The sequence below is a fragment of the Tympanuchus pallidicinctus genome, unplaced genomic scaffold, assembly GCF_026119805.1.
Source record: "Tympanuchus pallidicinctus isolate F22 unplaced genomic scaffold, pur_lepc_1.0 scaffold8, whole genome shotgun sequence".
Classification (NCBI taxonomy): domain Eukaryota; kingdom Metazoa; phylum Chordata; class Aves; order Galliformes; family Phasianidae; genus Tympanuchus; species Tympanuchus pallidicinctus.
The window spans coordinates 49767715-49911893 of NW_026294802.1; the positions used below are offsets into that span (position 1 = coordinate 49767715).

General features: G+C 44.4%; 1 protein-coding gene and 1 long non-coding RNA gene across 3 annotated transcripts; one reads left to right on the forward strand and one right to left on the reverse strand.

The window, feature by feature from the left end:
* Positions 1 to 12296: 12296 nt before the first annotated feature.
* Positions 12297 to 18155, forward strand: LOC128073566 (uncharacterized). The gene is made up of 4 exons (XR_008202760.1): positions 12297 to 13759; positions 14374 to 14481; positions 14576 to 14697; positions 14806 to 18155. It is a non-coding gene; the product is annotated as an uncharacterized LOC128073566 (long non-coding RNA).
* A 5542-nt stretch (positions 18156 to 23697) lies between these two features.
* BRINP1 (BMP/retinoic acid inducible neural specific 1) lies at positions 23698 to 104291 on the reverse strand. Of its 2 annotated transcripts, none has more exons than XM_052668627.1 (8): positions 103872 to 104291; positions 77712 to 77979; positions 48104 to 48294; positions 42942 to 43111; positions 41654 to 41759; positions 35615 to 35851; positions 30784 to 31006; positions 23698 to 26210 (listed from the first exon to the last, which is right to left on the reverse strand). In XM_052668627.1, the coding sequence occupies exons 2-8, from the start codon at positions 77927 to 77929 to the stop codon at positions 25070 to 25072; spliced, it is 2286 nt and encodes a 761-aa protein (XP_052524587.1). In that variant the 5' UTR covers positions 77930 to 77979; positions 103872 to 104291; the 3' UTR covers positions 23698 to 25069. The 2 variants fall into 2 exon arrangements, with proteins under 2 accessions (XP_052524587.1, XP_052524589.1); XM_052668629.1 differs by lacking the exon at positions 103872 to 104291 and adding an exon at positions 95497 to 95592.
* Between the last annotated feature and the right edge of the window lie 39888 nt (positions 104292 to 144179).

Sequence of the window (144179 nt, forward strand, 5' to 3'; positions counted from 1 at the left end):
CCAGTGGAGAGTGGTAACAAGATTGGAAAGGTAAAGCAGCCACTCAAGGTCAGCAGAAGCCTTTGACTGCCAGCACCAGGATGGCTCAGCAAAGGTCACCACAAATGGACAGAGATGTCTTTTTTGCAAAAGGCTGTTTAGCATGTGAAACAGGTGGGCCTGAGTCGTCAGGAGAGATCCAAGGATGCACCTGGCACCCAGTGAGACAAGGGATGCTGATGTCTGCATTTGGTCAGAAGGAGACAAAGCTCAGCAAAGACAGTGCAGCTGTGACTGTCCTGTTGGCTTTGCTTCATTTACAGCGCCTGTTGATTATACCAGATTTGCTTTGGGAACAGCCCTGCTTCTGTCCTGATTCTGCATATGCTGGTTTGGCTGTGTTTTCCTCCAGGCCTCAGTCCCAGGATTGAGAGGAACCTATTAACTGACTTCTTGCCTCAGAAGGGACCTAAGTCAGGTCCTAGGAGCTGTTTGCTGGTCCTGATCTTTCCATTATTTTCATCTTCATGTATCCAGTGGCCAGTTCTCATTCTCCTTCTTGTTGTGTAACACCTCTACTTTAAATTGAGCTGTGAAACAACTTCACTTTGTCTCAATTCATATAGGAAAAGAGGAAAAAGTCATTTCAGATATAGCTGCTAGAAACCTACATCCTCCATACTGCATATAGTTCAGGATTTGCCTTTCAAAGGTTTGGAATTACTAGTGCCAGAGGGAAAACAATTCAGAAGTTTAAGACACAGACCTTTGGTTACTCCCTCTAACTCAAGAGAGGTTCTATTTGTTAGACAGCAGTGTGCTAGTTACAGGCTCACTCAGAAAATGTCTACACAGCTGTTTTCAGACTCCTGGGATTTTAAAACATTTAAATAAAGTTTGCTGAAGGCTTTGAGTACAGCCTGGATTTTGCTGTATGAGAGCAAATGCTGCATTTCCCCACCTGAGAACAGAATGCAGTCTGGAGGTGCTGTGCTTGAGCAAAACTGGCAAACACTGTAACAGTACATCTTCACCTGGAAGTTAGCAGAAGTCCTGTCAGCCTGCAATCCAAGCAAAATGAGTGGAAATCTGATTGAAGAAACCCAGGGTAAATGGGTGTGGTTACATCTTGTTCTGGATGAGGGTGAATACTGATGGGGGAGAAATCCACGGGAGCATTCTTTAGTGAGACAAAGCCACATGAGTGGTTTCTGATGTTAAAGGATGTGTCTTTAGACATGCTGCTGGTGTTGGGGATGAAACCCCTCTCCTGCTCGCAATGCTGAGCACTAGGTACAGATGGGCAGCAAGCCTGGCACCCTGCCCCTATTCCCCCACCAGTTCATACCTGGCTCTGCTGCTGCCTTTCCCCCTCAGAATTGGGACTGTAGGCTCACAGAGGGCCTGGAAGGAGCCTGAGGTGTAAGAGAGGGATGTCCTGTGGCCTGCAGCAACTCCCATAGCTCTGACATGATGTGTGACCGGTTGGTAGATGTAGGTTGGCTGTCCATTCTCTCACCTGGCTATATTAATCCCTCAGGAGTTCAAAATCTCATATAGAATCACAAATTTGGTAGCTCAGTCTGGTCTCATCAAAGCTTTCAATGTTATTATCTCTGCTACTCAGAGGCAGATTCCAAACACCCTCAGGAATTCACCTTTAATAAACAGTGGTGGGGTGAGGGGGTGGGGAGCCCCTATTATTATGTTTTCCCCTTGTTCCATGCAGTTCTCATTTAAATGCCAGAACCACAGGGGGCTGCTGGTGGTGATGGGGATCTTACTACAGTTCATTTCTCCTCCAAATTAAAATCAGCGCATTGAGTTCACCTTGCTGCGCTCACTTCAGTCCTTTTGCTGGAGCAGAGGATGGGCAGAGGTCCTCAGCAGTGACAAGTATGGGAGGTGGGCACTGGAGGCTCACTGCTTGAGGAGATGAAGGATGAAATGTGCTAGTCCTAAGGCAGCTGGCAATGGTACAGCCAACACAGCTCAGATGGAACACTGGTCAAACGCCTTCTGTAGTGGCAGCAGGCTGATGCAAACTGGGTGTGCTCCTCTGCTGGGCTCCCACCATACTGTATGAGCGGCAGCAACGGTGTCCAAGTGTCTGCCCAGCCACATGGATGACAGCAGCAGCTGAAGGCAGTTTCCTTGTTGCAGCAGGATCCAGCCTCTCCAGGCAATGAGAGGAGATCGTGGGAGGAAGCCAGGCAGCAAAGCCCTGATCTGAGTCATCTGAGTGACTTGCAAAATTCATTTGACTAAGATTTGACTAAGCAGCTGAAGGGGCTTGGATGGCTGTTTTGTGGCTGTGGTTTCTTTCTTTCTTTTTTTTTCTTCTCTTTTTTTCTTTTTCCTCCCAGCTCTGTAAAGAACATTCGCCATGTTTCACTAGCCCAGCCTTTCAAACTGCACGTACACCAACGCACACTCACAGATTGATGTTTTCCCCATCTTCACCCTTTCTCCTTCCACTCTCAATACATGAGTACATTTATCTTGCCTGTGTCCTTGAGCACACTAATGATCTGTGCTTATTCCCAAGTTCTTGTCACTGGCAGTGGCTGAGGAGCACAGCCCCAGTCTCTTCAGTGGAACAAGTCAGTACTGGGGCTCTTGTGTTCAGAAATCTGAATTACAAATGCTTCCCTTTGAAATCTCCTTTCACCTGTGAGTAGAGCCATGGGCTCCAGGGTTTGTTTTATATTTTACTATCTTATTCACATCCTATCTTTTTTGTCTTCAAAAGGTGCTTCTCACAATGCAGGGGGAGGATCTGTATCTTAGTGTAAGATGGAAGAAAGTGAATGTGGAACAATAGTTGACAAAATAAGCCTATAAGGGAAAATCTTCCTGCAGTTCTGTGTTTTATTGCAAGTTATTATGTACACCCCCTGCTCTGACACTATTTTATAATCTGATACACTGCCACTCAGTAGAAAACTGATGGACACCTCAGGTAGGTTCTCCACAAGGTGTAAGCAGTTGGTGACCCTGATGACTTGTATAGCTGCCCTTGTCCCCTGCCTGTATCTATACACTGCAGCACCTATTTACTTGGCCATGAGCAGGAGATCCCAGCTGAGAGGGAATTCAAGTCTGTGAAGCTATTTCTTGTCATCTCTACACAACCTCTTACATCAATTTAATTTCATGTTTTTATTGATCCATTTTGCGCTTCTGAAGTCAATTTTCAAAGCCAGTTAGGGGCAGGTGTGCTTCTGTGTTTTTGCTAAATGTCCATGCCCCATGGTGCTCCCAGAGAACACAACTGAGCAGCAGCATCTTAGGTGCAGGGCTTCAGCTCCCAGCATCAGCTGCTGCACATCTCATCCCCAGAACCAAGAGAGGCAGGGAGGAACAGGAAGGACTGGGACAGATCCAAGATAAAGGAAGAAAATAAGAGAGTAGCAAGAAAATGTGATCTGTCTTGATGAATCAGGATGAAAGAAAAAAAAAATATGTAAGGTTGAAGAACAGGAGAGTAAGGATGGAGATAACATAAAGAGGGAGTGACAGAGATGGAAGTGCAAACATTTGTGGAAAGAAGAGAGAGCTGAGAAGGGAGCTGAAAACCACCTGAAGCATGGCAAACAGCAAATCCTTCCTGCTTTGCTTGGAATTGCTGGCTCCCCCTACCTCCTCCAAGCTCCCTGCTATCAGAAGCCTCCTTGGATTTCCAGTTTAACTCCTCCAGGGAGTATGTGCCTGGATGGCAGGACCATAAGCTTGCTAAATGAAACTCTTAATCACTGTCATTTTAGTCCTAAGAAAAAAGCAGGCAAAACAGTGGTATGCTTTTTGCAGACAAATGGAAGTCCAGAAGTGAACTCTTCCTTCACCTGATCACATCCCTCCTGAGAAATCTTGCTTGTCGAGATGTTAAGACTTTTACATATTCAGCAAAGTGAAAATATTAGGAAAATGTTAGTCAAAAATATTTTAATCTGTACGCAGAGTGAAAAAAATTGGACGTTCCAGGATTTGAAACCTCCTTGGCTAAATATGTGACCCATGGTGTGCCCAAAATGACCCATGCCCAGGACACAGTTTGACAGGCAGAGCTGTCACCCACTGTCAGTAAGGACTAGGACAAAGAGGGCTTCTGCCTGTCACCAGAGCTGGGTGTAGGTTAAGACCAGACTCCAGTTTCCATTTCAGTACTGATGCAGCCATACTCACGCTGGCATCAGTCAGGTGCCCCTCTTATGGTCATCCAATTTACATGGTCAAAATAATGTTTGATGTATAAAGAAAATTGTGTGTGTCATCAGCAGACCTCACCCAATGTGAAGTATCATAGTTAGATGAACTTTAATGGTTATCACCTGATTTATTCTGCATGTGATAATGCCATAACACACTCAGGGTCCAGAGGGCAGAAGTAACCCATCTTGCTGCTCACTGTGAAGTTCTCAGCATTTAATGATCTTCAAGCATGGCCCAGTGATCCTATGCTCTCCCAAGTGAACTATCTGCAGTTTTATTGTTATTCATCTCAGGTTTTGGACACACCATTTATAAAGATGTTTTCTTCTTGCTGCTAATTGTCCTGGGGTATTGCACTATGCAGGAAAAAAACCTTTCCTGGGAGAAAATGATCTTTGAAGAAACATCCAAAGTGAAATGGCGGAAAGCTCAGCAGCCACAGTGACGTTACTGGCATGCCGTGCCTAAAGAGAAGGTGAAAGAAAGCTGATGCCCACCTTTCATCCATGCAGGGGGCCTCCGAAGGTTTTCCCAGATTTGTGAAATAAAAGAAATGCAAAGAAGTGCCTTCATCCTGTGCTTCCCCCCCAAGCTGGTTTAAAATTGTGCATTCAGAAAGCAAGCTGAAATGTGTTCTGTTTAATAAATTCTCTTTGAAAGCTGGAAAGAGTTCGCAGCCAGCAGAGGAGGGAAGCTCCAGAACAGCCTTCCAGCAGGAGGAGTGGGTGGCAAGCAGCAGCCTGACTGGTTTTATGATGAAGCTAGATCAGTTTATGAGTGGGATTGTGTGGTGCCATTGCCTGAGATAGCAAGGGACTGGATGTAACGACCAAAATCTCTTCCCGTCATGTGTTCTTCAACTGCAGTGAAGTCACAGAATGGAATAGGCATAGTTCCTATTTTTCTGTTTAAGATACTTCAGCTCACATCAGCTGAGAATCTGCCTGAAGCCGGGGCCAGCAACCTTTAATCCTTGCAATGTGTGATAGCCCTGCCCACACCTGGCTCCCTGGTAATACCAACGATGTCTTTATTCTGCAATGCCTTTTTCTATTGCAGAGATGTCAGCAACGGCCCATGTGGTGGTCACGTCCAAATATCTATTTTTCCCTTTGTCTGGGCAATAAAAGATGCCTTGAAAGAGCAACGATGGTGGTGAGAGTGTCAGGTGGGGTCATGAGGCACAGGCTTTCCACAAAAGGGAGTCGAATAACAATGAGCAAATACCTCAAAATGCTTTCCAAAAATAACAGCCTAATTAATACAGCTGTTGTTTGCTCTGCTTTTGCACCTCCTTTTCCCACGCTCGGGAATGACTGCTGGGGAATACGACAGGGAACTCAACTTTGTTTCTAAGCTTCAGCCCTAACAACTGGCTTTGATAGTGAAATGTATATGAGATCGGGGGGATGGACACACGGCATGTGAACTCTGGGCTGTGTCAGAACCACTGCAATATGAGCACAAGATACAGAGTACTGACAATGCACTGCCTATTATGTATACATATCTGACAGAGGGACAGTGTGCCCCCAGTCAAAGTGCTAGATGGGCTGCAAACAGAACAAAAAAGACAACCTGCAGAAGCTTACAATTCAAGTAAGTTAAGACACAGAAAAATAATTCTAGGGGAAAAAGAAAAAAAAAATTGGCAAATAAATCCAAAGGATTAATGATCTCAGTTGTAGGAGGATAATTCACAGAAAGGCAAAATGAGTCTAATAAATTAGAAAGAAGCAAAATTAGCCTAATAAACCTTTGGCTAGAAGTTAATCACTGCATTGCACAGGTACAATGTAACTTCCCTCTGGGTGATCCTGAGCATGGAGAGCGGCTCAGTGTGAGTGCACACGTGCAGACGTGTCAGAGTTGGGGGGAAAGTGGGAATTAAGGGTCTGTTTCACTCCTTCACTTTTGCAACCCATTGCTCATCAGCTAACAGATGTCTCACTGTGTGCCCAGACCATTCCTGCTAGAAGACAGATATTGGGTTTGTACATCTCGCTATCAAGCCTGGTATGATTTCTGGCTTAGCAGGGCTTATGTCTCAGTTTCTGTGGTCAGACAAAGTGGCATTTGTTCTGCTGCTGTTCCTCTAGAGGTCTTTGGAGATCCCCTATGCATGCACTGCTGGTGTACATGGGCAGTGCTGGACCCAACCCTATGCACCTGAGGATATCAGAAGTAGGATCTCATTTATATCACCCCATAAATTAGATCTGTCCAAGCTGAACAGGAAAGCGAGCCCAGGTGCACATTTTATAGCTCAATTGTTGCGATGCACAGCAGCTCAAGGGTACAAAAGGTCATGGTTTCTTTTATTGCTGTACATCCCTAAGGAGCTCCTTTACGTCTGACATGGGAATGGCACCAAAGTGTCCCTCCATCTGTCCCTGTGAAGGTACAGGTTAGGGTAGGGAACAAGCAGGTCAGCAGCAGGGCTCTGCAGCAGCAAAGCAGAGCACTGGAGAAGGGAATGATGTCCCCAGAAGGCATTCTGCTCTTGCCAGCACTCATGGTAGCATGTTGTCTGTGCATCCCTGCTGCACAGAGGGAAGACTTGAAGCGCTGTCTAAACCTCCTCTTTTCCTAAACCTCAGCAGCTGCCCAAGGACACGAGTTCACTTAATTGCTGTATCAGTACATTCAGAGATACTCGCTATCTCACTATCAGCCCTAGTGAAACATGCATTATCCATTTGTCCTTGAGAGCAGCCATCCTCTTGCAAAGTGATTAAAGAAGTCTCGTGCTGGATGAACCATGCACTTTTTTTTCTTCTCCGAAAGACATCATCCTCCTCCACCTTCATCCCAGTCACGACAGAGCTTCCTCTTTGCAGTTTGTTGTGTTTGCACTCGCTTGTTTTCCTTCAGACAGTCTTTGAGACGTCGCATCCAGTGACCTCTGGCAAAGGAGTGGGAACAGCACACACTTTTATCCTGGCACTGGGGAGCAGCAGTGACAGATTGGTTAACTATTCTGCCTGTTACCAGGGGCTGAGAGTAGGGACAAGAGGTTTTATTACCCCAAAGTTACTTATGCATCTGAAAAGCGCTTTGTAATCTCTTCTCTCTGGTGTTATTTAAAATATATATTTGGGTTTATTACTGTCTGGGAATGCAGAAAGTTTTGCCCAAATGGATGGAATGTTCTGGTGGGAAATAAACTTGCTATCATGACATGCTGGGATTTATATATTTTTTAACAGCTAAATATACATGTTCCGTTGTGTATGGATGTACTCAGCTATGCCAGAAACGGGAACAGCAGACACATGCACAACCACACTTCCCAGCACGAAAATATCAAGCCATCCACCAGTGAAAAGAGATTGGGAGGTGTGGTGTTCACAGCCACCAGCACTTCTCACAGCCTTTGGGAGTGTTTTGGAAAGAAAGTACTTTATCCACTTGGATAAAGTCTTGGAGTGGAAGTAGCCCAGTAGGTGGAGGACTCTGGGTGATACTGGAAAGCACAAAGAGCAAATAGTGACAACTTTGGCTTCTGGACTGATTGTTTTGTTAACACCCCTCCTGTCCCACCACGGCACATCCACTTTTGTGGGGATGCCTGGCAGGATGGCATAGGAACAATACCAGGAGTGTTTAATGTGCGCAGAACCCAACACTGACTTCCTTGGCAAAGCTTTTGAGGTCTCCTGAGGAAAAGTACTCTTAGCAGCCAGGTGTTGCTTCTCACTGATTGAAAAAAATCTAAGGAATAGTTATAACACTTGAGGATTTTTCTGCAAGTCTGCATACCTATTCCTAAAGGAACACCTCTATACTCAACCATCCATCTTCCATTCTCACTGTGCTAGCTGCTCTTGTTGTGAGGACGATCCATGCAAAATTATGTCCCTCTTAGTTTGGTGCACTGTCAGACAACGTTTTCCCTGTTTCCATGTTGCTGCCACATCCCGACCTCAAAGAAGCGATCTCAGTGTGTCCTCTTCATAAAACTACAGTTGTGTTCCCTCCTCTGCTTTCTTTTATTTTTTTTTTTTTATGGCTGATGTTATCTTCTATTATTTTAATTACATGCTTTAAGGATGCCTGCTGCACAGATCATTGATGGAGTTTGATGTTTGTTAATATCACGTTGCGTTATGGAAATCTGGTGCATTAAGACCTTGGTGTCTTTCCAAATTATTCTGAAGATATAAAAAACTTAATAAGCAACCCACTTTAACTAATGCAGACTAATAGGTTGAGAAGAGAGGAGGTGAGCCTGAGAGCTTGATTGTTTGTGGGACTGTAAGTAAAATGATTCAAAGAGCCCTTGATTGAAATTTGTTCATTAAGGTCACAATTTGGCATCAGAATTAGGGGTAGGACTGGTGGGGATAGTAGAAACTAGTTTGTGGTCAAATCAAGTCAACCTTCATGCTTGCATTTAATTTTTCCCCAACCAGCAATTTGTCATTAAAAGCCAACACTTAGCTAAATCAGGTGCAGATGGTTGTTTTTATCAAATGAATGATGTTTTATCACTTTAAAAGCTTTTGTTTTTAGTCAAGTGAAGGAAGTGGGCAGCACTCCCTTGTTTTTGAAAGAAGAAGAGCATATGCTTTTTAATTTGAAATGTAGCACTAATAGCATTATCCACAGGGGATAGGCTGTGCTATTGTGGGTTGTGGATAATGCATTTATGCTCAAATATCCTTTATTCCCTTCTGAGTGAAAGAATTTAACAGCATATTGTATTACCGTGCCATAGAGAGTATAGTTTACTCTTAGAATGAATTTTTTGACAGTCTCAACTCTGTTTTTGTTTCTGTTTTGTTAATTATGAGGGAATTTCTTGATGAATTTGCAATGTTCTTTTAACACCGTGCAAAAAAATGCCTTCAACCTACCATGAACGATGAAAAAATACTGTAGAGGGGAGATCTGGAGATAATGCAGTCAAGAGCCAGAGACAGTTTCAAAAATAGCTTTTCTGACACATCCCTTTTTTGCATTTCTCGGTCTCTGCTCTCTTCTCAACACAAGTTGGTGCTCATGCTCACAATGGTGCCAAGCTGAGGATGCTGCGAAACGCAGAGAAGAAAGCTTGAGATGAGGAAACTCGGTCCATTAGTGACTTTCTGTAGCAAACTCATTTTCCCCGGGGCTGTAAGACAAATGGTTTAATAACCCAGAATGCTGTGCTCTTTGCTTCTGCAAAGTCGACTCTCTGCATTCAGCTGTGTACCCACAGGTATCTCCAACAACCTTCTGGGAAAATGCTGAACAAACGGAGATCGCGACTTGGAAGCCCGGGGCTGGCCTTGCATTGTTTGCTTTTTATTGTAAGGCTTATCTCACTGTGTCATATGGCTAAAAACTGGAGCCTTGCCTTCAAGATAGCAATGGGAAGGCAAGAAAGCTTGTGAGCATTTGTCTTCAGGTCAGTTTTATAAATGAATATACTGATGCAGACCTCAACAGAACGCAAGGGAGAAACTCTGAGCATGAAAAAGCAAGTACAAGTCCTGACTTCTTTTCTGTCACGTGGCTTTCAGGAAATGGAAAATGTGAACACTGCTCTCACGCGTTGTCATCAGAGAACTGGCTGTGCTCCAGGAATATTGTCAAGTGCTGGACTGGTGCTTCCAGGCTGACACAGCAGGGATGGGCACAGCCAGCCCAGCTGCAGGCACATCTGGGAAATGCTGCTGAGTGCTGTTCTCAGTTCCCATCTGCTCACAAGATCTTGGGATGTAGTGTCAGAGACACCAAGCCAAACTTGCTGGAGATGCTGGAATAGAGTTAGCTTACTCAGGATGGGAAGAAGGCATCACCACCCATGTGCATGGTGTCCAGGTGGAATGGTGGAGAAGAGGAGGGAATGGGTTTTTGAAGACACTCTTGGCTGTGAGGGCTCTGAGTGCTCTATGCCCTACAGCACTGTAACAGAAATGTTAAGTCAGAGCCTGAAGCAGTGACTGAGCACCTGGTGGGAAGGCAGGGCCAACCAGGGGAGCTCAGCTGCATGTAGTTCACCTGAGTGACTGGAGGGGCTGGAGCCAGGATCCATCCCTTCCCAGACCTCATTTAAGGGTTGGCAGTGGAGGCAAGGTTTTCTTGCTGGAGATCCTTGCCTACCTGTGGCCTTCCAAAGGTAAGAAATTTTCTTCCTTTGTTTTTGTGTTCATGGCTGCTGTGTTTGTACTTGTTCTCATTTGCTGCAGCTTAGGAGTTTGCCACTCTGCTCTTATTGCTGTACTTTCCATTATGTTATAACATTACAAGCAGGAAACAGAAAGTAGGGCTGCTGTCTCTTAGGAGAGTTCAGCTGAAATCAAGCCTGAATGTGGGCTGACCTGCTGCTGGGTAGCAAGACCTTCACCTGCCTCAAGCATCCTACAAATGGAACAACAGTGGTGTGGTATCCATCCTAGTGCTGTTCTAGAAAGCATGCTAATATCTGTGTCTTCTTCAGGAAAGATTACTTGTACCTAGTTTTAGCCATTTAAAAGTTGAGGTGTTTAAGCTGGTGAGCCAGGTTTCATCTACAGGCTGTGGAGAGAAAGGGTGAGTCACCTCTACCAATGTGTCTAAAGTGGGTGGCATGATTCATCCTTCGAAAGCAACAGCCTCTCTTTCTATGGCTTAAATGAGTAGCTTCAGCTAAAAACCTAACTTTCTGGCAGAAAAAAAATCCAGTTTCATTATTACCCAAATTTGCCCTGAGCTACTTTCAAAATTCAGAGCTACATATGTGAGAAAGTTTACTTCTTGGCCCTTTCAAAGGACTGTTTTGTTCTTCCTCCTGGGATCGGCAGATCTTTGTCCTTCAAAATGGTGCTGAGATGGTTTTCTCAAGTTTCATAGAGTCAGAGAAACTAAAGCCTATTGGGAGGATAAGTAGAAGTCACTTAGCCCATCCCCAAACCCCAGGCAGAAAGCTGCAGCTAAGTTGTGTTATCCTTAGTGCTTCGTCCTTCAACAATATCTTCCAGAAGTCAGTGAGAAAATTCCAGTTGTCTTCAATGGGCTTTTATCCGAGCCTGCAGAGAGAGCAATAGAGAAAATTCAGTTGCAGAGACAAATCAACAGAGGGGAAAGGTAATAGCACAAGAGAACTAAGGGATGTAAACATGAGAGGGGGAGAGGGAAACCAGGAGAGCTGCTTTAAAGGCCCAGCAATGGAGGAACATAGAGGCAAGGCTCACTGGAGAGGAGATGTGGGCAGGGCGAGAGGGACAAGCTTGTACCCTTGAAAGAAGCCTCTCTCCAGTGCTGCAGTGTCACATCCATTTGAAAATGCCTAACTGCTCTTCAGTTTAATCATAGCTGCACTTTTGGGTATAAGATGAATAATTAAGCCTGGGAGTAGAATACAGCAAGTGTTAATAGAGCTAAAGGTACTGCAAAGCCCTTATAAAAAGCTGTGCTTGCAGTGCCGAGTGGCTGCTGTTCTCTGCGTCCCCAATCACAAAGTGAGGAGCATGAAAGTGCTAAATTAAATGAAGTGCATCTGTATCTATTCTGCTTGATGTTTTTCTCTTCTGTGTTTTGTACTACTGCATGCTAAATAATACCCTGTCTCCCACAAAGGTTGAATGGTCTAATTCTACATCTTCCTCCCAAATCAAACAAGGTCAGACAACCTGCACATTGTAGAATTATAGAATTGTTTGATTTGGAAGGGACTCTTAAAGGCTGTCTTGTCCAACTCATGCAGTGAGCAGGGACACCCAGAGCTCCACCAGGCTGTCCAGAGCTGGATCCTTCATGCCTGCCCACAGGTACATTCTCTTACATTTTCATTTTAGACATTAACTTACATATGAGGGCTTAAAGAGATAAATGAGTATGAAGTGGTGGTGCTAGGGACTCATTTTTTTCAGTGCCTTCAAGGTTGCTTCCTATTGCTGTCCCAATTCAATCCATAAGAGGTGGTAATTAAACAGTGTCTGAAAAGACCCTGTCCCAGCTACATTGGCAGCACTTGGCTCTTGCAGAGGACAGTGTGCAAGGGTTCACTCCTGTGAGGAGGGATGAGATGGAGTTCCATGTTAAATAGCAAACACAAAGATCCTCTTGTAGGTCCTCATTTTCCATACGCACCCAGTTAAACTAATGTGAACTAATCAAATTAGGATGGGAAGGAAGAGAAGTGGTTATTTTTAAGTACTTGAGAGATGTTTGGGAATGGGAGGTCACTCAGGTGAAGAGGGAGGTCAATAAATAGAAAGAAGGAAATTATTTTTACCCATAGCAGGTAAGGTATTTTTAGAGCAATCACCTGAAAGATCCCTGAACTACGCAGAATGATGAGCACTGCTCACACAGCAGCAGTAATGGGAGCTACAACTGGCACGGATCCATGGTCCCCAGCTTATTTCAAGTGAGATTTCAGTGTAATGATTTTTTTTTTTTCCCCTTTTCGCCCCCCTCCTGTGCTTACTGCCATGGCTGGGGTTACCTCAATGATCTGACTCTCGTATGGGCATTTGTGGAATTTTTCCATTCTTGCTATGTGGATATTTCCTCTCTTCTTTGGCCTGTGTTTCATCCATTTATCTTGACTGCTCTGCTCTCACTTGTGTGAAATGGAAGAGACAAAAAGCTGAACCTCCACAGGCAGGTGGGAAAAGGGCTCCTTCCTGCAGGACTTGTGTGTGTTGGTGGTGGGAGGGTGAGACGTCACTGGGTTTTATTTTCACTTTTGGCCTTTTTGCACACTACCCCACGTGGTTTCACCAATTTTCAACATCACACTTTGTCAGCAAGAAGACAGGACCAGCGCCTTCATTTCTTGTAGTCAAATTTAGGGGAAGGCAAATGTCTTTAGATGAGGATAAACTTAGAACTTGCATTCCACAAACATTCCTCAGGGATGTCATAGACAGGACCACCAGCCTGAGTGTGCAAAGAACAGTATTTGATCTCCAGCCTTCTTAGAAGGGGCCAAATCCTCCAAGTGAGGAAGGTGTCTCAGTGTATCCCTCAACCTGAATTGGTATTTTTTTCCTCTCAGACGCCGGGCTTTTGAGTAATTCAGTACATTGATGTATTTCTGCTGTATGGGGGAAGCAGCTGCTTGAGAGGCATTTTCCTATCTTGCATTATCTGCAACCTTGAGCTGGATGTCTTGCTGCATCCTCCCTGGCCACTCCATTGAAGACGGTGCTGCTTTGCCTTTGTGGTTTTCCCAAGTGAGGGCAGTGAAAGGGCATTTTTTCTTTCAAGGATCAGAGCAAAACAAGGAAGATGCCAAATGATAAATATTTGACTTTCGAAGATGAAAAAAGGAAGAGCAGCATCAAGGGAATCAATCTCTTGGGATGTCCTGTGGTCTGAATGTACATTTTGTATCGCTGAGGTAGGAGCTGGGGATGCAGAGTGTAAAAATGTGAGTTTTACAAGGAAAAAGAATCATCCAGGAGACCTCTGGGAAATCACAGGATGTGTGTACACCTTATGGTTTGTACAAAATTAAATGTTTTTTTCCTCTCAGAGATATTGATCCTTGCTCTTTTATTATCATGATTATGTTTTTTTTCCACTTGCTTCGTTTTCCATATCCCTGTCTTTCAGATCCCTTGTTTGAGTTGGTCCTATTTATCTGAACCAGGTTGGTAATCCTCATTTCTTTTCTCTTTTGCTCTCAATAATTATAGGTCTCCTAGGAAAGCTGGCCTTCAGTAGAAATTTTGTTGAGGTTTTGAAAAGATTTTATTAGAAAAGATTTGGATCCTGCACAATTATCAGTTCTGAAAGGTGCTTTGCCCACCTCCTCCAGTGGAAGTGCTATTGATCATCTCACAAAAGGATGGCATGCACTTACAGAGAGAAAAGTTGAGGTCTGGTTGTCTTTTCAACATCAATGATAAAATTGCATCTAATGTTCACCTCATTCACCTTAGCTCCACTGGTCTGCACTAATTAAGGTGGAGCAAGCCGTGCCAGTTAATAAAGAACACTGTAATTCAGCTTGTGCTAGTCCATGATTGCAACAAGAGGAAAAACCCATTAAATGATTGCAAAGATGGGCTTTGATTAATAGAGATAGATGGGGCTTTTGTTCCCTGATTGTATGGCATAGACTGCAAAACCCTGCCACTATCAATGGCTTAGATGTAACACTCGAAATATCATCTCTCCCTTTAAAGCTGGGCTCTATCTTGTAAAATCCCTCTGTAAAATATTGCAGACGATTGTCATAATTCTTTTTTTTTCCTCCAAAAGCACTGTTCTGCTTGGCCAGATGAGCTGCTGTTCTGCTCCAAGGCCTTGCACCCAGGGAAGTCGCATCCCATGAGAGAGATGACTTTTTGGAGCATCACCTCATTTCCTGTAAGCTAAACACCAGAGGAGTTTACAGAATATTTTGCTCATAGGTCTATTGTAGATGTCCATAGGTGTATTAACTTTGGTTCCTTCTATCCAGGATAGCTCTTAATCGCTATCAGAACAGACTTTACATATGTCACAACCACAAACCCTGCTACATGTTCCCGTCTCCTCTGCGCTGTGCCACTTATGGACCACAATCCTGGGAAATCATAGGAAGTATATACACCTTATGGTTTGTATAAAACTAAACAATTTTTTTTCTCTTGCATACATTGATCCTTGATCTTTCACTTTTTTTTTTTTGTTTGCTATCTCTGACACCAGGTGCTGTGTGATGCCTTCGGCCTCAGCTATGGGGAATGTGATGCACACCAGTGCTGACAGACTGGCTGGAAGACTGAGGTGTGGGACAAACACTTGGTGCAAACCCATGAGCTTCACACAGCCCAGCCTGATCTGAATCAGCACGTGTGGTGAGACACTGGAACAGGTTGCCCTGTGAGGTTGTGGATGCTCCCTACCTGGGAGCGCTCAGGGCTAGGCTGGATGGGGCTGTGAGCAACCTGGTCTATGAAAGGTGTCCCTGCCTATAACAGGGGGGTTGAAACTAGATGAGTGTAAATGTCCCTTCCAACCCAAACCATTCTATGATTATAGCTGTGTAGACAGGAGACAGAGCAATCATGGATCAATCCTTCCTCCCAGCAGCTCCCAGGCTCTCTCAGGAGCACTAAGAGTGGTCTGCGTGTACTCAGCAAGGCCAACTTTTCACACCCCATTAGCCCAGATGTGATGAACCTCACTTTCCACAGCCAATTCTGCTGATGGAGCTGACCAAGATTTTTTTATTCCCAGCTGAACAGTCTTCTCTTAAAGAAAAGCAAATTCAGCAAAATATATATTTTTGTTGACATTTTTTTTAATGGGAAATTATTGAAACACTTCCATTTTAGCATTTGGCCAATTCTGTCTCATCTGGCATGAAGTAATCAAAATCCAGCAGAGAAGCCCTCACTGGAATTACCTCTTTCAATCATTTAATGCAGTTCTCCTTCAAGAAGGCTGTTCTGAGATTCCCAAGCTGAAATAGAATGGGATGGGATGTTGCCTCTTACCCTACACTTTGACAGTGCTTTTCATTTAGCTTTGGGGCTTTCCTCCACAGCACACAAATATTGCTCCAGAAAGCTGCATTTCTAAGGAGGAAGGTTGTCTTGTACCAACTGAATCATAGACAGGATGGTTTGACTCAAGGCATGTAGGAATTAACAGTTGCCACAGCAGAGCTCCTCATGCAGCCAAGGCAATGCAGAGAGGAGTTGACGAAGGGAGACCTGTCTGGTTTTATAGTGACAGATTTCTTTGCATAATGCATTTTGGGTGAAGTTTCAGGTTTATTTTGTACTTATCTGATGTCAGAAGAGTACATATTAAGTCTTCAAGGAAAAAAAAAAAGGTTTTCTTATAATCAGCTTATTGCAGCCTTCCATGTATAATAACACAGTTATATGGCAGTAAACCTGGAATCCTACTGGAGTTTGTTGTAAAGTGACAGATTCAGGTCAAAGCTGTTAATGAGCAGCCAGGCTGATGTGTTATGCATAATGAAGAAGAAAATGACATTATTGTTTTACAGGTGAGCTTGGAAAGTTAGGATATGCCAGGTCCATTAGAGCAACTGTGTATCTTGAAGTTTAATACCTTGCCTCTGGCCAGTACTTGATAGTTCAGAAAAACTTGGGCTATTTTATTGCTGATAACTAAAGGCACGCTGTAGATACGTGGTTTTTGGCTACTTAGCTTCCTCCTCCCTGGCAACAAGCCCTAGATGTCCCAGTTGACTCTTCTGTAGGTGCAGACTTGGAAGGGTGCTGATATGGGGTGGGTGTGACCACTCAGACCCATATTTTCTTCCTTGCTCTGCCACAATGAGACCCAGTGCAGCTGTTTCAATGTCTGTTCTGTCTTTCTTATCTGAAATGAATGCTTTTTGGGGAATGTGTTTCTCATGCCCCTCTTGTCTAGTTGGCTATTTGTTCCCTAATGTTTCTTTGTACTTATTTTCATTAACTGGAGCCTATAATGAATGCACAAGTAATACTGGCCTGAAAAGAACAAACAAACAACAGAACATTGCTCATCCCTTGAGGAATATCAAAGTAGTAAAAAAGCACTTTGGAAATGGGAAGAGATGCAAAAAGACAAAAGCAATCATTTCTGCTTCAGCATTTCCTAGGAAGAAAGGGCAGCAAGCAAATACCCTAACAAACGGATGACAGGCAGGTCCTCCTCCGTGAGAGTGACCCTTGAAAAATGATTGGGAACTTCAGCTGTTGTCACATGCGTTCTCTTCTTAATTGGTGCTCTCCTGAGATGCTTCTTAAAATGAGGTCTCCTTTCTGCTATGTCTCTAAAATGCCATCCGCTCTGGTGTCTTGGTGCATGACTGAGGTCTCCTAGTGCCACATCTGAGATATTAATTCTCATTAAGAAGTAATGCAATTTGTGTCTATTTGGATACTTGCTGTGCTTTTCACTGGCTGTTCTGGGTGTGGTGTAAGAGTTCATATCTGTCTAATGCCCACTGCTTGGGATGACTGAACCCAACACAGGCACTGAAATTAATTCAGTAATTCAGGCTAGCAAGTTGCTTTGGGATCTCAGCACTCCCAGGCCTTTATGTCACTGAGAAGTGGGACTCCCATAGAACTCAACACCCACTACCAGTTATTGACAACTAGGGATCTGAGCCAGAAAAATATGTTGTCATGACCTTAACTCACGGTTTTGAATGGTCCTTTTGGCTTTCATACATACACGTGCTCAGTATTGCAACCCTCAGTGCTCAGCACTATGCAGGACTGAGCCCCTCACTAATCCTTCTGAACCCAAGTCTATTGACTTTCAAAGCAAACCGCAAGGGCTTCTTATCTACATTTCCTGAGCAAGCTGCTTGCTTAGGCTGAGCCTTTTGCATTAGTCTTCACCAGAGTTGATTTTGAGCAGTGAACATGATTAGATTTTCATATCAAGAGAGACTGAAAGTATGGAGATGGTTGCCAAATATCCAGGAGTAAGTCAGGAGCGAACTCCCTTCTTTCTGTAGTTTGTGAAAGCACATCAAGATCAGAATTAGTGCCTAATCCCAACCCAGACAATATCCAGGTTTTGTTTTCTCACTCTGGAATGAAACTTAACAGAACCCTGAGCCTGAGTGTCTTAGGAAGCATGAAAACCAGATCTCAGTTGTTAGCTGCATGACATTTGTATAATCTGATCCTGTCATCACATTGCAGAACAAGATTCAGCCCTAAATTACACCACAACCCAACTCAGACAAGCTGCATGTTGTCAAGAAGCCTGTCCCAGAAAACAGGCTGAAATAAGGATTGTTTTGCCTTTAGAATATTTCTGTTGCTGGCTTCTCTTTGCACCAAAATCAGGCAAAGGCAGTGCTTTCAGGCTTGACCTGAGTGTTTGGGGTGTTTTAAGATTAACGCTAAATCCATGCCATGGTAGCACATTGTTGTGTATCTTTGTTGAGGTCACTACTAGTGCCTGTGAGAGTGGGGGCAGCAAAGCTGTCAGGGAAAATAAAAGCACCTCCTGTCCTGATGTCTCTCCTGTTGATATAATGATCTGATGGCTGAGACTAAAAAAATGATGAAATATTCCTATACACATGAATATACACATGCTTTTTTGTGTTTCTGGCTTCATGATATCAGGTCTCTTGACTTCCTTGAATTTAGCAGCAGCTCTTTGCTCTGCTCCTGACAGCATCTTTGAGCTCTCATGACTTCAGGTCCCCTTGGCACACCCTGTCCTAAGAGACTGAGCACTCTGCAAAGCCATCAAAGCTGAACTCCTTTTTCCCGTTTAGACAAGTCTATGTTCTAGATGAGATGAATGACAGGTATTCAAAAGCAGGTGTGGCTCAGATAACTGAAAAGTAACGTTTACTTTCAGCTCCTATTTCCATCAGAAATACTGAATTTAAAATTCTCTCTTTTTTAAGGCTACTTTTAGAATTTCAGCCAAAATAATTCAGTTGGCCATTTTCTACTGCAGGCTGTGGTGCCGGCAACTCCCAACACAGCTCACAGCAAGGTATCACTGGCAACATAAGGCGTCTTGGTGATTTTCCTTTTTCATTTTCTTTCTTTGTGCTAGATTTGTTTGTGTTTTTCCATGGCATGAAAATACTATTTTGAGCTGTACTTACATGGTGTGTTTTACATACGGAGATAATGAACTGGTGTTGTTCATTATTGAGCCAAAACTGTTAAGAGGGAAGGGTCAGTGACAGGATTGGTTTGGGGAGTACGACAGTCCTCCTTGCGCAGTGAGGTCAGTAATCCAATTTCTTTTGCCCTACTGTTTCTCCTCAGGGTCATCTAACCAGATCCTTCTCCTCCGCAGGCTCTGCTGCAGTGATAATTTTTTTCTAGCAATAATACCTTTCGGAGTTCTCTAGGGGAGGGACCCATGGCCTGTTTTTTCTAGGTCTCTCCACGAGGTCAGATTTCTTTCCTGCCTGTGTTGTGAGGAAAGCAAGCACTGGAGGGCAATGGGAATCACCCAGTAGTTGCACTGCTCTGCCGCACACCACTAACAGTGAGGGCACAGAGTGGTGTGGCTGGATCCATGAGCCTCGTGGAGATGCATCTAATGGCACGGAGTTGTTCCTGGTGGTCAGGATTGCTATTGGCAGTTTTGAACGTGAGGTTTGTTTTGTGCATCCTGAGAGCGCAGATTGCACTGAGTTGTTTTTTTCTTGTTACAAAAAAGGAAAGTCATCTTGGCTTGAAGAGTGGACTTGTATCAAGCACTCATCTCATGCCAGGAAAAGTCGCAAGTTGGAAATTCAAGATGGGGAGCTGAAATTTCTAACAAGTTTTCTTATAGAGCTTTCAGTCCTCGCTGTTTTTCAGGTTCATTTGATTTATAGAAAATTAATAATTCTGCTGACAATTCTGATGACACTCAGAGAAGTTAGTTTATGCTTAGAAAAAAAGAAAGATTACTGGAAGAAAGTGCAGAGAAGATGGGAGGGACTTAGTTGATGTGTGGTTTTGAGAAAGGATCTTGACCAAGGACCATGATTTGCCTGGGTCCAGCAGCTCCATTTCAAACCATTCAGGCTGGAAGGAACGTGGAAATGTCTTGTTTGTGACCTCCTTATGCCCTGTCTTATCTCCCTCCTGCCTCTCCCCAGACATCTAACTGCTATCACCTCCTGTGTCTCTGCTTTCAGACAAGAACCTGCAGCACCTGAGCCTTGTGATGCTTTCCCTTCAGCAAGGTTCATCAAGGAAAATGCTTTAGCTGGAGACAGGAGAGCACAGTCTGGGCTGCCGCTCAGCACTGAGAGCTGAGCAGTCGGACTGGGGATCTTGCAGTGTGCTCTGGTGCAGGAGATGCCATCTGCCAAACAGCCTCCCGAGTGGTGTTTTAGCAAGTGGGCTAAAATGAACATCCTGTGCACGGCAGCTGAAGTCCGTCACAGCTGTCACGGGAACTTGCATGCACAGCCCGGGCTGGAGGTGGATCTGGCTCTGCGGGGAGGCTGGGCATGTGGCCAAGAAACCTCCCTTCTTTGCCTATGTTTCCTTTAGGGGAAGGGAAATGCTGGCTTAGCACAGCCAGAAATTGCTCAGAGGAACAGGATAGTACTGAAAAGCATTGGCATTCTTGGGTGCAGCTCACCCAGGCAGACACTGACACCTCTAACTGAGCTTGTCAGAGCCTCGTGGCCAGCCCTGCCTTTTTTGAGGTCACAGTCATGAGTACCGTTGTCCCCAAAAGCAGCACATGTTCTTGTCTGCAACAGCAAACAGGCTTTCTGAGAAGAGAAAAATAAGAGCGGGAACACCATCCCTCCTTTGTTTATCCCTATCATCACCTCCACCTTAGTCCTTGTGCACCTATCTCAGATGCTTGCAGGACATGCCTGCTCCAGGACATGGCTGTTGGAGCTACAGAGGGGAGCCTGGGGGTGAGTAGGGCCATGCCCTTAGCTTCTGAGGAGGGCAAAGCTGCTGTGGTCCAGACTCTTCCTGATGATTTCATGTGAGAGCTAATTAATGGCCTCCCCACGTCTCCATAGCAACTCCATGCTGTGCTCTTCGCCCTGATCCAAATGGGCATTCTGTACACTTCTGAAGCCGTAGCATCAGCATATTAATAAGATTTGCTGACGTCCTTTGCTTTCTGCCATATTGGCTGAGAACTCTAAATTTGAATAACTTTTAAAAAGCACTTTTCTTAATCAGCTCCTTGTCCATTCTCTCATGTGACTTGAAGCAACTGATCCCATAAGTCTTCTGGATCTCGGGGCTAAAAGTAGGTGGAGTCTGCTCTACCTGCTGGTCTTTGCCATTCTCAGCCTTTAGGATATCCGCTGTCTGGCTTTTCTTTCTGTCTTTCTCTATGTTTTTTGGGGTTTTTTTTTTTGTTTTTTTTTTGTTTTTTTTTGTTTTTTTTGTTTTTTTTTGTTTTTTTGGAAGCTCCAGCTTCCACAGAGTCCCTAACTGCAGCAGGTGACAAGCATCTGCCACGAGTCAGTAGGACCACCCCAGTACTATCTGGGATGGACCATCTCAGAGATTGCTCCTTATCTTCTGCTTATATGGGAGAAGGGAGTTAAGCTCCATTCTCATCACCAGTCAGATGATGATTACCCACATCTAAAAGTCTGAGGATCCCTTTCTAACACTGTACCAACATTTACCAGCCATGCTGCTTAGTGATCCTAATGTAACAGGTGAAAATACTCTCTCAGTGCAATCCTCCTCTATTAATTACCCTCCAATCTTACATTGCCTTGTAAAATCTTTTTCTGGCCGGGTGGAGGACTTGGACATGACTACCTCAAAAGACCATTAATATCACTGCAGCCCTGGTGTGCCCTCTCTGGTGTCTCTTATCCCAGCCAGAAGTATAGGAGATGACTGCATTGCTTGCAGATCAAATACCCAAAAACAAATTTGTGTAATCTGGTTCTGCACCTGGTAGTCACAGGTCCTTCTTACCAGGTAAGGTTTGATGGGACTGAGCAGTGCAAGCAGACTGTGTGCTCTGAGGTGCTACGAACATTTCACATTTGAAAGGTAGGGCGTGAAAATTTTCTCACTATGTAACCTGGACCCAGACATCTGTTTCTGTCATCAAAAGCAGAGGACAGTGTGGTCCAAGGCACAGTTGATCACATTATTTGGTTTTGCTTTTCCTTTTTATCTCTGACACACATTTTGAGCTCAAAACATTGTCTCATTGCACAATAGCTACATTTTCCTCTACCCTGAAGGACAAGAGAATTGATCCATGACATCTCATCTTCATTCCACCTCCAAATGTCATCCAGCCATGCTGCAACAGCTTTAGTGCACGGAAGCTCTACATCAGTGTTGTGATGTGCCATTATGCTTTGATGGCATGTCACCAGATCAGGAACTCATGAGGAACTTCCTATGCTAACGGTCTATCTGTGCTAAATTTCCTTCATATTCCTAGTCTGATTTTCAACACTCCAGCTTCATTATCCCAGCCACGGTGGAAATGCTTGTCTATGTCAGGTGACCCATCTCCAACCCCTCTGCTGCCTACCGTGGCTTTGGTCATGTCTGGACAGCAGTGACTTAAAGTTCTGTTGGTTCCCAATGTCTTGTTTAAAGTTCCTGGTGTTGCCCTCCTTGTCAAAGCACAGTATGATCGGGGTTGATCGTGCCCAGGCATCATTAGAAATACATGAGAGCAATCAATTTGATCTCTAACAGTCCCACAAACACCAGGCAAGATTTAGCTCATGTGTTGTTAGCTACCCACGAGATCTGAGATTTGATTGCAGCTTCTCTGGCTGCTAGTCACTAGAGCTGGATACTTATCTCATAGGAAAGCAATTTATCAAATTAATTTCACTTTATATAAGCACGTTCACTATTCCCAGCCACGAACAGATCCCATCATTGAATGCAGACTGCATCTCAGGCTATAGGTTGCTCATAAGCAGTAGTCAGTATTTTTAGAGTAATAACTATAGTTCTTTTTCAGTGTCAGCTCCTCAGGTCATACATGTAAATTAAAGAGTATATTTGTATTCCCTGCTTGGATGGATGAAACTGCCAGGAACATTATTTTCACTCATAATTACTAATTTGACATTCATTTCCCATGAATACTCTTCACTATTTGCTTAAAACTAGCTTCCATGCATACCATTGCCAATGAATTTTCCCTCATTGGAAAACTGACATGGAAATGTCACAGCTATAAAGAAACGTTTGAGTGGTGGGGTTCTATAAACATGAAACTCTGCTATGCAAACAAGGACCATTCAAAAAAAAAAAAAAATCAAAAAACCATTGAACAAATTAAGAAAAAGGCAACCTTGCAACCTCTTGCAGGGGCTGATCAGTAAAGACAGAAAGAGATCTCAATATCTGTTGGGGAAAACACAAAGCCACAGGTTACTACCAGCTGAAATGGATGCATGTCCCTAGAAATGTGTTTGTTGAATCCACTCAGATCTTCCTCAGGCTCATGCAGATCCCCCATTTGGTGGACACACAAGGGCTGATGTGTTCCTTTATGACTAGGATTCTGTTTTTTGTTTTCTCACTAACTAGACAGATAGTTTCTTGTATGCCCTCAATCATTAGTTCCGCAGGAGAGTTCAGTGAATGTTTATTTTCCTTAAGGTATCCAACTCCTTCTCAGCTTTGATTTGCATCAACCAAAATCTCTCAAATTGAACAAAACCTGAAGCCAGACTTAATTGCCTAAGTCCCTGGAGTCGTATGAGTAACACCACAATGCATTTAGCTCTTTCCAGAAGAACTGATGTTATTCTAAGAATCCACAAATAAGATCAAAACCTGTACAATTTGGAACGTGGCTGAACCACCATGTTAAGTCGTGAGCCAGATCTGAATCTTGGGTGTTAGGCCAAGGCCTCCTGCTCAGCCCTGCTTTTCCACAGGATGCTCCTCCAGCTCTACAAGTCTGAAGGATGAGAGTTTTGTTTATTCCTTCTGAAAGGGCAGAACTGTCACTAGCAGTTTTGACAAAGAATTTTAACTAAAAATAGTGAAATTAAGAGAAATAACCCTCTACTCTCCTCCCACTGTGTTCAGGTTTTATCACCAGCTCAGCTGATCCTACATCCATTCACTCTACCCTGTATTTAAAAAAAATATATCCAAACACACATGCACACACACTGCAAAACTTTACACAGCTTTTGGTTATTTCAGGTTTTTTGTCTGTCTGATAACTCAACCCTTTTAAATCTGTCTTTATCTTTGTAAACTGAGAGCTGATTTTCGTGAGTTCTGGAGATACTGTAATAAAATTTTTCTCATCTGTTTTCTGTTTGGTTTCGTATGTTTGTTTGTTTGTTTGGTGGACAAAGAATGTGAATGAAGGATATTCTTCATAGCTACAGAATCATAAGAAAATATAAGGGATTTTTCCTTCCCCAAAGAACTAAAATCACCCATGTACCCCTCAGCATCTCCAGATTTCCTTGGAAATACGTTTTCTTTACCTATGCTTTGGGTTTTTCTGCGGTGATGGTGGTTTCCCAGTTTTATCAGACATACCAGAACATAGGCTAAAAACCAAACTCAGATTTGCCATTTACTCCAGGTTTTCCAGTGTGAAATATAGTTTTGCCTTTCTCAATTTTATGGTATTCAGACACCTTAAAGAGCAGTGACTCAGGAAGTTTTACAGAGGTTGAGCTCTGGCCTCACTGAAGGCAACAGCAGCCTGCTGGCAGGCATGGAGTGAAACGAAAGGAGACCTGACCCATCCTTCTCTTCAGCAAGAGCTGACACTACCTCTGGTGAGAAGTCTTCCAAAGTGAAAATGCCAAAGTGATGCCACCTCAGATCTGATCCACCCTTCCACCTGCTGTGTCTTCTCCCCGATGAGGCCCTTGCTTTACTCTCAAAGGACTGCCATCACCTTCTGTCCTTCAGCAAAGCTCAGCATGGGCTGGGTGAATAACTCAACATAAAGCTGGCATAAATCTCAACAGGAGAAATATCTTTTATCTTTAACCATTTACTCCCACTAGGAATAATGGCAGTTCTTTTACATTTACATATAACTCTTTTTTGTTTGTTTGCTTTGAATTTTTTTTGTCTTTGTCTTGGCACCTGCATAGCAGAAATCTTTACAGTTCATTACAGAAATTTGCCCCTCTCTCTGCTCCTCCCTTTATTTATTTACCCTGCTGCCCCTGAGGACTAGCAAGCAACACCTCCAAGGTCAAGAGAGAGTAAGGTGTTACTCTTTTATGACGGATTATAGAAATAACAAACATGCCTGACAGTTTTATACAGCTGCTAGAACGGGTTTAGTTTTCAACAAATGAAGAATTTCCTCTTTTTTTTTTCTCTTTTGTATATTAATTACATTTTACAAATTTTGTTTTTCCCCCTTCTTTGCGTTTTTCCCCCTTTTCTTTCTTTCTTTTTTTACTTGTTTTTTTTTTTCCCCCTTTTTTTTTTTTTTTTTTTCCTCTTTTATTTTTTTACAGCAAAAGGATCAGTCACCAACGTGTCCCACTGAAAAGTCCGGGTTAGCAGAGTTTGGCTGTCATCTGGTCCGACTGTTTGAGGATCTCGGTGTTGTACAGGTCTAGAGCGTGGTTCACACGGATGATTTCACTGTTGGTGAGCTTCAGGCGGTGCTTGAGCATACAAGAGAACAGATCCAGCTGGGGCTTCCCCGGGGCCACAGGAGGTGCCAGTCTATTGATTCGGTCCCGAATATCCAGCAGCAAGAGCATGACGGAGGAGGAAGAATAGAACTGCCCACCTTGCGTGTACGACTGGTTGACCTGCTGCACGGCGCTGCGCAGAAGGTCAGCGTTGAAGCGCAGGCTGTAGCCGTACACCTGCACGTCCGAGATCTTGATGTAGAACTGGCGCTTGCTGGGGTCAGAAAGGTCCACGGGCCCTTGGCCCGTCTCGTTTCGCAGCAGGGAGGGCAGCCGTGTCCGGCTGCGTAGGTAGATGTGGACAGTCTCGAAAAAGGTTTTCCACCGGTTGCCCAGTAGCAGGGTCCAGTTGTAGCACTGGCTGTTTTGGAGGCGGATTTTCTCCCAGCGTGGGTAGCCGTACTCCCCAAAGGGCATGTTCCAGCCCTCGGAGTGACTCCCGCTGAACGGATTGACATAGACAAAGAACATAGGGTCCAGGCTGCTGTTGCGCATCTGGCAGATGCGCATGGAGATCCCAATCACCATGTGGATGAAGTCCATCCTGTTCTTGTTGCTCTTCAAGGTGAGGGACATGCGTTTGCGCCACCTGGGGTCAAAGAAGGTGTCCAGGCGGATCTCGTTGCTGATGAAGGTGGTATGCACGTACAAGCGAGAGTCCATTTTCTGCAGCAGGTACTTCAGCTCTAGGTCCTGGAAGTCCAAGTCCGTCTCGAAGCTGATGAATTGCTCACTCCGCTCTGAGTCTACGTTCTGAGGCTCGCAACGGCCCCGATAAAGCTTATAGCCCTTGTTGCACGAGCCACAGAGAGAGATATTGGCAAGGCTGCACATGGCACAGCTGTTGTTGCCCCCAATGATGCAAGGGATGGGACGCTGACACAAGCTGGTGCCACCGTGGCAAACACAGCTCCGCTGGCTTTCCAAAAAAGTGCCCCAAAACCCATTCTCATTGCAGTAGAGTAGGGACTGGACCCGGGTAAGCCATTCCTGTATTGTCCTGCAGGTAGGAAGAAGAGAGAATTAGCATCATAGAGCCTCACAGAATCCTTAGTGTTGGCATCTTTCTATGGTCATAGTGCTTTTAGGGATATAACTGGAGCAGAGCTTTCAGGGCATTGATATCCTACTACAACATTTGGGAACTATTCCAGGTTACTTCTAGGCTAAATCTTACATCTGGTGTTTATTCCTCCCACAGAGAACAAAAGCCCTCTAAGAAATAGCCATAAGTTAGCACTGATCATCTAAGGGCTCTGTCTTCACGCTGCTCTAAGAGCTGAGACTGGCTCAGCCTTCTGACAATGCTCCCATCAGCGTAGTGCTGAGAAAGTTCAACCATGGGAACAGAGCTGATAAAGCAGTGCCAGAGGCTGAAGTGTTATCAGGTACTGCAGCATAAATCCTAGACTGGCAGGAGGCAGCCGCCCATCTCCATATCACAGGCAATTCCCTCCACTCCCCAAAAACAGATTCTGTAATGGGATGACACAAAGCCAATAGTAACCTCTGCTCGTGGTGCAGAGTGCAAAACCCAGCAGAAGAGTATGCAAGTCAGGGTGCACAGAGACCAAGCTGCTTGAATGGATTCTCCTTTAAAAAATCTGCTGCTAATTCATGTCCTCTTACAGCCTCTCATCCAGCCACGCTTACCCATTCCCAGGTCCCACCACTCCCATCACTGCTCCATGAGCACCCTCATCTCTGCATCCCACAGCCCTGCATTGGCTCCTAATGAATGACACCATAACCCACGTTTGCTTTTCATATGACCGCCCTGCAAAGCTGCCTCGCTGCCCCTTCTCCCCCCTCTCTGGGAAATCTCAGCACAGCAACTCCTTTCTCTGCAGCCTCCAGCAGAACGCCTCGTTCAGCCTCGTCCAGCTCCCTCCTCCCCCCCGCCTTCCCCTCAGCTAATGAATACTTCATTGTCTCTTCTGGGCAAAAAGTTCTTGGTAGCACTGCAGTGAGAGGACTGGCTAATGACAAATTAGGATTCAGTCCCTGTAGAACAGGAGGAGTGATTATGGACAGAGGCTCTCAGAGCTGGATTAGTGAAATTCATGGCACCTGCATCGCCTGACCTCCGAATAATCATTAAGCTGTAGGCTGTATCAAAGAAGGCATTAAATGATACAGCAGCAAAGAACAGCAAGATGATTAGGGGGAGGGAGTGAGAGGAGGGATGAGAGTGTAAAACAGAGGACAGCACTGGAAGGAAAGAAATAATCGAGGAGCAGAACTAGAAAGGGAAAAGGAGAGGAAAATGTGCAGGTAACAGGAAAAATAGGTAAGAAATGCAGAAGGCTTAGGGATGCTGAAACGAGCAATAACTGAAAGACAGAGAAACGGCAGGAAAGAAAAGAAGCACAAAGAAAACAGAAAAACACAGTGAAGGAGAAAAAAATGAAGTGAATCATCACAAAAACTCAGAAACCTTGAGTGCAGGAAGGGGCAATTTTCACATTCCTCCTGTGGTACAGGGCTGTCAGGGTTGCCTACCTATGCTCAGCGCTAGCAGGAGCTCTCCTGCCAGTGGAAAAGCCTGGTCCCTAGAAAAAGGGCCCATGACATTGCCTGGCTTCTAGGATGGTTCTGCTTGGAGCACTGCAAATTTGAAGCTTTATGGTACAGATTTCATATGTTGATAATGACAGAGTTCTTGAGATGTGAGCTGTGCAGAAGGGATGCTACAAAAATTGGAGTAAGATGACCACATCCTATCCAGCTGGTGTGTTCTGTCCTAGGGAAGAATAAAAAGGAAAAAAAGAGAGAAAAAAAAGAGCTCTCCTTCCTTCCTTATCTTTTACCAACTGTTGGTAGAGCAAAACAACAAAGGAGTTTTGGCTGATATTTTGCAATTGAAACTAGTAATTTTCCTGTTCCTCAGATCAACTTAGTGGAGGAAAGATGGAAGGAGATCTGCAGGAATTGTTCTGTGTGCACATCTTAGCGCTCAGCAAAGACACAAGTAGGACACAAGCGAAGAAAAGAACTACCCACCATCTGCTGATGGCAGCAATAAAGGATGTAATTAAATGAAAATGCAGAATCCAGGGCAGAGCTGGGCACTGACTACAAGCATGACAATGGGAAGCATGATAGAGAGAGAGAGAGGAAAAGCGGTAAAATTACCCCATTTTATCCTCCAGCTTGGTCAGGGTAAGCATATACACAGAATCAGTCAGAGCCCTTGGGCTGACAGGAGGCAACTCCTTGAAATACTGCCCTTGATGGCTCAGCTCATGTGAATGTAACCAAGACAAGACAGAAGGCAGCTGAAAAGAGCCACTGTTTTGAGAGCTGAGAGTCAGCAGCAGAGTTGCCATTGACTTTTATTTTTATTATTTTCCCTTTCATTAAGCCGTCATCAATTTCTCTTTCTCTCCCTTAATAAGATTGCAAGAGTTATTTTGCTTAATGTTTGCTACCTCTGCTAATTTAAATATGAAGTACTAGAGTATTTGAAATTAATGAAAAAGAAAACAGTCTACAAAGGTAACTGGAAGCAATTTTACATTCAACTTTAATATCTGATGCTCCAAACTTAAATGAAAATAATGACATCCAGGCACAACTGCAAGCACTAAGCTGCAATGGTTCCTTGCAGTTGCGCACAGGAGTCATGCAGCCTGGCAATGCTGGGGACTAGGAGCCAGGTGGTCGTGTTTCACCATTTAAAACCTATTGCACAAGAACAACAAAACCAAACCACCATCCAGCAGAACAGATTCTTCTTTCTTTTTCCTTCTTCTTTTTTTATTTTTTTTTTTATTTTCTCAATTGCAAAAACAAAGGTAAGAATTTAAGAAGTTCTCCTTTACAAGCTCAGCTTTCACTGTTCCCAGCAGCACTAGCTGCTGTGCAGATACCTTTGAGCTTTCTGTACACAGCAGTGAAACAGACATCGCTGTTTTCATTCTCAGCAGTTGGGAGGAGTATTTTAACTAATGACAATATGGCTGCAGCCCAGAACATGTATCAACCCCCTCCTTTGGTGTTATTTATGTTTTACATCCAGAATTTTAAAATAAAATACGACTGTAGGTGCCCATTCAATATTGAAGCTTTAACAACTGGGGAGTGGTTTCTTTTTTAAACCAACAAACTTGGCATCAAAGAGGTGCTTTAAGTAAAATGTAAGCAAATATAGATATTTATATTTCTTTTTTTAGCTGTTACAAAAGGTTGTGGAAAAGTTATCCTAATTGCAAAAATCCCTAATCTTCCTTTCTGTTGGAAACACCACCTCTACCTTTCCCTGAGGGCAATGGACAGCAGTCCTATTTCTTTTTTTATGTTGCTTTTGAATATATAATGTGTATAAAAGGAGAGAGGCTTGCTCTTAATAGAACCTTTCCATCCTTTCAAAGCCACGGGCATGCTCGATAAGCGTCTGTTGTTCTGTACGGTAACAATTAGGAAATCAGAGTATTTCCAAGCTGTGTGAAAAGAGCAATGACATGCATACCTCTTCTACCACAGAGCTGTCTACCGAGCCCCTCCCCTGCCTAGCTACAAATGCAGAATGACAAATAAGAAAAGAAATGATAATATGCCTGGTGGTGTTGACTTAAACAAATCAAGCACATCAGTCAGTTAAAAAAACCCAGCTGCCATCATCCATTTTGTCCTCCTTTCCCCAGATTCTATAATACAAGTTGGAGGCTCCCTTTCTGCCTGGCTGACTTTTTAAAATAGAAGAGAAATGCTAAAGACATATTTAGCTGAATGCTTGGAGCAGCGTGGATCTCTGCTCTCTGCTGTTGTGGCACAACTCAAAATAAAGCCTGGACTTGCTTGTGACTCCTCCACCCATCGGTGGGTTTGTAGCAATGGGGCCAATGGACAGGAATGGGCCAACTCCAGGAAGTTCTCCAAAGTCTTCTTTTCATAAACACTTAATAGATATTTCTCCTCATCCTGGGTAACACCATCTAGTCTTTGTCCAGTGACATGAAAATTTTGGATAATTAAAGAGACCTGAAACCCTGGAATTGTTTCCTGAGCTGCACCACAGTGGAATGAAAACTTAGTATGCATAGCAGCCAGTGGGCAGGATGATAATAGGACACAAAAATCAGATCATTTTCTCTTGAGTTTGAATATATATGCAATAATGGAGCTAAAACCCAGTTCTACAAATGTTAACCTGGCCTGACTACTTCCAGAGATGCGTGGAAGAAAAGGGCACTTGGATTCTTTTTTTTTCCCCAAGATTTTCAGTGTTACTTCATTCCAGAAAATGTGGAAATAAACAGCAAGCAATATTTAATAAAAATCTACAGATGCAATTCTGCAGAAGTGTTGAGAAGCAAACATGCTTAGCCATAGGGCAGTGCTGAGAAGAGCCAGCGGGAGGTGACTATTGGACATCAATAGTTATTGTTGGCGTAATGGAAAATCTGCCCTCTGCATGTGTAACAACATCACAGGGCTTTTGGTCAGCACCCGTTCCAAAGTTTTCCACCAAACCTTTGTACCAGCACACCCGCCATCAATTCACTTTGCCTGCAGGTCCCCGAGCCCAGCCCTACCCCATCGCTCCCATCTCCACGAAGGCTGAAGGTTACCTTTCTCTAGGCAGCTGGTGGTTGGGGTTGTGCCGACATCGGACACTGAGGCCGAAGAGTTTGCGGGCAGTGCGCTGGATCTTCTGGCGCTGGGCTTCCAAGGAGCTCTGCAGCAGTTTGTAGCGGTTCTGCAGGTCCCAGTCGTTCCCCCAGTGCTGGTGGATGCTTGCAATGGTCAGGAAGTGGTTGCTAGGTAGCCTTTTCATGAAGGATTTGAACTCATCTGGAACGCACAGGGAAGTTGAGAAATAGAACTAGAGGACTATCATGAAGTTGCAAGGAGTTTCATGTGCAGGATGGAGAAGCAGCAATGATGTATGGGGTGCCAAGTGCTCTGCTAAGGGGAGCTGATGGCTGTTAACACACTGGGATGCTACTGTGCCCCAGGAAACCCACCACTTCCATTGCTGCTATGGTATGGGAAGTGAAATCCACAAAATAATACAGTTAATGTGCACAAGGTGGAGAAAGACAAGACCATGTTCCCTGCAGCATGGGGGTATAGTCTGGGGACTGTGAGAAAAAGCAGGGAGCTGTAATCACCCTCAGCTAGAGTGCTCATTTCAGTTGTTTTTCAGATGCTCCTAAAATGCCATTTGTTGCTGGAAGTCAAATCACTTTGGCTGTATCATTAGGAAAAAAGGGGGAAGAAAGCTTCAGAAAATCCCCAATGGAATGGTTTGAATTGTTCTAAAATGTCCCGCTCTCTCTCTCTTTTTTTTTTTTTTTAAAGACACTTCTTTTTCTTCATTTCAAGTCAAATGAGTCACTCTATGCAACAATGTGAACAAAACAAAATATTTTGCAGGGCTAAAGTCAGAAAAAATGCATCAGTTTTAGCCAAAGGAAAAAATCTAACCAATCTAAAAATATGCTCTTAAATGTTATTTTGTGATCGTTTTATTTCTGTTTGATTTTGCTTGATAATAATAATAATAAAAAAACTTTATGTTAGATCTGGGTGTTGTTTTGTTTTTTTTTCTCCTATCACAGAACAGAAATTCTGATCCTTTTTGTTTTTATGACCATTCCTGTTTATGATCCTTTTTTTCCAAACCAAGTAGGATAGTTTGCTTAGACTCTGATTGCCAGGCTGGGACATCCTCATGTGGATGAGACAGATGGTTCCAACATCCTCAGTAGAAAATAGCCCATTTTTTGATACTAGAAAACTGTTTGGCACACTGGGACCTTGAGAAACTTGAGGAGTGGGCCAACACAAACCTCATAAAGTGCAATAAAGAAAAGCAGAAAGCTCTGTGCCAGGGCAGTACAGCCCCAACATCAGCACAAGCTTGAAAACAGCCAACAGCAGCTGGAATGGTCCCAGCTTTGTGGTGAGCACCGTGCTGAAGATGGGTCAACAACATGTTCCCTCTGCCCTTGTAGCAAACTGTATAAGGGGCTAAATCCAGTAGATAAGGGGAAGTAAATATTCCCTACTTCTTGGAACTGCTGAGGCTGCACGTCCAGTTTTAGGGACACCCAATTAAAAATGGGTGTTGAGAAACTGGGGAGGACACAGCTGAGAGCTACAGAGGTGGTCAGGGGCCTCAGCACAGGTCCTGCCAGGTCAGGTGCAGGGATCTGCACTTCTTTAATCTGGTGAAGCAGAAGCCAAGGGGCAATCTAATGACACTTCTCAGAAGACAGTTACAAACAAGAAGGAGAGAAAGTCTTCTTATTAAAGGTAGATGACATAACAAGGACACAATCTGCAGCTTGAGAAGTTCAAGCGACTTGTTGGAAAACTTCACTTAGAGGTAATGCAGTGCTGGAATGGGCTGCCCAGAAATGACGAAGAATCTCCTATTTTAGACCAGTGGACAAAACCACAGCTGACCTGATTACTGCTGGTGATGGTCAGTGCTTCTAGCCACAAGTTGGATCAAACCCCCACCCCAACCCACAACGCATTCAGTGAAAAGACACAGCCCTCCTTTCCAGTACTGTTATCAATGCTATCTTTCTTCCTTTCCTCATTATTTAAAAAAAATTATCTTCATCTCACTTTCAGAAGGAAAAGAGAAGACAAAAAAAAAAAGCAAAAAAAGAAAGCTTGAAAAGGCAGATATCTAACAAGAAGAAATAATCCATAGTGTTACATAGAATTATCAAAGCAGATAATTTAGAGCCTATTGTACAAAGCTCGTATATGTGAATTCATAAAACTATATATATTTGCATAACAGTTTTCCTATTATTTAACAATCTGCAATTCATTCTTAACTGCTTAACAAAGAATATCTCTGCATTAGTTGGTGGGATCACTACATAGATGGTAAATGGATGATCATGTCTTACTTGTCACACAGTGAAACTGAGCACCTAATAAAAATAATTATCACCATTGTGCTATCATGATCCACGGGATATCTGCTTGTCTTCTTCCCCAAAAGATAACTGGGAGATGCTTTTTTAATCATCCCTCAGCTTTTCACTCCATCAGTAATGCTGCTTTCAGTGCCCTTCTCCTCCCCAAAAATGATTCTCTCCCGTGCAGTGGTCCTCTGAAACTATCATCATGTATAATTGCTTCTGTTGACCATGCTGATTACTTCTCATACCTTTCAGCAGTAAAAGCCTTGCATTTGCTTCCCGCCCCTTATAAATCAATTTCCTCAAAAGCCTGTTTGTGCAGAAGACCAAGCTTTTTTCCCTCCGATGATGAATGTGCTACATTTTTCATAGAGACGGGTAAGGGAGAAATTTCGGTGCAGTGTGCACATTTTGATACTGCAGTGCAACGTTGGGGGAAAAACAAATGAGCACAGAAATCTGGCAAACTAACAGCTGAACGGTGTTGTTTTGTAAAAAGGGGGAAAAAACAAAGAAAAAGAAAAGACTATCCAGAAAGTAATTCTTCATTATTTATTTATATTCTAGCCATCTCCAGAGGTCCCCCAGCCAAGCTTGTGCTAAGCCTTGTACTTTTCTGTATAAGAATAGTTCATTCTTAACCCAGAAGATCCCAATTCACCGATCAGGTCGTTTTCCTTTTCTCGCTGCTGTATTTCTTGTGGCAGAGGATATTGCTGACGGTAGGGCTGGGACTACATCTCCCAGAATGCCCCACCTTTCTGCTGAGTCACCGCACCGCTGGCCATGACTCATCACTGCAGGCAGTGCAGGTCTGCAGTCCCACCTCTGGAGGAGCTGCTCTCCCATATCACACCATCCATTTATTTCCCCCTGCATGATTTTTGCTTTTATTTTCTATTTTTTGGTTGTTTTTTTTTTTTTTGAATTGACGTAGGAATCCAACTCAGATCAGAAACAGAATATAGATCTTTTAGGTTATCAGCATCTTCCTGCACAAATGTTATTTGCTTTCATGTGCCTTTCACCCCGCTTTATTGAGAAAGCCTTCAGATGTCATTAGAGATTTTTCTTCTGCTGTTCATTATAAAGAAAATCCTCCAGTTATTGGGTATTTTTATTAAAACAAAGAAGCCAAACACTAATACTGTAGTCTTTTGTGACAGCAACTTTCATCTCAAAGAATGAGTTCATGCATGATGCAACAAAATGATGAACGAGATGCAGCAGCTTTAAACATGGAGATAATCACTCCATCTAGTCCTGAAAAGCCTCCAGTACTGGGTGGAATATGGCCACAGTGCAGCAGAGAATTGCACTGCAATGTGTCACTTTAACATGGCAAATGAAAAACACCCTTTCCTGTTGAAATCTCAAGGCATGGGAGACTGAATATAATTATCTACTGCAGTCTTTGCTTAGATCAATTGCAACAAGTGCCCAGTGCAATAGTAAAACAGTCACTGGGGGACTGTAATTCTTTGCTCTCCATAGGGCAAACCGTCAGTGTGTCTGGGTTAGAACCCCTGCAAAAGGATTTGATGAGTGGTGGCCAATGTATGGCTCTTGAGCAGCTTGTGTGGAATTCCCATACCAGAGGTAGCAACAAGTAACATGGGTTTTGTACAGTACTGAGCAAGCAGAGCTCAGTCTCTGCTTTACCCTGCTGTTCCCACTCCATCCATAAATCTGCTGAAATAACCTGAAAACCACTGAGCCCTTCAGCTAGTAGGCTGCTTCTGGAACTGCCCCAGACTGTGGATCCCCATAGTATGTGCCCTGCAGCAGTCATCTATCAGCCTTGGGCCACTGGCTGCTGCTCTGACTGCTCTCCCAAGCACAAGGCTATTTTGTCTCATGTTGCATGAGAAATGTAGCAGCCTTCATTATGGGTTTTGCCAGCATCACAGAATCAAAGAACACCTTGGGTTGGAAGGGATCTTAAAGATCGTCCAGTTCCAACCTCCTCAGCATCAATGCACTGACACTGACAGTACTGGGAGAAAGCAGAGGAGGAAGAGAAATGTTCACACCAACAGACATCAGTGCTGTAGGAAAGAGAAGTCATTTTCCCTTCTCTCTGTCTCAAATGAGGTGTCATCTGGCCTGTGCTCTCCCCGTGAATTGCCTTTCACCAAAGCAGAATAAATCATTCATGCAAATCTGAAAAGCAATTTCTGCATCATTCATATTGTGGAAGTTTCTCTGTAGGGCTATTAAAGAGAGGTTCTGAGCTGGTTTGGATTGAAAAATCAGATTTTTAATTTAAAAACAAAAAAAATCTTCCATGGAAAATATCTCTTACACATATTATTATGTGCAGTGTATGTGGTCTTACATGTACACACATAGAGAAAAAACAAGAATCCCTCACTATCAAGATCATACTTTGGGGCTCGAGATCATCTATTTTTTATCCAAACCGTAACACTATACTGGAGAAGAAAATGATTCTCAACTAGTATAATTTGTTTGAAAGAAATCAATTGGAAAAAGTGTTTTGCTTGGTTACCTGAATTCTCCAGATCTTTATAGGCTTCTGTCCAGGTCTTGGCCATGTTGGCTAGAGTGTACTCCATGATCTGGATGTCGGTGATGGGGCAGTTGCACTGTGGGAACTCCTCTGCGCATTGGCAGCCACACTGGCTGTTCCTACAGATGTACTCGCCCTCCCCATTGCACATGATGTAGCTCAAGGCAGACTGGACAAACTTCTCTTGTAGGTACTGGGGGAAGATGATCTGGAGACCTGGAGATGAAGCATGAATGCGGGGGGAGGGGGGGGGGGGGAAGAAAAAAAAAAAAAGGTCATTTCAGGCATCTGCTCTGCTTTCAAAACCTGTTTCATTAACAGCATGGGGAAGTGATACTGAGGAATTAAAAACTGTTGGGAGATTTCTCTCAGCGCTGTCATGGGTAAGGAAGATGGTTAGAAAATATACGCCTTGGGTGCAAGCAGTAGATGAGCTGAGATCAATTCCCCTCTTCCTCCCAGTCCTGGGTCCCACTGTGGTGTGAAGCAGCAGAGACCAAAGCATCCCTTACCCCATGTATTGGTTGTTGTGCTTTGCAGCCAAGCACTACCTCTGAAGTGATGAGCATCATGCTGTTCCGGGAGAGACTAAATAGGTTTGGTACCACAGAAACAAAAACTATGCACCGAAAAAAAAGAAAAAGGAAAAAAAAAAAAAAAAAAGAAGAGAAGAGAAAGGAAAACAGAAGAATGGAAAATAATACGGGGAGGGATTTCTAAAAGAGCCTTGCAGAGTTAAGTGCCCAGCTCCCACGGCATAAATACAGGAGCCGGGTACCTGACTCTTTCCAGCTCGCTCCCTGCTAGGAGGGCTACTTGCCAAATCCTATAAAAGTGCAAATGGATTTAGTGCCAGGGATTTCAGTGGTGCTCGGAAGGTTTACATTAGCTGAGAGATCAATCCCCAGCTCTCTTTCTCTGCAGCGAGTGTTTGTGCATCCATCCATCTGTGCAGGCACACGTGTGGGCGGATGCCTGCTCGGGTACCCGAGGACGTGATGGCAGTTTCCCTGCGTGCCCTGTGTACAACACATACGCCTTTGCAGCCTCTCCTCCTCCAGCCGCCATCTCTGGGCTCCCTGCAGACAGCCCTGGGGCTTTTGAGGACTCACAGCTGTTTCTCTGCGCCGGGGCTGTCAGCATCACTCAGGGTGCGTGAGGCAGGGCGGAGGCCCGCGGGCTCATCCCTTGTAAATGGCCCAGGGATGGCAGAGTGGCAGAGAGGAGTTTATGGCTCGAACAGCAGCACTGAACTCCAGCGCAACGAAGGCGCGCGGGTCAATTACCCATCTGTTTGTGTTTCTGCAGCGCTGAATTACCGTATCCGTTGCTGACAGCTCATTGGAGTGGAATGAAAATAAGGCAATAATTCAGAGGGTGAGAGCGTGCAGGAAGGGCAGGAAGGGCCACGCTGCCGTCCAGGAGTTCAGGCTCACCTCTGTGCTGGGTCTTGTTCACCTCAGGCCCCTGAGCACCACACAGCCCACTGCCCTCTGCTTCCACACAGACTCCTCAGCCTTGGCAGGGTCCCCCAGGCCCAGCAGCATCAGGGGGCAAGGGGAACCACGGGGACATCCCTTCTCCCCCTGATGCTCACCATGCCCGGTGGCAGCCCTGTCTGACCTGATTTGCAGCTGGGCTCAGAGCGGTGGCAGCTGCCAGGCAGGATGAGCATGGGGCACAGCTCAGCTTGTGACATGAGGCAGGGCTTCGGGCTGGGCCTTAGGAGGGGAGGGAGCATGCATGAGGCTGGGCAGATTACAGCATCTCTGTAAACATCATAGAGCTAGTCTGGGGAGGATCAGGGCAACAGCAGCATTTTGAGGTTTCTTTGCTCTTTCCTGAGATGTATCTGAATTAAAAACGTAGCTTTCCTCCTCTTGACTGCAAGAAGGGCTGACGTTCAGACTTTTAGGGATTTATCTGAAGCAGCCACCACAGAAGGATGATCTCTTTTCAAACCTTCACACTGACATTAGGGATGGTTCTTTCTGCCAGGCTCCAACACCGAGGAATGGAAAGAAAGCACTGAGCTGCTGGAGAACTGAGACCTACAGAAGAAGGTTGGAGAGCCCGAAGGCTGCTGCACTCCCTGAGCTCTCACGCTCACCGAAGATGGGGCCAGGCTCCTCGCTGTGCACTGACCCTGTTTATGCATGGTCCAAGTCCTGTGAATAAATCTTTCCACTTTCTGCTTCACGGAGGAGCAACCTGCCCTGGCCTCAACCTTTGAATATGAAGCCCAAAAGCCCACAGGCTCTTCAGCTCACTGTGTTTTCTGTTTGAATTTTAAGTCAGCTAAGAGCATCAACATGCTGTCTGGTTCCAGCTACGAATGGCACAGGCTTTGCAGACTTTTTCTGGAGTGGAAAGGTGTGAAAACAAGCCAGTAAAGATGCAGGGAAACCACTTTCCATTGGAAAAGACATACGCAGTGTGTCCCAGCACATGCAGAAACATGAATAACTTGTAATCTCCAAAATAAAACTCATGGTCACATCCCACACTGCAAGTATTTGATTTTTGTTTGTGAAATCTGTGGTCTCTGAAAAATGTTTCCAAGATAACCTTCTCTTATAAGAAATAATTTCATATTCCCACGGCAGTGTAAATGACCCTTTGTTTAAGTGAGAGTCAGACTCAGCAAAGCACCTGTATAAATACTTAACTTCAATGGGGCAAGGAGTTCTGCTGAAATCTGTGTAGATAATTGTAGCACTTAAGAAGAAGCACATAATTACGTGTTTAGGCCTGGAACACATGTAACACACAAATCCAACCACCCAGTGAATCATGCATGTACCTACTCCAAACTCAGCACTCAAGCAAATGCACGACAGAAATTACATGTTATTCAGAGATCTTCAAGACAAAAGTTTCCTTGCAGAAAAAACCTCTGCCAGCCCCAGCCCTAACAAAACAACTCACGGTGCTGTATCATTCCCTAGGTATTATCTTTGACTCCTACAAACATGCAAATAAGTTGCTATTTATTCCCTCATTGTCATCTACTGATTAATCCTGTCTCAGCAGCCAAGCAGGGAGTTGGCCTTAAAGACTGGGATCATGAACCAATATCATGAGGTGAACACCTCAGTGCAAGCCAGGTGCACAAGGAATTGGCTCTTTCCTTCATGGCAGCCTTGGGAGCTGACAGTGCAGGAAGAAGGCACGTCTGCTGTTGACTACTGATAGGGAAAATGTCTTGGTTTTGAAGATACCATTGGTCAGAAGGGGGAATTCTGAAGTGTAAAGTTCCTCTTTAAAAAATAAAGAGGAGCACAGGTTTGGTATAGGTTTGGCTTTGAAGACTGCAGGCAGAATATGAAGTGTCTGACAAGGGAACATGTCCTTAATTCACCTAGAAAATCTATTAGAGAGAGATGTTTGGCTTTGGACTGCATACAAAAGGCTTCCTGCATTAAAAGAGGTAAATTTCCCCTGCTCTAAATTAGAGCTATTTGAAACATTTTCCATAGAAGAGTTCTCTGTTGAAAATGCAGTTTCACTGAAGCATTTTGTGAGAACATGTTGACTCAAAAAGCACTTTTGACAGGGAAAGGTCTAAGTGTGTTTTTCATACTTCCTTCATTTTGTTTCACTGAAAAGCTGAAATGTTTTCGTTGTCATTACAGCTCTGCCCATCTTGGTGAAGACTTTAATATTAATTGTGACGTGAATTTTAATATTCCATTACCATATTTGATGTAACAAACTACCCAGTGTGCAATATCTCCTGATTTATGTTGCAATGTTTAAAGGGATTTTATCTTGTTGAAACAGTGCCATGCTGCAATATAGACAGAGATGGTCAGACCGCCCAAGAAGCCGCCTCTGGAATTTTAATTCTGCACAACTTTTCTGACTGTTGCTTTTTTGCACTCTGCTTTTCCAGTTTCAGCCCATCAATGTTTGGCAGGAAGCAGAAATTCCCATTTTCCCACTCATTGCTGTAGAGGTCCATGTTACCACAGGTGTTGGGCCTCGCACTATGTGTGCTGTCCAGTCCTTCCCTACACCTCCAGGCTGGCTGACCTCCCCAAACCCTGCACGCAGGTCTGGAGGTAGCAGTGGGCCCAGCCACCGAGCCCAAATTGCACATCTTTGAACACATGACTCTTACATATGGCTGCAACGAGGGACAGAGATGTTCCCTGTCATGAAGATGCTGCTCTTTTGTTGAGCCAACCTCAGAGCCAGAGCAAAGGTAGTGACATGGATTTCTGTCAGCAGCTCTTGCTTGGCTGCTAATCAGATCGGAGGAGACTCGGTCACGATCCATTACCAACAGTCCTGTGACTAATTCCTAATGAGGCCTCTCAGAGCAGAGGAAGGATCCTGGGTAATTACCCCAAGAGCTGCTCTCCAGATTAGAAAGAAAACATTCAGGTGTAGCTTTAAAGATCGCTCTGTCCTATTAAGAACAGCTTTCGCCTTCCCTCCTTCCATCACTGTCTCCCTTGGATTGGATCTGACCCCTGGTTTTGCTGTGTAACTCCATGAAACCCAATTCTTGTTGACCATGAGTTCCTGCTGCCACATCCCTCTGTCTGCTGCCTTGTCCTCCTTACCTGCCCTCTCTCTTCTAAAATTCCCTTCTTCTCTCTCCTTCTCCCTTCCAGCTATCTTGCTTTTTCTCTTTCTTTTAGGATCAGACAGCAACAGATATCTGCTGATTTACTTACTTACCCACTGTCTGCCCATGAACCAAGCTGTCAGTCTATTTAGCTCTTTACTTACTTAGCTGATGTATCATTCTTCGGTTTTCATTACCAACAATCATCACCACAGTATACAAAAAGCCTCAAATTGCTTATTGTTAATTAGGTTAAGTATCAAAATTCAGTGATTTCAAGAAAAGTGAAAGCAACCTGCCTATTATTTTTAAGGGCAAATAATAACAACAATAATAATATGACTCAGTAAATTAAACCCAGTTTCTTTGAAACCAAGATTAAAATAGCACTTGCCAAATTACACTTAAAGCTGATGTAATGTAGCCCATTCATCTGAAAAATTAGAGTTTGTGCAAGTACAAAGATTCCAGAAATAAAAACATCTGGGCAAATGAGCAATTAAATCCCACATTTCCTTAGTTTGTAAAAAAAATGGAAATAAACTTGGGAAATTATGCACCCATTGAATTTTCTCCTTCTACCAAAGTTGACTTCTTGATAACCAGCATGTTTTATTTTATTTATTAATTTATTAATTCAGTTGTGACTTCTGACTGTAGACTTCTGAACTAGCTCCCCAAGCTGGGACTGAAGCCACGGCTTCCAGCCTTCAAATAAAACATCTGTGATTTTCCCCCAAGATTATGTTCTTTAGAAAGTCCCAAAAATTGATCTGCACTGCTTTTCTGCAAATAATCACTTTGGGAGGGTGCGTGGGAACTGCTGAATCACAGCCTGAACCTCTGATTGATCACCTGAGGCTAGCAATGCGTCAGCCATGGGAGCACAGGTGAAGGCAATTCTCCTGTGCTGCTGGAAGGGGTGGAGCCTGGCTGCACCTCTCCTGGACCTATTTAAGAGCTGACTGCCGGGGGGGAAGGATCTCTTTCTGGACATCCCTCCTTCGGAGTTTTACAGTGAGCCCAGGACATGGGTAAGTCATTCTATCTATTCTCTTTTGGTGTAATAACCTTCTTAGCCAAACTCTCTGGTATATTTCATAACTGTAACGTCTGTACATTTATTGATTATACGGAGGGACAAAGTGAGATGTGGGCAGTATGTCCCATCAATACTAATGGAAAAAAAGTGACATTTATTTGTATTGCTGTATGCATAATCCACAGAAATCTGTCAAAATTTAGTATAGGAGGGGACACCCAGTTTCTTTGCTCAAGCCCAATCTGCAGCTTCTTCCACCTTTAGCTTAGCCCTAATCCTATATGGAACTTGAACTGCAGAAGGTGATCACAGCAAACAGGGAAAACAAAAGATCAGCCTGTTCTCATTGCATCCCCACTCCGTGCCCTGATTGCCCCTCTCCCTTCTTCCTGTGTCCTACCTTGCAGATGGAGTTTGCTTTCAGTGCTTTGCAGAAGGACAGAACTCACAGAGTCCAGATTGTCGTAGCTGTTACAGCCCAGGGGGCCAGTCCGAGTTTCTGTTACCTGCAGAGGATGTAGAAAAGAGAGAACAGAGTGTTGCCTTTGGTTCCAGCACCACATCTTCTCCAGGCAGGTTCAGACTTTGTGATACATTGACCCACTGCCACCAGCTGATGCAATCCAAAATCCATCTTATGTGATTGAGAGAATATGTTCCTCACTGGACAGACGTGGCTAATGCTTGAGGCACCCATGAGCTGGAAAGAACAGAGTGACTTGTGCCTGCTTTCCTTATGGAACAGCATGTTATCCTGGGCTTGGAAGGAGGAGGATCTCCAGTGGAGAACACCAGAAGCCAGTAGAGAAATTATTCCCTGGCATCTCTTAATGGAAAACAAGATGCAAGATGGATTGCCAGCCTGCAATGGCACCTAGGGCTCCCACAGCATATGCACACACCATCCTCCTTCTAAGGATAGAAGGAGGCACAGATGACCTGCAGTGCTGCTTCTGTGGCTGTTGCTGTTGGTTTCCAGCCATGGAGGAGAGCTGCCCTTCCTGAATTCACAGAGGGTGATTATCTGCTGTCACTGTTTCAATATCTCAATCCGATTTCCCATCCAGGAGGGAACAGACTCAGCCATGAGACACCACAGAACAATAATAAGAGCTGAAACCTTTCAGAAATGGCTAACAATGACAACTCCATCCACATTCACCTTCCCTGGAGTGAACTCCGCAACAATAAAATCCCTCCCCACTATAGGATGATTGCTTTCAGAGAAGGCAGCCTTTGTCTGCAGAGCCATTTTCCCTATTTTGTATGCTCTGAGCAGCTCTCCCTCCTTCCTGCTCCAACCCCCAAGCTGTCTCTCAGTCCATTTCATTCCAGATGCCTCAGTAATGCCACACAGTTTTTCACCTTTTCTTGCAGTGAGTTCATCAGAGAGATGTTTATCAGTCTTCTAGCCACAAGGGGAAAATATTCTTGGGTTGCACGGGTGTCCACTCCACAGACCTGCCTTTCCTTTCCCATCTTCATTGCTAATCTGGGTTATCTCTTCCCTCTCTTCCTTCCAGGAGTCACTGCCACGCATAGTGGAAATCTCCTAGCCTACATAACCATCACACTGAATTCCCACCTCTTTCCAGACATTACTTGTCTCAGGAGTTCACGTTCAGAATTTCTGCTTCCTGCCAAACCCCTGCATTAGTGGTTTGGGAATATGTAGCTGGACACAGTACCTTGATTGCTCCCGTAGAGATCTGGATCTCGTGGAGTCTCCTCATGGTGCCATCACGGTCTACAAAGTAGGAGGAAGCGAGCTGGTGCAAGGCTTCCACACTCTGAGTAGCGTTTCCTGACTTCCTGTCGAGGCGACTTTTGTCCATGTACATGGTGAGGGCCTCCTCTCCTGCAGTGAGAAGAAAAACAGCTTCCAGTGGGGGCCAGGAGGCTGCCAGGTAGGGCAGGCAAGATATTCCAGGACCTGGTGTAGAATATCCTTGTAGGTCCCTTCCAACTTGGGATGTTCTATGATCTATGATATCCTGTTTTACACCTCTAGGAAGAATATCTTGACACATAAAACACTTATTAGATGGATCCGCCTTTCCTCATTAGTATTAAGGAGCTAGAATCTCCTTCTCTATTCAACCAATGCATCCACTATACTCATATATCAGCTCTGCTTAGTTCAGTAGATGATGCTTTGAATGTTTATCAGTCAGCAGAGCTTCAGCACAACTGCTGGAAAGGATTCAGACCACTCGGCCAATGTGAGGAACGCTTTTCTCTGTAGGATTGCAACTACAATGATGCACACCTGGCAGGAGCAGAGACTATTTATGCAATTCTCTACACTGGTTTCTAGTAGAAACAAACAATTTAAGTTGCGTATAGGTGGGTACAGAAGACAAACTAATACTGCATGTACCTGTTTAGCTTCCAGTGGCCATGAAAATGGGTAAGGATGAAGGGGAGCAATAAGAGGGAAGATCAAATGAGAAAGTTAAGCTAAGCCAAGTCTCCTTTCTGCTTTGCCTCCTGTCCTAGTGTCTCTTTTGGTGAATTTAAGTAGAGATAATGTGGGGTAAGGGATAGCAGGTGACTTTGAGTCAGTAAGCACAGGCAGTTTGGTAGCGAGGCAGTTAGATCTGATAGCACCAGGCATCCTGAATGTTAGCAGAAACATGAATCTAAAAGAAACATGAAAAGGACACAAAGCCGAGAAGTTATATTTACTTCAAAGTTCAATTTGTACTTCGTGAGCTAAATGAAAATCCATCAGAAGCATAGAATACCATCCTGTCTCCTCGATGGGTGAAGCTCTGATTTTAATAAATGAAAAGAAAAGATGCTGAAGGTGGGAATGTGCATTTCTACATAGCTCTCTTATGGAGGTTTGATAAATGAGCCACTGATGAATTCATTGCCCCTGGAAATGATGGCCTGGTCAAAAGAAAAAAAACCCACATTGCTGCTACTTAGGCCAAGAAATATTTTGCTCTCCAGAATTTTTGCAGGTTTTTTTTTTTTTTTTAGTCTACAAGTGCTTACTTTCCTTAAAAGTGGTGATTAGCTGAAATAGTTTGATTTACCCCCAAAAATTTGTTTTAATTACATTAAAAAAAAAAAACAAACCCAAAAACCACAAAACCTTGTAATCCCTCTCCTTTCCCTGGACATGTTCCAGACCTCATCTGGAAACCGAATGTCTGAATTAAAAAAGATTCTGGCTGAAAATCAAACTATTTTTATTGTTGTTTTTTTTTTTTTTTTTTTTTTTTTTTTTTGTTTTTTTTTTCCCTAGCAATTGATACATCAAGGATTGAGATTTTGGCTTTGAGGTGAAAAGTGGAAATTTCTGATGGAGCAAAGATACTTGTCATCAAAATAATGGATTGGTTGAAATCTTGCAATTGGCTTCATGAGAACAAAGTGGAGATGTCTGGCGTGTAACGCTCACTCTTTCATACTCTTATATATTATCTCTGACCACACTTGTGGCAGAAACTGCACCATCATTATTGACTCCCAGGAAAATATTTTCCCTGGAAAATGACCAGGCTCTGATTTCCCTTCTCACTTTAAGCATCATCACGCATTGAGCAATGCGTGGAGCCCTTGGCAGGGATCAAGGCTCTGTCGCATCCACGCAAACAGCAGAAAGTTCCTGTCCTGGAGGACTTAAATCCAAGTATCCAATGAAACACAACAGGTGCATATAGCAAACACTCAGGAGAGCACACAGCAATGAGGTGACAGTGATTAGTGTGAGAAGCAGCAGTCACAGAGTGCCAGGTGCCTCCTTGCTGTCAGCACATTTCCAGGTCTCATTGTCAAGGTGGATTTTCACAGGGGGATTGAAGGAAGGTCAGGCTTTGTGAATTTTCATCAGGCAGCTTGTTTGCCACTGGAAGGACAGCCGTGTGGGAGAGGTTTGGGGGAGCAAAGTGGTGTGCTTTGGGGCAGAAGTATTTCTCAGCTATTTAGCTGTGTGAAGATGCTGCAGACATTAATAGGGCTTCACCTCCACTGCACATGGCTGCAAATGGAAAGGGAAGACCTGGAGTGATGCTCCTTAGCTGCAGCTCTCTGAGGAACCTGCGGGATTCAGGCAGCACCAACACTGGGGTTTCACTAGGAAGTGGAAAAAGCAGCTGTTTGTGGAGAAAAAAAACCTGATTCCTCCTTCTGATAGCTGAAGCACAACACTCAGGAGCTTTTCAGCGCAGGGTCTAAGATATTTAGCTAGAGAAAAGCTGTGACTGGAGATGCATTGGACAGAGAGCAAACTGGCTTGAACTACTCAGGCAGTGACACCAATTTCAGAGTCAGAATCAGCCTTGGACCCCCCAGACAGCATGGAGTAGGCAACGAGCCACTGCAACAGCTCCTAGACATCAGAAAGGAGAACCCAACGCTTTGAGATGCTGCAGATGAAAAGTTTTACTGCAGAAGTCATCTCTTTTGCTCCCTGAGTTGTCTGAGTTCTTCCATTGGGAGGAAGAAAGGTGAGGAAAGTAAAGCCCTTGAGATTTGATGCTTTTCCTGAAGGACAAATTCAGTCCCTAGGAGGGAAAGGTGCTGAGCAGAGATAACATAGCTGGAAACCTATTCTTTGCACATGTGTGCAGACCAGGAAAAGCGCAGCATCCCCATGGAGAGTGCGCGTGAACAAGCAACCCTTAGATCAAGAGAGGTTAATAGACTTTTGCTGCATTATTAAGTCTTAATTTCTCGTTTATTAAGTGGATGCTATGTTCAAAGTTGTCTTTCCTTCAGGGCTTTCCCTGCAAATTGGCTCTCAGCTCTGTGCGCTCCATCCTGGAGCATGGATGCCCTCGAAACGACCCTTCACCAGTTTCTCTGTCAGAACTAAACTAGAGTACAGCTGGATTTTAGACGCTACAAGGATCTGGATGCTCCATGAAAGGCATGGAGCCTGTTCCTTCTGTGGCCAGGTGTGAAACTCTCTGTGTTTGCCCTGGGCTGGCCTGATCCATCACCCAGCCTCCTGGGGTCGGTGCAACAGATAGCACTGAAAAGCAACAAAATTTCTTTTGCATTTGTCATTCATTTGCAACATAAGACATCAGGCCATGTTGCAAACCCCTGTAATCCAAAGCAGGAGTCCTGGAACTTATTTATTTTAGGAGATCTCCTGGAGGTCTTAGGAGGGTCAGTGCATGTCTGGTTTTATGCCCCAGAGGTCTTGTTTATCCCACAGACTGTGCTAAGAGTGTGCCCTCCTTGCATAATGTGCGCTCAGCCTCATCTGCATCTTCTGTAGGGCTGCCACTGCCAACCTAAATTCTTTTTTTCCCCCAGTGTTGCTCACTGTGCTCTGGGCTGATAGAGCAGTTTGCTCTCCTCTCCAATACCAGTTCTCATTGCAAGTCTCTGCATATTTAAAATTGTTGTGTTGTAAAATCAGGAGAAGAAACAAGACACTGTGAATAATTCACAACCTCACCCAGGCAAAATTAAAAATATATTTCAACATCAAAGGTCTTTCTTATTTCAGATTTCCAGGGATGTGAACAGGGAGACAAGGAAAAAAAGGCATGTCGATGGAAAGGAAAGTGAGCCCCAGTAGAAAACTCTCAACACCTTCCTAGTTTCCTACTTGGCTGCTTTGGGCTCTATAAAACACAGTCCTAAAAACCATTTCCTCAGTGAAGAGGATTTTATCCTTACAGCAAGTTCTTCAGTGCCTGATGCAGGCACCGCTCATGCACTTCAGTGCATGGAGACCTTCTCCCTCACATTTCTTGCTGATGGAGCAGCCAGTTTGAGCGGCTGGGCAGGAGGAGCAGCCTGAGGTTCTTTGAAGGATGCACGCTGCACAAGAGGTCATTTGCCTTCAGTGGAACTGTGCCAATTTACTTACCACCTCATTTGTGCATGAATCACATGCACACATCTAATCTCATCTACATCTCATCTGAGCATCTGCAGAATGCTTTGGGAATAGGCAGACGGCCAAAAATTCCTCAAAGTTCACTACAAACTTCACAGTGTGGCAAGGGTGGAGGTCAAGAGCAACAGCAACAAACTCTACTGAAATTAAAATCATTTACCAGTGCAGCAACCTTATGGATACATGTTCTCAGAGGAAAGGAATTTAAATGCATGCCCTAAAACAGTAAAGAATGATAAAAATGATATAATGAAAAAAGAAATCATCATGAATTTTTAAGAGGAGATGCTGATTTTCACCCCTCATATTCTCAGTACTCAAAATGTTAATGCAGCAGCAACACCAGTGCACTCACATGGTTAGTGGCCATACAGTTCTCTGCCTTCTGTTACCACTAGACAAATTCTGCCTGCACATACAAACCTCTCTGCAGTCCTTGTCCACTTTACATTTCAGTTGTGATTTTCCAGCAGTCGGGTCCATGTTGCTGCTTTCCCTTCTGCATTCAGCCCAGACCTTCCTGGCTGCCTCTTCCCCTGCTGCATCCACTCCCCACCCAACTCCTTCTCCTGGGGCTCATTACAATCCCTCCAGTTCCAGCTAGAAAGCATGTCTTCCCTCTGCATTTTGTTTCATACTGCAAAAATAGGAATCAGCCCACTCTATTGCCAAATTAAGGACAGGGGCAGAGGAGCGGCAGACAGGCTCCTGCTAAATGAAGCATGTTTATCTTGCTGCACACCAGCACACACTCTGTTGTCAGAGGAGCACAGGTGCACACGTATCACAGATGCTGAACGTGCACGCGTTGCTCTGTGAATTCATTTGCAAAGGTTTCGGGGGATTTTTAATCCTAATGATGAGCCAGTCTTGGGCTGGGGGTCTCCACGTGGCATGGCCAATGGCCTATGGGTGTTGCCCAGAGCCTTTCCTACCCATACCGACACCGCTGCAAGAGAAGAGCCCGGGCTGTCCACCTACCTCCCAGGGTGGCAGAGATGAGGATGTGGGTGCCGTACTTTTTGATGATGGTATCGATGAACTGCTGCGTGGTGGGTCTCCGGCCCAGGAGGCGGATGCTCCTCTGGAACTCAGGCATCAGGGGCAGTGGGTTGTGGAGCAGGTCCCTTCGCTCAATGGCTGTGTTCCTCACCTTCCAACGGGCAAACTCCCTACGTGACAAGACAGGAACACAAGCGGAGTGAGACGCTGAGTCCGGAGGGGCAAGGAGAACCCCTGAGGGCAGGGAAGGAAGATGGTGAAGGAGATGATGATCCCACTGGACAGCCCCGCATGGATACACGCACGGGGCTACAGGGCTAGACAGAAAGGGAGGGGAGGAGAAGACAAATGAGACGTTACTGCAGGGCAACAACGCACTTCGGGGATTGAGGTCTGGGCTGGTGAAGAGATGGCCTTGGAATCTCCAGAGGAGTCCTGCAGAGTGCTGCATTTCCCTACTAAGAAAGCAGGCTGGCCCTTACACCCCCCACATACTTTGGGGTATTACATCTCTCCCTAAAGCAGCAAATTCTGGTCTCTGTCACCAAATCATAGAATCACAGAATGGCTTAGCTTAAAAATCATCCAGTTCCAACCTCTGTTGAGAGTTAATTGGCCCCCACCAACTCAGATTGCCTAGGGCTCCATCCGTGGACATGGGATGGGGCACCCACTGCTCTGGGCAGCAGTGCCAGCAACTCACCGCCTCTGAGTAAAAAAGAACAGGTCAGTTTGATATACTTGAGACCTGGATCGGTCCAACCATTTCTACATCCTCCTGTCCTCGCATTCACAAGCCATCCTGGTATTTAGAGCTACTGCTCTTGCAAAACAGATGGAAGGAAATGCATTGTCTTCGTCTGAAGGAAATGCATTGTCTCCAAACATCTTTCAATAACAGGAAGTACAGCAAAAGCACAGCTCGAAAAACAGCATATTTACTACACCATCTAAAAGGATCAATTCAAATGTAAACAGGAGGACTGGATGAAAATGAAAGTTTTGTTCATTTTTCTTTTTTTTTTTTTTTAAGTAGGAATTGATTTTCAAATCCCATCTTTTAAACCGATAGCAAATGGTAAAAAAAAAAAATAATAAAGTTAAATGTTTGCAGGAGCATCTCTTCATTGCAAGTATCCACTTTGAAACAACACAAAGGCAAGTGTCTTGAGAAAACCTTACACACCTGTGAACTAAAAACCAGGCCTCTGAAATACATCACCAGCTGAGCACCTGGAAGATGAGAAACCTGATAATGCCCTTTGAAAAATATTGAGCAAGGCCTTCTTAAAAAGGAAAGAATATTATTTATAACCACTCTCCTACAATGCACCTGCGCTATCTTAACCCATCTCCCAGATAATCAAGTCACAGACTTCTCTGTCCCTTTTCATTCAATTATTCCTGTAAATGGGATTTAAGACAAAGATGCATTTAAATAATAGGAATGACAATACCTGGCACTGGCACGGCACTTTCTATCATTGTTTGTCAACCAGCACCTGCAGTCCCACTCTACTGGAGAAGAACTTGACACGCAGGCAGATCTGGAGGTACCATCAGTGAGCTGCAAAGCCAGCACAGCTTTCTGCTCAGAGGTTGACTCTACACCCAGCCAATTTTATGTGTATTAGGTTCTTTCACTTAACGCAATTATGCATGTATTTATTTTGATTGCATACCATCACAACACCCCAGGCTGCCTAACAGCAGTTACATTCATTAAAATAGCAAAGTGGTGGCTTTTTACTTCAAAATGTCTCCTTCCATCTGAGCTAATGCCCCCTCTGTAGCTCCTAGGCTTTCACAAGCCAAGTAAATAGCCCAAAGCAGAACACCCCTCTGATAACATTCTAGAACTCAGTAATGTAAAAACTTGAAATCTGCAGCAGCGCAGGTTTTTCCCAGAAAAATATCTGCCAAAAGGCCAAAAAAAGAGGGGAAAAAAAGGAAGGGAAAGGGGCAGGGACAGAGCAAACCTGTACCTAAGATCATGAGTGCAGAAAACACAGAATATTGGCTCAAAAACTGTCTATAGAAACAAGTACGTTAGCCATGAAGTTATTGCATGGAGCATCGCATTCTTCTACTTTATAAAAAGCTCCAGTACTTGGTTTCTGTGGAAGAGACACATCTGGGGGTCCCACAATTGCTTTCAATGATAAGTAGAACCTTAAAAGTAAAGAGAGCTTCTGTCTGACACTGCAGGGTGAGGGCGCTCTCATCATTCATGATCCCAAACCTGGCTCTAGAAAGAAACCCCCTCTGCACGAAGTAGGAACGGTCCCTTCAGTACAGAGCAATTCTCACTGATGGAGCAGTTACACTGCATGGGAAGATGCAGATCTGGATGCTAAAAGACAGGCAAAGTTTTATAATAAATAGAAATACCCATGTTCCTACCATAAAGACTGTAAGTGTAGGAAAAATGCCATCTGTGCTTCCTCTCCAAAGAGACCATTTTTAGACCCTGTAAAATCAAATGTACTTTTGCTCTCAGATTGCTGCTTCCTGGAAGTGCTATCAGTAAAGTCAGGAGATACTTAAACCCTCCATGGCCAGGATGCTTTCAGAAAGGGAAGTGAGAATACTTCATGCAGTCAGAAAAAATGACAGAAATTTTGCTTTTCACACTCTCAAAATATCTATTCCAAAGCAAAAAAAACAATGCAGCTGAAGCATACAGCTGTTCAAGTAGGGACTTACTGATATATCAACACCCAAACCCAAGGAAAGCCCCTAAGAAGCCCAAGGAAAGTGGATGGAGATGGACTGGGCAAACAGCTACAGTTAAGTTCGTGTAATAGAATGCAGTAGGCAGTACAGATGGAAGAAGACAGGAGAAGAAAAAGACAATTTGGTAAGCAATGTTTTCAGGGGAAGAGTTCTTTTGTTGTTTTTTCTTTTTTTAATATCAGACCCCACATAATCTCTTGACAGCAGTGGCAGGAGGCAGAAGGAGGAGAAATTGCTGCCATATCAGCAACCCTGCCTGCTACCAAGGGACAATTCCAGCCCCCGTTCAGAGTAGAGAAGTCCTGAGCAGCACCCACATCCACACTGAAGCATCATACTGAAGGGGAGGTTTTCTACCTCGTTCTTTCACATGCAGACCCTCCCCAGCACTCCCTGCTCTCAGGGCATACCATGGAGGTGAAAGCCCAGTTCTGTTATCCTCTCCTGTTGCCTAGATGTGTTGCTTTCATAGCTGATGAGAAAAGCTGAGCAAATATGTTATGATGAATAATTTATGCAACTCAACTAACTTAGATGTTTATCTTCAGCACATGGAATATCTAACAGCCAGCTGCAATTCCCTCTAATTTATGCATTATTTGGATTTACTTAGTGACATTCTTTAAGCTGCATTTTTTTAGGTTACAGCATAGTATTTGTATTTTCTCCTTGTGTATTGTTGCTTGGTTGGGACTGGTCAGTCAAATGATGCAGTATTGTCTAGCTTCCCCATTAGTAACCACAAACACCTTTCCACATTTTAAACTTGGCTTCCTCAGTACCAGAATATTTTATATACAAAGCAATACTCTGAACACTTCCATATAAACCATAGAACTCCATGCTGTAGGATGCACTTGAGGACAAGATTATGGTACAATTTTGGAAAACAGACTTGACATTAATGAATATGGCCGGTGAGATGAGTGAGAATTATTGAAGTGACTGAAAAAAAAGGTTTACAGGGAGCGATTTACTTCCAGCCTTGGGGGATAATCCAACCAGTGACTCCTGAAATCTGTGAAGAAACACCTCCAAGAACAGGTTTTCTATTAACTTTCAATGTCAGACTTAATTGCATTTTCTACAGAAGCAGCTGCTGTTGGCCAAAGCAGAATCCATGCTACCCGGCCAGGCAAACAAGCTCTCGTCTGATTGTCACCACAGAATCCTTGAGTCTCTGAATCCTTGGAGGACTCATCAAGGCCTCAGCTTTATGGATGCTGTGTGCAGAGAGGCACTGAAATTCTTCCTTCCAGAAATCCTTCTCAGATGCCATTTCACTGATCATTGCTTCTCAGCAGCATCAGTGCCACTGCCCGGAAAGCGCAGGTGAGGTTCCATGGGTCTCGAGGCACTTTATTAAAGAGAAAAATCGTTCTGTTGTTTGCTAGCTTTCCAAGTGAAGAAGTTGCAAAGAGTTGGCCGGTATTGTGATGGTACCTCCTGATGACGGTTGGGATTAATTCAGTCTTGTGACCCTCGGGGGAAATCCCTGGCCAGGACCTGAACTTCTGCCAGTGGGAAAGCTTTTATAGGCTTCAGAAAGGAGATAAACCTCTTAACAAGGAGGAGAAAGGATCTGTATCCCCGATGTAGAGACGGGATAAGGAGGAACTATGAGCTAACGTCTGAGTAGTGGAGGAGAGGCACTCGTTTATGTTCTAACGTCTCGCCAGTGTAGACAGCCCTTGCTAATGGGGAGAGTACGCAGGAAAATGCCTGCCAGGTCAGTGGAGAGCAGTCTGCTCCCTTAATATCTGGTGAAAGCACTGAAGAGTCTACTCTTAATGGCTGGAAGGGGTAGTGTCTCACTGCTAGTACCTAAAGGAGGGGAGAGGAAAGCAAGGGATGAAGTACATGCAGTAGCCTCAGGGAGGCAGATGTGCATATTTCAGCCCTTCTCCTTTGTCAAGTAAGGGGATGCATTTGATTTGTATATGGCTGTATCTGGGAAAATACTTTCCTTCCCCCCCCCACCCCCCCTTCCTACAGTCTGTGTTAATGAGCTAGCCATCAAGGCCATGCATGTCAGACAGACAGAGTCACTGGAGAGGCCCTGGCGCTCATTAGCACTATGACCCCTCCAGGAAAACACACACACAAAAAAGGGGGGAAAATGCTGAAGAGACAAGTCAAACGCCTAGAATGGGAACATCACCCAGACCCCCACTGCAGCAGCAAAGAGGATAGGAGAATCCAAGGGCAGGAACAGGGAGAGAAGGCTGAAAAGAGAGGCCGTCGGAGCAAATTAAATTCCCCATCTTCAAACAGCCAAGGCAACCAAAGGACGTAAGTGAAGAAATAAGTTCAGTACAGACCTCAGGGATCGTTGCTTGAAACCAAAAAGAAATTAAATGCATTAAACAATGAACGAGACAGAGTCTGTTCAAAAAAAAAAAAAAAAAAAAAAAAAAAAAGATAGAAAAAAAAACAGAATAGAGAGAAACTGAACAAAGTCCGTAACTATCACAATATCATCCCAATGCCTTCTGTTCCTGTGATGCTGCATATGTCAGTGGGAATTGGGCAGAGAAAGGGCACCAGCTCCCTCCTGCTCAGTGGTTCTTTATCTGTGTTGTAGAACATAGCTCAAAAGCTCCAATGGTCATAGAATCACAGAATCATATAATCATGAAGGTTGGAAAGATTCATCAAGCTCAACCACCAGCCCATTCTCCCCATACCCACTAATAAAATAGTTATTTTGTGTGCCATCTACCCACTTCTTGAACACCACCACTTCCTGGGCACCCTGTTCCAATACCTCAAGCCCTTTCTTTGATGAAATTTTTCCTAATTTCCAACCTGAACCTTTGCTGGCATAACTTAAAACCATTACCTCTCTCTTCTCTGGTGAGCAGACAGAGCCTTTCCGAATGAGGCAGCACTCTCTTCAGCAATAGCAAGTAGTAAACATTGCTTAATGTCCTCCACCTGCCCTGCTACACATACAGTGATGTCAGTAGGATGCCAGGTAAGAGATAGAGAGCTCCCAGAGCCTTCTTGTCCTCTTGGGTTTTGGTGTATGCACATCTCCCTGGGCTCATGTTTACCCCTTGCTATCACCCAAGTACCTCAAAATCATTCAGGCTGACGTTTTGGGGCAACCCTATGTTGCAGAGAAGTGTTATTAGCTGTTTGCAGCCAGAACACAGGCAGTATTCAGACTTTGTCCAGGTAAAACAGAAGCTTTTTGATAGCATCAGGAACTGAGCCCAGTGTCCTCTAAAAATCCTCCTGGATGCTCCTACAACAGAGCTGGGATTTCTGTTTGTTTGCTCTGTTTGTTTTTCCTTTTCTCAATCTAATTGTCCCAGCCAGGGGCTGCACAAAGTACCAGTTATCTCCAGTCCCCAGGGCGATTGCTCGTGAGCCCGACTGCAAACAATGCCATGGAGGCAGGGCAGAGCAGGACTGCAGCACTGTAATGCTTATCTTTTACCACCAGATCTGGCTTAATGCAAGCCTGTGCTGGCTATCTGTGGTCATGGTGGGCATGGTGATGTTTTATTTCCAGTCTATGCCCTCAAAACGCCAGACAGCCCCAGGCTGAGCATTGCAATGTTCCTTCAGCAGTTCCCTCTGCAGTCTGGCCCCTTCTCTATCTAGGACAGCATGAAGAAGTCATCCTTCAAAGCTGAGCTTTTCAAAGGCCCTACAGGAATTAGTTTCCTGTGAGGGCTTGGCACTCATCCCCCCTAATCTGTTTAAGAAAACTCTAGTCCATAGATTCAAACCAGTTCCAAATTAGACAGAGGATGAAGACTTGCCATAAAAGAAAGAGGGGAAAAAAAAATCTAAAGAAGTATGGAAAAGGAATAATTTAAGCTGAAAATCTTGTGCATAACATTGTGCATAATAACCAGGCCAGCAGACAGGCTGCCATATGACAGCCAGCAGGTGAATAAGATAAAGAAATTTGATATTGATCTATTGATTAATGCCGTGCTGTCCATGCCAGTTTTATTTGTTTAGGAGCGTGCAACTGCACAGGACTGAACCCAAGGCAAAGTCCATCAGTGCCTGGCTGACTCCAGATACCCATCTAGAAGAAATAGAGTGCTTTGAATGACTGACAACTTCATGTTCCTCAGGACGGTGGAAGAACCTTCTGCTGTTTTTCCTTGGTCTATACTTTGGCCATATGGTCTGGGCTGAGGTGTCTGAGACCTCAGTATCTCCCTCTGTTCTAGGCAATCACTTCAGCCTTCTCCAAACAGAGTTTTGTCTTTTGTCTCTCTGCTATTTTTCTAAAATTAAAAAAATAAAATTCTTCAGGGGCTGAAAATATTGCTTTTTTTTTTTCTTAGAAGGAGAGAGAGATGAATAATAAGTCCAGAATGACATGAAGTTTGCAAGAAACAATAAGAAAGAAAATTACTTCAAAGTTAGGTGGATTTCGTGTGACCTTGAAAGTATCTGGGTAAACAGATTGTTCCAGCAGTGAATTAAAATCTAATCAGACAAACATGACTCTGAGCCTTGTGTTCTCTGTCAGGATGTGACTACACCTGGATCTCTCAGGAGACAGCAAGTAATTGTTGGGTGCTGGAAAGATCGATTTTTTTAAAAGAAGGTGAAACAGGAATAAATGTATTACTAGAGACTCAAAGCAGAGTGATTCAGCATAGGTGAGTATGAGTTTAAAGACGGGTCATTCATTTTGCTCACTATTAAGTTGGCTCAGTATTAAATTTCAGCATATCCAAAACGTGGCCGTGATTCCAGGTTTAATATCCAAACAGCTACCATGGCAGACAACCATAAGCAAGGATAGTAGTACCATCCCATCCACTGAATGAGGTCACTCCCAAGTTAGATATTTCTGCACTCTCAGCTAGCATATAGCAACTTCCAAACTGCTTCAGCACAGAGTAAACTCACCAGTCACTCTCGTCTGTTATCTATTGATCCATTCTCATATTCCACATGAGTCAGCTGGTCCAATTCCCTTCCATCACACCCATCAGGTTACAGTGCAACTGCCTGTGGGACATTTGTTCCACTCAACTTTCACCATAATGCACTTTGTGCAGAATTCATTGCAAGCAGCACAAACCTCAGGCATTAGAGATGCCCTTTCCAACACCAGCCTACTTAAGCTTCCTCCACCCTGGAGACTTGCTTGTAAGTAGTTCCCATTACTGTTAACACCATTTCAGCTGTTTTCAGCATTGTGCTGACGGCGCTTCTTTTGAGCCACTACAATTTACATAGCAGTTGATACTGGCTGCTAGAAGCTGGAGTGACATCTCTATGAGAGCTTCCAGCGTTGTTAGCACCGCTGCAGCTTAACAAACATTAGCAACAATAGGAAGAGGTCTGTTCTGTTGCTGTTTTCTTCCTAAAAGCCTGCCTGAACCAGACGTGGTTTGTTAAGCTACCGAAGAAGCTGTTCTAATGGGCTGCCAGGTCCTGTGCTCCAAGCACTGAAACAGACAATACAGAGACACCCATTCCTTCACTGTGAATTACGATAACAATCACAGGAGATGAAGCCAGAGCAACTCTCCATTAAAATATCTGTGGTCGCCTAGAGAAGCTTGTCTACCAACCAGGCACGCTGAATTCTGCTGTTAAGACTACGATGACTCTGAGTTTGTTTTTTTCACAGTGTGTTCTCCTGGATTTATGTTTCTGTCCTAAGTCCCAGAAATCAAGAGAAAGCAGATGCTGGGAAGTCAAGGAGCTGCCACAAACACACTGTTTTGACCAGCACTGTGAAGCAACAGATGGAAACATCTGAGTCACCAGTGGAGTTCTGAATGATCTTGAGGAAACTTGGGATAATTAATGCAAAATTAGCTTCTCTTTCTTCCAATTCTCTTCTTCTTCTTGTATGTTCCTTTCCTCAGCAAATTATAAAGGGCTGAAAGAAAGGTAAAGCATAGGATGGTGAGAGACCTCACTAAGTTTGAACATGGGAGAAAAATGAAAATTAGTCAGCCTGGTAAGAAACAACAATAATAATGAGATGACTTCATGTTGAAGTGTTTGTTTGGGCTCCAGTAGGACAGAGGTTTAAAATCCACAGGAAACCCTCCTTCTATGGCTAAATAGTACTTGAAAACATTTAACTCCACTATTTCTTAAAGCAAGTTTCAAATGGAAGAAAGGCGGACATTCTCATTTATAGAGCAGACAGAAAATCCCCCCAGGAAGGACTGCTCTGTGCGGTGCCCTGGTGAGCTCTCCCTGTCCCACGTATCCTCTCACCAGGCCAGGTCTGCCCCGCCACAAAACTCACCATTGCTCACCAGTATTCTGATGAGCACAGCGGTATGAATCAAAGACTGCAACAAGAACACAGTTTGGAACAAGTTGTTTCATTAAATTGCACTTGCTTCATTTCCTGAAGATACCGATGTTTGGACTTCTGGTGATATTTTCCCCTAATTTTAGCTACAGAAAGCTGATAACCTCAGCTTGCAACACCACAGCCCCAAGCTTCGCTCTCTACTTATCGTGATTCACAGTAAACTCAGATGAAAAAAAAGCGTGATAAATGTGTTCTTGAACTTTAATTTCTCATGTTACAGGCACAGGTACCTGACTACTGCACTACTGGCAACGGAAGCACGGCATTTGTCAATACTGGGAAAGCAAGCACCAGAAATTTAGCCTTGATTGCCCTTTTTCTCAAAAAGCACAGAATTTTCTCCAACGCAGCGTGAAACCATGTTTCAGAATTTGAACTGTTGTTAGAAAATGGAGCCATCACCCCCCTCCGGTCAGTGGTGCTACGCTTTTGGCAAAGCTTCAAATTCGCCGTGCCAGGAGGAGAAAAAAAAAAAGTGTTGTTTAAACACAGAACCCCTCCTCCCTCCTACACCCAGCTGTGCCCCCCAGCATGTCCCAGCAGAGCCATCTGGGCACTGTGACCGTGCCTGAGGACTTAGCCAGAGCAGCGATGGCAAAGCTGTCCCCTCGCCCACCCCTCAACCCTGAGTCATTCTCAGCTGATGGAGGAGATGCTGCAGTGGGTGCTGCTGGGTGACTTGGATGGCTAACGCCAGCCTGTTGGCAACACCATCTGTTTGCATCAGGGACCTCGTACTGCAGGCTGGGTGAGGGGTTGAATCCAGGTTAAATGAAGGGAAGGGATTCTACCCTGGGGAATGTCCTTCAGGTGGAAGACAGTGCTCCTGGGGTTTCCTCTGGGAGCTCTGCTTGGGCTGGGTGTAGGTGCACAGCAAATTGTGACCTGCAGAGATGCAGTAGGGTGGGGATAATGGTCACATGTGCTCCTAAAAGCACACCCAGACCCAGCACGTGGTCACCAGCCTTAGCAGAACACAGAAGATGGGAGGGCTCAGCAGCTGGCTTCCTTCAGCAACCCCCTGTGCAGAAAGCACTCACAAAGATGTGGGGAACGAGAACAGAAGGGAGCAAAATCTGTTCTGCCATCATAGAACAACACCACCTTCTGCTCCCACACCAATCTTTGCAACTTTATTCCTATGATGTTGTAAAAGTTGGTTGGGATTTCAGGGTAAATGGTAACTCCTGCTCACAGTTCCTCGGGACACCCGTGACTAATTCTTCATCCCAAGCTTCATGGCTCAACATCTGCTTGGTTTCCGAGCTGTGCTTTTACATCCAGACTCATTGCCAAGGCTTCCAGTTTCAACAGTGACATCCAGAAAGCCGGGATATATACAGGGGCTATTTGCAGAGACTGCCTCCTCTCACAGAGTTCACAGAACTCACAGAATGCAGATGGTAACTGGGCCTGAAGTTACCAGTAAAGGCTGAGAAATTAGGCTGCAGAGAAGGACTGCAGCAAAATTCAAGCCATCCATAATCAGAGACATTTGTGTTTTGTTCAAGACTTAAAAAAAAAAAAAAAAAAAGTCCCCAAAAGCCTGTGACATTTCAGAATTACAGAAAAATTAAAGAAATTTTCTCTAGGAAAAAGGTGACCCATTTCCTCAGACTACATCCCTCTTTAGCAAAAAAATAAAAAAACCACCCAGAAACCTGAACACAAGCAGTGAGAAAGCCTTGAACATTCCCCAGTCACTCCAAAATCTCATTTCAACCAAAATCAGTTTTGATGTATTTAATTTTCATTTCCAGTCATGCCATTTCAATCTCAGACATGTTTTGATGGAGGAAATAAAAAGGCTACAATAAAATAAAAATTCACAAACTCGTGAAGAAAGGCAATCTTTTTGCATGCTGCAAAGTGGCCTGCAATAAAAAGACAACCGTGCCTTTCGTGCAACGTTTCATAAAGGAGAAGCTTTATTTTTGTCATGTCCTATCCAGGGAACAGGGTTGAGTGAAATACCTTTGTTTTCTGGGATCTGTTTCTGATGCTCAGACAAATTTGGTTATTCAGGCATGTGCTTAGCAATTTCCCAATCTCGTCATGTTTCCTTTAACTGTTACCTGTGACTGATATATGGATCTCAAAGCACTTTTAAACAAATGTGTCAATGCAGACAGCAGAACCAAGGCGGTGAGAGACGAGCAACTCTTCCAAGGAAGAGATGCACCATGAAGCACAACCGTGAACAAAATTAACCCAGGTCTGGGGCCAGACTAAAGCATTTCAGCAGAAAGAACTGAAGTAGCAACCTGTGGACCCAGCCTCATAGTGGCGATGGAGAACAGAAGGGCAGGAGGTAAATGTCTTCAGAAAACACAACTGCAGGTGGGACAGGAACAGGTTGCCCAGAGAGGTGGTGGTGCCCCATCCCTGCAGACAGCCCAACTTGGGATGTTGGGGCTCTGAGCACTGATGGAGCTGTGGGTGTCCCTGTGCATTGCAGGAAGTGAGACTCGATGGCCTCTAATGACTCCTTCCAAGTCAAACGATTTTGTGATTCCCAAATCCTGGAGAGGACACTGGGGCCTTGTGCAAGCAGTGGAGAAGTATGTGCTACTGCCAACAGGGAGCTGGTGGATTTGTTTGTAGTAAAAGTGAGAGGGATCAAATGCACACCCATGACATTTATCTTCTAGATGGTAATAGGACTCCAGTGCTGTAAAATCAATCCAATGAAATGCAAACCACTTCCTTTGGGAAAGTGATGCTGATTGCCAACTCTGTTGTCTCCCAGTCAGTAAAGGAGAGCATGCAGGTTGGTCTGAGAGAGGAGGCTGCAGACCTGCAAGGCCTCCAGCTCACCCACGTTGCTTCATGCTGTCTGAATTCCTGTCTCTTTATGACTATACCAAAGCCATATGATCCAGGAGGCTGACTCAGTGTAAAAAAGGAGCCCCAGACTGTTTCCTCAGCCAACTGAACCTTTGGTACATCCAAAATAGCTGGGAGGGTTTGTTCTACCAACTCTGTAGGTAGAAAAACTACAGGGATGGGAGAGAGTTCAGCGTAAGGGCAGTAATGCATATTGCTAACTGCCCTGCAATGCGTGCAGAGCTGCTTGTGTGCCTGCCTGCAGGAATCACTTAATTTTGCTGCAGAGCAACGTACACATGCATGCTAAGGTCCACATTTCACATTCAGGTCCTGGGGAACCTAAGAGGAAAAACTCCTGGACCTCAGCACAGGCAGCATCCAGCCCAAAATGCAGAAGCAATCTCAAGGTCCAGCAGGGCTCTGCTCTGCTGCATCAGAATCGGGGCTTGGGAAAGGCCCTGAATACGGCTCTGCCTTTTTTAAGGAAGCCTCAGCATTCAGTGTACATAAGGAGGAAAGAGAAGTCTGCTGTGTGGGGAGTTGTTTTAGTTTTTCAAGGTTACTAGGGAGTGAAATTGAGAGTGAAGGGGTTGTTCTGCAGTAAGGGCTCTTATGCCTCAGATTTTCATTTTGGCTTGGCAGGTCTTTGCTTTGTGCCTTTGTCATGGCTCAGGAATCCTTTGCTGAGGCTGGGTGGGAGCTTCTGCGAGGTCAGCTCTTCCCCTCTCACCCGCACCGCTCTTTCATGGTAAGCTTTTTTTGGTTGAGTTGAAGTCAGGATGTCTCCAAGGCAAGGCACTGGAAACCCAGTCTGGGGGTGATCAGAAGCTGAAAAGACCTCCCCTCATGGCTAAAAAAAGTAAAAGCATCAGCTTGCAGCCTGCATGTCAGCTAAAGCCATAGCTATGGCTGAATAAGGGTTTATGTGCTATTGCACCTCTGAGCCTCTGCTCAGAAATAATGAAGCGGACCCCAGGATTCTGAGGCATATGCATATGTATATATTTACCTACTGAACAAAACAGCAATATCTGCAATGCTTTTTATTTGCCTGCTGTGTTTTGAGATTTAAAGACTCATCTTTTCTGGCTTTTCTTTGCAATCCTAAAAGACAGCCTATTCTTAATTTTTAAATGGAAGCTGTGAGTTATACAATTACGTGACTCAATCCTGGAAGTGCTCAAAGAAGAGGGAGGAAAAAACTAATATGAATCCCCTCCCAAGTCTTATAAAGATTGGAAAAAATAAAATCTGTGAGATCTAGAAGGGAACTGGGACCCTAGTTTCCTGCTCTCAGAAGGATATCAATCCCAGATATCTGTACAGACTGGGAAAAGAACTCTTTGAGAGCAGTCCTGAAGAGAAAGCCTTTGAGGTCCTAAAAAAGAGGAGACAAAAAGCTGCACATGAGCCAGCAATGTGTGCTTGAAGTGCAGAAGGCAAACAGTATCTTGGTTTGCATCAACAGAGGGGTGGCAGTGGGCAGGGAGGGGACGGTCCCTTTCTGTGCTGCCCTTGTGAGGCCCCAGCTGGAGTACTGAGCCAGGTCTGGGTCCCCCAGCACAAGGTAGATGTAGAGCTGTTGCAGAGGGCACAGAGGAGGGCCACGAGGATGCTCAGGAGCTGCAGCACCTCTGATGTGGAGAGAGCTGAGGGCTGGGGGTGTTCAGCCTGGAGAAGAGAAGGGAGGGAAACCTCATTGTGGCCTTCCAGTTCTTAAAGGAGCTGTTAAGCAGGAGTGACTTTTTACATGGGCAAAGAGCGACAGGACAAGGGAGAATGGCTCTAAATTTGGTCACCCTGAAAGTAATGCCTCCTATTTATTCCCATAAAAAACACAACAGCTACAAAGAGCTAACATGATCTGATAGAGCAAAGTCTCTGCTACAAACTGCTGTCTTTCTACACTGTCACCACCATTAGCTGTGCGTTTTCGCCAGTGATAAACAAGAGCCTGCATGCCATGCTTATCAAAATCTGCACTAGTGGAGGTGACCACTGTGCACCTCTATGAACACATCAGCCACAGCCTCTCTGTGCTGGTATCTACTGTTTGGTCTCCATCAGCGTTCAGCAAATATCAATGAATGTCAATGGGTGCCATTTTTTTGCACAGAGGAATTGAGTGGCACCCCTTTGCTCCATCCATACTTGCATGTCAGAGACCATTCTGTCACACAACCCCTCTGCTGCCATCCGTCACACAGCAACAAAATGGAACACTGGTGGGAAGATTCAGCCTCTATTGCCATCCCATCAACATTCATGGTTACCTACCAAGCCCCAGCTGCTTGCTACTCTGCTTGCTGCTTCCCAGCTAAAATCAGCAGTCTCCACAATGAGGTGCCTCCATCCAACCCCAGTTCTGGGATGGATGCACCCATTGGCTCCCAATGGGAGCTGCTTTGGGCACCCACTCCCCACACCTTCCCAACACCCTGCCCCATGCCAGGGAGGGCAGAGGAGGGATGGATGTAGAGCCTCAATCTTCCTGAGCACTGAACCGTTGCAGGCCGCTCGCTCATCAGCAGCACCAAGTTTCTCTGACTGATTGTTTTCTGATTCTGTTTGGCATTTTATCCCGGCTGCATAGAAAACTTATTATGAAATCACATTGGTGTTACTTAGATGGTACGTGTGAGTCACTGCAGCGGGAGGGCACTGAGGTGGCATGGTTGAGCTGACGGCCAGGCCCAGGGTTTGTGGAGATGCAAACAGGAGCCCCTCAGCCAGCCCCAGGTTGTCCTGGAGGCTGTTGCACTTCTGACTAGCTCCCCGCACCACAAATTACTGTTCTAAATGCAGATTAGTTTTACACTAGGTGACTGCAGGAGTCCCTGCTGCCATTAAAAATCTGTTATTCTTTCCCTTGCACAGCCCCAGGCTAGAGCTTGCCATCCAGTCACACCTGAATCAAGACCAACAGCCTGTGGTAGAGCTAGAGAGGATTATTATTCAGGTTTTTGGATATTGCTTAGGTTCAGGGAGCAGCCAGCAGCTTGGAGATGCACTGTGCAAAGAGATGGTGTGTACTGACCTGTAGGATTGGGGCTGGGATTCTGCCTGCCAGAGAACTAGGTGGGAGGCTGGGGCTCACAGGATCCTTTTTGTTCAAGAAGACTCAAGTTAAACCTCTTCTTATCAAGCTTTTTTACTCACTCTGCTGCTATTTATGATTTATTTTCCATAACCATTCTATTTAATGCTGCAGCATGGCTGGGGAGATGGTTTCTGTGGCAGGTGTAGAAAGCAATGGCATCATATCATTTACTGTGGAGCTGACAAGAAATGGAAAGCTCACACTAGTTACATGGATTCTTGCTTTGTTGCCCAAAAGTCAGGAGCACAGTGTGAAATGGCCATGATTCTGTGGAGAAACTGGCAAGGAGATGCTATGGGGACTTCCAGCTAAAGCAAGCTCCCTGGGGAAGTGGTCATAGCAATGAGCTCACCAGAATTTGAGAAGCATCTGGACAAAGCTGTCAGACTTACAGGTTTGAAATTTGGGTAGTCCTATGTGGAGCCAGGAGTTGGACTCAATCATAGAACCATAGAATCACCAAGGTTGGAAAAGACCTATGAGATCATCCAGTCCAACTGTCCACCTATCACAAACAGTTCTCACTAAACCATGTCCCTCAACACAACATCTAAATGTTCCTGGAACACCTCCAGGGTCAGTGACTCCACTACTTCCCTGGGCAGCCCTTCCTGTCTCCATGGTCAGACATTCCAGTGTCTGACCACTCTTTTGCAGAAGTAGTATTTCCTCATGCCCAACCAGAATCTCCCGTGGAGCAACTTGAAGCCATTCCCTCTAGTCCTACAACTCATTAGGCCTCAGGGGTCCCTTCCAACAAGGGTATTCTACCATTCTAAGATACTCTTGCTCTCCTTGCACTGACTTTGAGCATCTCTTTTCTACAAAAGGACCACATGTCCCCTCCTGGAGGAGCACCTGGGATGTTGCATTGCCATGGCACAGACCGGGATGATGGTCTCCATCCAGGGTACAGCATGCCTTGAGAGCTCATGGCCCCACCACCTCACCTCTGCTGGGAACACCGAGCTCTGCAGGAGCCAGACAACTCCCAGCAAAGCACGATGAGTCTGCGAGGCTTCTTCCTACACTGGGATTTTTTATCATGCGCACGCCACGCTGCAGCTGGTTCTGGGAAGGTCTCTGCCCACACACTAAATAAATTCTGGTGCGGTGCGCTGCTTCTCTATGGAAACCGTACCCTGCATTTCTCTCTATAGGATTTTTCTCATTTCAGGCTCCATAATAAATTAACGAGAAGATGTTTTCTTTACACCAACCATAGGAGAGACTCTTTTCTGTACTCGATTAATCTTTAGTGATCTATATTAAATATTTATCTGAAGAAACGAGGCCTGTATTGCTGCAACATTTTCTATTATGAGACTTTATCATATCAAAAGATATTTTCCTGGCGCTGACTCCTTCGCATGTACCCAGACAGAATTTCCAATGGAAGGGCACTCTTTCTTTTTGTTTCTTTCTCTCCCAGTGACCTTTTCCCTCCATAACAAGCTGCTGATATGTTAGAATTTACTGGGTTATAAACATTTTTTATCGAGTAGGAGGAAGCTGGGTGATTTGGCACCAGCTTTCCTAATAAAACCCAAGGGAGAGGCTGCGATGTTTGACACCAATAAAGGCATGGAAGAAGAAGCTGCCTTCTGGGATGCTGGTCACGAATGCCAGCGGGAGGCAGTGACTGTTGGTCACACAACTCTGCTCTGCTGAGGCTCTGCTGGAAGGAGGCCAGCTTGCTGGCACGGGCGAGGAGCTGGGAGGAACCTGGTAAAGGGCTCCTCTGTTCCTTCCCAGCAGTACAAAAATCACATGAGAAGGGGCAGTAGGGGACAGGGATTCCTCAACACTCTTTTCCTGCAACTGGGAGGTGAAGAGACACTGAAGAGTTGAGATGTGGAAGAAGGAATGAGGACTTTCATGTTGGGGTCAGGCACTGGTCCTACAGGAGTGTAGAGAACTCAGATCAAGGTTCGATCTTGAATCAGTGGCTGAATTTTTCCTGCCCAAGATAGACTTGGCAAAGGTATAGATATGGAGAACTATAATTATTCATATTGACATAGAGTCAAAAGGAAACCCAGCCACAGGACTCTGCTTGTGGGGCCAGGAGCTGAACAGCAATGCAGCAAAAACCAGGTTCGCCAGGAGCTCACAGCCTAATACATCTCCACCTCCCAAGGGAGCCGTGATTTAAACTGGTCAATAACTAACCCATTCCTCCAAAGCTTGAATAAATCATCTGCTGACTAGATATAAACACATTATAAATGCTTAGCTCTGATAATATATGAGTGAGCTGTTATTTTGACAAATAGCTGGTGAATAATATATTTGATGAACTGCATAATATTTTACTAATGATTAATTTATTCATTTGAAACAAACAAACAAAACTCAGTCTTATCCTCAGCTATTAAAAACAACCCTAAGTAAGGGCTGCAAACAGCTTTGAGATCCCTGGATGGCCTGTGTTTTCTACCATTCCCTTTATAATTGTGTATTTCTAGTGATTTATTACCAGGCATAACAAATCCATGTCTTATGCTATGGACAGTCTCATTTAAGGTAGTGATCCTGCTCAAAAGTTCCTGATTTTATAATGCCCACTAAAACCTGAAGGAATGTGGCACTTAGATAGTTAAGCACCATTAAAAAAAGGTACTCAAATGCCTTTTTAAAGTGGGGACCAAGCTTCTCTGAGGCATCATCTGCTTCTTCTGTATGGAGACAGAAGCGCTGTGCTTGGGGCTCAGTAGGGGCTCAGTAGGGGCTCAGTAGGGGCTCAGTATATACTCAGTAGGGCTGGTTACTCCAAGACGATGGTCTGCAAGGTTTACTGAGTATTGCCCTGGATGTAGTTCTCCCTCACTCTTAATCCCATTCAGAAATATAATTTCTGTGAGTTCACAGAGAAGATAAAGGACCAAAGAGCAAGAGCGCTTCCTCAGAGCTGCTCTGCAGAGGCGGGCTGATTGATTACAGATTGGATGCTGCTCCAACTTCTCTTCCTAAATGAAAAATTGAGAGCTTTTAAAAATTGAATAAAATATGCCATGCTAAGAAGGATTTCCACTGGCACGAGCACAATAGGAGGTAGTCGTGGGTTGCTCAATATTTCTGAGCGCACTGGCTAATCCGTTACTCCTCAGTCCCTTTGCACTGTCCCCATGGCACCTGATGGTAACTCATCTGTAATTGGGATGGACTTCAGCTTTGTGTCCCCAGACAAAGCCTAAATCGCTCATGTTCGGGAGAGATCTGACTGCAGTTGTGGCTGGAGCCATCCAGGAGATTACACTTTCTCGCTGCTACTTTCATGGCTGCAGGATCTGGCATCGCTCCATTCTGGAAGGATCTGGAACAGCTTGCGATGTTTTCACCAGACAGAATTTTGTCAAAATGGCTCATTTCTTAGATCTCTCTTTTGCTGTAGTCACTAGTGACCCGAGAGGTTGCGACTTCACAAATGCACTGAAGCCAATTCATCAGCCTCAAACACTTTGTGCCAACAAAACAAAACATGTTGACAAAACCTCACTTTGAGGAAAATATTTCCTTCCCGGAGGCAATATTACTACACCTAAAACACAGAGGCTTTGTCATCCTGCCATTTGCCTTCCCTCCTCCTTCTAGAAGCACACTGTCTCTCTTTTACTTTCAGCATGCAATCCCTGCCACTGTGAGAAATAATCCCACCCCAGTGGTACAAACACTTGCAAGACTTTGACAGATTGCTGAGCAGCTTCCATAGCAGACAGCAGGCAGCAGCTGCGCTTACAGCATCTTTACCTTTGATGCTGACCCACAGTCGTGCAGGAGACAGCCACCAATGGAGCTGATATGCTTAAGTGGGGAGATGAAGCACTGTGTTTTTTCTAAAGGCATGGTGAAAATATCTCAGTCCCCAGGAGTGAAAACAATACACTTGCTTTTATGCCTCTTCTGCAGAAGAAAAATCAGTCCAAATACAGTTGGCAATTATCTTGTAAGCTTATTATATATAGTAGCATTCAGCCTCTTCCACGCTCTTTATTCCTCCTTTGTTGTATGCTAGAAGGGCTAGTAGGACTTATTCTGTCCCCTACTACTGAGCCATTTCACAGAAGAATATCTTCAGATTTCCTTTAATCCACCACAGCCACACAAGATGCTCATCACCCCAACATCTGAGTGTACCTCAAACACTATAGCTCCCATCTGTGAGGCTCTGGGCACATCTACAAGCACGGTGTGTTTGCTCCCTCCCTACCTCTCCAGTGGGCATGACCCAGAAACCGAATGTGCTCAGTCTGGGTAAACACAGCTGGGAAATGTGAGCCCGCTGCTCAGTGGTGACAGTGGCAGTCCCCCTTCATCTCATCACAGGAGTAGCCCTGTCTTGATGCATGTGTGTGCAAATATTCCAGGAGTAAAGTGCCCCAGGGTGATGCATGTGCTTGAAGGAAACATTAGAGCAGGTTGTTGCAACACCTTTTTAATTAAGCTCATCTGAGATTATCACACAATTAGCATTGCTAGCATCCACATGTGTCTGTTCAGCGTGCCATGCTGTAGTAGGACAGAAGGCTCCAGAATGTGTTTGTCTTTGTGTTTGCAATGCTCTTGCTCCATGACTTGTTTTCCCTGCTAATGCAGCCTGACGAGATTTACAATTATGAATCACCCCACAAAACTACCTTCAAACTCAAATTTAATAACCTAAGTATTATGAAGATCAATATTATGGCTATTCTCATTCATACGATTAGCACTAATATCATTCTAGGAAATATTTATGCTGCCGTAGCGACTAGAGAGCTGGATTAAGAGCAGGTCCTCAGCATCCATACAGCAGACAAGGCACTGTTCTCTCCGGCTGTGTCCTCAAGTGCAATACTCAATCTTGGAGTCTCCACGGGTTCAGATATTTTATGTAAGTTAGCTAACAAGATAACAAACCAGCCTTACAATCCCTACAGCCATATTGCTAACTGTTTGAAAATCATGAGTCAGCCTCCAAAAAAGAATTAAGGGATTGGTTTTAAAATTCATGAGACTTTTAAAATCTGATAAACTTCAGGTTTGCTTTTTCTTTCTTTTTTTTTTTTTTTTTTTTTTTTTTGCCTTCTGCTTTCTGAGTATGTAGGAGTCATATTATCAAGTTTCCCTCTGCAATTATGAGGGCTGTAAACTTACTTTAAAAATTGAGTTGAGACTCTTACATAATCACAGGACTCTGAAAGTGTGGGATTTGAAGAGACACAAAATAGTCTTCAGATACAGCTTCACCATGTGATGCAGCAACACTCGGCTGCTGGAGTACGGCACAGATTTCAAATACCCAATTCTTCCCTGAAACAGTCGGGAGTCTTTTTGGGCAGGAGAGGGAAAGTTGGAGATTTTTGCAGGGTGAGAAAAACAGGAAGGGATGTCAAGTGCAAGGAGAAAAACCTCGTCTCATATGGACTGATCTTTAACTAGAGATGAAGGTAGCAGCCTTCTTGCCTTATTATCTTCTTGTCTTCTTATTCTCTTAGTCATGCAGCACACAGTTTGCCCTGTGTACCAAGCTCTCTTATTAGTGTTAGCCAGGCTGCGCAGCTGCACTCCCTGGGGAGAGCCCCAGACGTTTGGAAGGGAGTAAAAAGTAATGTTCTTGCTGTTTTTTTGCTCAAGAGCTGGAAGCTAACACTGAAATATTTACTGCTGCATATGCCATAGGTGGGTTTTCTTTTGCTGAAAGGAATAGAATCAGTGTAGAAGAAAAGAGAGCAAGGTTGGGCAGGGGCACGTGCACAGTGGAAACAACTTCTGGGATACAGTGACAGATAGTGCTGGGATTTACCCTGTCCTTCTTCCACCTTGGGTGGCTGTGGGGAGGCAGGGTCTATCTGTGGATATGTGCCTGTGTTCTCACTTATGCTGAATCCTCTGAGTGCCCCACAGTGCTCTGCTATTGAAACCAGTGCTCAAACTCATCCTTGTGCTCCGAGCAACCTGCCAGAGGCTACTAGTCCATGCACCCCTTGCTGGCAGTTTCTAAAGGAGCATTTTTATGGCAGAAATCACTAGATCTCTAGTTATATCAGCACAGGGGTCAGTGTCAGGAAGCTAGCCAGATCTATCAGTAAGTCAGAGAGGCCCAAACTATGAGCTACAGTTGAGTAGCTCTTCTGCTGCTTTTTGTGTTACTTATCCATGGAAACAACAGACTGTTGCAGTACCAAGCACATCAGAGCTTCTGGACTTTGGGGCCAGCAGGTGTGCTCTTCTCCTTCACCCAACAGAGCTGGCAGAAGCACAGGGCAGCCAGCAGCCTGGTGCAATTCTGCCATCACCCAGCTTTTGTAGGAACTCTCCTTTCTGGAAGCAAATGCTTTCATGGCCAGCAGAAGCACAAGCAGGCTGACCTGGATGGGAATCAGATGTAATAATTTTCCCTCCCAGCTGCTCTCCCTCTGCTGAGAGCCGGCTGCACATTGAAGCAGATGTTGCTCGCACTTGGGTCGTGTTTCTAAGCTTTCCTTTGCAGTCGTAAGGGCTAGAGACTCTTCCCTCCCTCCCCACTCTCATTTCTTAATTAAAGCTTAAATTCTGATGTCGTCACATGACTGCGGGAGCAGGGCCCCAGGCAGGCTGTTAGTGTTCTGTGCAGTCAGCAGGGCTGTGATTTAGATGCACAGCAGATACTTGGGAGAATCCCATCCCTTTGCTGCCCTCAGCTTGGATCCTTCTGGAGCCAGAGCTGAGGGCTGACCTCTCAGGGCAGGTGGGAGGCTTTCCTTGTGCAGAATACAGGCTTGTCAGGGTGGAACTTGGAGAGCACCCATGGGTGTGAAATGCAGCCTGGCTGTCCAAGATGTGGAGCTGCAAGGCTTAGCATTGGCTCACAGCATCTCTACGGCACACAGTGGGCATGGGGCAGGAAGGTATCACCTAAACCCCATTCCCTATGAATCTAAACCCTGCCTCCACCCCACTACCCAGGAGAGGAGCAGGGGTCACCTGCCCTGGGTTCTCTGGGCCAGATCAGGCTGCACTCAGAGCAGCCACATCATGGACTTAGTTGGATGCTGCTGGGAGAGGAGGGCCTTGCACAAATGGCTGGCCTGAGCCCTCCTTTGTCCCTGCACCAGGCAAAGCTGATTCTTGGATTTGTTTTTGGAGGTGTCCTTGGGTTCTGTAGCTGCATTTAGTTGTTTAACACAGGAAGCCAGCCTGCGTGGCTCTGCCTGCCCCAGTGGGACATGTCTTGTTCCATTTACAGAGGCTGGTGGGTGGCAATCAGCAAAAAAGAAAGGAAAAAGGGAAAAGAAACCATACTTTGTGGAACCCATGGGAAACATTAGAGGGATCCAGAAATAGAAAAACCCCTATAATAGGTACAGTCATGCCATCTCCCAGTGCTACTGGTGCCAGAACAAAATTATCCCATGCATCTAACAGGATTTATTTTTTTTACTATTTTTTTAATGTAACATCTTCTATGCTGAAATAAGCATCTGCCTGATGTAAAAGCAGAATTAATAATCTGATCAAAAAAAGAAAGAAAAAAAAAAAAAAAAGAAGAAGAAGAAGAAAAAAAGAAATAAAGAAAAGGAGCAAAGGTTTCTCCTTGGCTTGTTAGCCTTCAAAATGTGTTCCCAAGCCACTGGACTGTCATCTGTGAGATGAGCATGTAGAGTGAATGCTGTGGCAGCAAGTTGGAGCAGCCTTGGGGGCCATCTGGGGGGAGCCCTCCTGCCATCACCTCCAAGCAGAAGGGAGAACCCTGCACAAGGTCCCCAAGGGGCAGGATGCTCCCTGCCAGCCCAGCAGGGCACAGATCTATTTGGAAGCCTCAGTGATTCGAACTGTTTGTCCATGCTGACTCTGTGGTTGGCTGGGAGGATGGCTACAGTGTTTGACTCTGGGTTCCTAAGGGAAGTTTTGGTGCTTGTGTTTGCCACTCTATAGAACTATGATAAAACTCAGCTGATTCAATGAAGAGTTTACTGCAGTCAGCAAGCAGGGCAGCCAGTTAGTGCTGTGCCCTGCTTGTTGTGCAGCTCCTGCGCATGCTTTCCTGCAGAACTCCTCCGTCCTCACTACCAGCACCCTATCAGGACACAAACTCATCAACTAACAGTGCTCCTACACCATTCCCCACAGCTGTGAGCTGTCAAGCTGAGATGAGGGTCTACCTTTCCACAAAGCTTGCTGGGATGTTCTCTGCCCAGATCTTAGCAGCTCTGATCATACCAAAGGTTGGTGCAATTTATCCTTCCATTTGCCCTGTGTTCTCAAGAATATCAAAGGTGCAAAAAAGATGCATCCTTCTGTTGACTCCTACAGCTGCCAAGGATGCTTGCGAGCCCTCGCCATCTGAATCTGCCCACAGCCAGCACAGCTGCTCCTGCAGCCCTGCTTCCAGGGCTCAGCACCACACAGCTCAGCCCAAGCCATCCCCTGCCACCCTCCTCCTGCCTCTCTCCTTCTTATGCAAATCTATGAAAAGCTTTCAGTACTGCAGGGAGGCACATTATGCAGGGAACGCCAGCGACAACGCGTGTCCCTGAATGGCATGAAGGATGAAGGCTATGGTTAAAAGGAGATGCTGTGAGATGGGATGGGCAGGTTTACCTCCAGCTCTGAAAGGCTCACATCTGCCAAGCTGCTGCGTTAGAGCCGGTGAGACAGGAATGTAAATCGTGGCTCTCTTGTGAAGTTGCATCAACTTGTAGTAATGTCATTTTCAGATTAACATTTACACTGAAGAGAACACTGGAAGGCTTCATTGTTTACATGCACTATGGAAATAGATTTAAATTTTTTGGTTTACACACATTTATTTACAAGGCATTCGCTGATTACAAACCAATGTACATCACTCGTTTACATGCATAATGTAAATTATGGAGATTTTGTATTTTTTGCCATGCAACGCCGTACAGATTCCCATTGCTCATTCCACACAGAGGCAAGAGCCTCCTTTCATCTCAGCTCCCTCTGTCCTTCAATTGCTGCACTGCTTCTCCTAAAAAAAAACAACACCTTGCCTCTGACTAGAAAACATAAAAGTTGATGTCCCCTTTAAACAGATAGCATAAAAAACTAATAGGAAAACCTTGTCAGCAGAACTTCAGCATGACTAAAAAAGCCAAAGCAAAGATTAAAAAGCCTAACGGTGCCTATCAATTTGTACCAGCACAGAGCATCACCTTAATGCTGTTTGAGAAGAACCTTCACGGTGCTTTTTGTGATGCTGCAGGCATCCAGACAACTGGAACAGGACTGAAAGCTTGCCAGGTTATGTGTGGGAGAGAGGAACTGTGACTGCAACTGTGCTGGATGCTTCGTCTCAGTCCATAGCACTTGGGTCTCAGCATCCAGCTGAGTTTTGAGCAAATGTGAGCCTTCCCATAGCAAAGCTGTCATTCTACAGCTGTGTGTTGGCTGTGCCTCCCTTGGCGAGCTGTGCTGGGGGAAAAATGCAAATATATATATACATATATATATATATGTATGTATGTGTGTGTGTTTCTTTACTTTAGGATGCCAAAAGCTGAACGCAAGGGAAGGCAATGCTGTACCCTGGGAAATTGTTGGACTCAAGGTCTCACAAAGAACAATAAATATAACCAGACTGTCTTGGTTTCTTTTTCCTCATTGTTAGTTTCAAGGACTGAAGGACCACTTGCAAATTCAACACAATTTAAATAAGAACCCTGACAAGCAAAGAGCTCAACAAAACGCACTCTGAATCAAGGTGTTTCCCTTTTGACATTTCTTAAGTGGCAGCAGTTGGCTTTGTGCTGGGAGGTGAGCTGTTATGCTTTAAGAAATGGGAAAAAAGAAATACTGTTTTTCACTGGATTAAAAGATAAATAAAGCAAACAGCAAAGCTTAAACATACCACTGAGCCTAAAATGAAATGTTTTGATTTTTTCATTTTACTGGAAATCTGAACAAACATCGGTTTCAGATCAGCCCATTTTTAATGTTATTTTTCTTCTATACAACCAGTGAACCACAAAATCAATTATTTGTACATCTCTAGTGACCAGCAGATTAAATTCAATCCAATAGAGAAACAGCACAAGGAGTCAATGAGGAGTGGAGAGATGGAAGAAAAAAGATGGACTGAAACAAAATGGACTGAAACAATGGTGCAGGCAGCTGTAATAGGGCTTCTCTGCCCACACTTAGGATGCCATTTCACAACTACTTCAGCACAACTCTAATCCATGCTGTTGCTGAAAACAGCAGTTTCATCAGTCCCTTTCTGCCTCTGTCCCTGTAGCCCCATCCCTTTAATAGCCCCTGGGAACACAATGAATGAGACTGGAAAAGTGATCCGGCTGAAAACGAACTTTGTTTGTTTGTTAGTTTTCCTGAAGGCTTAGTTTTCTGCCAGATCAGTCCCTCAGCTGTGGAAATCATAGCTTTGCATGCAACTTGCCCAGAAGGTCTGGCCAGGGAAGCCAAAATTCCTGTGCTAGGAACTACAGAAAGCAGTCATTAAAAACTCATATGCACCTAGTCAGCCTGAACATAGGATTCTCCTGTCACCTAGGAATAAGGACAGGCCACACACATCCAGCCAAACAAGCAGGATGTGCAGCAGCCCAGCCCTGTGCTGCTGTGTGGGGCTGGGGGCAGTGGCAGGGCTGGCCGAGCTACAGCAGATTCCTCAGCAACAAAAATGAGTGTCTTTTCCTGGAAGTCAACAGATTCATTTATTCATTTCACAGAGAACCAGGCTCAACGGCAGAAAAGCATCTGCATTTCTAAGTCAATTGTAGCCTGTGCTGTGTGCACAGTAAAGATCCTCACTTCATGGTAATTCTCTTCCTCTTTGTCAAGGGAATTAGGGAGCATGTAGCTGCTCAGATGTGTGGGTTTTCTAGGACTAAATAAAAATCTCTATCATGGCCAGAGCTGCACTCAGTACTGCAAATCCCTTTATGAGCACCCAGTTTAGTGCCCACTCTGAATTGGAGAATCGGGGAAATCACAGAGACATCACTGAGATGGGACCCTTGGGGTCTCCAGTCCAATCTCTTGCTTACAGCAAAGCTCATCTTGCCCCTTTCCTGTGGTAACAGGAGTGCTTTCTGATCCAAGTGGTGCCCTAACCACAAATTCAAGCCAAGCTGAGCTTCATCTACTTTCCAGCCCTTGTGTAGTATCTAGCACCCAAGGCTCTCATGACTAGGAACAACAACAAGGATGGTGATAATGAATATTCAGACATTCCACAAACCACTCTGAGCATCTGCCACCCTATCTGCATTAGCATCAGAGTGCACAGATAATGATCAAAGCAGCATTTTCCTGCCAGAGGCCCCCCTAAACCAGCCTTATTAGTGTGAATCGATGCTGATTAATGTGCCTCCTTAATGCAATTGTATCTACCCCCACTGTCCATAATTCAATATAAAACACCTCCCTCCTATACTTGTCTTCCTCTTGATAAATCATGCAAGGTGCAAACCTTGACTGAGGGCACCAGTAAAATCAGTGGTCCAACTTCTGCTAAAAGGAGTCCTAAAATCTGCCAAAATGCAAAACACAGGAGAGAATGAGTCATTGGAGACTGTAACAGGGAGCTGCTTTGGGGCTAGATGGTAGATCTGGATCCAGATCTATGAAAAAATAAACTGTTGCACAGCAATTCTGCTCATGCAGTGTTAGCCTCGCTAACCCAAACGGGCTCTTCCTTGCTGTTGACAGACACGTGGATATCACCCGCTATGGAAGGAGGAGTGCTGCAGTTTTTAGTCTGATGTTGCACCTGTAGAAGTCAGAAAATGCTGCCTATTGCCTTACACTGCTGTGCAACATCGGCAATGGCTTCCTCTCTCTGGGTTTACAGTGTAAATGACACAGTTCTAATACACTGTGGCCATGCTCCTGCACAGCAAGACACTGGGGAAATCACCATTAAACAAGTGACAGTGTTTCAATTAGCAACAGGCAAGGTCCTCTTGTCTGATTTCACATCTACTCCAAAACCTTGGCCACCATGGCTGGTTTAAGATCTGCTGCTGATGACCATTGGAGAAGATTGGGGGTCAGGTGAACCCACACTGAACAACAATTGCCAGATGGAGCTGTTGGATTGAGGAAAAAAACAGCCAAAGAAACAAACAAAAAGTCTGGGAGAAAAGGAGCACTGAAAGAGAAGACAATGTAGGAAAATTCCTGTGCACCAAATCAGCTGCTATCCTAGAGAAAGGAGTGCTACGCTTAACACAGAAGATGTGCCTCCCTTGGGCTAGTCTAGTGCAAAGAGCAATTGAGAGACATCATTTGGGAGCAAAAAGGCCTCTATGTTGGAATTAAACAGTTGACAAAATCCCAACAGCTTCACAGATTCCTGAAGTCAATTTAAGGAGCCTGCAAAATGAGATTTTTCCCCTGTGGCTCTCAGTACGATGACATGTTCTGGAGTGTGTGTGCTCAGAGTCCAGCTGTGAATCACTGCAAGTGGCTCCACTCATTCACCAGAGCTAGCCTGATTCTGATACTGCTTTAAAAACGCACGGGCCACCTTTCCAAGTGATCAGTCCTGCAAGCAGAGCTGGATATGAAAAAAGAGCCCTCTAAAGCTCTACCTAATGCCTCCACTGCTTGGCTGGAGGCACACACCTCCCAGTCATAATATATGGCCAAGAAATGCATCCCCAGATTTTCTCCCTCTTTTGAAGAGGTACAACATCATGTCCTCCCTGTGCAAAAGTTTCTCTCATAAGTACTTTGGCAATATCCAAGCAGAAATGGAGAAATGCAGTCCCTATTCCACTTGCCATGTATGAAGTTCACCCTGAACTGAAATAGACCTTCAAGCCTTTTGCAGTCTCCTACAAATCAAAGGGGAATTTTCTCCTCACTAGCCAGAAATCACAGGCTATTAAATTTGAGCAAAATTTTCTCTCCTTTATGAAGATGGAGACAACAAAGTGGCGGCACAGGCTGCCTGCTCGGGGTGTGAATTCTCCTTCACAGGAAACCTTTCATGAGAGATTGCCAAAAACCTTTGTCAGATGCAACACAGGTATGGCTGAGTCTGCCTTGGGGGAGAGGCATGGATTAAATGACCTCTCAAGGTCCTTCCAGCCCCGTTTCTCCGTGATTCTCAGAGACAGGATCCCAGGCTTGATGGATCTCTGCCCTGACCTACACTGACAGTCCCTGGATGCGTCTGAACACAGACATTGCAGGCATTTCCCTCCTGCTACAGCTCCTGCAGACTGCTGCATGGCACTGAGGGCTGAAAAGCTCTTTAGCAAAGGGCAAAGCCACTTCCAGAGGCACTGCATGGGGCAGGGGTGCGCAGCCTCGATCAGGGTGCAAGCTGTCAGCCAGGGGAGGGGGGGAGCTGAGGTTACACATAGCCAGCAAAGCCTTTGTGAAAAAAACATATATTCCCTGATTCCCTGCTCCTCTGTGCAAGCAAAACCTGTGAGGTGTCCTTAAAGGAAGCGTGGCAAGATAATTTCTGCTTTCTGGAGCTGACATCCCCCAGGCTGTTTTGAATGAAGACAACAAGCCAGGACAATATTTTCCAACCATGCTAACCTGCCCTTGCTCTGTGGGCTGCTGCAAGGGGAGGGGATGCTGCACTCGCTGGAGGCCATGGGACAGGCAGAACTCATTTTTCTTCTCCACACATAGATGATGTCTCGCATGTTGCTATTACTCTGCAGATGCTTTTGGCTTTCTGCCCACGGGAGGACGCTACCGCATGCACTCGGTTTTCTGCTCCTCTTGACCCCAGCAGTCTGTGTGTGCATCTGCGTGCATGCTGCCAGTAGGCTACTCACCAACACTTTGCCACCTACTAGTTTGCGTCGATATGTTTGCAAGTGTCTTTCTGAAACACAACAGGACTATATAATTATGTAAATGTGCACATGTCTATGAGAGTTTTGCAGTCTCTCTGGGTTTTAGCCCAAATCTCATGATACTTGCTGGCTTATTCCCCTTCCTTCCAAAGTGCCTGCTGCTGAAATAGGAGGCTCACATGAGCACTCCAGCTTTTCATACTCAAATAGCAAAAAAGATAAGTATATTTCTAAATATCACAGCTGCCAAGAAGCACTTGAAACAGGCAACAACAAAGGCTTCAAAACCTAGAAGGCGAAGGGAAATCCAAATTCTGCTTATTTGCTGTAGTTTTTTAATTGAATGACTTTCAAACCAAGCTCACGGTTCTGGGGACAAGTCCAACCCATGCACAGGAACTATCTGCAGAGGGCTGCAGTAGGCAGCACACAGCTTAGGCACATGCACTGTGCATCTTTATGTGTGTTCTCGCCCACATGAACATTATGCTGTTGGCAGTATACATGCATGAATTTGGTACAGAAACTTGGTCTGCTGGTTGGGACACTGACTTGAGAAACGAGCTTGTGAGCCTGTGAATGGATCTGCCCCACAGATGAAGTGCAGGAGTTGAAGTTCTCAAACTACATGACAGCAATACAGACAAGTCTCTGAAGCACCCTGCATTGCCACCAGAGGACTGTGGGGGAACCTAAGAAGCATTTCTGGGTGGAATGGGTACAGTGATGCATCCCTCCATTGACAACAAGCCTTGATCCCAAGAGAACTGGCTGTGTGCCCACCACCTAACAACTCCTCAAAGTCACAGGTGCTGTAGGAAACCAACATACCTGTATATTTTATATCTGGTTGTAAATCCTTGACGATGTCTTTCCACAAAGGATAAGTAGCTCCGCGAGTGGTGGAAAGGCCCCCTGTCTGAAATAAGCCAATCAAACTCCTTGGAGACATGTTGGTTGGTGGCAGCTGGGTCCTGGTGGGAGGGCTGTACTAGTATATGGTCCCATATAAACAGGAGGTAGAGGAACTCAACAAGCCTCCAGTTCATGCTTTTCTGTCTGCCTTTTTCCTCTCATTCTTGCTCCATTCTGTGGAGTCCTGTTGAAAAAGAGAGGGAAGAGGAGGAAGGAAAGAGAGAGAAATGGAGGGGAGGGAGAAGGGAGAGAAAGAGAGAGTTTAAAAATGGGAATTGCTTTGATCCTTTGACAATCATCTCTCGGGGTGAAAACAGACATGAAAAATCACTTTTTAAAAGCCTTCAGTCTGCCTGTGTGTTAGTGCTTGAAGTATTTGGCAGCGTTTTATTCATGTATTTAAGTGATGCCTTTAACCTCCTGAGCGCATACCACCTTTGAAATAACTAGGTCCTGACCTGAGACATCCTCACCCCAGCTTTTCCATCATCTCCCTCGTGCAATGCTCTGCAATGCCGTGGAGATGAGCGAGGGCTGGGCGCAGAAGGTGGCCGCACCCCGGGCTACAATTACCCGGTTATTGTCCCTTTAATGCTGTGCCAGAGAAACGTGTCTTCTGCTTTCATGTCTCTCTGACAATCTGTAATCCATACTCTGCGCAACCTGAGCAATCTATAAAGACCCAGCTCTCACTTTAAAGTGTTGCCAAAAAAGAAATAAAATAATTACCCAGGTTTCAGCGACAAGCACATGCAAAAGCAGGCACACACACACACACACACACACACACACAAATGCACACACACATGCACACACAACTATAGAATCCAGCCAAATTTTGAAAGCCAAAAAAATTACCCCAACCTGCTTTGCTGCCTGGGTGCCAGGGAGGTGTGTGTTTGGAGGCGGGGGATAGGGGCTGCTGCTATTTGGGCTCCTGTAGGACCTTGAGGCTCTTCCCAAGATCAAGGCTCTGTGGGGAGATGTGCTGAACATGCATATTCAACATATTTTACTAGGGAGCTGAAGGGGATGCTCCCCAGCACCTGGTGCGGGGCACACCATCCCCCTCCTGTATGAATCGTGGCTGCAGGCAGCCCAGCTCCTCGCCCCAATGTGTTCAACGTCTGAATAGACAAGACATATGATGAGTGGGAAGGGAAACAGAGGGGTGAAACACCTCACCAAAGGTTACGCAGCAAGCTATGGATACAGCTGGAAGAAAGCCCTCGACTCCTCAATTCCATTCCCAGCATTTCAGCCGTTAGATCATCCACCTCCGCAGTAATGCTGCTGGCACCGTGCCCTCTCAAAACAGAGCCATGTGCTCCATTGGTGCAAGGGAGCAGCTTGGTTTGTCAGCATCCATGCCTGGCAGCAGCCCCTCCCCTGCGGCTTGCTACACGCAAGGAAATGCAGTACAGCAGCAGCCCCACATGCAGGTTGTGCCCCCAGCTCACTGGGGCAGAACATTCACGTGGCAGGGTGTTGGTGAGGCTGCTCTGCTCCTCTCTGCACATAGGGCATGTTCCTCCTGCTGCCCTCCCCTTGTCCATCTGCTCCATCCTTGTTAAGCTCCATCCTTGCAGAGATGTGGCAGCATGGTGGGGATGCCCAGGCAGGCAGAGTGGTCACAAAGCTGTGTGCCCCTCTCTGGCCATACCAACCTAGCCAAAGGTTGTCCTCAGGACAGCTGATAGACACCCACTTTTGCAGAATATAGCACAGAGAGCCAGGACAGATACACATTTGCAGCACTGCATGTAGACATTAGAGCTTCAGAACTGCAGGCACCATTGTATAGACCAGAGGGCACCAGCTCTGCAGCCAATGTGGTCATCATCTCCTTTGCTCCGGGAGCTTTCACTGAGACCAAAGCAATGCTGCCTCCCATGGCAGCGAGCACATGTCTCTGCACAGACATATTGAACCTGGGAGTGTAATGGGGAGCACGAGACTGGAGTATGCGTGTACCGAGCGTGTGGGAGTCTGCACGTGTGCACAGCATGTGCTCACAGAGCTGCAGCGAGCTCAACAGCATTTGACAAAAAGGAGTTGTGTAAGCCTGGTTAAAAACGACGATCAGCTGTTGCGCTGCATGAAGAAATGAAAATAATTAACTATGGGAAAGTCGAAGAATGTTTGCTTTTTTTCTGTCGGGCACATATAAACTTCTTTCCGCTTGCTGATAGAATATTACTGTTATTAATAATAATGGCACCTGTAGCTCGTAACCGAAGAGGCCGTTCCCCTTCTGGAGACATTTTTAATATTAGCCCTCACCACTGCCTCTCATTTCTGCCATAAACCCGACACATCTCAGTGCTTTAGCCCATCACTTCTCAGAAAGGAGTGGTTCTACTTTGCCTTACAAAACTGGGCTTGGAGAGTTTCTAGCCCCACATTGAGGAGAACACAGTGTACTTTCAGGGAGATATGGTACACATCTGCTTCCACTCACATGTGGCATGAACCTGAAGTGGCTATTTGGACATGCTCTCACCTACATCCCGTGCACTTCCAAATTCCTGTTCAGGGGAATGTTTCTCTCATTTCTCTGTCCCGCTGCTCTTTGCACACCCATAGCACCCTGCCATCCCAGTAAGCAGCTGCAAGCTCAGTGTATTTGCCATTAGATGGGTGTGTAGATTTGCTGCTGATAACAATCTTTACACATCGTCCAAACTCCCTTGCTTGTCTGTTCATTAAACTCTTCTGTAACTACTTCCTGCATCAGCCAGCCTGGATCAGTTTTCCTTTAAACATTTCACTTCCTATTGAATTTCTATTGCAGAGAGGCAGGGAGCTCTTACACACCAAAGCGGAGTGACAGCCTACCTCCATTTCCCAGCACAGTACAGGCACAAACTGAAACAGGAGAAGAATCAAATGAAGTGGGTTTCAGAGAAATCCCACTGTGTCCTCGCATCCACAAGCAGCATACACTGGGGAAATTTCAGCTTACAAGAGAGAAGCAATATTCATTAATTCTCCCCACACACCTCTTCATCATCCTCCCTTCTTTTCTTTTTAGGTTGGATGAGCGGCATTGTGATGCCTTAACCAAGACTTCTAGACATGACAAGCACTTGCCTTGAGATGCCAAGAAATGGTCTCCTTGCTGTCTGGAAGCTGGCTGGAGGTATCAGTGTTGAGAGCACGCAATGGAGCCCGAGGCAGTGAGGATGGTAGAGCACAACTGGGTCTAGATGACTACCACAAAACCAACTTTAATTTTTTAGTAGTATCTTTTTCCCCCCTGTAGCTGCTGTAGAGATGTTGTTTCACGTTAAATATTAATACACACCATGGGGCTGGTCCCTGTGGAAGCTCTAAAGCTTACTGAAGTGGGATTATTCTGCGTCTGAGGCAATAATGTGAGGTCTATTCAATCTAACTCCTAACAAGTTTGAATCAGAAATTAATTTGTTATGTGGTGTTATGAGGCTCCACAGATACAAGATATGTTCTGAGGATTGTGCAAGGCAGCAAGGCATATGGGGGAAGAAGAGGAAGGAGGAATGTCTCCAAGTATGTAGCCTTTGGTAGGAGACCTGAGAGTAACTGAAAGCTGAATCTGGCACAGACACAATCTCTGTATTAAAGGACGGTCTTGCTAGAAGTGGATTTTGATCCAGGAATCTGGCATTCTGTTCAACTCTGCCCAATACATCCTCCATTATTTTGGGCAATGCCCTTAAATGCTTTCTTTTGCCTCATTTTCCAACCATCAGTTTGGACACATGGTATTATTTGTTTGACAGATTTGCAGTCTTGTTGGAGAGGCCATCATCTGAGTATAGCACTCAGCAAAACGCTGTCCTGTTGCACACGTGGGGCATTAGGTGTTCATCTCCTAAAAGCAAGGAGAAGCAACCACCCCTTGGTGTCAGCAAGCTTTGCAAAGCAGCAGTTAGAAAAATCCAAGCCAATAAAGCTCATTCCCACTCTGGAGCATCATAAAGTAATGCAGTGATCTGGGTTCTTTTGGTTTCATCTCAATGAACTAAACGATGAGATTATCACATCTGTTAATAAACATGATCAGTGGGTGAGCCAGGACACAGGCTAAAGTTCACAGTAAATAAGTGCTGGATACAAAATATGAGAGGTACTGATTCCAAGTCATTTTATGGTCAGTTTCCAGCACTGTCCATCATGAAGGCATATCTGTCAGTGCCAGTGTTACAAAGCCTCTTAATTAGGCAGATAAAGATGGCCTTATTATAACTCGAATTCAGCCTGGAACATTAAATGTTCCTTGTCTTATAAGTATTCAGGATTCTTGCAGGAAAAATAGGCAGGTGCTTTCTTTAAAGTGCAAGTTGTATTTGAATGTACACTTAATTTCATTGTGATTGATATCGGTGTGTTAATTATATTCTATTTTGGGCAATACCTTTGCTGTCACAAGGCAGTGCCTTTTATCCAAGGAGTTCAAATTGAATTAGAGACATTAATTAAAGCTCTCAGCACTCTAGTAAGGCAGGCAAGTGCTGTTACTCCCATTGTTTCTTGAAATGAGAAGAAAAGGAATAAAGCTGAGTGTCTACTTAGCCACTTAAAAGGTAATTTTTCTTCAGTGAGATAGCTCAGAATGATAGATTTTGCACAAAATGATTCTGCAAGATCTTTTTCTTATCAGGAAGCCTGTGTAGAGTGCAGGAACTGACTGTTCATTGCTTGTTCTAAACACTCCTCTTCCTCTGCCTCCTGGGATTTTCTACCTTTCTTCTAACCTCTGTACCTTGCACTTATCCCTTCTATTAGAATCAAACTGATTTTGCACATATCCCTTCTGTTTTCTCATGTTCATCACTGTATAAACTATTTCCATCAGAAATGCAGACTCAGGAAATTACTGAACACAATATTTGCAGCAAAGAAGTAAGTTCCCTATCTCTTTAAGCTTCATGCACCAATAATTCATTCTTGTGTTCCACATTTCGTTCTTGGCAGGTTGAGAGAGGTTTCTGCCTGCTGCCATTTACCAGAGGGAAGAGGCTAACAATTGCTATTTGTATCTGAAACACTTCTGTTCTGCAGCAACTTCACACGCTGCTTTAGGATGCTGATAAATTAGTAAAAGACTGAGGTGTCAAGGGAGAGATGAAACAGCTTATGTTAGTTTAGAGCTCGACCCTGCGAAGTGAGGAACATCTGACCTCATTTCAGCAAACAGCTTAAGTGTACACTTAATTTTAAGTATGGGAGATCTTCTAGGTTTTATTCAGCAATTCCTGCTTTAAGGCAACTTGCACATTCTCCTGCCAGACAGACACCTACTGCCCTTCATCTTTAGGGTTTAGCTCCTGGTAGGTGACTGGTTGCAAACGGAGCAATGTATGCCCTGCATGTAACTCAGAGATAAAAGTGCTGGATGGTGGTTATTGCCCACGAGGCAGCATTAGCTGTCCCTGGAAACACTGGCCAGCAATCCAACCAAGCTGAGGACATCTCTCTTGTGTCAGGGCCATGGGAAAACAGGGAATATGGACAGAAAGGGATGAGAAGCCGATCTGTCAAGGTTTGTTAACTCATACAAAGTTCTGAAGATAAGCCTGTGCCATGGGAACACAGAATTTGGCCATTTCTGTCTTTGAAGAATTATAGCTCAAACTGCAATGGCTGATACCCAGCTGCAGTCAGCAGTGGAGCTGCAAGTCAGTGGTTGCTCTGAGTTTCTGATCAGTGCCTAAATTTTCACTTATTCTTTACCAGTTTCAGTTGGAAATATGTTTGAGCAGTTAGACCTGGGGCACATTCATCAGCTGGGAAATTTAGGGGTGAGGGATGGCAAGAAGGAGTGATGAGAAATTCTTCTCCAATAATAACAGCAGGGTTGAAAAACACACTTCTGTTTTGCCAAATTGTTCATGCTGAAAAAACATAACGATTAGACAGTGTCAGTGTTGGTTTTCAGAGCACCAAGAGGACACACTTCCAAATTTCTGTTTGAAACTACTAGGAATAGTTTTTCCCCTTTTGATTTGTCCTTCCAGACTCTTAAGAGAGAACAGTTAGAAAAAAATACTTCTTTTGACCCCTAATGACTTAGAGGAAGAAAGGTCTTTTTCTTTTCATTTTGTCAACACTTTGCTTACAACTTGTCAGAATACTCAGTGAACCACAAGATCACCCTATGTATCCTTCTTTATTAACGTAGTACAACCAGCAGTCTAAAGGAAGCAAAGCTTTTGTGCAAAGCCACTAATTGCTCCCTGCCTAGAATGAGCTGAGAATCACACTGGTAACAACTAGGTACCTTATTTCAGCTCATTTGTCCCTGCACTTCAGCTAATTTTAAACTACCATTGTTATTATGATGAGGTTCAGAGGCAGCTTGAAACCGAAAAGTGCTATGGGTGCAACCTCCCCCAAGTCACGCCATCAGGTGATGCTGGACACCATCTCCTGCACGAGCACACTGATACGGAAGGAAGAATCCCATTTTGAAGACAGTCGTGCCGAATCTGAGACTGGAACAACATCATGATAGGGTGCTGTACAACCAGCAAGGCGGTCCATGCCCCAAAAAGCTTACAATCTAATTAGAAGACCAAGGACACCAGATGGCCAGGGACAGATGGGGAAACGCAAGGGAACAGTGAGATAATACCGCTCAGCGTGCTGCGGAGCAGTGGTGTCAGCACACCAGCAGCCCTACTGTTGGCAAGGTTTTGATAGCTATTGTCATAAATGAGAGTTATAAATAGGGAGGCTGGATAATGAGCTAGCTTTGTAGATGTTTGTGAGGAACTCCTCTCATTTGTGAAGTGGCAGAGATAGAATGAATATAGATGATAATAATAATGATAAATCGCACTTTTCTGAGCTGCTTATTAGGAAAAAATATGGTGGGTGGTGAGCAGTGATTTCTATTAAACACTGCCCCGAACTTGAAATTATTTCTACTATTATTAAATTATTGTCCAAGCTAGTCCACTTCCCCATAATTTCATTCTAAGCTACACAAAAATGCAGCTCTGCTTTCTGTCTCCCTCAGTATTTATACACTTTATATCAAAGTCCAGCAATCTCATAAGTGTTAATAGGTTTTTATCCTTGCAGTAGCTTGAGATTGGGAAATGCTGTTTCTCCCATTCTGCAGAATGGGAATTGAGACACGGGGCAGATTAATGACTTGCCCCAGATCATTTCATAAGTGCTCCAAGAATTCAACCCAAATCTTTTAAGTCTCAGCTCTACATCTCCTTGCAGTACCCTTCCTATGCACCTTCATGCTACTGTTCCAGAATTAGTTAAGACTTTCCACAGAGCTGCTTAGAATTTTTTTGGATTGCTCATTTTTATGTCAGAAAAATGCCAATTCATCAGAGGCAAAACACTTTGTAGAAATTTGTTGATTTAAGGGAAAAAAAAATGCATTTTGATAAAGTCAGCTTTTCTTTGGAACAGACTATGTTGAGTTTTCTATTTGGAAAGGATTGGTTCAAGATTGTGTTTTGGTTTTCATTTCATGTTGAATAATACGTATCCAAAATCAAAATGAAGTGTTTTCTTAAACAGCATGTTGTGACTGAACAAAAATAAATTCTGTAATTATGCACAAAGGAAATGTCCAAATTCAATAAATATTTCTGTTGTATTTTGGAATAAAAATTTGCAGAAACACCTGAAGACACTACAAAATAAACTGAACAAAAATGTCACCCTTCCCTATCATTAAAACTGAGAAAGACAGTGATCTGAAAACTGAGTTTCAAGAGGCCTGGATCAGAGTCCATAAACCCTGATTCTTGTCTTCATGCCTACTGCTGTCTGTGTGCCGGTCTTTCCTCTCTAATATATTCATTGCAACAATTTGGACCTGTAAGCAGAGAGCCTGAAGGAAAAAAAAAAATCAATGCCAAAACTGCCTTGAAGAGTGAAAAAATAAAATGTTCAATCCAAAAGGTCAACTGTTATCCCACACCTGACATTCTTTGCGATATTTCTGTTGTTCTGAAGTTCATTCCTGGGCAGGCACCGTGCCACCACAGCCACACTGAGTTATCCCATGGAAATGCAAGCAAACAGCACCTATTTCGGCATGCTAGGAAGCTGAGGTTTCTTAATGATCCTTGCAACTTATATATCTTCTTGGTGATTCTTTTTTTTTTACCTCTCAGTCAGTTCCTGACTTGGGTCCTTTGCATCTCTCAGCCCAGGCTGGGGGAACACTAGGTGTTAAAATCCTTAAGCCATGGCTTTTCCTTGTACAGCTCCTGCTGCTGGGGTAATGACAGCCCTGCCTGCCAGGATGAAAAGCCCCATTTAGCTCAGTGCTTCCTATGGGCATCAGGTTCTGCCACTGCTCCCATTGGATGATGCCAATTGAACCAGGGGCAGCTGAAAATGGGAGGATAAAAGGAAAAGCTGTTGGCTGCAAATTCTGGCCAGAGGCAGATTCATTTCTGTTATCACATTGAGTCAATGAAGAATTTGGCGTGGCCATAAAATCTCCATAAATTTAACCACACCAGTTCTGCAGCCAACATTGGAGACCCTCATGTAGGAGTCTTGCCAGGGTGAGACCTGGCTGGACAGGGCTGGCATAGCTTGGATTTTGAGGGGGAAGAGAGCTGTATCTGGAACCAGGGTTAAGATAAATGGCTGCTGACATGGGCTTGAAACCTCAGCAGTTACACGATGGGTACTATTCAGTGAGAGGTGCCACATGATTCACTACTGACATAAGGCTCTAGGAAGGATACTTTAGTCCATAGGACACTGCTCTGAGGATGGTTCAGCTTCAAGTTCAGCTCCTGTTGCCCTGCTTCCCCTTATAGGGGAACAAGAGTTTAAATTCAGACTATAGCTGTGAGCTAAAATATGTAACAACCCCACATTTTTAGCAGCTTCTGAAATAGAAAAAGAAGCCTTTGAATGCAGATCTCCTGCAGCAGGTGTGCATCCATGCAGTACTCAGCAGTTGCAGGTTCTACTGGAAGGTCTATTGAAGTCAATGAGCCTTAGGTTGACTCTCATTGCAAAAAGATAATCAAATATCATATTAACTCTTAATTTGGAACAGCATATTAAATTAGAAGCACAAATTAACCTGAAACTGCTTTTATATAATGAGAAGATTTAAAATCTGTGCATCACGAGGGTGGGAGAATTCCTAGCCAACGCTCTTTTTACCAGTTCTGAATCCCAGAGCCAATCTATCTGCAGTGCTGCATTTCAACCTACTCCATAAGCCCCCGTTCTGGGATTTCACTGAGAAGGAAGGATGAATGGATAATAAAGCCATTTCATACTTCCTAGTATTAATCTAGGAAGCACAGAAGGGTTGTTAGTATCTAGACCTTAACCAATGCCAAGAACTGAAACATCCCAGAGGATACTGAGAATCTGCACTGGCATCTGACCATCACAGATAATAGCCTCTTCCATCAGCGCATCAATCCTGCTATACAGCCTCCCTAAAAACTGAAGAACCACAGCCATCAGTAGGATTTGATTCCAGAACCACTCAGGTCTGAGCATCATTAAAGCAGTTTGGTACCCAACTGTAAGGCCACCTCTATCTGTGAGTTTTATTTATTTCCTTCTCTGAGACTGTTCTGCTCTGTGCTAAATCTATCTTGTGACCACCTGGAGCGTTTGAGAGTCTTGGCTGTGATGCTTGTCTGTTTAGATAGACTGCAAGTAGAGCTGGTCAAAAAATTTTGACAGAACAGTTTTTCGCAGGAAAACGGAGTCCTCTTGAAATCGAAACATTACATGGGAACATGTCAATTTTGACAAACTTTTTTATGTTTAAAGTGTCAAAACAAATCATTTTGATTTTCTCTCTTCACTTCAGTTGTACTGAAATGTTTCATTTTGAGGAGACAAACACATTATTTTTATGTTGTTTCAATTAATTTGCTTTGACATTTTTACTTATTCTGTACGGTGTTGATATATGTTTAATACGTTTAAAATACATTATATAGTGCATGAAGCATTTGATGGTGTTTTAGTTATAACATTTATTAACACTACACCGTGCCAAATATTTCCTGTAGCATTTTAATGCTGCAGAAGCAGAAGATATTGATGGTCTCAAATTAATTTATTTTTTTTTTTTGCCTGAAAAAATTTGTTCATAAGAGCAAAGTTCTTATTCAAAATGGAGTTTTAAATAAATATGTAAATAAATAAGTAAAACCACACAAGCAACATAAACACAAACAGCAGAAATCTGAGGGTAAGGATTTTGTGAGGAAATAGCATGTCCATTTTCCGAGCAGCTCTGTCAGCTCAGTGATTGCACAGCACAACTCAGGTCTCTTCTGCACATAGGAAAGCCAACCTCTCTGCTTGTTTTATAAATAAAGAAATACATAAGTAAGGAAAATGCAGATTTTCCCAGAGTAGAATCTGTGTGTAATGTTTTCACGAGCGTCAGGGACTTAAACATCTTAATACCAATCACCTCCTTGGGGCCTTTGGCTTCTAAACTACTTACGGGCTTTTAAAAGATATATTCCTCCTTCTCCTTGCAAGTCTACCTGTTTGGGCCTTTTTTTTAAAAATCTCTCTCTCTTTTAGAGCCCATTTTTGCTCCTCCACACGTAGCAGAGGGGAGTTGCTCCCCATGCATTTGTGCCATCAAGCCAGCGCAGGAGGAGGTTGAAGCGGGTTGAAAAAAAAGGGCAAAAGAGAAGCGAGAATGGGCACAACACAGAGCAGAGCCTGCAATGATGCAGCTCCATCGATCCTTCATTTCATGGATGAAAATGTCCCCAATGGCCCCTGCGCTGTTCGATCGGAGACGGAAGGCAGCGGGGCTCGGTGCTCCACGCTACGCCCTGCGCTGCTGCCTGCAGGCTGGGAGGCAAGGCCGAAGAATGAGCATCCCCTGTCTTTCGAGGTTTATTTAACATAGCAGGGGCTTTTCTGCCTGCTTTCCCTCTTTAAGGGAGGTGTCCCTACAGCCAGGCACCACAACTGAAATGCTGAATCCCCCCGTGCAGCTGCTCAGAGTGCATCTTCGCATGCAGATTCGCCTGGTTGTCTACAGTTGCTCCAGCTGGTCTGTCACTACAGATTACAGCTTTTTTGCTAATAGCAAGGCACTGCTCAAGTCTGAGACTTCCATTAAGGGCTGATGTTCCCACCTCCCCATCCCACAAATGGCTCTCTTCCAGCCAACGCTTCTGTATGCTTGGCCTTGTTGCTGCAGTGCAAGAGGAACAAAGTGCCTCCATTTGTTTCCATGTTAGACAACAGTGGAACAAGTTGAAGGCAGAAAAAGATGATAGAGGATGAAGAAATTTGAAAATTGGGACTTAGTAGCTTGAAGGGTGAGCTCATCCCTTGTCACCTGCACATTCATAATATTGCAGCCCCATCCCTTTGACAGCAACAGTACCACCGATCACTGAATTATCCCCTGGTCCCTGAGTCCTTGAGAGAAATGCTTCATGATGCCAAGCTGCACTGAGGAGTCTCTTTGGAGAGGAAGAATGCTCCTGCAGGGAGAGATTGCCCATCCAAGCCAGGTACTGGAAATCATTAGTCCTTCATTACCAGAGGATTTGAAGGCTGCTGACAGATCGAAAAGAATTGGCATGGACACTTGACCTTTCTCCATTGCCAGGAGGAAATCATTGACCAGGAAGAATAGCACATGCTCTACTCATCTCTACAAGGGGAAGGAAGAAAGTCTGGAAGAATACAGAGCTATTTGTAAAACAAACACTACAGCTTCAGCACAACCTGTGCAGTTGGCCAATGCTGCAATTGTGGGCATGCTGGAGCAGTGACTTTCAGCTTGGCTCATGTCAGATGGCATCACAGCTCCTCCTGTTCCAAAGGGGACTTTTAAAATGAGGGTCTACCCAGAAGATCCCTTGTGGATGCCAACAGATTCACACTTCTGCAGGCTGGGAACAGGACAGCACATGTTGAAATGCAGCTTATCATTCATTAGCACAGTGTCCTACCAAAGAAAGAGCCAGGTTCCCTGCAACACCATTCACGCAACTGAGTTCCCCACTGCTTGATAGATCCCACACACCTCTGCATCCTTCCCAAGTGACTGTCTGACAGCAATCCAGAGAAGGCATCACATGTGTTTCTCTAACAGCCTGACTCCCAAGAAGACACTGTGCAATCAGCTAGCCAAAACCAAATCTGAAAAACACCTCCATCACTGGTCATGACTAATTAATTCTGCTTCGACATTCCCCAGGGTACCTACCAGCTAGTAAGAGCTGCTGGAGGAAGAGACACTGCTGTGGAAAAGGAATAAATAGATTTTCCTCAACTGCAGCCATAGAATTAGATAATAAATAACTAAATAGATAAATAATTTTCTGTGAATGGCAAATCAAATGCAGAACAAGAACGGCTAGCTGGCTTATCCCTGTGAGATCGAAGGTGTTTGGAAGGAGTTTCCAAAGAAGGATATTTAAAGTCTACTCTGCTTGTGAAGGCATAAGCCTGAAGTCATCTATCATGTCTAATGTGACTGTTTACAAAGACAGCCAACTATTCTTGGACATTTTATTCTTGATATAATATTCTTGGCTCAAAGTAGCTCAAGGAAGCGTCTTCCTAATTTACATCTCAGTTTTCTCCCTTCCCCTGCCTGGATTGCAGGCTTTGTTCCCAGAGTATCAGTACAGTCCCCCCCACCAGCTGCTGTGTTTTTGGCCTCTATTCTCCAGGGAGCTATAGGTACCAGCCCAGATATGGATTCTTCAATCTCATCTCCTATCTGGCCCTTAAATGCTTCTCCTCCTTAAATCCATGCGCTCTGTTCACATCACTCCATTAACCATACAACAGAGACTCCAGAGACAAAAATGTTAATTCTGCACAACTTGAGGACACCGGCAGGAGTTCCAGCAGCATCCCGGATTCAGGTACTGACCCCATAGTGTGCATTGTAGCAAGCAGATGGCAGTCTAATCCCTGCCAGCACGCAATGCCCAGCGCGCAGAGAGCACCCGTAACCCCTGTCTGATCAAATATGCATACTCACATCTGATTTTACTCGAGCACTAGAAGTCCCTGTGCACTAACTCATCCAGACAAATCAAATGCGAGACATCCAGACTTCAGGTCCTGTCACAGCAAAGAGAAAAAAGCTGTTGCTTCCTCTTCGCTCACATATCTCTGCCCTGTAAGTCTCTGCTCTACTTTTGGCCCTTTAGGTTCCCAGCTTTCAGACAGGCCTATGCTTTCCTTCTTAAATGTTCAGTTTGGATCCTGTGTTCCTCCTGCAACCAAGGCTTCCACTCCCTGCCCACCTTGCTACACACCTTCAGCTGGAATCTATTCACATCTGTGCCTTCCCTCCTTCCTGCTTCTCTTCTCCTTCATCCATCCTGCTCCTTGTTCAACCCTTGCAGCAGGCACAGGCAGGACACCTTATTAACACCTGTCACTTCATTAGTCATCTTCTGCAGGAGGAGCAGGAGAGGAGAAAAGAGGAAAGTGTGCAAAAAGGGAGAGGAAGGAAAGTCGAATTAGAGGAAGAATGATGAAGAACTGAAGGTGTGAATGAGAAAGTGCTGGAGAAGAAGAAGTATGAGAAAAACCTAATGGGTGAGAAAGGGATTTATAATTAATCTGCAGTCTAGTGAGAGAGCAGGGGAATGGAAGTCAAGACTCTATGCTTCTCCAAAGGCTTCTACTACTGATTTACTCCGTGACTCCAGACTAATCTTTTTATTTTCTCTTTTATCTCCCATTGCTCTGTACCCTTTGAGTATAAGTTATTTGAGGTATGGATTGTTTTAAACTCTGTGTAGCACAAAGGAAACTGCAGTCATAGGCACTGAAGACGCAAGATGTTATTTTTAACACACACTAAAATCAGGCACAAAAAAGTGCTATGGGATCGACTGACAATGCTTATTAATTCAGGCTGAATCCATTAGATAGTGGTTGTCAGGAAAAAAAAAAAAGCCAGGATAGGAGAAATCTAAATGAGTCCAAGCACAACTGTGTTATTTCTAAACTCTCACATGGTGCTGTTGACTTTTACAGTACCTTACTCTCTTCTAGTCTAAACCTACACTTAACAGAGAATTTAAAGTAAAACAGTTAGATGTACAGAAAAATGAGTGAGCTAATCCTTATTTCCAAAATGTGAGAACAGTTCTCAGGAAATAATCTCAAAGAGATCAGATTTACTTTTTCCATTAGAAATTGGTGCATACAGATCTTTTATTTTGAGACTGTCACAGCATCCTTTTCTGCCTCTTCTTTCTCTGAATTCTTGCTTTCCTCCTCTTTTGGATCCTCTCTGTTTTTTTAAGCACAGCTCCCTCTAACATGTAACCAGAGGCATCAGGTCTCCACAGAAAAACGGAATGAGTGATATCCAAATGCATCTGACATTAAACAAAACAAAATGCATGGCTCACTACTATCAGCAATCCCTAATCCAACCCACCAAAGAGTGCTTTGAATGAGATAAAAACAGCAGGAACAGAAGCAGCATGTACTGGGGATCCTGCTCTCCTATTCCTTGGGCATTCACAGAATCACAGAATGGGCAGGGTTGGAAGGGACCTCAAGGAACATGAATTTCCAATCCCCCCGCCACATGCAGGCCACCAACCTTCCCATTTAATACTAGACCGAGCTGCCCAGGGTCCCATCCAATCTGGCCTTGAACACCTCTAGGGACAGGATTCTCTGCCTTCCATTCTCACTCCTGAGCTCTCAAGCATGCTGCTCTGCTCCCATCCACCCAGTGCCAGTCTCAGTCATAGAAGTACTGAGGGAAGCATCACCTGCTTAGCTTCCTGCATCCACTGGATTTAACACTGAATTGTATTCACAGATAGCTGCAGACAAACAGTAATGCTGTGCAAGCACAGCAGCGCATATGTTTGTCCCCAGCCCTCCTGGCCATATCTATTACAGCTCCTGAGGTGCCCCAGCACCAAAGAAGTATCCCTGATCTCTGTGACAGAATGGGTTTAGGGACTGCTCTTTGCTGCTCTCAAGGCACTGTGCTTCCTCCCTTCATCCCAGAACCTGCTGTATTAACAGGGGAGAAGATCCATCTGCTCATTACCTTGACACAAGCTGCAAAGGCAGAGACAAACCCAGAGCTGCGCCCTTCCCAACACAGTGATTTCTTCCACCATGAGCAGCCTGGAGGAGCAGAAGCGAGAAAAAAAAGCTATGGGAAAACATACTGACTGTTTTCAAAATTAAAAACAAACAAAGTAATGAGAAGCACTGCAGGAGAATCCACTGGTAGGAAGGACTTCTGCTCTTCTTTTTAATGTAAGCAGTTTTATCATTAATTGCTATTTACTGCAAATGTTGGAGTTGGTAAAAAAGCCAATACACTGCACTGAAATAGCAATCTCTATTCAGGTGTCTCAGAGAACAGTATGTATGTGCATGCATGGATACGTGCACTTGCATACTGCCTTGTGCACAGTGTGTAAGCAAAACTCTGCATCTGTGTGCAGGAGAGGGAAAAAGGTACAATCAACATATTCTTCCCTTATATATTCCAGCAAAAGGCTAACTTCATTAGCGGTCTTAGGTAATGAGAAGATAAGTAAATGCAGGTCAGACTACTAAACACAGAGCCATTTTGCTGAGGTGGTAGGGAGTCAGATGCAAACCGGAGCTGCTTTTGCCCAGCTGGAAATTTAAAGACTCAGCACTGCTTAACACCAGTCTTTGGGGGACTGTATTTCCTGAGGACACAGGTTGCTGAATTCTTTAAAAAAATCCAGATTTTTCCTCATGCCAAATGTGGAGCCGAGTTCCCTGAGTGGTTCATATTCACCGTGTGAGCCGGGGGGCTCGGAACCGCAGCTTCAACTGAAGAAATTCAGCTCCTATGAACGGAAACGCACGCATTTAAAAAGCTCTTCTGGAAGATACCAACCTAAGTGACCTGCCCAAGGTCATATGTAACACGTCGGTGACAGCATCAGAATTGAACCATCTTGCCACGGCGCTGCTTTATTCACACAGCGCTGTTGCATCCCAAAAACAGCCGCTGCTCCCGGTCCGCTGCTGCCTTCCACTCCTTATCGCAGTCTCCTTAGAGACACATCTGTCCTGTGCTCCGTAAACCATAATATACCCATAGTCTTTTATTCACTATCCGTCACTTTGCAGTTTTATTGCAGATCCCTGAGTTATCCAGCCTAGCTTACAATCTGCTTATTCCTGCCAGCCATTCTCCTTTCTAACCCGCACCTCACATTTCATTCTTGTCAGTGTTTTAAGCCTTTCAGGTACTTGAAATGCAGGGACAATTCTCATTCCCTGGGGCAAATCCAGCAGAATTTCACCAAAGCCAACCTGCTGGTTCCTTTCTACCTTTTCTCTATTTTTAATGCAAATGGTTGGAAACCAGAACCTAGCAGCAGTCTCTGCAGTCACACTCGAACCAGTCCTTCAAGAATACTAACTCACAACTGCCATTTTAAAGCTCCGATTCCAATTCATGCTGTCTTTAAATTTTACTTCCCCCCTATTTTCTGCTCCCTTCATCAGAAATCAATCTTCCAATAATGCAGGTAAACTGCAATCCAACCCACAGCTACTTTTCGGCTTGCATCTTTCTCATGCATTTTGCAGAATGAAAACTCTGTTGTCCATTCTTCTCCTTTCCAGCCAAGCCTATAAGCACAGTAATCATCACACCTACGGAACACCTTGCCAGCAGATTTGCACCTGCCTGTCACATCTCTGTATTGTTTGCAAGCCAGGAAGCAAAAGAATCATTTTTTCTTGATGTGGCAATTTGTCTCAGCACTCACACCTGCTTTTCCAGTGACCTTTGTGTTCCTGCCTACCAGCTCTCCTCTCCCTCCCAGCTCCAGCCACATATCTCTCCTGGAGCTTTATTCCATCTACAGTATGTGCTCTCCTCACAGCCATCAGCTTTTCTTCCTTCCCACCTTTCTGAAGGAAGTGCACTTTAACTACCTGTCCTAGAGCAGCTGGTTGAGGAAGAGCAGTCTCTGCACACCTGGTGATGCCTACGGCCACAAGACATGTGGTCTTCAGAAAGCATCCCCTGCCAAAGCAAAGCACCTCTGTCTGTATACGACAGCCTGCTTTCCCTTTGGCAACAGGAAAATAAGACTGACGTGAAGGAAGGGTATGGAGGAGGGCAGGTCTTCCCACCAACACAGCCCTGGTGGTGGTAGAAGATGCTGGGCAAGAGACAGGATTCTGGTCAGCACACAGCACCATGGGGTGATCCACATCTGGGGAGCACCTTGGAATACTCTGATGCACAGGGCTGCAGCATGGGATGGAGGAGATGGGACACAAAAGAGCTCTGTCAATGCTACCTCCTCTACCAGGGCAGTTTGGTTGAAACTCCAGATGCACCAAATCATTTATCTGTGCCGCAGCCTTCCTCTGTGAGCCCGGGGAAATTCTTTAAGGTGATCATTCACACACACCTTAGAGACTGATTTTTCAAGTGTTCGACATCCCACTGCGATATTAAAGCCCCTGTTTTCTCAAACGTCCCGTTATTTTGCCACTGACTACTTTCAAAATTAGTAAAGGTTAAGAGTGAGCTCCCGATCCTGCAAACTGAAATGCTTCCACTGACTGTAATAGGATTTGAATCGATCCCTGAGCTCTGTGCTGCACTTCCCCTTCTACAGAGCAGTGGTGACAGCATTCCCTGCCTCTTACTTGTCTGTCTGGACTGCAGGCCCTCAAGGGCAGAGAGCTCACATCCATACAGTACCTTGCACAGGAGTCTGCAGGCTCCTCAGGGCTCCGTGCCGTCCTGCAGATAACAGCAGCGATAAACGAAGTTGAAATGTGCAGCTCAGGGTCATTGCAGCTGCTTACAACCTCCCATTTTATGTGCTGCTTCAATATCTGCTGTAATCTTTGAAATTACTTATGTGGGAGTTGACACAGAAGAGGAGATTGTTGGATTGATATTCTGTTTGGCAATGATGAAAACCTTTTTAAGAAATACCACCTTAACCCAGCACCCACAGAAGCAATTTGCTAATTTCTTTGCTGACTTAGCTTCTATCAGTCATATTACCAAGACCAGCCATATTACCACAACCAACTTTATAACCTGGCCAACCATATTATATTCTTCCTAGGCAGAGAGAAAATGTCCTTCCTGACCCCAGAAGATGGTCAGCCTTTGCTTTGAAGCACCAGATCTGATTACCATTGCCCTAGATTGCAGAGCTGCAAATGCTATTAATTGCTACAAAGTTGTGTAGCCCTTTACACTTCAAATCCACCCAGACTTTCATCTCAGCGACATCCTGCAGCAGGGAATTGTGTAGCCTCACTATAGGCTGAAGAAAGGACTATTTCCTTTTAATTTGCCTTAAAAGTTGTGCCCTTTAATTTTGATGTGTCCCTTGTTCTTGTATCATCAAAGCATTAAAATGTTTCTGATCACTTTTCTCTCTAACCTTCAGATACTTTTGTGCTGGAACCCAAAGGTACCTTCTTACTCCTAAGCTTTCCCAGACTAAATAAACTATTCTTTCCAGTCTTTCCTCATTTAACTTGTTAATATTTGTAAAGCAATTTAAAATATATTAATACAGTTCAATTATAATATCGTTTCTATTTTTCATCCTCCCTTTTAATGTCTCAAGTATCCATTTAATTTGCCATCAATCTCCATTGATTCTCCTTCTGATGATATGTTAGTCTTTATAATATCCTGGGGAATATTTCTTCTGCCTTCCTGACCAGCATTTTGGAACAAAGAAACTGAACTCCATCGGATCATAAACATGATTCACTCTGCACTCCACACGCGTATGGATTTGCAGTTGCTTAGACTTTGATCTTGGAATCAGATTTCATTATGCCCATGGTAATTGGAAATGTGTCTGTGTGATTCAGGTTGCAGGATCAGGCCCTCTGCAGACATGATGGCTCTGGGTTGGTGACAGTTCAGCACGTATTTGAAAGCCTATGTTCAGTATTCCTTGAGTAATATTTAAGCCCTCAGTAACTTATTCTGCAGAATTCTGCATGCCATGGAGACAAGGATGTGATCCGATGTCTGTCCAGCCACAAACAGGGCAGGGATGGCGAATGAAAAATGGTTACTCGCTCTTTCTCATCCTACAGAAAAGTTGGAGGCACCTAAGGAAATTATGTGGTAGCAGATATATATATATAAAAACCAACCAAAACTGAAATTCTTTTGCACACAACCTGTAACTATTTCCTTTACTGCAGGATGCTGTGAAAACCAGAAGCACAACAGCCACACTGACAAGAGCTGGGCTCCCACTGACACCGCATGCAGCTGTCGTGGGACAACTGGTGACTTCACACATCCGCAGCCAGATGCACACAGCACTCCTCCAGGCTTCCCCAATCCCTTCAGGGCCCACCACTGACCCATGGAACACAAAGCCATTGCTAAATCGACCCTTCACTTCAGCCAGAGTGGCAGCTCTCAGCTCTTTCACTGTTATCCCCTCTCAGTCTCTTAATTGAGGGACTTCCATTGGCCTCTGATGGTTTTTTTTTTTACTTCTTGGAGCACCCTGTATTTATTATTCCCATTCTGTAAAGATGCTCTGTTCCAGCAATTTCAACAAATGTTGCTTCCTCCCTGGTTTTGGTGAGACCACTTCCGAGCTGCTCTCATTTTTAATGCAGTCTGACCCATCTCCACTGCCAAAATGCACCTCTCCTTGCTCCATGTCACTGCCTTACGTCCTAAGCAGCATTTTCACTTCTGATCATCACGTTTTACCATTAACTTTAGTCCTCAAAAAGTAAAGAAGACTATTGATACATCTATCTATAAGTGTACTATATATCTATATCTCTCACTCTCTCTCTCACTCTCTCTCTCTATATATATATATTTGTAAGAACCCAAATTTCAGCTAATAGGCTTCTTTTAGCCAGCACGACATAAATATTGATGTAGAATCCTAACTGGTGGCTTTTCCCTGCCTTGTTACATTCAACTGCTCACTGGCCTAAAATACAGTGCAGTGCAACCCACCCTCATTTTCAAATACTTTATAGTTCTCTTCAGGAGAATTGAAATGGCAGATAAACACATTTATCAGCATTCTCAGACATAAAACAGTGGAGCCTGGAGTTGTTTTGCAGAAACAACTCTGAATTTGGACGTCATGACATAAGCAATTCTAGAAATAGCTGCTGGTCTTAAGGCAACACTATATGTGTCCCCATTGCTGCTTTCTGTCCGTTCATGGTTTCAGTACAAACAATACGTTGCCTTTGTTAATTCTCTCCTTGGATTTCCTCAGCATTTCTCAAGCGTTCTTCAGTCTCACCTCGTGTCTCATCATCTCTCCCTGCTCCCTTACAACATGCAGCTGATTTTGACTGCAAGTCTCTCCCCACACTGAGCAGTGCCAAGAAATGCCTGGATAATTCTTCCATCCTCATACTGTAGGCAAGGAGGTGACCCGAGCCAGGAGGGACCTAAAGTCATATATGTACCCCAGCATATGTCTGAGACTTTTGCTACCCGCTCGCCATCTGTACCTGCCTGAAGAGCAGTCACATGCAGAAAGCAGTCAGGCTGCTCCAGCACTCAGAGCCTGCCTGGCTGCTGTGTATTCCACCCATCCCAGAAGTCCAGCTAGAGATTCACACCTGCTTGTCTTGGTTTTCCTGCTCATCCTGACGCACTGGTGTCCTCCCCAGGGTCACAGTTCAGTTCCTTCCATGGTTAGTTTTAGCTTCTTTGCACTTTTCTAACTATTGCTCTGAACAAACATCTTTTATTTATTCTCCTGGTCCTGGCAGCATGTCTGGAATGTATTGCTTACACTAGGCAATGGTTCTAAAGCTTGCCCTTTTGGTCTTCCATGCTGCTTCGCAAGTCAGCATCCACAACTGCAAGGATAAATTATCACAAAGGTCTCCAATGTTTGCAGTGTATCTGACAACCTCATACATTGCTCCAGCAGGTAAAGAGATGGCTAAATGGGATCAGTTGTGCCGACTCAGTATTTCTGGCCAAAACTGCATCCAAAACCATGACGGACACGGCGGAATCCAAAAAGCAGGCCAGGTTCTAAATCACACTCTAAATCAAACCCCACGATAGAGATCCTCACTCACCACGAAGCCAGTTAACTCCCCCAGCTTCAGCAGGCTGTGCTGACTTACAGCAAGCAGTTCCTGGCTTTTCACAGGTACTCGCTGTGCATTTCAGCTGCAATATGCATAGATACAAAAGTCCCAGCTACAAGAACACCTGCCATAAGGCTCCAGGTTTTTTCTTCTATAAACATGGTCAAAGAGCATGCTTCCTTTCAGGAGAGCCACAAGATAGGTCACAAGCATGAAGGACTGCAAGAACCAGAGCTACTCTATGGTCTTAGGTCCCCTTACTCTGCCAGAAATCATACAAAATGAGAGAGCAGAGGGGAGTGTGAGAGCTCCCTTTGCTCCCGTGCTGTGTTTTCATTTCCAACAAAATGCCCTGGAGCAAATATTTATTTATTTATTTATTTTTGGAGATGCCCTTGTGTGTGAGAACATCTCATAGGTTGGTTTGCAAGGTTTTGCTTCACTGTTTGGTATGTATCAGCACAGAGCTGGCTTTGCTGTGATTTGTTAACCTGGGAGAGGAAAGGTGTCACTGTGATGGTTTTATTCTATTCAAAAGTGCTCTCTGCTAATGCACACAGAAAAAAAATTGTAGGGATTGAAAGCTGCACTGGTGATCCTGGCATTTGAGCTATTTCTTCCCAGCATTTCTATCACTAACACCAACACTGCACAATGACAGTGCGTCTGGCAAAGGCTGCTCACCCTGTCCTCCTCTGGAGGCCACCATTTGAAGAAGACTGTTTAGATTCTTTGCTCTGCTCAGCTGCTGCTGCTTCAACTTACTGCTGTTGCCACTGTAAGGGGTGAACCATCAACAGCACAACGACACAGGAGGGGGAAATGATGTGAGTGAGAGCATGGCAGCTTCTTGTATCAACACCCAGAGATGTACCATCAGCAGGGCGGGGGGGCTTGGTGGGGTCCATGGGGATCCAGCACCAAGCAGGCCTGGCGGGGGGCACGGCAACAGTGCTGAGAGTAGGTAAGGTATGCCTTGTAGGCAACTGTAAGATGGATGTAGAGCACATGACTTCAGAAAAACAAATAGAAAAAATAAGTAAGCATCTTTCTCTGTCTCTCCTGTGATGCTGCTCGCAGGCCTTCCTGCCTCCAGGCTGTAAGCAAACAGCTCACCGTACACAGGTCTGCATCCCCAGCCCAGCATTGAGGGAACCCAAGGCCTGACACTCAGTTTCTTTCCAAAGGGACATGTTCATGTCACCTTCACTTAGGATCTGATCCAGCATCCCTGAAACAGAGTTCAGTCTTTCAATTTTCTCCATCTCATTCTGCATCCGCTGTCTTATTTCTGCTCTTTCTTGCACCCCTCCCATCCACTACTCCTAGCACTTTTTCTTCCCTGAAATGGAACAGTTCAGCTCATCATGCCAGCACAGCTGTCCCATGCCTACTCTCAAACCCAGGTGAACACCACCTCATTCATCGAGTCCATCCCTGCCCATGCTTGTATCCCTCTGCACAGACAAACCCAGCAGCCGTATCCCATTTCCCATTCCCACACTGACCACAGGCTGCAGCCTCATCACATCAAGCTCTGCACCTCCGCATGGCAACACCGAGCTGCATGGCTAGCAGGGAAAAATCCAGAGCACTCTGTGCTGCCCAACAGAGCCGAGATGCTTTGCCCCATCCTGGCCCCATAGGGCAGCCATGAGAGCAGGACTGTGGGTTTACGAGAAGCCTGTTCCCTCCATGCATGGATGTCCTCCCTGGGAGGAAATGGGCCAAGGTCCTTACAGTTGTTAACAATCTCATGGTAGTTTTACAAGAGGAATGGCGTAAATCAAACCGTAGGACACCAGCTACCCAACTCTGGATAATTTATATTCTGTCTCACTAAGTTCATCTCTGCACTTTCAATGCGTGAAGTGATTTTTCACTTCCCCTGTAGTATTTGCTGGCACGGAGAAGCTGCTGGGCTCTGTCCCAGAAGTAGCTGCATTTCATCACCATGTAAAGGATTCCTGCATGCATGGGGCCAGATTCTCAGCAGGAATCCTGCACCCGCCAGGATCAGGCCCAAACTCATTCAGCTGCACCTGGGCTCCTCGGAGAAGAGAGCCCTGTTGTTGTTTATCGCTTCCCCCACCCTCGCCCTCAAGTTATTAGCAGCCCTTGGCTCCCTCGCACTCCGGGCAGGGAGAGGCAGTACGCCCTGCTCGGCTCCGCTCGGCCCGGCTCGGCTCCGTTCGGTCCCACTCGGTCTCGCTCGGCTCCGCTCGGCTCCGAGCCCGACCGCTGCGTGGAACCACAGCGCCCCCTCCTGGGCCAAAGCAGCGCCGCCCGCCCCGCGGCCGCGGAACGGCTCCGCACGGGCGCAGCGGGTTGCGGATCTGCGCGGCGGCGGATGGAACTCTGCCGCCAAGGTAAGACGAGTGAGGTCCCTGCGTGGTGCCCAGTCCACAGACGGCATGCCGTGGGTTTTGCAGTGCCGTTTCCTGAGCTTTTTTAATGCTAATTTTGGGGTTTTTTTGGAGCAGATGGAGTAGACCTCCCTGCATCAGCTGCTCCACACCCTAAACTCCAAAAATCCACATCCAGCTCGGAAGGCGGGCAGGGAGATGATACAGAGGGAGCTTGGCTGGTGCTGGTTTGTGCAGCCCTTTCCCAAGCAGCGCTCAGAGCAGGCACTGAGACTGTGCCCGAAGAGGAGGCTCTGAGGTATTTCTGCTGCACAGACAGCAGCAGTCAGAGCTCCATGAGAGCGTGCAGCATCAACCTCATGCATACTTCTAGTGTAGTAAACAGTGCAGGTGAGGAGGGAACAGGGCTACACACTCCACCAGGATTCTGTGTTCATCTCCTTTGGGACACCCTTTTACCTACAGCACACCTTTTCAACCCTGTGTTCCTCCTCTCCAAAGTTTCACCATAGACTTCAATTGGCCTCATCACAATCCTGCTTTGGGAGAACGGCACAGCTTCCTTCCTAGGCCCTACAGAAAGGGAAAGGGGATGAAGGTCAGAGGGGAAGGGGAGGAAGGTCGGAGGGGAACGCTGCTTAAATACCTCTAATGCACTGACATCACCTCCCCTGTGTGCACTGTGCCTGCTCTGACTGAGGGGGCTTGCAAAGGCAGATTTGTGTTTGCGCTCTACGGATGGGAATTGCTCTGAACCTGGGTGAGACTGAAGCAGAGTCTGCACTGTGCGCATTTAGCTATAGATTCATGTGTGGTTTTGCTCACAGATGGAAAAAGCAATGCAACTCCAGCAGAGCTCTTCACATTCTCAGAGTGGTCCTTCAACAGAGAGGGAATGACGGCTGTGGGATTGCCACTGCTCTCCCAAGCCATTCCCTGCTCCCTGGCTGTTGCTCTGCTCTTCCAGCAGTGAAATCAGTGCTGAGTTTCTGGGAACATGAAAAGAGCACTAAAACAAACATAGACTCACAAAACGCTTTTTCAGCTGAGTGGCAAAGGGCTTCGGAGGCAGACAAACCCCAAATCAATGCCTGGAATCAGCTACAAAGGACAAGACGATACCAAAAGAATAAATCACCTACCAGGAGACCTGCAAGGAAGACAGCGTGTGCATGCTTGTGTGAACATCTGAATCCTTGGTTCACATAATGAGAGTCTCAGCGCAGTCCTGCACGTTACGGTGTTGATGTGTAGATCAGCACAGTGTGTGTGTTGTGCAGGGGAACTGCGGGGCTGTGCAGCTTCCATGCCAGGGTGAGACCGAGATGCTGTGCTTAGCATGGGGTGAGTTCACAACGTGTGTTTTGTGTGCTTAGCGTGTGCAAGCGTGCAAGGAAAACCCGACTGCTTGTCTGTGTGCGGTGTGGGAGGGAGAGAGCCTGGGTTTGTCTGGCTGTCACTCACGAGAAGATCTGATCAATCTTTCTCTTTTTCAAGGCATAAAACAGACATATCCTTTTATATTTCTTGCAGCAAAGCATCGCCTCCTTTTGACTTGGTGTGTCTGCTTCTCAATAACCCTCAAATACTTCTTTACAACTCCCAGAAAAGCAGCTTAACTGCCATTAACAAATTATTGTTATGCATCCAGATGAGCAGCCAGAGTAAAGCATGAAGGATCCTTCTGTCCTACCTAGTGCAGATGTCAATCACAAGGCTAAAGCCACACATTAATGCTGCCAGCCTTCATCTGCTGCTTGTTTCTCTCCACAAAAAGAGAACTGTATACAAGAAGTGACCCCCTCTCCTCCCCTTCTCATCTCTCAAGTAAAGCGCAGACGGATTCTCTGAAGCCAAAAGATATGCTCACACCTACAGCACCACTCTCTTTTGGATTTTAACCCCTGGCTGTGCTGGACCCTGGGGATGATGACATGGTGGGGAAATGCCCTCTGTCATCCTATTCCCCATGGGCAAAAAAGGCAAACTTGTGCTCCACGACAGCACTGAGGTGGGAGAATCCAATCTCCTGAGCTGTGGGATGCGGCCCCTCCGCCATCGCTGCCCTCCCCCGGCTCTGCCGCTGTCTCCCAGTCCCCACTCCAAGTAGAGGCAATCAGCCCAGTGTGAGATTCGAGGCGACAGACTTTCCTTTTCCTCCGCGATTTGGTTGTCACTTGCTAAAACGGAGAGGTGGATTAAGTGGAGATGACACCATCTCCTTGGGGACGGTCCCCCCCCCCCTCTCCGGGATGTATCGATACTCGGAATACAGATGGAGCTTGGCTGCCTCCCACCCCCGGCTCGGTGCCAACATAGCCGGAGCTGAGCCCCCCCCATTGCCGGGCATCCTCCAAAGGCTGCGTCCTTCCCAGCGCTCCCAGTGCTCCCATGTGCCGACAAAGCTCGGCCCCACTCTTCCCCCCCCCCCCCCCCCCTCCCAAGTACTACACAGGACCTCTGCCATCCATTCCTCCGGGAACTCCGTGCTGCCCGATGTGGGGTGCGGAGCAGAGGCAACACTTGTGCGGGGCTGGGGGCGGAGGTGCCGCGGGCGTTACACAACGCGGCCGAGGCAGGACGGGGATGTCGGGGCAGCGGAATCGCTGCAGCCGCAGCGCCGCGTTCGCCTTACCTGATGCTAATGTCCCTCTCTGGCGGAGATCTGCTCGCCCGTGGGTTTTATTCGGCTCGGTAGGAAGTTGTGGGAGAGCTTCTCTGTCCAGCTTGCATACTGGGTGCTGGGTTGATAATGCAGGCGTGAAAATCCTGGGGCTCTAGCAGTCCTTTTCATGCTCAGACAGAAAATCCCCCTCCTTGATCCAGATCGCGGGCATTAAGGGCAGAGGAAAAAAAAATCCCTGTTTTATTCTTTCCTCTTTCTTTTTGCTTTTTCTTTTATTCTTGCTTCCCCCCCCCCCCTTTCCTTATTCCTGTGCCCCCCCTCTCCTCTGCTGCTCAGTTCGTAGCCATCGGGGGAAGGAGCAGAGGCAGCAGGGAGAATGGAGAGGGGGTTAGAAATAAAAATGAAAAGGGCTCCAGGAGGGAAGCAAGAGGCTGGGCTTGCCACAGGGGGAGGGGCTTGAAGCGGCCTGGAGAGAATGAATGGGGAAGAGGAAAGCAGGGAGGAGCCCCAGCCTGGCCATTTTATTCTAAGAAGTGTTTTGTACATAATTAGGAAAGGGGGAGGGGCGGAGGAGAGGGGAAGGGGGGGGCGAAAAGGAGGGACTTCAGCTCCGTCCAGACGAAGCCTGGGCCGTGAGAAGGGAGCATGAGACGGGGAAGGGCCGCTGGGGCTTGGGGGAATCTAAACTTGCCTGCCTCCCGTTTTTGGAGAGGAAGCTGCAGCGGAGCTGATTACTATTCCAGGCAGCCCCCATCCACTAAATATATATTTTTTCCTCTTCCCCTACGTTCCTTTTCTTCCCTCGTTTTCACCTTCACGGATCCAGGCAGCGCAGGGCTCGATTCTCAGAGCAGGCTGGATGGAAGGAAGGAAAGAGGGTGGGAGGACGCGGGGGGCTCCGCGCTGGGGCTGCCCCGCCTCTCGGGGCGGACGGAAGGATCCGGCCGGGTGCGGTTCAGCACCACGGACAGCTCCGTCCCGGCGGGAGCCCCTCGAGCTTACAACGGGCAGCAGCGAGCCGAGCCGAGCCGAGCCCAGCCGAGCCGAGCCGAGCCGAGCCGAGCCGCCCCGGGAGGCAGCGAGCTGCAAACTGCTCTCCCTCAAGCTTCCTCCCTCCGTTTCTAGGCTGGGTTCGCCTGGCAAAGTGGGTGAAAATCCCAATGCGCAGCTGGAGAAGGTTTGGGAATGGGATCTCCCGCTCTTCCACAGCTTGCCTTTGGTTCACATTAACAGGATGGGCCTCGGCAACTGCCTGAGTGCTTCAAAAAATACATGAAAGACGAGAAAGGAACGAGTTGGAGACGGAGGTGCCTCAAGGGCATCGCTCACCCAGACAAATCGCTGCAGCCCGGCAAAGCCCAGCGCAGAAAGAGCATTTAACATTCCCTACCATTGTGTGAGGTTTCTAGCAAGAGACCTCTCAGACAAATCATTAGCTGTGCTGTGTTGCCAGAAGGGAAACCACTCAGCCGCTTTATGCAGGGTATATGGGACAGGAAGGGCAATGGAAGATACCTTCCTCCCATCTCCTTTCTCTGGCCTGCAAGGACAGTCAGTTCTGCCCTTCTCTCACCCATCCCCTGTGGCTGCAGAACATTGTCTTAAGCTAAATCTTCAGCAAATCTTTCCTAAGCAGAATTAGAAGCTGTTTGCTTAAAATCCAGGCTGTTCTGATAGGGTTGAGGCTTAGCTTATCTCAGCATACCCAAAGCTTTTGAGTTTTACTTTTTTTTCCAGGCAAAGTTCAGCTGCAAAGCGTGCTTCTTGGCAAACCACCTCTGATTCCATCATACTGGCTCGTGTAAAAAAATAGTGAAATAATTCTCACGGATCTTCCTGGTACAAGGCCTCAGGGGAATGGCAATACACCATGACAGAGGGGTTTGAGAGATTAGCTCTTATATAGACCATAAATCTGCAAGGCATTTGTTTAAACAAATAAATAGTGCCTGGGGTTATCACTAGTGTGTGTTTTCGTTGTTGATCATGGCATTTACCAGAAATGGGAGGGAGAGCCTAGATCTTAAAGAGAGATCTGAGATGAGGATGTTTAAAATCAAAGCAAAATCTCCAGGAAGGAACAACTGCTGTTGTCATATGGGATTTACTGATTCATCTAACAGAACAACACTGGGTATCTTTCCTTGTTGCCCCAGGGAAGGTTACTGTGTGATTAGGTCTAGCAAGACCTGGGACAACTCAGATGAATATTTCATATTCCTGCAAGGAATCAGTGAGAGAAAACAGGTGAGCCCAAAGGTCTCAAGGATCTAAAGAACAACTCAAAAATTCCCTACACTGTAACACCTTCTTCCACAAGGTCAGAGTCAATAAAAGCCTCTGATCAGTGTCCTGCCTGAAAACAAGAATTACCATCAGTATCATGAACTTATAAGAAAAGAACAAAGCAGAATGGAAAGAGAAGTTCTGCTCATAATTTTCCTGCCCCAGACTCTTGTCTCTCTTCCACCCCAATTCATAAACACACGATTCCCTCCTCTTTTCCAAAAGCTTTTACTGTCTCTGTATCAAAAGAGGATTATTTGGTGCATTGAGTATTCAACATGTTCTCTTACAGTATTGTTGTGTTCAATGAGCTTTGCTCATCTGAATGGACACTCACTGCATAGTCCACTGGTTTAATTTGCTGCTTTGGAAACCTAAGCAGGTTACAGCATATTTAGCTATGTGTCTGTTCTTATGTGTCAAAGATAAGGTTTCTGGATGCCATTTGTAAAAACAAAATTATTTCACTCCAGTAGCTTTCTCTTTTCAGTCATCTCTTCTATGATTCTTCTTTTTAGTTTTTGGATATTTCAACTCGCCTTCTGCTTGCAATGAATGAAGCCTGGATCTTCACCTCAGATCAGCAAAGCTCCATTGAACAAGAATCTTTATTTCTTTTTTCCAGTGAGGAGTTTTTCTGAGTTGTTAACAATTTTAGCGTGTCCAATTCTCACTTCTTCTCTTCCAACAGTTTTCTTGAAAGCAATGATTAGGGTTTTTTAAATTACAATCTTCTTCCCATGAAGAAAATAGAAACTAGTCAATCAAGAGAGGATATGAAGGCGAATAGAAATTTGTAACATGTGGTGTAAAAAAAAGTCTCCCGTTTGCAAATAGTAGGCAAAAAGAAATGGTGGTGAGGATAGAGAAACAGTAATTTAGACTGTCAAAAGCTTAGCAAGACATTACGTGAAACTGAGAGATCTGAAAAACAGAAATAAGTGTCCATGTTCAGGTGAGTTTCCACTGCATGCTCCAAGTGTTATTTCCTGGTGCAAAAGTTATCTGTATGTGCCAAGTGCAGATGGTGAGTACTTCGCTTCTATTTGTGATTTTAGGGCAAAAACTCACTTCAGAGTCCCCTAGCTTGGTGAAAAAAATCAGACTCTACTCTTGAGTTTTTCTTGTGCTACCAGCAAACTTCTTTTGACGTATCCTCTTGTGTTACCCTCCTTGAGGATGCAGAACGTATTCTTGTCAATGTTTTGCAGACTTCCTTGTTTATTACAGGCTTAAAATGGATTAAACTTGCTTTATGAGCATGATATTGGTATTCTGGTGCTCTCCAAGTGTCTTACGAAATGTATTTCCTATCTCCCCTGCAAACAATACCACAATAAGTACTGATCTTACTTAGACCATGTTCTGTGTTTACTGCGTAGATATCCAGCTCCTATGCACTAACCATATTAATTTGCTGTTGGTATCCCTTAACAGGTTGGTAGGTGTCTCACTTTCACAAAGTTGGATGGGTGATACACAGGGCTGTGTGGCCAGGTAAATACCAGGCTGTTTTGATGGATGATGGAAAAAGACTGGGATTGGACTCAAAGGTCAGAGTTAAGAGGCAAGGAGCTGGCAGAGACTTGTTTGCACCATGCCCCGTGCAAAGTTAAAGGTTTATAGTCAAAGCTAAGCAAAAATGTTGTCAGGTCCCAGGAGAGTGGGAAGAAACTGTTGGGAACTTAGTTTTTCTGAAAGGAGTTCTGAATAGCTGGTTCCTCTGCATTGAATTGAATCATCCTCAGTGCAGTTCTAGAAGCCTGAAAGGCACTGAACTCACTGAATTTTCCAAGTGGGTGCTTTTCCATATTTGCACTTCACCTAAATTAACATATCCCCAAATTATCTATTGAGATAAATCACTTTCCAGTTTCAAATCAGCAAATGAAAAGATACCACAGCTTTAAAATTGAACTAGCTGTCCTAGGCACTCATCTTTCAGGATACTTGTTCTGAGCACTGTGAGCCTCTGGGGCTGCAGAATGAGGTTTTCAATCTCCTGAGATTTAGCTTTCTGATGAGCTTTTTTTTTTTTTGGTATTTTTACTACTGGTCTTGGGTAGAAAGCAGATGGCTTGTGAAAAAAAAAAAAGAAGAAGAAGAAAAAAAAAAGTGCTAGTAGTTTGTCATTGAATCTTAAAATAAGACAGAGACCACTATAAGGTCAAGTCTAGGAAGACACAGTGGGCAGAAAAGAGTAAGAACAGATCATTTCCCAGCTCAGAAGACGTGCTGATATGAAAGTTCTTAGCCAGGGTTAAATGAAACAAAATTAATGATATGATTCACTGGATTAACATGGAATTATAACAGAACAGGTGTTTGGTTTCAGATGTTTGTCTAAATATTTTCTTCAGTCAATGGAAAGAGTTTTAACGTGAGGTATTATCTTGTTATCTTAGACAGTGTCTTATATATAAGATGAATTTCCCTCTGAAACTAGCTCTCTTTGTTGACTCCAAGGGGAAAAAAAAAATAGCTTAGACTGAATTGTGAAATTTTAGTTGGATGAAGTCAGACGAGTTGAGTCTCATCCTCTGGAGCTTGCTGATGTTCATTGGAATGCAAGCAAATGAAACCATATCTGCTGAGTTTCCCAACTTGGTCACAAATCTATCCTTTTTATTAGCACTCTTTCATATTCACCATTGTTACTATTGTGTAGTAACAAGTGCAAGCCATCAGTATTCATCACCTGCAGCTTAGCTTCCTTCTGAACTTGGACTAAGGCTTTTGAAATCGAACTACTTGTAACTCCCAAACCATCACGAGCTGCACACTGCACAGAAGGCTTCAAGCCTCATGCTCCTTCTATCTGCAATCACTTAGCACTTCAGACCACTCAAAAAAAAGTGTTGGTAGATGAAACCTACATGCAGCCAAATGCAAGGACTGGAATGTTCAATTGAGGTTTTTTGTCTTATTCTTCACTCCAATGTATCTAAATCTTTGCACTTGTTTCATTCCTCTGGGAGCCCCGGAAATGTTCATTGCCAAGGGGATGGCAAAGAAAGAGGCACTGTTATCTCCTGATGTTTGTGAAACAGGCATGAGAAAAAAATCTTTTAGCCCAACTAACAGGGATTGCTGGAGGAATTGGACCACCACTGGCATATGCATTCATTATACACTAATTCTGAAGCAGGTCTATTCTCATTAAACCAAGAGAAGAAACCAATGCACGTCTAGCAGGGCTGTTCTGTACCATCAGATGTTATATAGAATAAGAGTACCACTCATAGCAGAAAACCAAGTCATAACATACATACATATCTGACTTAATTTGATACTGGTATAGTGTAACTGTGTAGACAATTTTTGGGGGAGAGGGGGACGGAGCTTTTATTTGGTTTTCTTGAAGAGAAGGCACAAGGCTGCTTCATCTTTCTCATTTTAACTCTGGTCTGTAAATACTGATCAAGACACAAATCAAAGAGGATAAATTTCATTTTCTGGAGCCTGAGGATCTGTAGCATTAGGGCAGGCAAGGCAGTCCAGCACATTGCAGCAGCTTCATGCAACCTAATTGCACTTTTTTGTCAGCACTAGTCTAGGTCAGAATGAACTATCTCCATCATCTTCTCACAAACAAATATATCTGGCAAGCTGCTCTGTTGGAGTCACACTTTGCCTCAGGTACGCAGTGAGTCACAAGGTTGAGAGCTGGTGCACACTGGCACCCTGAGGAATAGGATTATTGTTATCATACAGTATCCACAAGCCCTGAGCAGTATTATTCCTCACTTACAAAAGTGAATTTTCATCTTGTTAAGAAAAAGTTGAGGTGGACAGTTTTCAGGAGCTGTGTTGAAAGATGTCTACAAATGTGCTTTACAAAAAATCTCTGCATAAACACAGCCTCGTAGAGTGTTCTGGTTAGTGATCAGAGTAGAAGACAAACCAAAACATTTGAGAGTGTGTTTTGGGAAACACAGTCAAGTTATCCAAGAATGAGCCCTTGTGTACCATATACAGGTATCCAGAATGAAGTTCTTGGTGAGTAGTGAAGAGCACAGCTGCCAGATTGTTTAGATATAGCTTTTATGCCACAGTTTCGCAAGCAGCATGTTAGAGTGTGTATAAAAACTGCACCTTTTTATTTTATTTGGAATCTTCCCAAAGCAAAGACTTGTACTTACTCTGTGTAGGCACACCTCTCCCAGCTCAGCTGCTGCCTTTCTCTGCTAGCAGTAGAACTGCTGACAGTGAACTTTGCCTACGTGATTCTTCACCTCCTGCAATCCCAGACATGTCTGGGAGGCATCATGGCACAGCTTAGGGTAGCATGGTTAGCTTACCCACAGTTAGGGTAGTATGGCAGGTTGAGGTTGGACTTGATGATCTTGAAGGTCTTTTCCAACCTGAGCAATTCTGTAAGCACTAAAACAATTACAGATTTCTATGAGCTTTCCATGCTAAGCACTCCACTGACTGCATTTCATTTGTACCAGGTTATTTCCCACCTTTCACCATCTTGGGATCCTGTTTGTCCATAGCAGCTCCTGAGCCAGCCCTAGGGCACTGTCCTCCCCAGTGTCCAGTGCTTTTACAGTAGACTGACACCTTAGGTTCAATCTTTAGAACCAAAACTGCTTTTTGGTTGCCAGCAATTGATTTTGTGCACAGATATTCAAGACAAATGACTATGTCTGTCAAATGTTTCTGTACATAGTGTTCAATTCTCTTTTTCCAGCTTTTCTTTTGCTCACAACATCTCCAGAAACAATCAGTTCTTTCCCTGCCAGTTTTAGACCTCTTCCCTCCGAGCCACTCAGCATTTAATTTTTCCCACATCTCTTGAGGAAAATCAACCTGTTCACCTCTGGGGGGAGTGACCTATCGCACAGGAAGCACAGGACCAACTTGGACACCTGAAATCTATTTCTGGCTCTACTGCTGCATGGTCATATAACCTCAGGAGAATCATTTCACTCTCACTTCCATCTATGCAATACAAGTGGTAACATATCAATCTAATTCTCTCATCTTGTCAGAGTTATGGTTGTTTCTACAACTGTCACACAGAAGCCAGAACTGAGCTAACTGCAGTTATACACCCAGCTTTTCGTCTACAAGCAGAGCGGAGCAGAATGGCAGCAGACATTTACGTATTTGTACTGGCTTTACCCAGCTAGTGTGGGAAATGGCAGCGCTGAAAGCATCATGGTTTGCACTCACGTCTCCATTCCTGCAGTTACCCACACCAGCAAGACTAAGACAATACAGGAATGCTAACATGCACCACCAAAGCATCATTTGGCTTTGTAGACTTTCCCTAGGGGGAGATGCAGGGCTTGCCTCACAGACCTCAGTATCACAACAGGTGAAATCAAAAGGAGATGATAGTCACCCTGTGGTCTCCCCTGCAGTTTATGAGAAAGGTCGTGTTTTGCACAAACCTAGAAGCAGAAGTAGGGACAAACTCAGATATCCTCAGCCTCTGTTAAGTGTCATTAATCTCCAAATCATCCATCTTTACACATCTGCTGACAAAAGCCACCATAGAGGGGCAAAGTAATTATTTTTATTCCCTTTCTTTCCTTTCTGCTTCACCAATAGCTGATCAATATTGTCATTAAAGCTGCAAGAATAGGTTCTGTTGGTTAATCTACACCTTGAGTACCACGCAGGAAAACAAAGGAAAACAAAAACCCCTCGATCACATAGTTCTTCCATCATCACCAGCCCCTTTGTTCAGAAAAAGGGGCACATCCGTGGATGTCTCTTTCACAAATGACACAGCACACAGGTCTGAGTTTTCAATAGGCATTTAGAGTCTAGGAGATATATCTCACCAGTGACAATCTGTAGGTAGGTCAGATTTAGAGGATGAACTGGCGGAGGTATCCTTTAAATAGCTGGCTTATTGTATACTTAGTGTATTCCTTTAACTGGCTTATACTATCATTAAGTCTTCTATGGAGGAATGGAGCCATTGTGACAGTGCAACGCTGACCTAATTAGCTTTGCTGAGGATTTATTTAACGGGTTTATTCTAACAAGTTTTTTCTCTAAATGCCTGATAACTGATTTGTTATAACTCTTTTTAACGAGTCTCTGTCTTCATCTGTTGAGTTTAATTCTTTTTGCTGCCTCCCGGTAAGCTTTTGCAACTATATAGAAGGCTGACTGTATGGTGTTTAGGTTTTGATAAGCAGACATTCAATTCAATGTGCTGAAGCAGGGAATATACCAATATTCATGTGAACAGTAATGTGTGGAAGAAGGAATTTCCTTTGATTTTTGAGTTTTAGTACAGCGTCTTTCATCCCAGTATTACAAACCATCTCATTCAAGTCCTGCCTGCTAAAAAGTAAGATTCCTACTGATTGCAAGAAGGTTTCTCATCAGACCCAAAGACAGAGCTCCCAGCTGCTGTACTCACCAACAGAATGGTAAGAGATAGCTGGAGAAGTGTGGACAAGCTAACTCCAAGCATGGTGTGCCCTGATCATGTATCCACTGCACACTGATGTTGTCTGCAGTGACAAGGTGAGATGCTCACCTTGCATTTACAGGACCAACACAAGGTTATACTGACACCAGTGCTGGAGTGAGATGAGTTCAATTTCTCCAACAGGCCAAAATATTCTACTGCTCTTCCTGTGGTAGGGTAATGAACATTAAAATGTGAACTAAGTGATCACTTAGCTGCTTTGTATAGATCTAGATAAATTTATTTGGAAGGTATATTACTAGCAATAATTTAGATTCACCCAAATGAGACAGTGTTTCTATTTTTTGTTGTTGTTGTTTGTTTGCATGTAAGGAAATTCAAGCAAGAGCGTCAGAGCATTAATCAGAATTGCCCCACAGATCAGCAGAATAGGTTTTAGCTCTCCCAGACCAGTTCTGTAATCATAGGCTGTGTTCTACACACAAAAGAGGAATATTTTGTTGTTAAAACAAACAAAAAAAAAGAATTTAAAATCCAAAATGTATGACAGTTTGTCAGATGAACAAGAATGATAACTAATAATACATAATGAGATGAATATTTAAATGTTATTTATACATGATACATAATTATAGCTAGTTAAGGTGTTAATGGGTTTTATCCACATTGCTAATAGTAAGTACCACTTGATTCAGTTCTCAGTAGACAAATTTCTCTTTATATGAGCTTACTCACAATAACATTCAACCAGGATGTGCTTCAGCTACAGAGAGCATCCTGAAATTGATGTCTGGTGGCAGAATGTTGTGTCATCTTTAGAATGCAATTCTGAACAGCAAAGAGAGAAGGCTCAGGGACAAGCCAACGCTTTTGCCTTCTAGAAGCTGTGAATCTGCTGTAAGAATGAAGCAACGCCTCTGCAGAAAGGCAGGAAGGAGTGCAGGGATGTCTGTGTGCACACAGGTAGACAGCAAACTTCAGTCTCCTGTATTTATTTCTTAATACAATTAGATGAGGTGGAAATACTCTTATTATTTCTATAGACAAGAATCTGACAGGCTGAGGGGTCTCCAGAGGAATAGAAGAAGTGTTCCCAGGAAAAAAAAAATTAACAATTTCTTCTAACATAGCAGGCCTTTACCTCTGGACCAACCACCTTCTAATGGAAGCCTTCACTCTATAGTGCCTTAAAATGCATGACTTTGAATCATCAGAAATACATGAAGAATTAACCGATGTAGGCTTAGTGTGTAAAGGAAGACTTGACTCCCCAGGGATAACTGGCAGTCCTCATTTTTGCCACCTCAGCTCTGCCAGTGTTTCTTACAGAGGGCCTGCTAGAAAGGTTTTACAACATAAATCAAAAGGAAAAGGAAAAATTCAAAATAATTCTCCATGAAAATGCTACTAAAGAGTTCTCAGCATGAAGGGATGTATTTCCACCACACTGTGATATATCTGCTTTCTGCTACTAAAGATAACCTTTTCTTTTCTACCCCTTAGAGTCCAAATGGGGAAACATGTCTAATAACAGAAGGCTCTGAGAGCAATCCATCAAACACATGGTTCCCCCAAACAAGCCATATTCACCGGAGACAAAATGTTCCATCTCAGCATTTGTTACAAACATACAAATTGATTGATACCTACAGAATAGAGCTGGATGTACATTTTCTGATAAAATGTGCTTGTTTGTTTGTTTGTTTTTTCATTCAAGAATGCTAAGGTTTTTTTAAAACACCAAACTTTACAGGGAAAAGGTTTTCCTTCAGTAAACCTTATCAGTCACTGGGTGGTACTTGCAGTAAAAACAAAGGGAAACTTTCAGCTTGGCAACACGGGATGTGCAGGTACATCCAGAAGGCCAGATTCTGGGATTCTAATTTAGTCATTAGTTAATTCTTACACGATCTGTCTGCACCCAAATGCCAGACAGAGTTCTCCCTCACATAGAGCCTGTAGGAGAGGGCATGTGGATCCACCTTATGGTTTGCCTGTCCCTTCCATCTTCTGTGCTCACTCCTCTGTCCCACTGACTAACACTAAAGTAAGTTATAGGGACAGAGGCAGAAATGCAGTTCCCTGTACTCTTGGGCACAGAGTGAAGATAGTGGGATTTCTTGCCAGCTCCTCTGCATAAAAACCACGTTAGCGTTGTGGAATACATCTTAATCTACAGCTTCTCCTGCTGATAACATACTGCAGAAGTAATTTGAGACCTGACAACTCCATTGATGGCAAAATTCATTCAGCTGGAGCCCAAGTCTGACCTTAGCCACAACACTGGGTGGGCAGAGCCTGCTGTCTGAAAATTTGTTTTGACATCTCTTATGGAGTAAGAAGGAAACATCATCTCCCCAGTTCTCCAGCCTGACTTGCTCTCTGTAAATATAAGCCTCCTCCTTAGAAGAAAGCCCCTTCTGCTACCACATCTCCTCAAGTTTCACCACTCATTCGCACCTCTCCAATGCAGTTTTGTGCTCACTGCCCATCACCTTTGAGTTATCCAAGCTGCTCTCCATAGGCTTAGATCTCTATTTGCAGCAGCAAGGCGACCTTCTACCAACGGGCTTCTGTTGTGTCTGCAGAGATAATAAAAGAAGATATACCTTGGCTTCCCACCAGTTTAACATAGTTGTTTAATACAGTAATTCCGTGAGAATGTACATGTTGTGAATGACTTACTGTTATTACATGCATTTAGGGCAGCCTGAAGATTCAAAAACAGAGATAAAAGTGCTATTATCCAAGGGACCCCTTTGCCCAGAACAGTGTTTATGAAAATCATTTTGTTCTCTCGCAATTTGATTTTCCATTTTATTAAAGTGTAAAGCATGTTAAAAGGAGAGTGGAAATACATTTGCTTGCTGGAGCCACCTCAATCAGATCAGGAGAGGGCATGGGATCATCCCTCCAATTTCTCTTCTACCTTGTGAGAAGAAATACAGTCCTGGAAACTGGAAATAAAGGTGTGGGATTTAAGTGATACAGATATTTTCTGCCTGCTGCTGGTAGAGTACCAGAGAGGTTGAAAAGCCAAGATGTGAAGGTGGAAAACAGCACTGGCAGATCACAGCTACCAATTTCAATTATCACCATTGTACCACTTGAACAGTCCCCAGTGTGACTCTGAACAGCCACCCTCTCTTCTGCAAAATGGGACTTTTTTTCTTTTATTTTCTTCTGTTGTTTTAGAGAAAAGATTCTGTTATAATCCGAGTTGTCATTACAACCAACGCTTTTACTGGAGCTCCAGAATGTCAAGGTTTTATCCATTTGCTTTGAATAGATGCTTCCTTCGTTTGGAAAGAAGTAAGCAGTACATTCATACCTCCTTAAGCCAGCAGAAAAAATGATAACGAATATGAATCTTCCTGAGTCAGCAAAAGAGGGCACACTCCACCTCTCCAAATTCTTCCTTATTGTTTTACTTAAAGTCATACGTTCTTCAGTCAATATTGGTAACCTTGGAGAAAAGAGTTTTCGTTTTGGAATATTTTAGATTCTAAAGATTCTTCTTTATATTTAGATAAGAAAATCCTTAGTCTACATATGTCTCTTCTTATGTGTCTGAGCAACCCATGGTCCAACAGCGCCTTGATCTCTGCAGGAGATCTGAACTGCTCCCTGATTGCAGTTTGCTAATTTTTTTTTTCCCCAATTTTTCGTTTGAGTAATTTCATCAGTTCCCATCTGAAACAAGAATATTGCTAAGGCTTCTTAATGGCTGCTACTTCTGCCTTCTGAAGGTTTCTCAGAGCAGGCAAAACTCATCAATATTGCCCCACCTGCAGTGCTCATCTTGTCATCCTCACCAGCAATGGAAGGCTAATCCATGCAGGAATGCTTACAGAAGAGTAGCAGCAACATTTTTTGCTGCTATTCTTGTAATTAATGATCGGTTTATGCTGGACTCCAACTTTCAGATAATTTCTCTGACCACGATGCTGCCGTTGACAGCACAAAGAAGTTGAAAGGGCAATGCTGTGTATTTGTAGTAGAATTAGAATGGAAAAAAAAAATAGTGCAGATATCCAGATAATAGTAATTCCTGCTAGAAACTGAATGGTGATGTAGCAGGTCTGTTCCGTTTCAGATTGGAGAGCTCCAGGAAAAAATCCATGTATTGACACAATGTCCATGATAAGTTCAAGCTTACAAAAAAAAAAGAAATAAAACCACAACATTTTTCTCTACAATCTGTAAGATACTTTCTATAAAATAGAAAACATGAAAAGGGAAAGGATATTTTATGTTTCTTCTATTTTCTGATCCTCCAAAATGGTCACGTAAGATTTTCTAGCTTTTGTTTTCTATTACGAAGATTGGAAGCTTGATGTTTATATCAATTAGCTAACAGATGAACTATCCAATAATTATATGTCACCAGAATACGTCTTTCAGAGTAGAATTGATATTATGAGGTTCACAATAATCTGATTAAAATGGTACCAGTGCACATTACTGATGAAGTCCTTTTTTTTTTCCCATTACTTTCTCAGGATGCCTTGCATCCTATTGCAAATAAACCAAATTATTAGATTTTCCCCTGTGTATGTGCTCCCTTCTCCTTTCTAACACCACCCCTCAGACTCCAGCAAACACTGCTGAGCTCTGCCCCAGGAGCTGCCTCTTTTCCAAGCTGATGATTTCCTTTTCTGTGGGGTTTGTTAAAGTACCTTTAAGAATTACTATCTTGATCTAGCTGCTCATGGCAGGGGTGCTGGAACTAGATGACCTCTGAGCTCCCTCCCAACCCAAGTCATTCTATGATTCTATAAACATTATTTCGTTTTCTTGGTGATATGGATCAGTCAGCACCCAGAGACCTATCGTAGCTTTAAAATGTTGCCAAATGCTATTTGCTATTCTCCCAAATGCCAAATCCAAATGAGCGTCTTCATAATATTAATCTCATTGCCACAACTCTATCATTTTAGTAGAGGGTGAGTACATCTGTGCTCCTTGCCTCAGTATGAAAACATCACACAGGGACAGGATGACCTGAGATCCAGAAAATAAGCAGGATGACAGCAAAAGCTGTCCTCCCACCAAGCTGTGAAGGGGGAAGTGACAATGTCTGCTCCAGGAAGCTCCAGCATTCCTGGAGAGTCTCCTCCTGCACAGCCAGATATAGGATGATCTAACCTGTCTGGCTTTTCCACCCACTGTATTTCTTAAACATTGATTAGATTTTGCAATCACAGATCAATTGATAATTTCATAAAACTAAGTGAATGGTTGTCAAGACTGATCAGCCTGGTATGGTGTGTATGCATCGACCTTCAATCCCAGGAGCACGTGTCAAAGATAAAATGCCTCTTTGCAAAGCCTCTCCCTCCCACTCTCCCTAGGCTATTGCTGTTTATGAACCGAGCTTTTGTTTAATTGGTTACAGCAAACAGGGAAATAAATAACACCAATACTCAGTCTGTCTCTAGTGACTCCCAGATGGCCATGGTGAGCAAGCTTTGCTCTACAAGCAGCCCTCAGGAAAAGTTTGTAAGCCTGCTATGAAGGGAAAAGCACACAGACTTCCAGCTCCACTGCAGAGGACTGCATTTCTCCTGTACTTTAGTAAGGGGAATGAAGTAAGAATTGTGTGAAAATTTCATTTGTGCCTTTTCAGTTCACACTGCAGTGCTACCTGTCTTTTCCTCTCCTGTTCCTCAGCATGAACTGCAAGGACATGACACAGGCAATGCTCTGTCCTCCCTCTTTTCCCTTCCCCCTTGACCTACAGCTGCCCTTGAGGGAGTATCAATATTATCCGACAGTTACAGACATAAGAAGGGAGAAAGAGAAGTAAATCACTAACAGGGAAACTGACTGAAATCTTTTCAGAACATCATTGTATTTCTTATCTGTTTCCATTTGCTCAGCATTTCACACCAAGTAAATGTAGCAATTCCTTTTCACTTGCATCTCCACGTATGCTTTTCTTACAATTTGTTATTCCTGGAGTTTAAAAAACATACAAGCCATGCAAACCCCTTCCTACTGCCAAAGATTTCCACGTACAGACTTCAAATTTACAAAACATCTTAGTTGTGCATAGCATCAGTACTCAGGTCCCAGACAGATCCTCCTCTTCCAGCAGATACTCAAAGCATTCACAAGGTGGTAGTTATTATGCAGCCATTGGTCCTTTAAAGCACAAAGTCCTATTGGACTTATTTCCATGTTAGCTCACAGCTCCCAGACTGTTGTAACTAGAGGCTTGCACAGTTTCTGTGAGTCCTCACACAACATCTCAACAGCAAAGCAGTTCAATTTCACATAGACTGGAAGAGAACAGTGCTGGCTGACTTAGAATTCCCAGCCGAGGTTCCCACACAATGGTTTCACAGTCACCTCTACATGGCTTTCTAATCACGGAAAAAATAAAAGCCCTTTTGACTTTGGTATAAACATGGCATGAAGCGTGAAATTAACCCATGTTGTACACCATTCGGAATAACCACACGTGTGCAGATTCTAGTTTAAGTAATTAGCCAAATAATTAATAATCTGCTAAATAATTAGCACACAATTAGGCGTGGACAAAAATCAAGTGCCTAATTAAGTATGTGCTCCTTGAGTTTGAGTTGCACTGAAAAAGATCAGAATGCAAACTATATTTTAAGCCCATAATTGCACATTCTGGCTGGTGTGGCTTTGGAGTAGCTTTTCTAACGAAGGAACATGTCCCTCAACCTTATTCTGAAGATATTTCTCTTGACTAATAGCAGGCCAGCTCTAACTTTTTAGAGCATCTGTCCCCAGGAACTTCCCAAGACATAAGATTTACTGTTCTTAAAATCCGCCTCCAGAAACCTATAGTGGACAACCAGAAACACATGTCCAAAAATGCTGCATTGCATTCATTGTGGTTCTAGAGGGAAACACTATGCATGATGGCCTCAATTCCCTTACCTGAGTTTCTCTAGGTGTATCATCATTCAATCTACTTCAAGCAAGACTTCACCTTAAGTTTGAATGGGTCAATGGCTCAGTGTCCAGATGGAGATCAGGGCTGAATGGTGTCCCTCATCTGGGGCTGGGACCAATGCACTTTAATATCTTTATCAGTGACCTTAACAGTGGCATGAAGTGCACCTCAGCCAGTTTTTTTTTATAAGGAGGGAAGCATCAGCACAGGTTGCCCAGAGGCGGGTGGATGCCCCATCCACGGAGACATTCAGGTCAAGGCTGGACCAGAATCTGAGCAATCTGTTCTACCTCCCTTTCCACTGTAAGAGAATGGGACCAGGTGACTTTTAAGGGTCCCTTCCAACTCGAATGATTCTGTGACTCACTGGATCACCTGGGGTTTTCTAAAGTAGGAAGGAACATATTCCCTGAAGATTTTTTTTTTCTTGAACTCACTTCTTTCCATTTCTCAGAGTTGCACAAGAAAATGCTCATTAATCAAAATGGGAGGAAGCTGTTTGTGCCCCCGATGAAGACTAGCAGTGCTAGCTCTGTGAGGTAGAGCCACGAGAATCCAAAAACCTTCTTCAAGACGTCAGCAGATGGCCACCTGGTAGGACATTTAGTTTTATGCCTCACCTCCAAACCTCACTGATGAATTGATGCCTTACACACCTTCTTCTAGCCTTCCAAAGAACCATCCATCACGGGAGGCAGGACAGCAGGCAACCTGGCTAAGTGGCACAATAAGCAAATCCTGTCTCTTGAGAGGTGTGTTCTGTGCAGCTTCCAGCACACATGCAGGTCTCCATCTGCAGCCGTGCTGAGCCAGCCCTCCCCTGGATGGGTGTGGGGAAGGAAGCTTTGGCTGCATTTTTCCCCCTGAGGCTGATGTGATATATTAGGTGGAGGTGACACACGGGTCAAGTGAGCACCTGTTCTCCCGAGGCCTCAGGGAACCTTACTAACATGGGAAGAATTTATTTTAACAGCTAGAATCTGGGGGAGATTATCACTATACATTCTCTCCCTGGGAGTTGTAAACTGCTGGAATTCACGTCTGCCCTTTGGGATGCTGAACAGAAGAGAGGAAAGGTCTCTTTACAAGGGCAGGAGGAAGGGCTTTGGTTCTATAAAGCCAGGCTCTGTGTTAGCTTTCAGTGTGGATTACAGAAGCTGATGGATATCCTTGGTATCTTAAGGGTGACAACAAAAACTCTCCACCAAGAAAGCTGGAGTACAGGGCTGAGCCCATTTTGTGTAATCCAGAGGATTTGTCATTTTGTTAAGACAAGAGATAACTGCCATTTAACAGTCACTTGGAAAGAAGCAGCTAATGCCTCACATCAATATCCAAGGAGCATTTGGATAATGCTCTCAATATTATACTTCAACTCCTGTTTAGTCCTGAGGTGGCCAAAGAACTGGACTAGATTTTTGAAGGTCCCTTCCAACTCAACTGTTCTGTACAAGAATTGAAGATCCCTTCTAATTTTGCAGTGCTTGTATAAAGTTAATTGTTGTCCTTGCCTTCCAATGTCGTGCAGCACAGAGCTGGTGTTTGCACCTTCACAAGGGCCACCTCTAGGCTCAAGTGGTGCTGGAGACTAGAGAGGAAGTATTGGTTTTGGACATCATTTTGGGGCAGGAAGATAAACTAGTATTTGGTCACACAAAAACACTTTGAACAATTTGAATGTCTGAACTGCTTTCTAGGAAAAGGGAATGGAGAAAAGACAAGCACAGGCAGGATAGGGGGGAATCAGCATTTTCCCCCACTTGTCTTTAAAATGTTGCTTTCAGCTGTGGCTTGAGATGACTCTTCTGATATTTCCTTTAATATCTTTGTCTTAGTCAGACTAGTTTTAGTAGTCAAAAAAGCTACTGTTTCTCTGGCCCTAATTGAAAGTCATTCTGTTGTTCTGACTAAACATTTAATTAAAAAAATAATAATAATAAAAAAATTTAAAAAAATAAAAAATAAAAGTGGGTTATTAGCCAGCCACTGCTGGAATTGCTGCTCTCCTTTCATTCTTACTTCTGGTACTACTGGCATCAATTCAGAAGATGAACAGAGGATTTCAATCTTCTAAAGCTGCCAATCCTGAACCTTTCAAAAACACCAACTGCAGTTTCTATGATAGCAATGAATCCCTGAGCTGGTGATGGCAGAGCCCAGAGACAGTGCCAGAAGCAGAATTCAGGGTGAGAAGCCTGAGCAGCTCTGTGGAAATCAGTCATGTCCACCTTGTTTTCCACTGAGATCAGCTGAACTCATCCCAGCCTCTCCTGATCCCTAGATGCAAGCATAGGCCACATCATTTGGCCCAAAGACTTTGCTCATCAGGAGCCTGGCTCATCCAGCTGTTGGAAAGAGCTTGGAGCATCATTCCCTCCTCTGCGTCCTGAGACAAAGGCAGGGAGAGTGGGAGCGATGTTTCTCAATACAACTTCTGCCAAACAAACTTCTGCCTTTCCTGCCAAATGTGCCCACCTCGAAGGCATAACACCCTTACACCACCTGCAGCTGCTGTTTCTGCAGCAGAGTCACTTGCATGGAAATGGCTGGTTTCCACCATGGGAAATAAATAGAAGTCAATCCCAGTGGTAGGGATTCCTCTGGGAAGAGGCACTGCACAGAGACAAGATGACTGGATCACTCAGACTCTTTTACCAGCAGCAATCTGTCCTCCTATCCCCTGCAGTCAGTGGGTCTGGATAAATCCCTGCACACCCTAAAGCCTTTACTTGAGGCCATTTAAACATCACCTCACCCCAACTTCTGTACAGCTGTCCCACTGATGCCAAGAAGGGATAGCCATGGTAATTAAAAGGTAGCAAAGCTCCTCGTCTGCATGAACAGGGGACGAGTCAATACAGTTCAATCTGCTGCTGAATTGACTGCAATCAATTTCTCTTTCTGCCCATCCAAGGCTGCAGCTGTAAAGCACTCACAATCTGATCAATGGTGACCTTGAGAGCAATGAAGAGAGACAAAGCCACACTGCAAACTGAAGGAGGACAGAGTGAGCCTTGGGAGCAAGCAGACATTAATGGGAAGGTAGAGCATAGCCTTCTTCTAGAGCAAAGCAGAGGTTCGTTGCAGTTGTGTGGTATCAGACAGGGAAGCATGCTCCAAATAGGGATGCATTCTTCCACCAGCCCTCCAGAAAGAGCAACATGATCACCCCACTAACAGGCTGCGTCATGAGAAAGAGGGCTTCACTACAGGGTGGGACAGTTCTTATCCAAAATACTTTAGAAATTGATACTTATATATCACCACTCCTTGTTTCTCATCTCCGTGCTGCAGGAATAGAATACTCAAAGACAGCGCCAGGCGTCCAAGGCAGCCCAGCATCTACACTTGGCTTTAGGATGAGTCTGCCCATCTCAGGCAGCTCCTGCTGAGATGTCCAAAGAAATAAAACGAGATTGTGTCTTAGCACTTTCTCTCACACTCCCGACCAGCTCCATCCCAACCCAATCACTGGTAATGAATTAATAATTAATCAATCACTACCTGATTTCATTTTCAGCTTGCAAGATGAGAAAAAGAAATGAGATCTTAAAATAATACTCTGCAATGGGTTGTGTCTGTCTCTAGCAAATGCAATTTAACTGCCTTAATGAAATGCTAATTGGTAGAATATATATATAAAAAACATCCTGAATACTACTCTAATTAAATTTCCTTTTCCCAGATCTGCAAAGCAAAATGCTCAGCGAAGAAAGAACAGTAAACAGGCGCAAAAGCTGTCCTTTTCAAGAGGGGGTAAAATTACAAAGAACAGAACGAGGGTTCGTCGGGAATAACACCATTGTTGTTCCTAATTGTGTGCGAGTGTTGCGTGCGCATGTGGCATAGCAAAATAAAAACGATGTTTATGGAGAGCTGCCTGCTTCTTTGCTGATGGACTGGAGGCGCTGATCCGACAATTAAAGCATCGTCTCAGTAATAGCCATAAATAAACAGGCAGCATTAGAACAGACTTGCAATAAAGATGATATTAAAAGCAGAACAAAATGAGAAGCGGCGCTGAATGGGAAAGGGTGAAGTGTAAGTCATGTTGATTTGTTCTTTCTTGCAGATAAGGAAACAATGAGATGTCCTTACCGTGGACCCCCAGCACTCAGCAAAGCTGTTATATAAAAGCGAAGGACAAGGGGCGATGAGATTGTAAATAGCTTTTAATCAGGAAGAGGGGAAAAGAAAGGGAGTAAAGTGGACACAGCGAGAGCTGGTTAGAAGCCTTCTTTGGAGACTTGTGTAGGAAAATATTGATTTGTCAAAATCTCAGGTTCTTGCAGGCCAGGGTCAGTTCCAACCCATCTTCTGTAATTCTTAGAAGTTCTGAATTGCCAGAAATGTGACACTGTCAGAATGTCAAGTTCCCAATTTCAAGCTGGAATAGCTTTTCATATAGAAATTATATATTGCTACAATAAGAGGAAAAAAAGATTTAAGAAAAAAAAACAAACACAAAAACAATACCTCAATTACCAACACAAAGTGCCAGCTGACCTAATGCAGCTAACCATCCACTCCCCACAAATTACTGACCCAGGAGAACTTCTAAAGTTCAAAGCCTTCATTCTCTTTTGGAGAGAAGTTCTGACACTCCAAAAGCTCCCGAATGGGAGAGCAGAGCAGCATCCTCTGCTTTGGTGGACATACTGCAGTATGAACTTATCCTTAGCAATTCCATCAGCAGGACATCATCTGTCACTCACATGTAGCATCAGGATTCTCCAGCAAACACCATCACTGCCAGCAGCTTGAGCCTGGTAGTCCCCATGGACAGCACAGTGCACTTACTCCAGGCCCTATCTATAGTACTATCTTGAAACCCAACGTGCCAGCATAGAGACTTTAAATGCCTTTGTAAATAGCCTTTCCAGCTGAGTGTAATTACCTTAATTAAAACCCCACCTCATCCTTCTGACTGGAATGGTACATGTAATCACTACATTTATCTTAACGATCTCATTAGCAGCAGGATCAGAAAGTCCTTCAGCACCTCTGCTGATGGGCTGAGACCTGGATGAGTATCACGTGAGAAGTTGAACATCTGCCTCTGGGGAGGAGTATGTGGGCTGATGTTTTGGGCTGGATGGGTGGACGAGGTGTCTTCAAGTTCTGTTTTGTTCAAGCCTTGCTAATTTCTGGCTCCTCCTTTCTTCCATGGCATTGGAATCTCCTGAAACTCCAAAGAGTGTGTCCTAATGCCTTCAAAAGTTAAAGGATACCTAGGCTTGTTATGCATGTGACTGCTATATAGCAGAAGATACTTTTGTTCCTTGGTTAGAGCAGGTGGAGGGATGGGGGGAAGGGTCATTGGACACTAGTCTAAACAGAGCAAACCAATTTTCTTTCTGTGTCCCAAGGAGTTGCTTGTGGGGCTTAGAAAACAGAGAATACCCACATTGGATATGCATCCTGCTTACCTTGTGTCTGCTTTTTATAGATACGTCATGCAAAGCTATCCACTCCTTTCCTTTAACTGTTGCTATCAGGCTCACAAAGTCCAGAGGTAGATTTGACCATTTACACTTGGTGTTAGATAATGGGACTGCTGGGGCAGCAGATTATTCTAAGAAGACCTTCTCTATTTCCAGCTCCCATATCCTTGTTCCAGTCAAACAGAAGGGGCACGTCAGTTTTTGGGCTGAAGTGAGGCAGCTGAAATCAGGATGAAGGGATCTGGGAGACTGGCTGCTTCTTCCTCCTCACTGGGTGTTCAGGCACCGGCACTGCTTCTTCCTTGCTGCCATGAAAATTGCCTTATTGAATTTTTAAATAAACTGTGCTGGTTGGAATATCTAAAGAGCCTTTGCACAGACCCTGACAGGGTCTTTTTTTTTTTTTTTTTTAAATTAAAAATCTTGGCCTCAGGCGAAATGGAAATGTCTTCAGCTTTGCAACCAGTGCTCGTGTAACATATCTGAAACGCAGTTTATAAACTGGTGATTTGATGGGATTTGTTCCTGGGGGCTGTAATGAATGGATTTGCAGTTTCTTAGAGCCCAGGATGACATGACACAAATTGCTACCAATGACCATCACAAGGGACAAGGGGAGAATGGGCAAGGGAAAGAAAAGAGCAGTCCAGTTCCAATTGCAGAGTTACACACCAGAATCACATTGTCTTATGTATCCTCCTGTGTCTTTGACCCACCAAGATGTCAAGTCTGTGGTGGGGGCAACGCATTTAGGAAAAGAAAGAAAAAAAAACAACATTACCAAGTGGAAAACTTCTATAAGTTGCAAAAGCAGTGATACACATGCACCATTCACCTGATGGAGAAGGGAAATTAAAAACTAAGAACCTGCTGCTAAAGGCTGAGTGTGATCAGCCACAAAGAAGCTGCTGAGGAGAAAGAGGACTGAACTATGCTTTTAGGCAGCTGTCCCCACTCTCTGAGCTGGATCTTCTGATTAGCTAAGGCCAAAGGGAAACCTGGCTGGAAGATGGCCTGGGAAAAGAGGGAAAATAGAGCAAAATATCTTGCTTGCCTTTCCTTCTCAAGGATACAATGCCATTGGCTTTTGCTGAGGATGAATGGATGATGAAATCACTAATGTCCTTGAGTTAAATGGGTAGAGAACACGAAAGGAGGGAGCCACTGAGGTAAGGCTGGGGAGTGAATGTTGAGCAGAGCAGGGGTAGAGCTAACAACAGAGATCCAATGAGGCCAGAGCTGTGTAGAAGAGAAGCCGAGCACTGAGCCTCTTTTCTGAGGCCATCCAGAGCATGCAAAGACAAGTGCTGCAGAGATTCATCAGTCATTACTAATGCAAGGCTAATGCAAACTGTGAAAGCCATACATCATTGTGCAGGGCTGGATCAGAGGCTTCAGGGATGTTGTCTTGGAGATAGAGCCCCTCGACTGCAGATCTTTCTCCTCTGCACTTACAAACCAGGCTCAGCTTTCACCTGGTGGGATCATCTCACCTGGAATAAGAATGGAGGGAATGTTCACCATCCCCAGAGGGATATCCCACATCCTAAGTATTTGGATATTGCACCTTGCAGCAAACAACGTGTTATCCTCACAGCCCTGTAATTCACACTTGTCTATCCCACAAGTATCACCTTATTTTTTCTCCACGCAGCTAATCCAAAGGTACCCCTGATCTCTGCCAGCCCATACCTGATCAGTGCCAACCTGCTCTCCTCACCTCACCACCTGACACAAGGACCTCCTGACACACAGCAGCGTTCAGCAGAGTGCGTGCAGAAGGAAAGCACAGAGTTGCAGCAGGAGGAAGAATGGGCTCGTAGGCAGATTGCACAATGCTCGTGAGGTCAAAAGGATGTGAGCTGAGGGGTATGGGAGCTAAGCTGTAGGGCAGGGAGAGGAATGCGCTGAGATGCTGAGCACTGCTCTGGGAAAAGAAGCAGGTCGGAGCAGAGCTGGGCTCCACGGTTTGGGGCAGGCCTGGGAAATGTTTTTGCTCTGCCTCTCCCCCCGAACTGTAAATGATTCTTATCCATCATTATTATGTCACTGTGCATGGGGATGGCCTAAGGGCTCTGCAGAGGTCAGCAAGCTGATCTATAAAAAGGCACCCAAGAATCAGCTGACTTTGTTGTGCACAGAAAAGGAATGGGTGAGATCTTTAGGCCTCTGGAATCAAAAACTACTTGGACTCTTCGTAGCCTGAAACTGCAGTTTTCAGTATCCATCACTTTTCTAACAGCTTCTCAGGATCTGTTTGATTGACTTCTCTCAGGGCTCTCTCAACCAAAACTGAAAATTCATTGAGAAATCTTTTTCGTAAAAGGAGATGCAGCCAGAGTCAGTATCTTCTTTGCTCTGAATTTTTGGGGGAAGGGAGGTTTGGACACTGTCCAGAAGCTATCACTGGTGTGAGATGGAAAATGACAGTTCTCTAGTTTGCGATGTCTTTTCTCATGCTGTAGCTTAGCAAATTATGGGATTCAAAGGTTTTTTGTTTGCTTTGTCAATATATGACAAAAAGAAAGGGAAAGGTTTAAAGAGCAAGTTTCACTTGATTGAAAGAGATTGGTTTTCTGTATGTATTTTACTTATTCTGACTTTGCAGAGGACTTGAAATTTCAGCCTCACAACTTGCTTCGGGATATGACCATTTTTCAAACTTACAAAAATGTTTGGAGACAGATAACCCAGCACAGCTGTGCTACCCTGGAAAATGAGAGGCCCTCTCTGTTGCCTTACATGTCCCCAAAACACTGTGACAAACTGGTGAAAGGTGAATGTGTTCTTTCCACTACCTCTCAAAATGTCTTTTGCTGAGGATAAGGTGTTTATGCAGCAGTCCATTGTGATGCCTGCAAAGAGCTTCATTTCACACTGCCAAGCTGTATTTAAGGGTAGTCAGTGCCTCCTTATGCCAGGTCCTCAGGAAATATTTCATCTGGTTGAATCCAAAAAAGCGTTGTCTGATGGGCAGCCCAGTGACCATACGCCTTGTAAGTCATTTTAGGATCCCAGAAACAGAAGAGTCCCTTTCTTTCACAGCAAAAATGCCTTAAAGCCCCATCAGGAGAAGATCCCTTGTGGATAGAAGACCATCATGAAACCTATTTTTCATGGGATGCTGTATGACTCTGCCCTCCACAAACAACGAGGGCACTGACCAGCAGGCTGGATAGGGCATTTTTCAAGAGGGATGGAGAGAGGAGAGGTAAATACAGAGAGTGTGCAACCAAAGGGCAGAAAGACTGCGTGAGGGTTTCGTCATTCCCCTGTCTAGAAGATATTTCTCCATTGACTCTATTTAAAGTCAGCCTCAGGCTTGTGAGCTTGGAGAGCTTTTAGCAGATGAAAGAACTCACTCATCAGGCGGAGTTTTTTGAAATATCTTTTTTTTTTTTTTTTCTTTTAGTCCCCAGCTCTCCCTGGTCTGTTTTAAAGCTATTTCAGCAATTGTTGAAAACTGTCAGATGCCTTTGACAGATCAATACCTTACCGTGGAATTTGCATGGCCTGTTAGCCAATCAAAATGCAAATGGGGGATACATTTAAAACACGAGCCCCCAATTTGTCTTCCAAATGCTGCTGGAAAGTCATGAAAGCAATTTAGCTGTTCCTGGGACTGCACCTTGTCTAGAGCCTCACTTCTGGCAAAGCTGCTGTATTTATTATTTTTTTTTTGCCATAAGGGAATGTGAGTGTGTGTATGTGCACACGCTACGGGCATCATTTTCAAGCTGTGAGCATAAATCTTCCTTTCTGACAGAGTGAGATTTATGGCTCTGCCATGAGGCTCACAGCACCTCCCAGCCCAGCAACACGGCTTGGGATGGAGCAAGGGGCAGCTCAGGCTCCCTTTGCCTTTCCCAGATGGTGTTAAAGTTTAGAAACAGAGCATCACCAACACCTCACACTGCGGCAATCAAGAGAGCCATTTAGTGAAGGCTGAGTCAATAAAAACATTCCCTTCTCAACAAATGAATGCTTTTATTCTCCTCCTTGCTTTTCCTGCTAGGAGCTTCGTGAGAGGGGAAACTGCTAGATGGACATCACAAGAGATGAGCATCTTTGCCTTGGCTCTGGGTAGGAGCAGTTGGTCTCCTGATAGCACAGGCTGTTGTGCTGGTCCCTGTTCCTGCTCCTCAACCTGACCGAGCAAGTCTGCCTCCGAGCACTCACCCCTAGCCTGCAGCATCCATCCATCGAAGCCTGGGAACCCACTCTGAGCCTGCTTAACTGGTTTTATTTCTTTTTCTAATAGAAAACATTTTTTTTCCTCTTCTTTTAAACTTTCTGAAAGAAAATACTTGCGTTGTCTGAAAATAGTTCATTTCCCCCTGAAAATATCCCTCCTCCCATAATAAACCTACAGTTTTGATTTAAAGCTACCTGCAAAGGTGATTTTGTCTTTAATGAGAATTTGAAATGCTCTACGCAAGACAGAAAGCCTGACCAGCCCATTCTTCAGCTGGAAATGACTACTTCATGCAGACTCATGCATGATAATTTACCAATATTCTTTTTAAAACTGGTTTGGAAACAAAAGGCCCTGTCAGCTGTTATCTACCCATGGAGCTGTGTATTTCTAACAGCTAGGCTGAACCCACTGGCAATGTGGATTGCTTCTTCCCCCAGGGACCTGGGAACGTGCAGATGCTGCTGCATGGGACCTTTCCTGGCATCCAACGCAGGATGGTTATGCTGGAAATGATTTTGCAGTGGACTGGGTTCCCTCCAAAAGAAATTCTTTCACACTTATCAGATTTGGTTAATAAAATGAAACGGGTAAATCTTCACTGTAAGATTATTTGGAGTGATTTTTAGTTGTTCCTGCTCAGCAAGTGATTAGTTTTCCACTCCCTGCTTTCCTTGAAGGTCTGGGTTCTCCCTCTCCCTGCAGTCTGTTCTCGTCTGGCTCACCGAGGCAGCCAGATGGTGTAATTTGCAGGTACCTCCACAGCACTTACTTGTCTGACATGCCCGAACTGATTGAAACATGCACAGAAACATTTGAAACCTCATTGAAAGGGTCTGGATAAAGTCCTGGAATGTGATAGATCTGTGAAGCAGACCAGGCACATCCAAGCACCCCTGGAGACTACACAAAAATCCAGGGGAAAGATTTCTGCGCGCACATCTGTGCTTGGAGAGGAGGTTGCTGTAGATCTTTAGATGGCTATTTCCCAGTAAACAAATACACTGTGGTTGCTCATACTGCATTTGTAGGTGGATGTGTGCACTAGTGGGTGTACAGAACTCCCCCATTTTTGTGGATCTCTGAGCTACGTGCATGTATGCTTGTGTTGGGGTTGAGTCTGGTGATTCTAAAAGGTCTTTTCCAACCTTAATGATTCTGCGACTCCCTTGAGGTCAACCCTATCCACACACTGCGGTTCCACAGTTTTACCTTTTCTCTTATGCCTTTGTGCCCTCAGTGATACCTGAGGACCTTAGAAGTGTGTGGAGAGAGTTGTACATGGAAAATGCACCAAAGCAGTAATTTTTTCCTGGGCATCTCTTGCTTCTTCCTTTCACGGTACGCCATCAGATGTGAAACAATTGGTAAAGGGTCAGTGTGCATGACAGTGGGCCAGCTCCTGTGGAGATTCCTTCCAGTGCTCGAAGGAAGCTTATAAACAGGAAGCAAAGTGACTTTCTACACGGTCTGATAGTGATAGGACAAAAGGGAATGGCTTTAAACTAAAAGAAGGGAGATTTAGGTTAGCTGTTAGGAAGAAATTATTTCCTCAGAGAGTGGTGAGACCCCAGCACTGCTGCCCTGAGTTGCAGGTGCTCCATTCCTGGAGGTGCCCAAGGCCATGGATGGGCCCTGGGAAGCACAACCTGGCAGGGGGCAACCAGCCCATGGCAGGGGGCAGAATTACATAATCTTTAAGGTCCCTATGATTCTATGAGATCTGCAGCAACCACAGGGAACAGAGCTTGCTGAGAGCCTTCTGAGCAGTGGGCTGCAGAGAACTGACTTAAAATGCTTCCAAAAGCAGGAGGAGAGTCAGTGCTCAGTGTCTGGATCAGTGCATTCCAGGGAGGATGCCTGCTGCCGTATGAATAAAATCTCCCCTGGAAGTGTGTCTATGAACTGCAGTGGCTTTGTAAACAAACACCTAGCAAGAACAGAATGGAATCTAGCACTGACTTAAATGTGGTAAGAAAACATGGCAGGAAAAATATATATATACTAATTGTATTTTATTGCTGGAATGAACAATAAAGCAGCAGAAAAGCCTTTCTCATGCTTCAGCTAGGGCAGGAGGAGATGAGCAAGGGGCGAGACATGCTCACACAGTGCCTTGCCATGCCGGGGCTGGCAGCACCCTGTCAGCACATTGTGAGAAGGAGCTCCATCTTTCTTTCTTACATGGCCTGACAGCTTTTCAGAAGAGATTTATACAGGGACAGATCGGAATATCTGTCATAGCAAACCACCGTGATCAAGAGAAATGAGGCACTGCGCCTCCAAGCTGGGACTTCACGTTATTTTAGGGAAAGGAGATCTTGTTCCATTGGAGGGCACAACTGCAGGAGCTGCCATGGGAGCAGAGGGTCCCTGGGCTACATGGGTACGAGTTGTCAATGCCAGGATTTATCTGACTATGTACAAACATCTGGAGAGTACAGACCTGCACCCCTGTGGCTTGGAGAGCCTCCCTTTATGATCAAGGCAGAGAAGCTGTCACTTCAAGAGCCCAATTCGTCTCTTTCTAAGGCAGACATCTAAAACAAGTCATATGAATTGTGCTGCTGAATTGCTTGTTTCTCTTTTTCTACTGCAAGGGGAGTCTAGACAGCTCGCTTGGCTGAAGGTAGTTGGAAGGGAGAAGAGACAAGGCTCAGCCCTGATGTGTAGATGAGCCATCCCATGTTATCTGCCCGCAACACTGCAAGACCAACACTGCATCTGTAAGCATGAGGGGCAGTGATGCATGGGGTGTGCATCTCACAGGGTGGTCCGCCATGCTATGAGGTGCTGGGGTGCAGCCAACATATCAGGAATTTCAAACAAGTCCAGAGTGATGAAATTTCAAATTTGCCCAGATGGATTTAAAGGGGGAAAAAAAAAAAGTGATGGAAGTTCTCTGATGGAAAAATCTCACCATTAGCATTAGGCAGCAAGTCTGCTTGGCTCGCCCCCTGAGCCACTCTGCTGTGACAAAGCCACGGGAGCATTTTACAAGGACAAAGGTTGCTGGCTGGTGAGCAGCAGCGTATTAACATGGAAATGACAGCAACCCATGTCAGAGCACGGTGCCCATGCAAATCTTTCTTAGGCTATTAGCAGTATGTGGAACGCATCCTCTGATATGGGACGCTATCGCGCAGGTACCGGGTGACTGGTTTGCAGCCTCACAGTGCTGTATGGCTGCTCTGAAGCAAACCTGCTATGCCAAATCACTGGGGGGGAAGAAGGAAAAAAAAAAAAAAAAAAAGAGAGGAAAAAAAAGCAGATTGCAATTCAGCCCACTGCTTTTGCAGTGAAGCTCCTCCAGACCCCAGCTGCGGTGTAAATTGAGATTCCGCATGAATGCTGTTGCCTGCTTTCACTGCTCGTTGGGTGCAATTTACTTGTCTTATCCGATTTACGCTATGCACTCAGGTTTGGAGCATAAATATACAAGCTCATATAACTATGCAAGCTTTTTTTTTTTTCCTCTCCTGTCTCCCATCTCTCACAGCAGCTCAGATCCATCAAATTCAGAGGAAGAGACTTCAATTTCAGTGATCTTCCTTTTCTCACCCAAAGCCCCACTGATTTCTGTGCTGAGGCTTCCTAACCACACCAGTAGATTTTTCTATTGGTTTTCATTTTATCCTCTGATTTGAAGGGTTTAAGTGGGAATTAAGAGATACCTCGGCTTTGAGCACAGCCCCGCTCCTAGGGGTGAATTTCAGCCTAAATGAAAAGTGCATGCATTAGGAACGCGCTCCCCAAGCATGAATTAATGTTCTCAGGGTGCTCCTTAACAACATGCAATCTTCCACGCAACAGGTTGCTTTGCTTGGATTAACAACCTGGAGGAGAAGGATTAATATAATTGCTACTCCTAACCACAACCGCAGAAAATAATCACAATGAAGTTAAATAAAACCTTTGAAACCTGTCAGAGGTTGTTCTGCACTATTTTAATCTGTGCATATCTTTCAGGAACTTCTCTGATGTCAAACAGGATGTGCAAGCATTCCCTTTCTCTTCCCTACTTATGCTCAGGTCAAAAAGAACTGGAATTTTTCAGAGAACAACACCTAAACTGACTTTTCCCATATCACATATCAGAGAACTGTAAGGGTCAGAAGGGACAACTGGAGATCAGCTAGCCCAGCCCCCCAAGTATCTTGGATCATTCCATGAGAACAAAATGAAGAAGTCTGTCTCATCTAACCCAGGATCATCTGTTCAATAGTGGCCAAAAACTGTCACTGGGACTATACCAATGTGAGTGTAGCTGTATTTCCCTTGTACTCAGGCTCCAGCAAACAGCAGCTCAGGGACTCCCTGAGCCAGAGGTGTTATCTTTCTTTGGTTTCTGTGCTCTTGATGGATTTTTTCTTCTGTGAAGGCTCTAATAGCTTCACAAAACAGAGTCAGGTTGTAGAGCTGTGTTTCTTGCAAGTGCCAAAAGTTTACATAGGTTCCAAAAGCAAAGCATGAAATCACACCACATTTCCATCTCTGGGTACACTACCAAGCAAACACATCTTGACAAGGAAATAAGAAAAGTCTCTTTTCAGGAGACATTATGATTTCAGTACAGTTACAATCAGAAAGATTAACACAGTGAAAGGGCAGTACAGAAATGTAACAGCAAAGGAACCAGTAAGGACAGGATGATATCTAAAAGGAAAAGTAAAGGTACTCACCCATCTCCCAAGATCTCAGCTTACAGGAAAAACTCCACAAAGGAGGGATCTCCAACCAGAGACCCTTCCAAGAGGGGCAGTCAGCTTTTCAATGGGATCTAAGAGAGATGCAGCCACTCTCCATCTCTTCGGGTCACACAGAGGAATTGCCTTCACCTGTGTTCCCAGGGCTGACTGTGTCTTTTTCCCAGGTGTTCAATCAGTGGTTCAGGCTGTGACTCAACAGATACATAGTTTTTTGTTGTTATTGTTGTTGTTGCTTTTTAGAAAACAAAAAACATTTATATGTATTTCTGGAATAAAAATGTTCTGTGCCAAATATTGCAAGAAAAGCATTTCCCTGCAATCAACACCCCATTTGAAAATGGCTCACAGTGCTCCTCCACTCCATTGCCACAAGGGCTGTTGTTAGTGCTGGTACCTGATTAGAGACAGATCAGATGTACTACAACGTATTTGTCCTGCTGCCCAGAAGTGGAACATCAGGAGCTGCTGGACTGTGACCAGTTGAGTAATTCTCAACAAATACATGGAAATAAACATAATCATCTTCATCACATTAATCACAGTCTCACAGGAAACCTTCGTGGATTTCAGTGAATTCAGAGCCAGTCTGTTCATTATCCCTCATTCTCTGGTGGCCCTGGGCAGCCAGAGCAAAATTCACCCTTGTATAAAATCCAGCGCAAGGCCAATGCATCACCTGCATGCCGTTTGCATGCTTCTGTGCTTTTGACCTCCACAAGGTGATGTGGTGGTGAGGCCTTGTAGGATCTGAGGAGCTACACACGGTGAAGGACAAGCAGAAGAGCACCAAGTCTCTGCTTCTGAAGCCTTTTCCACCCTACAGGTCTTTTCCTTCCCTCTTTATCTGTTGAGACCCTTCACTTGTTACATAGGCACTAAGGAATAACCCCTTCACTTACATACGAGGGTTTTCAACTCCCACAAAACATTCCCACTCCAGGAAACTTGTTTTAACACTTGCTTTCACCAGTACAGAAACAGCAGTAGAAAGCCAAGCCTGCTGGCTTCAAGAGGAAGAATAAACCTCCATTCTGCAGCAAGCACCATGGGCTCTTTAAAGTCTTCCCAGAGCAGGAGTTAGTCTCTCTTTCTTTCCTTGATCGCTTTGTGCATGTTTTCGTAGACTTGAACTTCTATTCTGAATTACTTTTGAAGCTGAACCTGTTACAAGTCTGCAGATCAGATTCTGGTTCATCTCATTGAATCACAGAACCATGGAATAGTTCTATAGGAATAGTTGGAGGGGATCTTAAAGATCATGTAGCTCCAACCCCCCAGCCATGGGCTGGTTGCCAACCATCAGATCAGGCTGCTCAAGGCCTGAATGCCTCCAGAGATGGGGCACCCACAGATTCTCTGGGCAGCCTGTGGCAGTGCCTCACCCTTAAGTAAAAAATTTCTTAACATCTAGCCTGAATCTTCTCTCTTTTAGGTTAAAGCCATCCCCCCTTGTCCTATCACTAATAGACTGTATAAACAGTCCCCCTCCCACATGTAAGATCCCTTTGCTCTTGTTTTGAGCTTGTGCCAATCATGGGCACTGTCCTGCAGCAAAGGCAATGTCAGTCCCTTTCCAGCCCCACCACATACTAATTGTCTGAAAGGAGGTTGTGATGAGGTGAGGATCAACCACTTCTCCCAGGTAACAACGATAGGACAAGAGTTGTGCTAGGGGAGGTTTCTGCCTTGCTTTTGCTAGGAGAGACAGAGAGATGCCCCTCAGGCACAATGAAAAGGACCCAACTAACGCTGTGATGACAGCACAGTAAAATTTCCTGGGCCCTAAATATTTTATCATCATAAAATAAACATAGATCTTCTCATCATGAAATATACATTAAAAAATGTTTAAACATGTTAATTATTAAACCAATATTGATTCATATTGGATGAAGCATTAACGGGTGGAGTTTGCAGGAGGAAAATTGGCAAATGTATTTAATGTCGAAAGAACGCTTGCCACATATCAATATTCATCAGGCCTAACCACTAATAATCATAAAAGTGACATACAGGATTTATAGCTCCTGTGTGTGAAGGCAAGCCTGTGCAAAGTGACAAACTGAAGTATTAAGATGGGGGAGGGAGGGGCACAAAAAATCAATTTTTTTTTCACCAGCTCTTCATTGTGATTTTATGGATAAACTGGGGATTTGTGTATGAGACTGAGCAAACAGGCTCTTGGGAGGCTGTTTTGGGGCAGGTTATCAGGAGGGTATAATCCAGTGCTCATGATCACAACTGGGGTAAGATTGCTTTGTGGACTAACTGGTATCACAGTACAGAAGGAGGTAAGTGTGCCTCATATATCTTCTCTTTGGACGTTTATTAAAAAAAAATCTTAAGTGGATTATCTGAAAGTGGGGGAGTGGGAAATGCATCATTTGCCACCTTTAGCATCGGCAGGGTTGAAGGTGAAGCTGGAGCTTGGGGAGTTTTACAGTGCAAATCAGTTATTTTGATTTGGGGCTGTAAATACTTCCCTGAGGAGAATTCCTTGCTCAATGCTTCTGCACAAATATTTTTTTTTGCAGCATTTCTCCCATGGAACATCTAGTTATGGTCATACTTTGTGACTGCAACACAGACAGACGTGGAAGCTACTGGAGACCATAATTGCCATTGATACAGGAGGCTTTCTGAAGGTCCTTAATTTTATTTAGTTTTAAATGCAAATGCCCATCCAAACCACTGAAGAGGGAGCCCTTATATGAATAACCTGTCTCAGAACATTGCTGGCACTGTCATCTGGCATTGTTTTTCATTTCTATCTAGATATTCTTTTCCTTTGGTTTACCTCAAAGTGAACACGTATACTGAGACCTGACTCCTCGATCTGCAATACTGAGTGGTTATGTGAATTTAATAGTATTTTTGTGATATGCTTGAGTCTGATGGAACTGTAGAATTGCAGAGTTCAATGTATTTAAAACATCTTCCTGAGAAGAGTGTCTCCTTTTCTGATCTTTAAACAAAAAGCACAGTGAGGTTCACTGACTGCGTTCAAGGACTCCAATTTAAATTTGTTCAGTCTACAAATCAAAAAAGAAATTTGTTTTCTTAACAGCCACCTCTGCAAACGCAGTATGGTACCGGGGAGTTAACAGGTGCTCTCTGTCTTGCATGCCAAATTTATTTAATACTTCTTATTGCTGTGAATTCAGACTTTGAAGGACTAATACAAGTTAGAAACAGCAAACTGACAGAAATCTTTGCTTCTGAGACTTGGAGAGGATTCGTATGACTACCAATGGACAGAGTCAAGCCAAGGAAACTTGCATACTGCTTCTTGGTTTTGGTGTCAGGGCTGGTACCTGACTGAACTGGCATAATTTCCTGCTGATGTATAAGTTATTGCATAAAAGACAAGAATGGTGAAAAAAGGAGATCGGACGAGGAGGATGTGACCACTCAGTTGACCAACCGCAACCTTGAAAACAGTGATCTTTCAGGTCTTTCATTCAACCCCTTTACCCACCAGCCCTGACTGCTGTCAGGAAAGAACTGCTATTCCTTTTTTTTCTCGCTACAAAACATATGCCAGTGTGACAGCAAATGTCAACCCTTTTCTGTGGGACAACACATTCAAAGGCCAAAACCTTTAACATCTGGCAGCTGTAGTGTTCTGTTGAACAACAGCTTTATTGTCAGTGTTTATCCGCTGGAGAAATGCTTTTTGAGCCTATGCATGGAGATGATACACTAAATTGTCCATTTAATTTCCACTTACTGTGAGATTCGGCATACATTAAATAATATTTGATCATTAAAAGCATGTTTATGGACTCTCATATTGCTATCAGTGATACGTGACTAATACATAGTAAAGTGCATTTTGTCATGATCGGTTGATTTCAGAGTAATTTGTCATTGGCAATTGTTAGTCTGGGGGTTCTCTTCCACTCTCTCCTAATGCAGCTCCATAAGATGTGCCTGGAGGGAGTCCTGCTATGGTGATGTCCTTGTGCAGTGTCCTTGTATACAACAAGGAGTGGTGCAAGGAGAGGCCCAAAGTATGGGACGGGTCCTGGCACTGTTTTCTGGACTGACTCTGACTTCACTGGGAGCATCTAGAGGGCAGGAGGGATTTCCAGAGTGAAGAACAGTGCCATTCATGTCTCTAGCATCCAGCTGGATAACATGACATGCCTCAATCAAAACCAACCTTTAAGAGCTGGTTGGACCAGTTTCCTAAGAAAAACATGCTCTGTTTTGGGTGTGAGAACACCTATATCTCCCTATTTCACTACACTATCCCATCCAATCGCATTTGAACCAATTGACCAATTGCAATCAAATGTAATATACAGCTAGTAGCCTCAAACACATTAAATTCTCACAAGTTTCATGAAAAAGTTAATTCCATCTGAGTTCCTAATTAACTACACACCCAGGAATTCAACCACAAGATACATATTCATGGAAAACGAGCTTCGTTTCCACCGATCACAGAAGTAGCTGGCATCTTGATGGGATTTTCTCCCACTGGAAAACATCAATTTGTCAAAATCAAAACATGCTACAGGAACAAACACTGCTTTCAGAAAAATTTCATTTGAAGACAGCTGTTAAAATCTGTGGTAACAGAATATTTAGTTGGTTGTTTGATTCGTTTGTTGTTGTTGTTGTTGTTCGTTTGTTTGATTGTGGGGGTTTTTGGTATGGTTTTTTCTTTTTTTCATTCTTAAAATATCATCCTTCCTGTAAAGATATGCTACCATTCTTGTGCACAGAAAATAACTGTATGTTGGGGGTGGAAAGGGGCGGAGGGAGGTGGGCAGGGAACCACGGGTGGTTTGTAAAATATTATCTTCTAAATGTGTACTGAAATAGAATGTCTGAGTTCTGACCATAGCACTAACAAAGAACTCTCCTGTTCCCAACTGCACTATCTGTGGTAATGAGTAGCTAAGTAGCTAAGTCTTCATCAGCTGTTTACCCACTGTATCTACATGATATGTAGTAATGCTCATCTAACACAAACACATCTGGTGTTCAGGCAGAAAGTGGAGCCAGGTACTCCAATTCTCTTTGCCTTTGTTTTTGGCAACCTAATGCTCACGTCCCATTGCCAAGCTGTTAGTCTCTTTGGTAACCAGCAGAAGCAATGTCCCTCTAGCTGATGTGCTACTGGCAAGAAAATTCAGATCTCTCTTTGCTTGACAGTGGCCTTCCTCAAATTGCTCCTATATGCCATTGCAATTATTTCAGCTTTTTCTTTCTCCTAGACCAGGACCTTCTCTAACCCAATAAAATCAAACTAGCTCTCACAGTGAACTGGACATCAGTAAAGAGTCACCCAGCACAGCTCTGGGTGCATTTGGAGAAGGGGTGCAGACCTGGGGGGCTAAAGCCACTCCCTGTTCTATTGTTTAATAGAATGACACAAAGAAGAGCTAGATTTGCTCAGATCAAGGTTACCCAGTGAATTGGGATCCCTCTATCTCACCCTCCTCCATCTGTCCAGTTTAGTGGTTATTCCACCTTTTTCTGGTCTATTGAGACTATGCTTTTTGGACACAGGCTGTGTCACAGCCTAGGCAGCAGTTAGTCCACTGACAGCTTGATTTCAGCTGGATCACTAGATTTTGCTAAAATAAACCCTAACAGGCACCATTCAGCATGGCAAGCTTGCCCATGAGCTGGGATGTAATGACATGGGACACACTTTGCAAATGCATCTGTCTTCTGGCCTAACAGCAGCCACATTGTATGGTGTGCAATTAGGAGGTCACAGAAATACTGTCACTGATGGCTTTCTGTCTGCCTTTGGAAAATGTTCTCAACACATAGCTAATAAGTAGGTTTCTTTTATACCACTTTGGTAGTTAAGGACAGCAGGAGGAAACAAGCAGAAGACTCAGCTTGGCACTATTATTCCTTTTAACTTTGCTTAGCAAATGATTCTGAAGTGCTCAACACAATAACTCCCCCTTTTAAGCATAGGTTTTCTACTCCTCTTCCTCTGCTAGGGTCTAATTTTAAGGGAGCACTTTGGGATTTTAATAACAGAATTATACACTTTCCCCACAGGTCTTTAATCTCTTGATGTTTATCCCATCAGTTGCATCTCTGGCAAGCCTTTATCCTAGCTTGTTTGTCTATTAAATTAACAGTATTTCAGAAGAAGAGAAGCCATTTGCAAGCAGTAAATCACAAGGCAGTGGCATCCACTTAGCTCTCTCGCTGTTGCATCACTCAGTATATTATACACTGTTCTATATACTCAGTATATCACCAAGTTCTTTATCTTCCCTGCCACCCCCGCCCTCCACCTCCATGCTGTCTGCAAAATGCACAAACCTTTCACAGTAAGGCGAATCAAAGGAGAAGGTTTGCGCAAGCAGAGAACTAGGAAACTTTTGAATGCTTTGGATGGCACTGCTGGAGATGGATTTTGGCTGGGGTTGCCAATGGAAAAGAGGGAGAGAAAAGCCCTACATATCAGGGTATGTCAGAGTGGATGAAAAATACTCACTAAGGGTGCTCAACAAAACCTCAGTGTCAGAGAGAATGCAGCAAATACAGTGCCTGGAGGGAAACCACCCTGGGAAGGAGGCAAGCCCTGCTAACAATGTATAGCCAAATACTGCAGTGCAGCAAGTTCAGATGTCATATGATAAAGAAATAGAATGAGTTGGACTGGCTGCCAGAAATGGGAATCATTGTCCTGTTATGCACAGAAACCAAATGTAAGTGTGGAATCTTGAATGGCTCTGGATATCTTGATGTCTGAAGGAACCATTCCATAGGAAAACAACTGGCAGTTGAGGTTCCCATCCATTTTCAGAGCTTGACGCTTTGTAACAGAATCACCAACGCTGGGAAATACTCACTTTCTCCTTGGACTCTTCCCATTCTGAGAAGGGTGTCAGTTCATTTTCACTGAAGCACTGAAAATCACGAGGTTCCTAGCAGGAAGCAGGCTTGGTGCATCTGCAACAAGTGGGAAACATTTCCATGCAAGCACTTGTAAGATGTCTAGCACTGTTTTCCTCCCATTGTTTTCTTGGATGGAATTCAGAATGTTAAGGGCAGTGTGAAGCAATAATTTGGGGGAAAAAATCAGAACAGGTTGTACAAAGCAATCTGTTCCAGTGATTTCTATTTTATTTCCCTGTTGACTTCTTGTTTCCTACCCTCCTTGTAATCACCTTTTACAACACATTCATGCAGAAATCCCATTTTCTAAATCAAAACTCTCCTAGAAGGAAAAAAAAAGAAATCAGAAACAGTAAATTGTGGTCACAGACTACACAACTCTTTGGAAATTTTATCTTCCCTCCCTCTTTGATATGCCATCAGAAAAATGAATAAATAGATACAAGAAAACACCAACACCCTATGCAAAATGGAAAAAAAAAAAAAAATGTTATTCTACCCAAGTGAGCCTTTTTCTATCCATCCAGCTGAGGAACCTTGACTAGCTGCTGTCCTGTTTTCATGGATTTTAAGAGGTCCACCTCCCCTTGTGGCCATGTCATTTGGATTCCTCTAGTTATCTGCATGTTAAGTGAAGTGATTTAGGTCATGCCAATCTCTATCAGCTCTTTGAAGACTTGACTATTAACGCTGCATGCAATAGATAACAATGATTGAGGTGATACCTGGTTGAAGTTGATCACAGGTGATGAGCGATGAGAGAAGAATATAGATCTTTTTTCCTGGCTGGGATGGGAATAAAAGGTGCAGAATATCCTTCCACTGGGCTTGTTCCCATCTGGAGCCAAGCTTGCCCCTCTCAGCATTGCCCAGAGCTGCTTTGGGTGAGGGATCCCCAGTTTCAGGATGTTTTTCTGGGGCTGGAGATTCAGCTTCATTCTCTGCGCCCCAGGTCAGTTCCCTGACCATCTGTTTCTAAAACTGTTCTCTATTTGTTTGTTTGTTTATTTATCTCCTTTCTGAAATTCCTCTTTGGATCTCATAAATCTTCCTTATGGAAAGATATTTACAATAGGCACATTTCCAAGAAACATTCAGACTTCAACAAGGCAGCTTTTTGTTCCATGGGGAGAAGTTTGTCACTGTTTTTCTGGACGACTTCCCTCCATGAATCTTGGAAGCTTTGGAGTCCCCTCCAGTAGGATATAATTGGAAGTAGCTGCTTTGTGTGATAGCCCGGCTTTCAGAGTGTGGCCTCCAGTTTTATAGCTGCAAATAACTGCGGGCAATTTTGCCTACGCTTAATTTCAACATGTTGTTTCCTCCAATTTTTAAGTCCTTAATTTTCAGGAAAGCACAGAGCTGAATGCTCATGTGTTCTCCTGTAAAAACACTTTGTAGCCAAATGCGATGACATGATTCCCTGCCTCCACTAACATTCATGATTTTTTGGCTCACAGAGTAGAGATCCAGGTGATGCTGGGATCATCAGGTGATGTGATCACCAGAAAAAAAGACCATCTCTTGGTTAGGTTGACTGATAGATCTCTGGTTCCTGAAGAGCAAATGTGTAACTCATTTCTTCTTCACTCTTCTTCTTGGTAAATTTAGCGATCTTTTAAGCAGGGCTGAACATAGTATTAGAAAATACACAACTGCAGAGGAACACAGATGACATTTTGAGTCAATCCCATTGGTCCAAGTGAGGATTGATCTGCTGATGTTGGATCCAAATGGTGTTCTGCAGCCTTTTCTTCAAACTCCCCGGTCACGATGAATCAGGCTGTATATGAGGAAAACTTTCTTCTCAGAAAAAGTTATCAGGCACTGGCACAGGATGCCCAGGAAGATGGTGGGGTCATCATCCCTGGAAATGTTCAAAAACCATGGAGATGTGGCACTGATGACATGGGTTAGTAGGCGTGGTAGGGATGGGTTGGAGTTGGGCTTGGTGGTCTTAGTGGCCTCCCAGCCTTAATGGTTCTGTGATTCTAGGATTCCACCATTTTCCTGGGCTATTTTTTTCCCCAACATTTCACTCTTTATAGTGTTAGAAAGCTCATCTAAATATCCTCTATAATTTAAGACCATCTTTGAGCCACTCCAAAATTAAATTGCCTCATCTTTAGAAGAGGATAGATAAACCTCAGATAGTAGATCTTATGGCTGTACCAGCTGTTAGCCCATAGAAACCTTTGCAGGGGCCTCACTGCTGTTCCTAAATTCTTAGAAAAAGATTTTCCCAGGAAAGTGAGCTAGTGCTTTTCCATGCTCCACCATCTGCGCTTGCTGGAGACCAGCACTGTTACTGGCATCCCGCAAATCTGTCAATAGGAGACAAAACCATTAAGAAACCAGCAGAGATCACTTTAAAATGCAAACAAAGCAGAATAGGGAGACACTTCAGGCCACATCCCTAACTACAGTAAATCAGTGAAACTCATGTATTTCAAGCAAACTATGCCAATTTGTGCCAGCTGAGGATTCGGTTCTTCGTCATTAACTCCTCCAGCGTTACACAGCCAGGTTTCGGAGGCTTTGAATGACTTCCTGCTTTGAGTTTACAGCTGTTCCAGCAAGGCCTTTGGTTTATCCCATTAATTTATCATTAGCCTGTGTAAACAAAAAGAGCAAAACAAAAAAACGGATGGGAAAAAAGAAAGCCAAGCAGATGCATTCACTTTTCCTCCACTTCTGACAGACTATAGGTAAGAAGCATCGCCAAAGTGGAGATCTACTGGGACTTGTTTCCTAGTTAAGATAAGGATGTTGGTTGAGATGTAAGGCATGAAGAATCTCAATTCAAATTAATGAAAAAAAATAAAATAAGCCTTCGACTCTTACCCGAGAGTCTTCTTTTTCATTAAAAGAATATTTCACTCTACATTTCAGTGTTTTCCCATCATTCTGATTCCACCTGGAATTGAATGCAGATGTCCTGAAACACCAGCAAGGAAGCTAATACTGACAGTATCTCTGAAGCATAAGAAAGCAGGAAATGATAAATGTGTTTTAAAAAATTTCCCACTCTCTTGATCTCATCCATCCATTTTGGCTGATTAATAGGTGTTGACAGTTTGAAAATGCTTCAGGTACATAAGAAAAGGGCAGAGACCTTACCTGCCACAGCCTTTGTGTCAGGTTGATTCCAGCTTGCGAACGTTGCCCTGTAGTTGATGCTGAGCTACATCACGCTATTATTCTTGGGGATATCTATGCATCCAAAACATTCACCATCCACCATATGTGCAACTAACATCCACGTGGACAAACCTTTCTGGATGTTTGGAAAAGGAAAAGATCTATTATTCTATGTTTTCAAAGGAAAATGTAGAAGGAAAGCTCTTCCCTTTAAGCTGCTTAACTTGTCTAATGAACAGTTCATTTGTTTCTACCTTTAGCCACTGGATGTGTTGCCAGTTTCTGCCCTTCAGACTGATTTCCCACAGTAGGGAATAGATGGAGAGTCC

Bases quoted from the DNA above. Each gene is read 5' to 3' on its own strand.
- BRINP1 (XM_052668627.1), bottom strand. From the start codon at position 77,929: ATGAACTGGAGGCTTGTTGAGTTCCTCTACCTCCTGTTTATATGGGAC. The intron at 43,112-48,103 runs GTAGGTGGACAG...TTCTCACTGCAG, and splicing joins CATCTCTGCCACCCTGGGAG to GAGAGGAGGCCCTCACCATG. The intron at 31,007-35,614 runs GTAACCAAGCAA...TGTGCGTTCCAG, and splicing joins TAAAGATCTGGAGAATTCAG to ATGAGTTCAAATCCTTCATG.